This window comes from Phocoena sinus, chromosome X, assembly GCF_008692025.1.
Source record: "Phocoena sinus isolate mPhoSin1 chromosome X, mPhoSin1.pri, whole genome shotgun sequence".
Taxonomy (NCBI): Eukaryota; Metazoa; Chordata; class Mammalia; order Artiodactyla; family Phocoenidae; genus Phocoena; species Phocoena sinus.
In genome coordinates, this window is record NC_045784.1 from 62,016,383 (window position 1) to 62,160,561 (window position 144,179).

A 144,179-nucleotide genomic window follows, 5' to 3' on the forward strand; every position below is an offset into this window, starting at 1 on the left:
AAAAAAAAAGCTTCTTCTTTTGGCCCCCTTGACATTGCACTCTCCTGGTTTCCCCACTCACTTATCTGACTGCTCCTTCACAATTTCCTTTGCTTCTCCCTCTGCTCTTTTTTTTAATTATTATTTATTTATTTATTTGGCTGCGCCGGGTCTTCCTTGTGGCACGTGGGATCTTCATTGTGGCATGCAGGATCCTCTTTTTTTTTTAGTTGCAGCATGTGGGATCTAGTTCCCTGACCAGGGATCGAACCCGGGCCCCCTGCATTGGGAGCATGGAGTCTTAGCCACTGGACCACCAGGGAAGTCCCTCTCCCTCCACTCTTATTTTAAGTTGGAGTCCTCAGGCCTATATCCCAGGCTTTCTCCTCCTTCTCCTTTACAAGCTTTCCCTGGGCTGTCTCAGTCACACCTACTGCCCCTCTCCTTGTGGTTCTTCCCTCAGTGAATTGTGTCACCATCCACTCATTTGCATGAGCCAGGGGCCTGGGCACCTTCCTAGATGTCTCTTCTTATCTCCTACATCCAATAAGCTTTACAGATTCTACCACCTAAATATCTCTCATATGTCTTTATTCTTCACTTTACTTGTTGCCATAGGGGCTCAATAAATATTGAGAAGCCTATCATTCTATTTTATTTATTTCACATGATAAAAAATAAGCCTCATACCATACTAAGAAATCGGTTCCAAGTAGACAAAAACCTAAATATGAACAGCAAGAATATAAAGCTTTTGGAAGATAATGAATGAAAATATCTTCATGACCTCAGAATCGAGAAAGATTTCTTAAGTAAGATATAAAACCACTAACCATAAAGGAAAGTTGATAAAATTCAACTACTTTAAAACTAGGAAACTATTTAAAGAGTGAAAAGGTGAGCCACAGTAGAAGAAGAGATATTTGTAACACATATAACCAACAAAAGGCTGGTACTCAGAATACACAAAGAACTACAAATTAGTAATAAAAACAAAACTCAGTAGAAAATGGGCAAGGGACTTGTATGGGCTCATGATAAAAGAAGAACTCCAAATATCCAATAAGCATGAAAAGGTGCTTAACCTCATCTATCAGAGAAATGAAGAACGAGGGAAGAGGGAGGATGAATTACCAAGGGGCAGGGGAACTTCTGGAGGTGATGGGTATGATCATTATATTGATTGTGGTTCTGTTCACAGATGAGTATACTCATCAAATTGTCACTTTAAATACGTGCAGTTTGGTGTACATCAATTATACCTCAATATAGCTGTAAAATACACACACACACACACACACACACACACACAATAACATACCATTTCACATCCACCAGACTGGAAAAATATTTTTTTTAATTTTATTGAAGTATAGTTGATTTACAATGTTGTGTTCATTTCTCCTGCACAGCAAGTGACTCAGTTATACATATATATTCTTTTTCATTATGGTTTATCACGGGATATTGAATATAGTTTCCTGTGCTATACAGTAGGACCTTGTTGTTTACCCATTCTATATACAATAGTTTTTTTAAAATTTTATGGCAAAATATCTTTAAGTCTGACAATAACTAGTGTTGAGGAAGATGTGTAGGAATAGAAACTCTGATACACTGCTGGTGGGGATCTGAATTCAACCACTTCAGTTAAAACAGTTTATCTATTCAAGTTGAAGGTACACATCCCCCAAGAGCCAGCAATTCCACTCCTAGCTATATATCCTAGAGAAATGTGTACCTATCTTTCCCAAAAGATACACAGAAGATACATAGCAGCATTGCACATAAAAGCCCAAACTGGAAACCACCCAGCAGTCCATCAAGAGGAGAACGAATAAACTGTGGAATATTATAGAGCAATGACAATTAAACTATAGCCACATGCAACAACGTGTATGGAGCATACAGATATAAAGTTGAGCAAAAGAAGCAAGGCACAAAGGAACACATACAGTATGATTCCATTTATGTAAAGTGCAAAAATAAACAAAACTACACTCTTGTTTAGGGATGCACAGATAGATGATAAAACTATTTGTGAAAAAGCAAGGAAACTGCTATCATAAAAGTTAAGAGAGTGGCTCCTTATAAGACGAAGAGTAAATTGTAATTGGTGAGGACACAGGCGAGGCTTCTAGGGTGCTGACAAAGTTCTAGTTTGGGACCTGGGTAGTGGTCATACTGGTGTTCGTTCACTTGTAACAATTTTTACAAGTGTACAAACTGTACATTTGTTTTACTTTTCTGTATGCATACTTTTCTGTATGCATGTCTGTGTATTATATTTTACAACAAGAACATTTTTTAAAGACCTGGGATACAATTCTGAGTTGCACCAAATTTAAGGGAAGGGCTGCAGGAAAAGGAGTCTAGGAAAAGAGACGGGGGAGGCGACAACCCAGGAGAGAAGAAGCTGCCAAATTTCCAAAGGAAGTGGACCACAGCACCAACCCTTATTCACCCCTGCTCCGCAGGATGCATCAGAGCAGGTCTGAGAGCCACCAGCCTGGGTCTTTGCAACCATGATAGGAATACGCTTGCATGAGAGGAAAATGAGCGAAGGCACAAACAGACGGGAATACTATTAGGAGGCAAACATATGGGGAAATGTCTACTCTTCCTTAATGAGAGAAGACATATAAAATTTTGAAAACTGAATGGCATTTTTTTTTGCCTATTATAGTAGCAAAAATTGAGGGGAAGAGGAAGAAATCACAATATGTCAGGCTGGAAAGAGTACCAAATTGATGCCTGGAGTTACTGGCTGCTGACGCTATGAATAAACATGATCCCTTTAAAATAAAATCTGGCAATTGCATCAGGAAATTGTACATGCTCATACCTTCTTATTCAGTAATCCTACTTCTGGGAATCTATGCTAGGAAAATTATGCAAAGGAAGGAAAATGTTATATGAACGAGTCTGGAAGTGACTCAAGTATCCCTCAACAGGGAAACCATTGAATAAACTTTGTTAAGCACCACTAAGTAAAAATCATAATTATGATAATGGGAAGGAAGGAAACTAACATTTATTTAGTGATACTTCTTAACATGTATACTATACTAAGTGCATTACTTTATCTAGTTTAATGCAGCCACCTCCAAAGTCTTTTATTGTTACTTTCATTTAAATATAGAGAAACTGGGACTTCCCTGGTGGTCCAGCGGTTAGGACTCCACACTCCCAACGCAGGGGGCCCGGGTTTGATCCCTGGTCAGGGAACTAGATCCCGTATGCCACAACTAAAGATCCCGCTGCTGCAACTAAGACCCAGCACAGGCAAATAAATAAATAAATATTTAAAAATATATGGAGAAACTGAAGCTCAGAGAAGCAAATTAGCTTGCCAAAGATTACACAGCTAGTGAGGGGTAGAACCAAGATTTGAGTACTATGTCTGAATATGAAACCTCTGTTATTTTCACTCCATTACACTGCAACATGAAAACAAATACTTCTGCTAGCATTTCTTTAAGTATTTTTTTCCCAAAACACATAAGACATTACTAATAGGTCTTCTTAATACAGATTTAAAAGGTTTCTTTAGTAGTAACTGGACTTCTCAGAGCCTTTATTATACGTTTATTCATTTGACAAATATTTATTGGGTATATCAGACACTTAGGTGTTGGGGATACAGCAGTGAACAGAGACACAAGATCCCTGACCTCATGAAGCTTATATTCCAATCAGAAGAGGCAAAATACAAATAAATATGCCAAATTACTTCAGACTGCAACAAGTGCTGTGCAGGGAATTGACAGGGTGATATGCGAGATGGGAAGTGAGAGGGAAGGGCTACTCTAGATGGGCTGATCACAGAAGGTTCCTCTGGGGTGACATCAAGGAGCCTGAAGGGAGAGTCTTCTGGGCAGGGGAACAGCAAACGCAAAGACCCGGATGAGGGAGAGAGTTTGTTGTTTTACAGGAATAGAAAGAAGCCGACATGACTGGGAGACAGTGAGTGAAGCAGAGTGACCAAGCTAAGGAGTTGGGATTCTATTCCAAGAACAAAGGAAAGCCCTTGGAGGGTTTTAGGAGGGTTGCTGACATGATTTGTTTTTTGTTTTTTTCAGAACTGTTCTGGCTGCTCTGTGGAGAACAGAGTGGAGTGAAGCAACAATGAAGGCAATAGACCAGTAAGGAGACTACTGCTTCAAGCCAGGCAGAGAGGACAGCAGCTTGGGCCAGGGAGGCAACCATGGAGATGGGGAGAAGTGGAAGGATTTTGGTTATGTTTTGAATATTGGACCAACCAGACTGTCTGGTGACTTGGAAGTGGATGACAAGTGAAAGGGGGGAATCAAGAATGACTCCTGGGCTTCCCTGGTGGCGCAGTGGCTGAGAGTCTGCCTGCCGATGCAGGGGACATGGGTTCGTGCCCCGGTCCGGGAAGATCCCACATGCCACGGAGCAGCTAGGCCCGTGAGCCATGGCCGCTGAGCCTGCGCATTCGGAGCCTGTGCTCCGCATAGGGAGAGGCCACAACAGTGAGAGGCCCGCGTACCGCAAAAAAAAAAGAATGACTCCTAGTTTGAAATTAACATATACACACTACTATGTATAAAATAGATAAACAACAAGGTCCTACTGTAGCACAGGGAACTATATTCAATGTGTTGTAACAACCTATAATGGAAAAGAGTCTGGAAGATAATATATATATATTATATATATTATATATATATAATTTATATATATATAATATATAATTTATATATATATATATAAAACTAAATCACTTTGCTGTATACCTGAAGCTAACACAACATTATAAATTAACTATACTTCAATTTTTAAAAAATTGATTATTAGAAAAAAGAATGACTCCTAGGTTTGGGGTTTCAGCAGCTGTATGGATGGTGGTGCCATTTATTAGGATGGTGAAGATTTGAGAAAGAGCAGATTTGGGAAGGTCAGAGGAATGAATGGTTATGTTTTATATATACTGAATCTGAGTTGCCTATTAGACATTCAAAGGGTGATGCCAGTGGACAGCTGGATATACAGATGAGCAGTTCAGGGCAGTGGTCAGGGCTGGAGAGAAATTTGGGAGTCCTTAAAACATCGATGTTAAAGCCTTGAGACTGGATGAGTTCACCTAGGGAGCAAAAGTAAATAAAGAAGAGGACCCAGGATGAGCCCTGGGGCTGTCCAGTGTTTAGGTACCTGGTAGAGAAGCAACAACCAAGAAAGGAAACTGAACTGTGAACTGTCAAGAGAAGAGCTCTAGATTGCAGTGTGCCCAAGCCTTCTTGATCATGGAAGCTTTTTGTCACGGGGCAGCTTGTGCTCAGCAAAACACATGAGGGAAATGCTGGCTTATGCTACTGTAAGTGGAGAGGCGGGCTACAAAATGATGTGCAAATTATGATCACACCCATGTACAGAACACGCCTGCACGTGTGCTCAGTAAACATTTGTTGACTGAATTAAGAATGAAAAGTAATATACATATGGTATCACAACCACTACAAGGGGGTAAACAAAAATGACAGTAATTGTTAGTAGTGAGATATGATTAGAAATAGTTTTTTCAAATTTTCTGCAATGTTTTATTGCCTATTTTTTTCTAACGGTGTTTTGCCAATTCCATGCATCCATCTGTCTCTGCTGCATTCAGGGCCACTGTTCCCAGACACTCTAGGAATCTGCCTGTTCTCTCCTGTTCACTTTGGAATCCTTGACACCTGTTTAATTTTAATTCCATTTAGTGCCATCAATAAATATTTACTGAATCACCTTCAGCCTAGAGAGATGATAAATACATGGGGCCCCTGCCCTCATCTTGCTCACAGTCTAAAGGGAGATAAATGTGTAAACCTTACTTAAAATCTACTTCCCCTCTAGCCCCTCTTGTTCAGTCTATCCCTGAATTTTGACACCTGTTTATTCATACTTTCCTGCTTCAAGCCAATTCCCTCCAGCTTCCAGCTGTGGCCCTAGCCCTGGCCCTCCAAATAGCCCATTCACATATCTAATGAGGGTAAATAAACTCCACTGGCAAATATCTGGAATAAAAGGTTACAGTGGAGTTTCTACCACAGAGGTGATTTTCTGAGTCCCTGCATGAAATGTCTTTTATGGACAATTGTTCGTTGCTGTTAAATGTGTCTCTGTATGTGTGACTTGCTTCTCTTTGTTTTTGGAATAGCTTATAAGGGTATGATTGGTTTTGCTAGGAGAAGGCAACTTACACTGTAAAACACCCTACCATCTACCAGGACATCATTTCACAGAGCTTTGATTATGTTAATTAATACATTTTGCCAAAAAAGAAAAAATACTGGCTCATGCAAACATAGTAATTGTTTATGTTTGTTGAGAGTGTACCATGTGTTAAGCATCATTCTAAATGCTTTATTCAAATTAATTCTTGTAATCCTCCTAATGTCCTATGAGGAAGATACTAGTATTACTCTGCTTTGCAGACGAGGCCAGAAATATTAAGTAACTTACCTGTGATGTTACAGCTGGTAGGTGACGAAATTAGGATTCATACCCAGACAGGTGCCACCCTCACTATACTCACTGTAAACCTACTCCCATATACAGATACATCCTACAACACTTTTTGTATTGTTTTAAGTCAATTAACATTGACTACCACCTGATTCATACTAAGCTCTTATAGCAGACCTAGCATACTTTCATATCATGGAGTTAGAAGTGGCAAAACTTTGAGACACCAAAATGTCCCATTAGAACATGTGAACTTCATATTCTTTTTAGACAAAAGCATTTTGTTGAGGTTACAAAAGAGTAACATGCCTAACTCTGCTAAAAACCAATTACTATCTTGAAATGTTTTAGATGTAATCCTAGTCCCAAATGAGCTAAACCCCGCAAAGGCCTGTGATTAATTTACTTTGCTTAAGAAATGTTTCAGCAGAGCAAAGACTAGCACGTTGGAACCTTGCCATGGCACTGTTCCCTATAAAACCAATTTAGTGTTAGGCCAGAGGCCTTGGATGGGATCCAAAGGGGGTTTATTTCTGAAGTAATCGGAGACCCTTGCTAGATGGTGACTTCCCTTCCTGAGGCAGTACTATGGCCTGAATACAGAGGAAAATGTTTTCTAGGACGATCTTGTTAAACTATTAGCTAATTAAGTAATCGAGGCAGCTCTTTTAAGAATAAAAGGTTAGTAGAGAAATAGGCGCCCTTACACATGGTCAGTGGGAATGTTGGCTGGTCTTCTCTCTTTGGAGGGAAATTTGACAATTACTACCTAAGTTCAAAACGCACACATCCTTTGCCCCATGTGCGAGAATCTATCCTAAAGACATCTCACATCTGTGCAAAATCTACATTCAAGATGTTCATTGCAAATAATGCCATTTGCAGCAACATGGATGGACCTAGAGATTATCATACTAAGCGAAGTAAGTCAGAAAAGAGAAAGACAAATACCATATGATATCATTTATATGTGGAATCTAAAATATGACACAAATGAACATATCTACAAAACAGGAACAGACTCACAGATATAGACAACATACTTGTGGTTGCCAAGCAGGGGTGGGTGGTGGAGGAGGGAAGGATTGGGAGTTTGGGATTAGCAGATGCAAACTATTATATGCATAGCACAGGAAACTAAATTCAATATCCTATGATAAACCATAGTGGAAAAGAATATGAAAAGGAATATATATATACATGTATATATGTATAAATGAATCACTTTGACACAACATTGTAAATTAACTATACTTCAATAAATTTTTTTTAAAAAGATGTTCTTTGCAGCACTGTTTGTCATAGCAAGAGACCAGAAATAATCTCTAAATGCAAATCAATAGGAAACCAGTTAGATAAATTATGATACATCCATACAATGGAACTCTATGCAGCCATTAAAAAAGAGAAAATGTCCATACAATGGAATATTACCAGTAATTTTAAAAAGAACACAATCAAAAAAATGGGCAGAAGATCTAAATAGACATTTCTCCAAAGAAGACATACAGTTGGCCAAAAAGCACATGAAAAGATGCTCAACATCACTAATTATTAGACAAATGCAATTCAAAACCACAATGAGGTATCACTTCACACCAGTCAGAATGGCCATCATTGAAAAAATCTACAAACAGCGAATGCTGGAGAGGATGTGGAGAAAAGGGAACCCTCGTACACTGTTGGTGGGAATGTAAATTGGTACAGCCACTAGGGAGAACAGTATTGAGGTTCCTTAAAAAACTAAAAATAGAGCTACTATATGATCCAGCAATCCCACTACTGGGCATATATCTGGAGAAAACCATAATTCGAAATGATACATGCACCCTAATGTTCATTTCAGCACTATTTACAAGAGCCAAGACACAGAAGCAACCTAAATATCCATTGACAGAGGAATGGATAAAGACGACATGGTACATATATACAATGGGATATTACTCAGCCATAAAAAAGAATGAAATAATGCCACTTGCAGCACCATCGATAGACTGAGAGATTATCATACTAAGTGAAGTAAGTCAGACAGAGAAAGACAAATATCATATGATATCACTTCTATGTGGAATCTAAAAAATGATACAATTGAACTTCTTTACAAAACAGAAACAGACTCAACAAACTTAGAAAATAAACTTATGGTTACCAAAGGGGAAATGTTGGGGGGGGGGACAAATTAGGAGGTTGGTATTAACATAAACACACTACATATAAGATAGATAATCAACACGGACCTACTGTATAGCACAGGGAATTCTACTCAGTACTCTTTAATAACCTATATGGGAAAAGAATCTGAAAAAGAATAGATATATGTATATGTATAACTAAATCACTTTGCTGTACATCTGAAACTAACACAACATTGTAAATCAACTAGACTCCAATATAAAATAAATTTTAAAACAAATAAATAAAAAGAATGAACTGCCGCTACTCACCAAAAGAAGCCAGATACAGAGGAATACCTACTATACGGTTCCATTTATATGAAGTTCAGAACTTCTCTTTCTGGACAAGATGGAGTAACAGGGACCAGATTTATCCTCCTGTCCAAAATTAAAAAAAAATAATAGACAGAATATATGAAACTATGGATTATGGTTTTTAAGACACTGAACATCAGAAAATGAAGGATAGTGATCCCTGAGAGACAGAGAACAAAGTAGGTAAGCCCTACAGTTGCCCCAGCTACTACTTTGTGAGAGTTTCCAGGCTCTGGTGCAGGGAGGGGGAACCCAGTTAGAATCCAGTGGACTTTCTGAGTTGGGTAAATGGAGCTGAGAGTCCAGGAAGACCAAGGCAGCTAGAGTTCGCAGGACAGTAGTCCAAAGAGGAGGAAACCACATAGAAAGAAAGAACCTCAGAGATCTGTAGAAGGTATTCCCCAAGTATTCAGATGAATACTGATCAGTCTGGAGGAAACTGCCTGAAAGGAGTAGGAGCAGAAATTGATGGCGCTTACATAGGACTATAAACAGTTCATGTTCCCACCAAGAAGAGCTGCAAAACTCCTGACTCATGGGGAATTGATTAGAGTCCTCAGAAGGCTATTGCCTCAGCAGTAGGGTCAAATTAGATCTAGACTGAAGCCTATTCTGGGCCCCGTTTAACAAAACTTAAAAATAAGCCTCAAAGGAATCAAACTGTTTCCAAGTAACTTAACTGCATCCCAGAACCTAGCTCAAGAATCTTTAAAGGAATAGAGAAATCTAGCACACACAACATAAAATTCAATGTCTGGCATCCAATCAAATATTAACATCGTGTAAAGCAGAATTCCAAAATGGCTCCCCAAGACTTCCTGCCCTAATCCCAAGAACTATAAATATGATAATACACCCATGATTACGCTAAGCTTCATGGCAAAAGTGATTTGGGGGATGTAATTAAGGTCCCTAATCAGCAGACTTTGAGTTAATCAAAAGGGAGATTATCCTGGTTGGCCCAGTCTAATCACATTGAGATCTTAAAAGCAGTGTTTTCTCTGGCTGGTAGTAGAGGAGGACCTGAGAGAGATTCTAAATGTGAGAAGGATTCCACACACCATCATTAACTTGAAGATGGAGAGGGCCAAGTGTCAGGGAATACAAGTAGCTCAAGAAACAGAGAGTGGCCCAAGGCTGTCAGCCAGCAAGAAAACAGGGACCATAGCCCTACAGGGGCAAGGAAATGACCTTCAGTCACCTGAATAAGTTTGGAAGCAGATTCTTAGCCAGAGGCTCCAGATAAGAGCCCAGATCAGCTGACATCTTGATTTTCAGTTTGTGAAACACTAACTAGAGAATCCAGCCAAGACCACCCAACTTCTGACCTACATAACTGTCAGATAATAAATAGGTATTGTTGTTTTAAAGCACTAAGTTTGGGATTTCCCTGGTGGTCCAGTGGGTAAGACTCTGTGCTTCCACTGCAGGGGGCACAAGTTTGATCCCTGGTCAGGGAACTAAGATTCTGCATGCCGCGTGGCGCAACCAAAGAATAAAAATTAAAAAAGAAATTAAAGCACTAAGTTTGTAGTAATTTGTGATTTTTTAAAAAAGACTAATATACGGACTTTCCTGGTGGTGCAGTGGTTAAGAATCTGCCTGCCAATGCAGGGGACATGGGTTCGATCCCTGGTGCGGGAAGATCCCACGTGCCATGGAGCAACTAAGCCTGTGCACTATAACTACTGAGCCCATGTGCCACAACTACTGAAGCCCGTGCGCCCTAGAGCCCATGCGCCACAACTACTGAGCCCGTGTGCCGCAACTACTGAAGCCCGTGTGCTCTAGGGTCCGTGTGCTGCAACTACTGAAGGCCGTGTGCCTAGAGCCCATGCTCTGCAACAAGAGAAGCCACTGCAATGAGAAGCCCACGCACCGCAACAAAGAGTACCCCCTGCTTACCACAACTAGAGAAAGCCCACACGCAGCAACGAAGACACGACGCAGCCAGAAAAAAAAAGGACTAATATAAACCATATGTAAAGATGCAAGAAAATACAACGCATAAAAAAAGAAAAATCAATCAACAGAAACAGAATCAGATGATCTATTTAGTAGACAAGGATGTTAAAACTGTGATTATAACTATCTTCCATATATTCAAGAAGACAGAGGAAAGAATAAGCACAATAAGAAGAGAAAGAAATGATATTTTAAAAGACCCAGATTAAAATTCTTATAAATAACTGAGAGGAAAAATATTCTAGATGAAATTAATAGAAAATTAAATACTGCAGAAGAAAAGATTAATGAACTTGAGGGCAGATAAGTAAACTTTAGAGCAAAGAAAATTACTGAGGACAAAGAGGGAAATTACATAATGATAAAAGGGTTGGAGGAGTGATGGGAGCAAAATGGCAGAGTAGGCAAATCCAAATGCCTATCCCTCCACAAAAACCTTGAAAAGCAAGCAGAAATGATCAGAACCAACTTTGTCAGAACCCTGGAAAATAGTCAAAGGTTTATATCAACCAAGCAAATGCTGAATAAAGAAAAAAGTAACTTTAAAATGGTAAGTAGGAAAGCTTCATGGCTTTGCCCTCGCCTCACTTCTTCCCTGACTGGGTAGTGGTCTTGAAGATGACAACCTATGTTCCCACCGTGCAGACCTCATCCCTGGTTCCAGAGGGAATAGAGAAGACCTTGCTTGCAAATTATTTCGTTTGTCTCTTCTAAGCTGTCTGGGGGCTACCTGAAGGACTGAACTTGGAACTTGCTCAGAGTGAAAAGGTAGCAGGCATTGCTTGAAAACCTGCATCTTTCCAGGGCAAAAGATTATGGTTGAGACATACAATAGACCACCTAAGGCCTAGGATAGAGTTTCTTTGGGAAATTAGGGCATTTGAAAGCACCTATGTATACTGGAGAGCTTAGAGAGCCAGATGTATGCCCAGGACAGAATGCATTCTCAGAAAAGATCTGAAAAGATCCTAAGCTTTCACCTCTGGCTGATCTCTAAGCTCATAGTAAGCAGTAAGTGAAGGCTAAGGCAGAGCTGTAAATGATCAGGCTAAGTGTTGAAAGGGTGACCCAGCACAGAGCCAAACCACAAATACTGGGAAAGAAGCTGTTTGTTTGCTTGCTTTAGTTCCTGATGTTCAAGGAAACCTATGTCCAATACTAGCTGAACACAAGCTAAAGGAACAAAGACTTCAGGGACCCAACAAAAAGGTAAGCAAGCAGGCTAACAGACATATTATGGGAGTCCCAGAAGGAGAGCAAACAAAAAGAAGGAAATAATAAAAATAGGAACAAAAATCAGTGAAATTGAAAACAGAAAGACAATAGAGAAAATCAATGAAACAAAAATCTTGTTCTTTGAAAAGATGAATAAAATTGGCACACTTCTAACAAGACTAGAAAAATGAGAGAAGATACAAATTATCAATAATAGAAAAGAAACAGGGACAAACCCTATGGATATCTCTACACAGATAAATTTCGACATTTTGATGAAATGGACCGATTCCTCTGAAGAAAATTGCGTATGTAATTAAAAACTTGTCCAAAAGAAATATTCAGGTCTGTGGATTTCCCTGGTGGTCCAGTAGTTAAGAATCTGCCTTCCAATGCAGGGGACACGAGTTCAATCCCTAGTCAGGGAACTAAGATCCCACATGCCATGGGGCAACTAAGCCTGTGTGCAGCAACTACTGAGCCTGTGCGCCACAACTAGAGAGCACACTGCAACAAAGAGCCTGCTCACCGCAATGAAAGATCCCACATGCTGCAACAAAGATCCCACGTGCCGCAACTAAGACCCCATGCGGCCAAATAAATAAATATTTTAAAAAAGAGAAATATTCAGGTCTGGTGGTTTCACTGGACAGATCTACCAAAATATCTAAAGAAGAATTAATACCAATCCTATATAATCTCTTCCAGAAAATAGGAGGGAGCACTTCCCAACTCATTTTGTCAGGCCAGGCCCTGATACGATAACCAAAGACAGTACAAAAATTAAACTACAGATCAATGTCCTCCATGAATATAGATATAAAAATCCACAACAAAATATTAGCAAATAGAATTCAGCAATATATAAAAAGAATTATATAGCATAATCGAGTAGGGTTTATTCCAAGGATGCAAGGCTGGTTCAATATTTGAAAATCACTCAGTGTAATCCAGCATGTTAACAGGCTAAAGAAGAAAAAAAATCACATGATTATATCAACTTATGCAAAAAAGGCATTTGACAAAATTAAACACACATTCATTTCTAAAGCCCTTAGAAAACTAGGAAGAGAGGGGAACTTCCTCAAGTTGGTAAAGAACATCTATAAAAACCCTACAACTGGGGACTTCCCTGGTGGTCCAGTGGTTAAGACTCAGCATTCCCAGTGCAGGGGGCCTGGGTTCGATCCCTGGTCAGGGAACTAAGATCCCACATACCGCAACTAAGCCTGTGCACCGCAACTACTGAGCCTGCGCGTTCTAGAGCCTGTGTGCTGCAACTAGAGAAGCACGTGCGCCGCAACGAAGACCCCACATGCCACGATGAAGACCCAGTGCAGCCAAAATAAATAAATAATAAATAAATAAATAAAAACCCTGCAACTAACATTATACATATTTAATGGTGAAATAGCAAATCTTTTCTCCCCTAAGATTGGGAGCAAGGCAAGGACGTCTACTCTTACCACTCTTATTCAACACAGAACTGGAAGTCCAACAGACAAGAAAATGAAACAAAAGGCATACAGATTGGAAAGGAAGAAAAAAATTATCCCTATTTGGAGATAACATGATGGTCTCTATAGAAAATCACAAGAAATCTACAAAAACCAACAAACATAATACCCAACCTTCTAGAATGAATAAATGAGTTTAGCAAGTTCACAGGATATAAGATCAACATACAAAACTCAACTGTACTTCTAAATATCAGCAATGAACATGTGAAAGCCAAAATTAAAATTACAGTGTCATGCACAAATCACTCAAAGAAAATGCAAAGGTATAAATCTAAGAAAACATGTACAGAACTTGTGTGCTGAAACTACAAAACACTGATGAAAGAACTCAAAGAAGATCTAACTACATGGAGAGTTATACTGTGTTCATGAATTAGAGGACTCAACAGAGTAAGGATGTCAATTCTCCCCAAAATGTTTTACAGGTTTAACACCATTCCTATCAAAATCTCAGCAACATTTTTTGTAGATACAGACAAAAATATTCTAAAATGTACATGGAAAGGTAAAAAGAACTAGAATAGCTAAAACAACTTTGAAAAAGAAGAATAAAGTGGGAGAAATTGCTCTACCCAAATTTAAGACTTAGTACGTAGCAACAGTAATGAAGGCTGCATGACATTGTGTGATACTGATGGAGGGATAGACACATAGATCAATGGAACAGAATAGAGAATCCAGAACAGATTCACACAAGTACAGTCAACTGATTTTTAACAAAAGTACAAAAGTAATTTAATGAAGAACAGCTTTTTCAACAAATGTTGCTGGAGTAATTGGACATCTATATGCCAAAAGAAAAAAAAGAACTTCAATCTAGACCTCACACCTCCCACAAAAATTAACTCAAATGTATCACAGATTTAAGTGTAAAACATAAAGCTATAAAACTTTTAGAAGAAAATATAGGAGAAAATCTTTGAGACCTACAGCTTCATAAACAGTTCTTAGACATGACACTATAAAAGCAAAATCCAGGGCTTCCCTGGTGGCGCAGTGGTTAAGAATCTGCCTGCCAATGCAGGGGACACAGGTTCAAGCCCTGGTCTGGGAAGATCCCACATGCCGCGGAGCAACTGGGCCCGTGAGCCACAAATACTGAGCCTGCGCGTCTGGAGCCTGTGCTCCGCAACAAGAGAGGCCACGATAGTGAGAGGCCCGCACACCGTGATGAAGATTGGCCCCTGCTCGCCACAACTAGAGAAAGCCCTCGCACAGAAACGAAGACCCAACACAGCCAAAATTAAATAAATTTATTTATTTTTTTAAAAAAGCAAAATCCATAAAAGAAAAAAAATTAAGGACTTTTGCCCTGCAAAAAACCCTCTTAAGAGGATGAAAAGACAAGCTTAGAGACTGGGAGAAAATATTTGCAAACCACGTATCTGACAAAGTACTCATATTTAGAATATATAAAGAGCTCTTGACACTCAATAACAAAAAAAATCCAATCAGAAACTGGGTAAAAGACATGACATTTATTTCACTGAAGAGGAATTACAGACATCAAATTAACACATGAAAAGATGTTCAACATCATTAGCCATTAGAGAAATGTACATTAAAACCACAATGAGGGACTTCCCTGGTGGCACAGTGGTTGGGAGTCTGCCTGCTGATGCAGGGGACACGGGTTCGAGCCCTCGTCCGGGAGGATACCACATGCCAGAGCAACTAAGCCCATACGCCACAACTACTGAGCCTGTGCTCTAGAGCCCATGAGCCACAACTACTGAGCCCATGTGCCACAACTACTGAAGCCCACGCACCTAAAGCCTGTGCTCCCCAACGAGAGAGGCCACTGCAGTGAGAGGCCCACACACCGCAGCAAAGAGTGGCCCCTGCTCGCTGTGGCTGGAGGGATCCCGTGCGCAGTGGTGAGGACCCAACACAGTCAAAAATTTAAAAATTTTAAAAAATAACCACAATGAGATATCAGTATACATCTATCCAAATGACTAAAATAAAAAATTGTAATGATACAAAATGCTGGCAAGTAGGTAGAGAAGCTGGATCACCCATTCATGGCTGGTAGGAATGTGAAATGGTACAGACACTCTGGCAGTTTCTCACAAAACTAAAATGCAATTACCATACAACTCAGTAATTATACTCTTGGAAATTATCCTAGAGAAATGAAGACTTGTATTCACACAAAAACTTGTACACAAATGTTTATAGCCACTTGATTTGTAATAGCCTCAAACTGAAAACAACCCAGATGTTTTTCAATGAGTGAATAAATGAACTGTGGTCCATCTATGTCATGGACTACTACTCCAAATTATACAAATGGCAGACATAAGCACAGGGTGCTTTGGAAGCACAGAGGAGTGCCTAGCCCAGCCTGGAAGAAGGTGGAGAAGAGGGTCAGGGAAGGCTTCCAGGAAGAAGTAACACCTGATCTTGCTCTTAAAAGGTAAATAAGGGTTAGCTAGATCAAAAATGGGGAAGGAGTATTCCAGGTAGAGAGAACAGTATGGGCAAAGGCATGGAGTCTTAAGAGAGCACTGTATACTTGAGGGCCTGTAGATGGTAACTCGACATGGCTGGAGCCCAGTGGGGACCAGCACGAGATGAGACTGCAGATGTCATCAGAAAGGCCCTTGGCCCTCCAGGCTAAGGAGCCTCTCAAATAGTGGGGAGCCACTGAAGGGTCTTCATTGGGGGAGGGTCAGATCTGTGTTTCTGAGAGCTCTCTATCAGTTGCTGGGGAGGGTAGTTTGGAGGGGGTGGTGAGACTGGTGGCTGAGACACAATGTGGAGGCTGTTCCAATAGTCTGGAGAACATGCAAAAGGCTGCAGCAGTAGGGAAGAGGGCAGGAGCCAGTACAAGAGATGACTGCTGAATCCTAGCGAAGTGTTCATTGTTCACTATAAAATGATGAAGGGTGTGGAGAAAGAGCTGTTTAGGAGGCAGAATCCACTGGACATGGAGACCAGTTCACAAGGGCACAGAAGACCTCTTCCTAACCATCCCACCTCTGCCTCGGCTACCTCGCTCTGCCCACTGGCCCCCACCCACACCGTGTTCCTTCTCCTCGCCTCTGTGCTTCTGGGCTTGGGAGGTACAGCACTATAGGCAGAGGCAATCACCTTCTAGATTACTCCGAACCAATACACTGACACATAAACCAGAGGTGAGTTTATTTCTGTCTCATGGTGGGGCCAAAACTTGGCCCTGGCACCTCTTGGGCACAGAGGTCCCTGGGAAGCTGACTTGGAGAACAGGCACTCAGAACAAAGGAAACTGGATGTTCTTGAATTTCATTTACAGGATGGCAAAGCCTGGAGCAGTGTCATCATGCAGAGGGTACCAGCTTAAAAGTCACACAGCCCTAAGTTCTGAGCCCAACAGTGCCACAGTCCTTAGCTGTGAAAACTCGAACACATTACTTAACTTCTCTGAGCCTGTGTCTTCAGCTCTGAAATGGCACTGAAGATTCTCGGCCAATAAGACTGTTGTGAAAACTAAGAGAGATCATGAAGATCTCTCACGCCACATACACCATTTGTGTCACCATTGCCTCAAATGAACACTGCCTCCAAAAAAAATCCTCCTCACTAGACACTGGAATATTAATGTTCTCCAGAAACTGCAGCTCTTTTGCTTAGACAATGCTGGACAAACCTAGATGGAATCTTCTTCTCTTACACCCTTTTTAAAAAAACAGTTGGGCTTCCCTGGTGGCGCAGTGGTTGGGAATCTGCCTGCCAGTGCAGGGGACATGGGTTCAAGCCCTGGTCCGGGAAGATTCCACATGCCCCGGAGCAACTAAGCCCGGGTGCCACAACTACTGAGTCTGCGCTCTAGAGCTTGCGAGCCACTACTACTGAGCCCACGAGCCACAACTACTGCAGCCAGCGCGCCTAGAGCCCATACTCCACAACAAGAGAAGCCAGGACAATGAGAAACCCGCGCACGGCAACGAAGAGTAGCCCCCGCTCGCCTCAACTAGAGAAAGCCCGCGCACAGCAATAAAGACCCAACACAGCCAAATATAAAAACAAACAAATAAATAAATTTATTTTAAAAAAAACAGTTGTTGGACTTCCCTGGTGGTGCACTGGTTAAGAATCTGCCTGCCAATGCAGAGGACATGGGTTCGAGCCCTGGTCTGGGAAGATCTCACATGCCGCGGAGCAACTAAGTCCATGTGCCACAACTACTGAGCCCGTGTGCCACCACTACTGAAGCCCATGCGCCTAGAGCCCGTGCTCCACAACAAGAGAAGCCACCGCAATGAGAAGTCCATGCACCGCAATGAAGAGTAGCCCCCGCTCGCCGCAACCAGAGAAAGCCTGCGCCCAGCAACAAAGACCCAACGCAGCCAAAAATAAATTAATTAAAACAACAAAAAAACAGTTGTTGGGACTTCCCTGGTGGCACAGTGGTTAAGACTCTGTGCTCCTAATGCAGGGGGCCCAGGTTCAATCCCTGGTCAGGGAACTAGATCCCACATGCATGCTGCAACTAAGAGTTCGCATGCCACAACTAAGAAGCCCTCGAGCTGCAACTAAAGAGCCTGTGAGCCGCATCTAAGGAGCCCACAACTAAGACATGGTGCAACCAAATAAATAATAAAATAAGTAAATTTTTTTAAAAAACAGTTGTTCAAAGCTTATCTCATGCCAGACATGTTACAACAGCATGAAGAGGGACAGAAAGTTTTCTGCCCACTGACTGTGCTCAGGAGACACATCCATCCCATTAGCAATATCCCTCCATCCATGTGCCTTGATGGGTGGCTACTTTGGCAGGTGGCTATTCTCATCTACCATGTACTGAATTTTCCTGGTTTCAGTTTCCAAAGGTGACCTTTTTCTACCTTTGTCCCTAGAGTCTGGGGTCCAGAGCTCCCCATACACTGACCTCCTCTGAATGGGATCAACTAGAGCTCTGTGTTTTGTTGCATCAAGGCCCCCTTTCAGAATAAGCTCTGCTGGCAGCTCAAACGGGAAAGAAACTGCAGCCCTTTGGTTGTGGAGCAGGTGGGGCGGGACAGTGAGTTTGGGTCAAGGTTTGTGAACCTGTGTCCTGGGAAGAGGGCTGCCAGCTTCCCTGCCTGATTTTCCTCATTTAAGAAATGTGTGGAAGAATCAGTCTGAGGAGATAATTAATAGAAAATACGACTGGCAGCCATCCCTGGCTCTGACTCACTGTGCACACTCCTGCAGTCGTTACCATGGTTTCGAGTCTGAAGTTTTCTCCTCTCTGCCCCCCTGCCCTGCCCGCCTTGCTGTTCATTCGTCACTCTGCTCCCACAGACTCCTCCACAGCTGGCCTCCACAGACTGGTGCAGACTTAACCCTGTATAGAGGCTAGCTTTTTTGTTGTTTGTTTTACAAATAGCATTATCTTTTTTCTTGAATAAAAGAAATATATATATATACATATGCCAATTCATATAAGCAGAATATAATTTAAACAGAAAAAAAATGAAAGTTAGCCATAAACTCACATCCCAAAGCTAACACTTAAGATGTTTGTGATGCACACTGCATACTTGAGATCGTACATGATTTTATCAGTCTTAAAGTGCTTTTGACCTCGAAACCCCTGGACCTATGCCCATCGTTTTCTCCTTTGAACTACTGGCCTTTAGGCACTGCTTTGGGCACATTCAGCCACTTACACAGGCTTGTTTATTACTGTTGTTGTTGTTATCTGCTGGAATGCACAGAACTCTCACAATGTTCCAGGCACCAAGCATTTGCCAGGTACGTCAGCCATTTAATGCTGGCTCTTCATTGGGGTCTGAACTTTGCTTCATTCCCACTCCAAGACTGCCATAGCCAGTGGTTGCAGGAAAGGCTGTCCCCTAAGAAAAACCAGAAGTAAAGGTGCCCCCTCGGCCTCCTGGCTGTGGATGAACTGATGAACATGAGGCCATACTGTCATTGCCAACCCGCCCCATCTCCCAGCTGAACTTTGAAAGTCAATACACAGGTGGGATCCACCTCAGAAGTGCGGGAGTAATTATCTCTTCAGCGCTGGATGTGTTCCCCACAGTTGATCACTCCCAATCCAAAACAAGGAGTGCCTAAGCTGTAACGTGTTCAGAAATGACAGCAGTACAACATGAGGGGGCTGCTTGTAATGTATGAGTTGGAGGTGGCACAGTCTCAGAAATACTTGATCTCCCAGTCTGGGCATGAAGCATGCCAAGTCCCACAAGACTGTATCCAAAAACTAAACTCTAAGACGGAGGACCTATACATTCTGGCTGGCAGGGGCAAGCTAGGACAGCTATCTCATGGAGTAGAGGAAAAGCCCTGACCTTATATTGGGAGGAGAGGGGTTGTGGATAAGGGTAAAAAGTTTGAGGGCATAAATTCAAAACTCATTCACCTTAAGCTAACACTCCACAAGCTAGTCGTTGTTTTATGTGCTTTACAAATACGAACTTGTTTAATTCTCTTCACACCCTATTAGAAGGTATTATTATCATCAATTCCATCCTACAGATGATGAAACTGAGCCAAAGAGAGGTGAGGTAACTTCCTCAAGGTCACAGAGCTAGTAACCAAATGGTGAAGCAGCGATTTGAAGCCAGGCGGTCCAGAATCCATGCTTTTAACTATATTACACTGCACCATTACAGAAATTTTGGAAACTGTGCAGAAACATACACTGCACTGGCACCACTGGTCACGTTTTGCTGGATAGTCTTCCTGTCCTCTATAAGCAAATATTATATAGTACACGAGATGCCTTTTCTTAAGAAAAGAATCATATTCTATAGCTTGGTCTGTAACCTTCCTTAAAGCCATTTCTCGTGTCTCTACCGAGAGCTTTACACTAGTTATTTGGGGATATATGTACACGTATAGCTGATTCACTTTGTTATACAGCAGAAACTAACACGCCATTGTAAAGCAATTATACTCCAATAAAGATGTTAAAAAAAAAAAAGTACCTTTTGAACCCAGTCAACTACAGGCTGCAAAATAAACTTTAAAAACGAAAACCCGTAAGGGAGTGTAGGCCCGTGTGTAGGAGGGCGCAGGAGGGAGAGGCGGCCACCACTGTTCTTCCTGCTTTGCCTTTGTCTGGCGACCCCGTGGGATTGGCTATAGCCAGCGCGGAGAGACTGCAGAAGTCCGCGGCTTTCACTACGCACGCATCGAGGAAGTGGGTAAGGAAGCGGGAGACTGGGGGCAAATAAGGGCATGTAGAAGTTCAAAAAGCGCAGAGGCTGGGTTTCCCGCCCCGGCCCCAACCTTTGACTCCGCCCCTCTACCCGGCCCAAGCTCCTTATTGGTCAGACTCTTCAGCCCCCATTGGCCCTAGAGCCAAAGGACCGGGCCTGTCCCAAGATATGCCTGCTTCCGGAGCCTCAGTAAGGATGGCCAATTGCGATGTCACTTTCAGGCATATGTTTAGGACATACCGGTGGGGCCTGAAGGGGCTTTGTGCGGTAACCGAAGCAGTTGAGAGCTCAACGGCGAATTTCGGAGATGCCTCCAAAAGGAAAATGCGTATCTGGGAAAGCGGGGAAAGGTAGAGCAGCCAGAGCAACCAAGGAGAATGGGGTTGGGTGAGGAGCGGTGGGGGGGGGGGGAGCAGACCGGCGGTCCCCGGGGTCCGGGGTGGAGGCAGCGGGTGGCCAGTTACTAGAAGACTGACCAGGAAGTGATAAGTTGGAGACAGTCAGTGTGGACTTCTCTGGAAGATTTTGATTAAAAAGCATGGGGATGTAGTTTTTAAGACTGCGGGGTAGGGACTGGGTAGGGGTCTTGAGAGTGGTAAAGGTTTGGAATAGTCGTTGGGGTGATGGGAAAGGGGATGAAACACTTACAAAAGGATTTCCCTCAGGGCTGAGAGCCTAAGATTGAAGGCCATGAATTTGTAGAGGACACGATCTGCTTAGTCATGATTTACCTAGTACCATATAAGTGGCACAATACAGGACTGAAAAGAGCTAGGTGTAGACTTGAGCCAAGGTTGAGGTTTTGTTGGACAATGATAATAGAAGGAAAGCAACACAAGGGAATTAAGGGTGCCAGTGGGGACGCAGTTCAGATGATCAAGCATGGGATCCAGACTGGGAAGGGAATGAGAAGTCTGATAGTCTAGGGGGACATAGCAGGATAAAGGGACTGAATGGGGGGGCGGTTCTGTGAAATTAAAGAGCCCGTGTTGTGGGAATGAGGCATGAGAAAGCTGGAAGAACAGAGTTGTAGCCAGAGACTGAACTACTAGTTCTGAGTGGCACAGTTCCATCGTGTGCCCCTGGCAACAGGTGGCCTGGAGTAAAAGGCATGGGCATTTGGGAAGGAGGTCCAGAACTGTGAGATTAGACTGTTGGATGATTCCTCTGCATAGATGGTGAGGTCATCCAAGACGATGGCAGTGGTGAGGGTGGAAAGGAAGCCTGAAGTTGCTGCCAGAGTTGTCAGTCAATCAGGGAGTGAGGTGGCAGTCAGAAGATGACAGCATCCAGTGGGGGAGAGGATGGAATAATTGGAAGGTATCATTGTTCTAGAGTGAATATACAGCAAACCCCTTGAAGAGTTTGGTGTAATAAAACTCCTTTGGCAGTAACATTTTCTTAGGCATTTGGTGGTCAGCATTTTGGATTTTCAGTTTGGTTGAGCATTTATTGAACAACTGTTGTGTGCTAGGCTTTGGAGATCCTAAGACAAGTAAGATGGAGTCTCCTGAATAAAATTTTTCAATGGCTCCCTATTACTTATAGGATAAATTCCAAGTTCCTTAATGGGGCCCACAGGCCCTCATGCCCTAATCCTCAACCACCTCCCCTGGGCTCATCTCACAGCACTCCCACCTCAGATTTGGCTTCACCCATAGTTACCTGCACATACTACACTGTTCCCTCACCCTGGAATGTCTCCTCACCTATGTCCTTTCTTTGCCTGGTCAGCTCCTACTCATCCAGGAAAGCTTCCCTGACTGGCTAAAATGTCCCTTTGTGCTTCCACAGCCCCCTGTCTATAGAGCATAGCTCATTCTCCTGAAAAGATCTATTTTACATAACTTTACATAACCATCTTCCCCAGTAGTATATGAGCTCCCTGAAGGAAGGTACCATGGCTTGTTCATCTTTGTATCCCCAGTGCCTGGAACTTAGTTATTTAGGAAATGTTTATTGAACTGAACACTTAATCCAACAATAGTTCTTAGGAATATCAGCCTCTAACAGTAAGTATGCTGCCATCAATACAGAAGTTGGTATAGTAGCAAAATGACACAGTAGTAAAATGTAGAATGCTGCCAGTGGTTCTTAATCTGAATATCGATATCTTTTCTTAGGAAGGTATCAATAGGCAATGTAGTCGACTCCAGGAGTTTGGACATCAATGTGTTCTTTAGCCAAATATGGGTGGTGGGAAATTTGATCTTTATTTAAAATATATTCTTGGAGATTTTACTTACTGGAATTGTGAGTATTCAGATACATAGTTGCGGTGCTTATTAGAAATCTCACAAGAGCTCAGGGGTTTGCCCTTAGAAGGCAGGATTTCATATTGGGTCCAGAGAATCTGTGCCAGGCTTTTGGGGCTCCCATTCAACTATTAGCACACTCACTTGTGTATCCATTTTCCTTGAAGGCTTTATGTAGGGCACAAATTTCCTGTTTTAAGAGGTGAGTCACAGGTTAATTTAGCTTGATGTAGTAAAGTGTCTACAGCGTTCCCTTTTGAAGCTTGGTGCTATGATGGAAGTATCAGCTCCTATTGTGTTGAACTTTTCTGTACATAACAAGGTGAAGGTGCAGTTTAAATGAGTACCTGTCATCTCTTCTCTAAAGGAAAAGCAGCCTCTGGGAGTGATAGTTCTGACAAGAAGGCTCAGGGTCCCAAAGGTGGTGGCAATGCAGTAAAGGTGAGTTACTTGTTCCTTTTTTTCATGTTAAATATAAATAATATACATTTGTTATTTTGGTTCACATAAAAGGAAAAGACAGTATGCTTAACTCATTCTAAGGCTAACCTAATACTGATGTATGATAGCACAAAAGTGGAAAATAATAGATCACTTTCATTTATGAAAAGTAATTCCTTTTAAATATTTTCTCAAATGTTTTCTCAGACATCCAGAATTTCTTCATACTCTAGTATTTTTCCTTAAAATGTGTTGTTAGGTCTTCCCAAGTAAGTGAATGAATTATTTCTCAGGACGAAATAATATTTGACAAAACGAAGAACTGAGATGAACAGGCAAAGGCACGGGTCTCATTAGATAGCTCCCCTGCTGGTGACCTACAAGCCAGAGCCCTGACCATGAAAATGAGGGGAGATGGTTGCAAATAATTACTTGAAGTACTTGACCTAGTGCCAGAGGGGTGTCTGCCCTGGGAAAATATAATCTGCAAACAGAATTACACCGCTTAGTGCTATGTAACAAGGCAGTTACCACGTTTCAGTCAGTTTATTGGGTTCCATACTTTGATTCATTCATTCATTAAAGATTTAGTGACATCTGCCCTGTGCTAAGCAGTGTATTAAATTCTGGGTATTTAAAAAAAAAGCAGATAAGAGATGGTCCCTGTTATCACAGTCTAGTCGGGAGCAGTTAGGTAAAGAAAGAAATTTCATTGCTATATGAGAAGAGCTGTAGTGGAGTTGTATCATATAAATGCACCCATACACATGCAGCCAAAGAAAAGGAGAGCGAATGTAAAGAGTGTGGGCCATTCTGCCCACTTTTCTACTCAGTGAACCCAGAGAGAGAGAGAGAGATGGGAGACATGAATTTGATTTTCCATAGTCGACCTCCATTCATGTATGAATATCCAACCATGTAAAGTGGGATTCTGGTATCCAAAGATAATTTTCATAAAACATGGTGCCTGAATGCAAGCCAGCTACTTCGTCCTGGGGTCCAGCTGAAGAAGCGGTCATTGTTACAACACAGGTGGCGGAGACAGGCTGTGTTGGGCTTACTGAGGGCTGACGTGTTGGTTTCAAGTACACCATCTTCATAAGTGTTGTTGTAGGGTAATTTTGACTGTTATGTGCTGACTTTCACAAGCACCTAACCTAAGAGACTGCTCCACTGCATATGGCTTTAAAGAGGCATCTTGTCCTTTCTGGAAAAAAATAAGTTCAGTGTGGCTATACCTGAGGTATATGGAAAGGAGTGGCATGTAATAAGCTAGGAAAGTCAATTAGGATTAAACTCTTTTGTTAAGCTTTTTCTTTTGAGATAATTTTAGATTCACATTCAGTTGTAAGGTAGATGTACCTTTTATACATGTAAATGTACTTTTTACCGTTTCCCCAATGGTAACATCTTACAAAACCCTAGTACATTAGCACAACCAGGAGATTGTCATTGCTACAGTCAAGATCCAGAACATTTTCATCACCCCAGGGATTCCTCCTGTTGCCCTTTTATAGTGATGCCCACTTCCCTCCCACCCCTACCCCTGCCCCCTCCTTGACCCCAGAGCAGTGACTAATCTCTTCTTCATTTCTGTAATTTTATGATTTCCATATGAGTGAAATGATACAGTGTGTAACCTTTCGGGATTGGATTTTTTTCCGCTCAGCATAGTTCTCTGGAGATTTCATTCCGGTTGTGTGTATCCATAGTCTGTTCCTTTGTGTTACTGAGTAGTGTTCCGTGGAATGGAAGTGCCATAGTGTGTTGAACTGTTCACCTGCTAGAGTATAGCTGGGTTGTCAGTGTTTGTGAAGGCCCCAGCAGGGGAGGGACCCCAAACCCTCCAGCCTTTTAGGATCTAGGCTCCTTCCACATCCTGCTATTCTGCTTCAGACCCCACTCCTGAACCCACCCCTGCCCTGTGTCACTAGAGCTGCCCAGATTCTGAAACCCACCTGCCGACCACAACTTCCTTCCTTCCCCTCACTTCCCACCTCCCCCAATCCTGTCCTGTTTCTCTCCACACACAGACTTCCAGGCAGGCCCTCAAGCCTGCCCCGTTCGCCTCACCTTCTCTAAGGCCTCATGTCTGTTCTCCAAGTCCTGTATGTCTTGTAGGCTGGAAATTAGATGGAAGGGTTTGACCACAGGATCAAGGAGCCCCACCTCCTTTTTCTTTGGGTCATCCACTGCATCCACCTGCCAGACTACAGCTCAGGATCAATCCAATTATCTACTTTCTTTACACTCAGACCCAGAACTGCTGGGCCCCACTGAAGAGTCACACAGCCTCAGGGGTTGGGGCCACTGATTCCTGGTCTCTAACCTGAGCTGGGCCCTCAGTACTGCACAGCGATCCTTTGCCACTTGCCTCAAGCCATCCACCACCCTCCTTCAGTCAGTCAGCAGACAACTTCATCCAGGGTTCTCAACCCCTGTGTACATCAGATTCACCTGAAGAGCTTCTAAAAGTCTCAGTGCCTAGGGACCCACCCCAGACCAGCTGCCTCAGAATCTCTGGCGGGTGGGGACTGGACCTTGATATATTTTTTAGAAGCTCTTGGTGTGATTCTGACATTTGCCAGAGTTGAGAAACACTGATCCAGTCTCATGGGGTTGGTGTGAGGATTTCATGAGATCACACATGTAAAGCGCTTAGCACAGTGCCTAGCGAGTATTAAGTACTCGATAACTGAAATATTGTTATAATTGTCACAAGAAAATGGAAACTAGAACTTTAGTCACGAACTCATGGCTTCCCAGCCCCCTACCAACAAAGTTATCTTCACCCACACCTCCCTCATCTCTCTTACCTCTCTTCCTTTAAGGCTAACTGATTTTTCCAGCAGTGCTCTGAATGCCCAGCCTTGCTCCTTCATTTATCTCCACCCTCTTTCTTTGCTCTGTCTTCAACCTTTCCCTCTTTACTGCATCTTTCCCTTCATTCTGAAAATATAGCCAGGGACCTTTAAAATATATCCGTGACTGTGACCCTTCCCCTTTGACTAGAGCCCTTTCTCCTTCTTTTCTAACTCAGTTAGTTGGGGAAACCCCACCCACATTACCGGCCTGCTTCCTGTTACTTCCTCAGTCAGTTGCTGCAGCCTGGCTTCTGTACTTACTACTCTTCTGAAACAGCTTTTGCTAAGGTCCTCAGTCAATCATTGCTAAAGTGATTGTACTTCTAACCTGATCACTCTGAAGCATTTGACCCTGTTGAGCATTTCGTCCTTGAAACTTTCTCTTGCCTTGGTTTCTTTTAACACACCTTTCTCTCTACCTGTCTGGCCCTTCGTTTTTATCATGCTTGTTGAGCTTCTTTCTTTGCTTATTGCTTACACATTGATATTCTCCACGGATGTCTTGAGTCTGCTTTCCTCCTCTTCTCATTCTGTGTAGCCTCCCAGGGTGATCTGTCACCTCCCATAGCGTCAGCTGCTACTTCCATGCTCATCACTCCCACATTCTCTGGAGCTTGGTCTCTCCTAAGACACCAGTCTCATACAGTTGCCAGTTGGTCGGTCACACTTGCAAACTCCACAGGTACTACAGACTCATTATGTCTAACCCATCAAACTGTCTAAAGCAGAATACTTGTTTATTCATTTATAAAGTGGTGGATGGGATCCCCTTTCTATGATCATGAATGCTGTGTGCACTTTCCCAATCATTGAACCAGAAGGTTGCTTTGTGAGTGTAGAAGCGGAAAGACGGAGGCAGTTGAGAAGGTGTTTTAGCCAGGCCAAGATGAGGTCTGAGAAGCCATCCTCGTCCCCCAACATGTATCTCTCTAGTGTCCAGACTGTTTGTCCCTGTCTCCCGTGGACAGTGCTGGACACATTCTATAGAAGTTTGCCTCCCTGAGCCCTACTTTTTGATACATTCTTTCCTTTGCTGTGTCTGTATCTCCTGTGTCGCTCCTCCAGTCAGGGATCCTCTCACCCCAGTTTCAGTAATTGAATCCTGAGGACAGCCATGGTTTGTCTGTCTCTACAGGGAGACACCTTTAGCCCCCACCCTAGTACACGACAGTAAGAAATGAATAACGGATTCTATTTGAATAGAATAGAGAAATGGGAAATCCTACAAAACAGATATCTTGACAAAATCATTTTTAAGGATATAGTGATGTTTTAAAGACATGGCTTTATGTAAATATAGGTTACATTTGAATACTTCTCTAGGGTTGAGTATTCTTTTTTAAAAAGATTTATTTGTTATTTATTTTATTTTTGGCTGTGTTGGGGCTTAGTTGCGACACGCGGGATCCTTCGTTGCAGCTCGCGGGCTTCTCTCTAGTTGTGGTGTGCGGTTTTTCTCTTCTCCAGTTGTGGCGAGCAAGCTCCAGGTTGCATGGGCTCTGTAGTTGTGGTGCATGGGTTCCAGAGCGCGTGCGCTCTGTAGTTTTTGCAGCACATGGGCTCTACTTGAGGCGGGCAATCTCAGTAGTTGTGGTACACAGGCTTAGTTACCCCGCAGCATGTGGGATCTTAGTTCCCTGACCAGGGATCAAACCAGTGCCCCCTGCATTGGCAGGCGGATTCTTAACCATTGCACCACCAGCGAAGTCCCCGGGTTGAGTATTCTTAATCTTCAACATATGATTCGTTTTCAAAGTGTTAAATTGTGGGGAGGCTTTATACATTGGGCCTCTTTTGGTGAAAAGTATTTCCTGGTGGGTTTTTTTCATATCATCCCCACTCTGATGAAATAATAGCTAACCTTTATTGAGTGCTAGCTGCATCACCTCAATCTTCACAACCCTATGAGAACATATAGGTACTGTTATCTCAGTGCACAAATGGGGAAACATTTAGAGGTTTAAAAACATGCCTAAGAGACTTCCCTGGTGGTTCAGTGGTTAATCCCTGGCTGGGAAACTAAGATCCTGCATGCTGTGAGGTACAGCCTAAAAAAAAAATGCCTAAGATCATACAGGAGAGTGGGGATTTGACTCGACCTAAGCTCTCAAGCATTATCATGTTTCCTCCTCCTGTTACCATTGAGGTAACATGGTAAAGGCTGGGAGCTTCCCACAGCCAGGTGCCCATTTTCCATCTAAATCTGGGTTCTGAGATATTGTCTTGATATGGGAAATGGATTTGTGGCCATCGCCCAACTGGGCAGACTTCCAGGATTTTCTGTTGCCATGAGCGAATGTGTTTTTTTCACTAGTGGGGGGTAGTCCTGACATGACTGCTGTACTGTGAGGAAGGGAATCATTTGGGTCTCCATGTATTACGTGCACATATTTTTTCCTTGTAGGTCAGACACATTCTGTGTGAAAAACATGGAAAAATCTTGGAAGCCATGGAAAAGTTAAAGTCTGGAATGAAATTCAATGAAGTGGCCACACAATATAGTGAAGATAAAGCCAGGCAAGGGGTATGGTGCACTCATCATTTAAAACGTCCCCCATGGAGGACACACAGCAGTAGGGATTATTTCTGTTTCGCCATTAATTTTAGCTGTATCTTAAAGATCTTAAAAAAGCAGAAATGTCCAACTTGTGAACAGTTGAATACGGGTCACCTTTGTCTAAACCTAGGCATAACCAAACTTGCACAACTAACAGACACCCAGCAACATTGTGAGTGTTTGTATGTTCAGCCCAGGGTTCAGCCCTGTTTGTCCTTGTCGAGCCTACTTCTCTCCAGCCCAGATGAATAAACCTAGGAACCTTAGCATTTGTGTTGGGAAATTCTCAAGCTACAGTAGAACTGTGCCCTCTTCAGGGCCACTTGACATCACAAATCTTTTGGATTTTTCAGGGCGACTTGGGTTGGATGACCAGAGGGTCCATGGTGGGACCATTTCAAGAAGCAGCATTTGCCTTGCCTATAAGTGTGCTGGATAAGCCTGTGTTTACAGATCCTCCAGTTAAGACAAAATTCGGGTATCATATTATAATGATTGAAGGGAGAAAATAAAATTATATGAAAGACTACATGTGTTTTATACGTTGTTTATTTATTTAAAAGGTGTTGAATAATCCTCGTATTTTATGAACTCTGTCATCATGGGTTTGTGGGTGCAGAATCAGGTGGGTAAATGTTGGTGTGCACGGCAGTAGGTATCCAGTCGGTGGTTCTTTAAGATAAGTCAAGCAGGGGCTTCCCTGGTGGCGCAGTGGTTGAGAATCTGTCTGCTAATGCAGGGGACACAGGTTCGAGCCCTGGTCTGGGAGGATCCCACATGCCGCGGAGCAACTAGGCCCGTGAGCCACAACTACTGAGCCTGCGCCTCTGGAGCCTGTGCTCCGCAACAAGAGAGGCTGCGATACTGAGAGGCCCACGTGCCGCAATGAAGAGTGGCCCCTGCTTGCCACAACTAGAGAAAGCCCTCACACAGAAACGAAGACCCAACACAGCCAAAAAAATTAATTAATAAACTCCTACCAAAAAAAAAACTTGACGTTTATAAAAAAAAAAAAGATAAGTCAAGCAGACTCCTTTTAACCTGTTAGTCCCTTCCCTCTGAGAACTGCTTTATCTGATTCTCAGTATATCCCATAAGTTAACTTAGAAACCATCTCTAGGGGCTTCCGTGGTGGTGCAGTGGTTAAGAATCCACCTGCCAACGCAGGGGACACAGGTTTGAGCCCTGGTCCGGGAAGATCCCACATGCTGCGGAGCAACTAAGCCCGTGCGCCACAGCCATTCGGTCCATGTAGGGAAACGGTGAGCTGGAGTTAGATGCAGACTACGAATTGCTGAATCACACAGTGTTATTACTGGGATTTTTTTCAATAATGACATGTATTCAATCATATCACCCTCCCTAAAATATTAGTCAGTCGTCTGTATCCACGGTTCTGCATTCACAGATTCAACCAACTGCAGATCAAAAATATTTTTTTAAAAATTCCAGGGCTGGACTTCCCTGGCGGCGCAGTGGTTAAGAATCCGCCTGCCAATGCAGGGGACACGGGTTCAAGCCCTGGTCCAGGAGGACCCCACATGCCGCGGAACAACTAAGCTCGTGCGCCACAACTACTGAGCCTGTGCTCTACAGCCCGTGAGCCACAACTACTGAAGCCCATGCGCCTAGAGCCCATGCTCCACAACAACAGAAGCCACCACAATGAGAAGCCCATGCACCGCAACGAAGAGTAGCCCCCACTTGCTGCAACTAAAGAAAGCCCACGGGCAGCAACGAAGACCCAACGCAGCCAAAAATTAATTTAAAAATTCCAGAAACTTCCAAAAAGCAAAACTTGAGTTTGCCATGCACAGGCCTAACTATTCACATAACACTTATACTGTATCTACAAACTATTTGCAATTTATATTTATGTTGTATTAGGTATTATAAGTAATCTACAGATGATTTTAAAGTACATGTGAGAATGTGTGTAGGTTATATGTAAATACTACACCATTTTATATGAGGGACTTGAGCATCTGCGGAGTTTGGTATCCGCAGGGAGTCCTGGAAGCAATCCCCCTTGGATACTGAGGGGCAACTGTAATAATTTCTTTCGGTAAGAGCAAAATTTTGTACTATCAATAAATAACCTAGGGGCTTCCCTGGTGGCGCAGTGGTTAAGAATCTGCCTGCCAATGCAGGGGACATGGGTTCCAGCCCTGGTCCGGGAAGATGCCACATGCTTCGGAGCAACTAAGCCCGTGCACACAACTGCTGAAGCCCACATGCCTGGAGCCCGTGCTCTGCAACAAGAGAAGCCACTGCTCGCCGCAACTAGAGAGAGCCTGTGCACAGCAACACAGATCCAGTGCAGCCAAAATAAATAAATAATGAAAAACTAAAGCGCTAAAAAAAAAAAAAGGTCAATTATTATAGTGGCTTTTCACTAGGTAACACACGGTTAACAATCCATTTCACCCCTTACTGCGTGATCTTGGGCAGGTCACAGCCTCACTGAGCCATTTCCTCAACTAAAAAATGGAAATGCTACCCTCGACCTCAAAGGATTAAACAAGAAACCTATGTAGAGTACCTAATACATAGTCAGTACTTGATAAATTCTCCAGTGACAGAGCACAGAGTGCTGTGCTGCACTTTATGTTTCTGGGAGGGAACCAAACTAACTCCTTTTCAGTCTACAACCCAAAGATACAATGTGCTAGCATGTGTCAGAATGCAGCTGGTGGTGAGTAAAGGATGGCCAAATGGTAGGCAAAGGGACTCCAGGGTAGGGTACCTGTGATAAAGAAGCCCAGCACCAGGTAGCTTATCCTAGTCTTCGGCTATAGTGAACCGAGAGCCTACAATAGCATGTTAAGTGGGTCTTAGATCTGGAATACTAATGACAAACTTCTGCCTAAATGAATTTTTATATGCATTTGCCAATATCAATCATCTCAGTGAAAGAAAGTAAATGAAAAGTAACTTTAATATTATCTGAACTGTGATATACAAAATTGATCATTTTCAGAAAAAAATTTAAAATGGCCAGAGTAATGTTACAAAAATTTCTCTAGAAATAACACAGTTCTATTACGTTTATAGAGTATGCCTAAAAGAAAAATACAAGAATATTTGAGTAAAGAAATATTAACCTCGTGCTCAGAATACCAGAATATATGTATAGGAGAAAGCAGGAGCAGGTGGTAAAGGCAAAATTTACAAAAAAAAGTTGGAAACAAAAACTCCCTTTTTGACTTCTGTCACCTTAAGCCTGAATGCTTCATGCTCCCAAAGAATCCAATTATGGGAACAAATTACCTTATACTCAGTTTTGCTTTAAAATACAATAAACAGGTTATATTCTCAAGTTTTATTAAGTTGCTTATACAAACTTAAAGTCATGAGCATGACTTCAGAATCTGAGCTTTTTATGTCAAGTGCTTTAACTAAGCAGTCTAAGGCTTCCTGTATTTTTCCACACTCTTTCAGTTCTTTTCCACGCAAGACAAGAGTCTCATAGTCGTCTGCAGCCTCCAGTGCCTCATCCTGGGGAGAGTCAACCAACTGTCCACCAGACAAAGGCTCAGGGTCACCAGGAAAGGTCTCCTGAGCCAGAGCACCAGGCTTAGGTGTACTTAACCAGCTAGACTTATTTTCTGAAGACAGTGTTTCTCTGGAAGGATCTTCTTCTGTATGCTCTGGGGCTTCACCACTGCTTTCCTCCGCTCCTTCCTCCAGGTAATCTTCAACAACCTTTGCTTCACTGCTATTGTCAAGTCTTTCCTCCATATCCTCCACATGGTCTAAAACCACATTAATAAGAGACCTCCTAGAAGCCAGGGATCTTCTAGAGTTTATAGACTTATTTAAACTATCAGATATTTTAGGTGAAAAGAACCTTCCAGGTGGACTGATGTCATTTTTGGGAGTTGAGGCATCAAATTGTTTTACAGATAAAAACGGGAAGGGAGATGTGTTGAATGGGTTTGTGCCTGAAGTATCTGTAATAAAAGTATCATGTTCAACTTCATCGTCTGAATCGATACATCTAGCTTTCCTTCTGACTTTCACATTAACTACCACTTCTTCTGGCTCATCATCTTTCTCAGAAAGATCCACACTGAGACATGCTTTGCTATGCACAGACTCTGCTCTGGAATTAGCTGCAGAGCCACACAAGCTATTTTCTTTCTCCACATGCTCCAAAGACTGACTGGAAAAATTTTGTCCATTGTCTGCAGAATCTTCCAAGAAAAGATTGAAGTCACATGCATACTGTGCTGAAGATGCTAAAGGTTCCTCTTCCAACTTGGCCTCATTCACTTGAGCATCCTGTAGTGCACTGTGGGCTGCTGCTAAGTCATCATCAGCTATCTTAATAACAGATACATTCGATTCTGGCCTTTGATATTCCTTTATTTCGGGATTAGCAGGCCAGGGATTGCAGTGATGTAAAATCTCATCCTCCTCTAGTTGATCTAGATTTGGCCCAAGATCAGCTCTGACTGACTTGCTAGGTAAAAAATTGAAACTTCCCTGAGGGCTCTCTTGCTGTGCCTCCCGCATAGGCCCCTCTTGCGATGCCTCTTTTTGGAGAGCCATTCCTGATACAGAGTCAGTCCAAATCTCTTCTACATCTTCACACCCCTTGGGTAAAGTAGCTACAAAATCAGCATCAAATGTACTTGCACACGGGTGCCTACCATCTTGTGGGATGGTAACGCTCATCTTTCTCCTGGCGAGATCTTGTTTTTCACTCTCTTCGGGCAGATCCTCAATGATTACACTTGCCATTTGGGGACTGATTTCTTCTTCCTGGGTGTGGTGAGTTGGTAGAAGAGGTGAAGGCCGAGGCTGTGGTTTATTTAATTCATGGCATTTCTTCTTTGTTTGAGAAAGAAATACAGGTTCTCTCAGCCATATCCCCTCGTTTCCAGCTTTTTGTCTTTCCATCAAGAACTCTGTATTTTGAGACTCGAATTCAACAAGGAATTGAGCTTTCTGAACCCTTTGCTGAATATAGTGAGAGTCTTCGATCACATCAAGCTCTTCTTTAACAGATAGGTCGTGTGTGTACATCAAATCATGGTCTGAGATTCCAGCTATCCTCAAAGAGTGCAGGAAGGCAATATGTTCATCTAGTTTCTTATCAGATCTCCTCTGAGCAGCATGCAAAGACTGAAGCTGCATCTGGGTTGCAGAGTTCTGAAAATCCTCAATTGTAAAGAGCTCTCTCAATTCTTGTTTACTAAAATATCGGAAAGGGTTCTTCTTATCACCAGTAGTTTGTCTTATTAATGAGTCCTTGAAAACCTGTCTTCTGTATATTTTTTCCTCTACAGTTCCACAAGTGATTAGCCTATAAACTACAACATTTTCTTTTTGTCCAATTCGGTAAACTCTATCCACAGCTTGAGCATCAGTTGCAGGATTCCAGCTAGGGTCAAAGATGACCACTCTACTTGCTGCGGTTAGTGTTAAGCCAACACCACCTACTTGAGTGGTAAGCAGAAAAACAGAGTAATCTTTATTTTTCTGGAATAAGCTAATTCTTTTTTCTCGTTCCACAAGATGAGTAACTGTTCCATCGATTCTCAATATCTTAAAGTGCCTATTCTTTAACAGGCGTTCGATGATGTTTAGAATTCGTCTTGACTGGCAAAACACCAGAGTTTGATGCCCTTCGTCTCGCAGTCTCTTAAGCAGGTCCATTAGAAATATCATTTTTCCAGATTCTTCCATCAGTGCATCATCACTTATTTGATCAATATGGTCCACATCTGAGGAATCTTCCCCTTCAATTTCATCTTGAACAGAGAATTTGACAGCTCCTAGATTCAGCAAACCACAAGCCCGTGCAGATAGCAGCCTAGGATGATCACAGAGCTTCTTTAAGACACCTAGCTCAGCCAAAGGTGAGCGTGTCTCCATTAACAACTCCTTGATATGATCTAGAGACACAAATTTCCTGTATATTTCTTCCTGTAAAGGTACAAGACGTATCCAAATAATTAAATCATTTTTTCTGGAAAGGGAAGGCATTTCACATATGACACCAACATCTGGACTCTTTTCACTAAGCTGGACCTCTGGGTTGCTTGACTTTTTCTTCTGTACCTCTTCTTTAGTCCTCCTAAGAAAATAGGGCTTTATGATTGCCATTAAGTTTTCAGATATTTTAAATCCCAAGGCTTTTTCCCCTGGAGTAGCATCCTTCTCTCTTGCTCTAGTAATAGGATTTTCGTACTCCATTTTAAAAGTTTTTAATGTTCCTAGCAGGGACCCTTGACAAGCAAAATCAAACAGGGACCACAGTTCTTGTAAATTATTCTGGATCGGGGTTCCTGTGAGGAGGATGCGATTACTGGCAGGAATTGCACGAGCACATATTGCTGACTTGGTAGATGAGGTTTTTATTTTATGTGCTTCATCAAGGATGACATAGTCCCACACAAACTCTTGGCCATTCAAGCTGGAAAGTTGCTGCCAATTATTGATTAACATTTGGTACGTGGTGATAATGACACCATTCCTTTGCTGAATCCGACTGAGGTTTCTGGTACGTTCATCCTTGCTAGGACCGTGAAAGGTTTTGACTCTCATTCCTGGGGTCCACTTGACAAATTCTTTTAGCCACGTGCTGATGAGACTGGTTGGCATGATCAGTAGCACATGGTTCACAAGTGAAGCATCAAACATACCAGAAAGGAAAGCGATGATTTGAACAGTCTTTCCTAATCCCATATCATCTGCCAGAATACCACCTCTCCTTCCATCCCTATACAGGCTATAGAGGAAAGCTACACCTTCCTTCTGGTACTCAAATAGTTGGTTGTGCAGTTCTCGATAGAGCAGCAGGCCAGAGTTGCACACATCCGTGAATTCATCATCTCCATGTTCTGCCAACTCCTCCAAGGCTTCCTGTAGTTTTTGGATTCTGCTCATCACCTTTTCATTGGGAAAAATGTCCTTTGCCAAATTGAAAAGTTTAAGTGCTTCTTCCAGATCTCCATTCTTAGTTGCTTCTTTGGCCTCTTTCACGTATCTGTAAAAAAAAAAAAAAAAAGTTTAAAAAAAGATATATATAGATTGATAGGTAGGAGATTAGAAAGAAAGGAAACGGATTGAACATTCAGTCTAAGAACACTTTAGAGTCCATTTTGGAATCCAAGCCACAGTTGAGCTTTCAATATCCTCAATTCAGGATGGGAAAGATGAGCACAGAAGATGCCAATGAAAGCTGGCACCACTTAAGAAGACACAAATATCCACCAGACACTGCCAGCAACAACTTCACGCATTAGTTGTAGGAAATGTATGTGGAAAGGTTATTGCACATACAGTAACAAACCAACCTATATTGTGGGAGCATCGAAACAGGAAGATACATGGGCACTTCTCGGACCTTATATTTCTGGACCTCTATTCACACTATTGATTACTCTCTCCTTACAATTCCCTCCTTCCACCGGATTCCTGTAGATTCCACCTGGTTTCCTCCCCCATCGCTGGCCCTTTCTTCTCTTTGTCCTTCTTAGGCGCCTATTCTTCCTCCACAAGGGCTCAGTCCTGGGCCCTCTTCTCACTCCTTTTACTCTTTCCTCATCGTCTCCCAGAGGTTCCACTCCCACCTATATGCTCATAACTCCTAAAGCACTTTCTCCAACAGGGCTTGCCCTCAAGCTCTAGTCTAGACCCATATTCCAATTACCTTCTGGACATCTCCACTTGAAAGTTTCACATGCACCTCCAATTCAATTAATCCCAAATTAAACTTATTATTTCCTCTCTTAAAACGTGCTTCTCGGGACTCCCCTGGTGGTCCAGTGGCTAAGACTTTGTGCTCCCAATGCAGGGGGTCCGGGTTCAACCCCTGGTTGGGGAACTAGATCCCACATGGATACCACAACTAAGAGTCTGCATGCTGCAACCAAGAAGGCTGCATGCCACAACTAAGATCCCGTGTACCACAACTGGGACCTGGTGCAGCATGCATGAATGCATAAATAAATAAACATGCTTCCCCATTTGTGTGGTAATAAATGACACTACCATCCACTTAGCCATATAAGCTAGAAATAGAAAGATCATCCTTGATCTCCAAACCAAATATGAGGTATCCTTGACTTCTCCCTCTTTTTAACCACCTCACCCCTTAGCCAACAGTCCCCCAAGCCCTACTAACTTTATTTTCCAAATATAACGTGTCAAAACAGAAATATAGATCAATGGAACAGGATAGAAAGCTCAGAGATAAACCCACACACATATGGTCACCTTATCTTTGATAAAGGAGGCAAGAATATACAATGGAGAAAAGACAGTCTCTTCAGTAAGTGGTGCTGGGAAAACTGGACAACTACATGTAAAAGAATGAAATTAGAACACTCCCTAACACCGTACACAAAAATAAAATAGATTAAAGACTTAAATATAAGGCCAGACACTATAAAACTCTTAGAGGAAAACATAGGCAGAACACTCCATAACATAAATCACAGCAAGATCCTTTTTGACCCACTTCCTAGAGAAATGGAAATAAAAACAAAAATAAATGGGACCTGATGAAACTTAAAAGCTTTTGCACAGCAAAGGAAACTAAAAACAAGACGAAAAGACAGTCCTCAGAATGGGAGAAAATATTCGCAAACGAAGCAACTGACAAAGGATTAATCTCCAAAATATACAAGCAGCTCATGCAGCTCAATATCAAAAAAACAAGCAACCCAATCCAAAAATGGGCCAAAGACCTAAACAGACATTTCTCCAAAGAAGATATACAGATTGCCAACAAACACATGAAAGGATGCTCAACATCGCTAATCATTAGAGAAATGCAAATCAAAACTACCTCACACCAGTCAGAATGGCCATCATCAAAAAATCTACAAACAATAAATGCTGGAGAGGATGTGGAGAAAAGGGAACCCCCTCTTGCACTGTTGGTGGGAATGTAAATTGATACAGCCACTATGGAGAACAGTATGGAGGTTCCTTAAAAAACTAAAAATAGAACTACCATATGACCCAGCAATCCCGCTACTGGGCATATACCCTGAGAAAACCATAATTAAGAAAGAGTCATGTACCACAATGTTCACTGCAGCTCTATTTACAATAGCCAGGACATGGAAGCAAACTAAGTGTCCATTGACAGATGAATGGATAAAGAAGATGTGGCAGGGCTTCCCTGGTGGCGCAGTAGTTGAGAGTCCACCTGCCGATGCAGGGGACATGGGTTCGTGCCCCGGTCCGGGAAGATCCCACATGCCACGGAGCGGCTACGCCCGTGAGCCATGGCCGCTGAGCCTGCACGTCTGGAGCCTGTGCTCCGCAACAGTAGAGGCCACAATAGTGAGAGGCCCACGTACAGCAAAAAAAAAAAAAAAAAAAAAAAGTCAGGTGAATGAAAAGATGAAGAAACGAAGAAAAGAGCCCACTGGCTACAAAACTCTGCCATTCCTACCCTGGCAGGTTAGCTGCCCACCTCCCCTACTCTGGTGGACTTTAGAATTAAGTTACATTCCCCGTTACTCGATCTCAAACATGATGCTATAGTGGTGACCACTAGGCTCCTCTACCCGAGAGCCAGACCCTGAACCCATTCAGTGTTCTCCCTTTCATCCTGGCCCTTCCCACCCCCAGGGTGTCTTCACCTGGATAACTGGTCTTCTGCCTTGGTCTATGTCATTCTTTATTACTGTTAGATTGTCTCCAAGTTCCCGAACCGGTCATCTACCCAGTATCCTGAACCCCTATGAAGCCTGGGCTTCTAACTCCAGCCAGGCCTCCTCCCCAGAGAGAAAAGTGCTGCCCCTGAACCCTAGTTTTTGGCCAGAGTCCCCATAATCATGCACCAACCTCTAAAATGGCAACTGCCTGCCTAGACTTCTTACCACCAGCCCAAGACTCATACTACTGAGTTCTTTCTACCCATCCTCTGGAACTCCCACATTTGTCAACCTTCTGCCTGAACCACAACTGGAATTTTCAGTATTCGTTGGACACCACCACTTTCTGGCTGGGTCAAACCCCCCTGCTGTCAGCCAAACTACCTTCCCAGTCCCTGGAACACTCTAGTTAGCAGATCTAATACTGCATCTCAGCTCTTCCCCTCCACCCTGTCTTCTCCAAAAACAAAGTTGGACCTAGGATGGTATTCTTTCCCTATAATGGAATCGGAGGAAAAAAATGAAATCTGCTTTTTATAGCACTGCTCTGGATATCTTGTTATTTACAAGACTACAATGCTTTCTGTAATACAGTTTGATTTAGCCACTTACCCTTTAATCCTGGGCTTGGAAGGAAAACATGTCATTTTTACTACCACTGCAATCATGTGTCCATCTGTAATGCATAGGATCCCTAATGATCTGGAGAACTCAGCTAATACTTCATGGGCTCAAATACTTTTTCCAAAATTTAATAGTTTTAAAAAGATGCTTACATGTTAAAGAACTATTCAGATGCAAAACTGTCAACCCAAAAGAGAGTTTTAATTCCATAGCAAGGGACAACAAAACAAAAACCTTTACATTTTAATGATTGTACCCTAAATTACATGCCTAGAATATGGTTCCCTTAAGGAATGCTTTAAAGGACATATGGAAAGACTGCATACAAACAACTCCTGGAGGAAAAAGACACAACCATTAAACATAGGCTACAAGTCCTGTACCTGCAAAGCTACCCTTGCATTGGCAGAACTGCCCAGCGGCTAATTCCCTGGGTCCTAACCCATCCTAAAGATCTTTGCCTTAAGAAATCCTGCCCAAGTGGCCATTTAAAACCATCTCTGCCCAAAAGTACTTTCTGTTTCCCCGGATGCAAAAATCTTCAACCACAGCCAACTAACATCTCAACAATTCCATCCCATCTTCCACCTTTCCATTCCTTGCCTGATACCTTGCGAAGCATTTCCTCTCCACAGAGGGAATGCCAGGCATAGATGCTGCAAAGTTTTCCTACCAGGAGAAACCAATTAGCCATCCTATACCTATATGCCAAAAAGCTAAGCCCTGCTAAACAAAGCAGTGTTTGCAAATCAGCAGCTGAAAAGACACAAGCTTAAACTGCAGAGCCAGGCACTAGGTTTTCCTTAATCTGGAGGGCCCTTTGGAACATTCCCTATGATGTTCTTCTGGAATGTGACAAGACAGGGAACTAAATGCAAAGACCCCAACCCAATAAAACTTTATCAGCTTCACTTGCAAAGCAACCAGAAGTTGCTCTTTTCTAACCTGACCACCAGCCACAGGGCCTCTGGTAGTGGTATAGGAGCCTGGTCTTGCTAATCTCAGTCCACGTGAGTAGAGTTATCGCTGTCCTTCCCACAAGAACTCAGTTCCCCATAACCTATAATGGAAAAGGATCTAATTCAGATATATATATCTGAATCATCTTGCTGTACACCTGAAACTAACACAACATTGTAAATCAACTATATTTCAATAATTTTTTGTGTGTGTGTGGTACGCGGGTCTCTCACTGTTGTGACCTCTCCCGTTGCGGAGCACAGGCTCCAGACGCACAGGCTCAGAGGCCATGGCTCACGAGCCCAGCTGCTCCGCGGCATGTAGGATATTACCGGACCGGGGCACGAACCAGTGTCCCCTGCATCGGCAGGCGGACTCTCAACCACTGTGCCACAAGGGAAGCCCAATAAAAATTTTTTAAAAAGAACTCAGTTCCCCTATCCTGATCCAGCCCCCTCATAAGGAGCTCACTGACACATCTCTATGTATCCAGTCCCCTTCTCAAGACGCATGTGGATACATCATACACAACTGGTTAAGTCTTTTGATTCTCAATCAGAATCAATAAAACATGTGTGGCTGACATAAAAACTGCAGATGGGGACTTCCCTGGTAGCGCAGTGGTTAAGACTCCACACTTCCAATGCAGGGGGCTCGGGTTCGTTCCCTGGTCAGGGAACTACATCCCACATGCATGCCGTAACTAAGAGTTTGCATGCCACAACTAAGGAGCCTGCGTGCCGTGACTAAGGAGCCAGTGAGTCACAGCTAAGGAGGCTGCGAGCCAAATCTAATGAGCCCACCTACCTCAACTAAGGAGCCCACATGCTGCAACTAAGAAGCCGGCTAGCCGCAACTAAGGAGCCCACGAGCCACAACTAAGGAGCCCGCCTGCCACAACTAAGACCTGGCACAAACAAACAAATAAATAAATAAATATTAAAAAAAAAAAAAACCTGCAGATGACCTGAATGCCAGTATTGGAAACTGGTCCATCAAAACCTGGATCACTGGGACTTCCCTGGTGGTAGAGTGGTTAAGAATTTGCCTGCCAATGCAGGGGACACGGGTTCGAGCCCTGGTCCAGGAAGATCCCACATGCCACAGAGCAACTAAGCCTGTGCACTACAACTACTGAGCCTGTGCTCTAGAGCCTGCATGCCGCAACTACTGAGCCTGCGTGCTGCAACTACTGAAGCCCACGCACCTAGGCCCATGCTCCACAACAAGAGAAGCCACCGCAATGAGAAGCCCGTGCACCTCAACGAAGAGTAGCCCCCGCTCACCACAACTAGAGAAAGCCCACATGCAGCAATGAAGACCCAACGCAACCAAAACACACACACACACACACCTGGATCATAGAACTAGACTGGGAAGATGGCCACCTTTTGGCCTTACTTCCAGGGGTGATCATTTTAACCAAAGTGGAAAATAATTTATAATAATAACTTATAAATACAAACTTATTATTAAATAGCAACCTCTGGGATAAATTAGAAGAGAGTATGGTCCACATTTCAGTCAAATAGCAAGTATTACTAACTATTTAATAGCTTTCCCCTGTTTAGCCCCATTTGTGAGATGGACATCTAAGAATAAAAAACAAACGAACAGAGCTTCCCTGGTGGCGCAGTGGTTGAGAGTCCACCTGCCGATGCAGGGGACACGGGTTCGTGCCCCGGTCTGGGAAGATCCCACGTGCTGCGGAGCGGCTGGGCCCGTAAGCCATGGCCGCTGAGCCTGCACGTCCGGAGCCTGTGCTCCGCAGCGGGAGGGGCCACAACGGTGAGAGGCCCGCGTACCGCAAACAAACAAACAAACAAAACCCCCCTACACTGCTTTATTCTTTAAAAAAATTTTTTTTTAATTTATTTATTTTTGGCTGCATTGGGTCTTCGTTGCCATCAACTCTTTGTTGCAGTGCATGGGCTTCTCACTGCAGTGGCTTCTCTTCTTGCAGCATATGGGCTCTAGGACCACGGGCTTCAGTAGTTGTGGCACGTGGGTCCAGTAGTTGTGGCTCATGGGCTCTAGAGCACAGGCTCAGTAGTTGTGGCCCACGGGCTTAGTTGCTCCACAGCACGTGGGATCTTCCCAGACCAGGGATCGAACCCATATCCCCTGCATTGGCAGGCAGATTCTTAACCACTGCGCCACCAGGGAAGCCCTCTTTTTTTTTGGAATTTTTTTTGATGGGGACCATTTTTAAAGTCTTTATTGCATTTGTTAAAATATTGCTTCTGCTTCATGTTTTGGTTTTTTTGGCCCCAAGGCATGTGGGATCTTAGCTCCCCGACCAGGGACTGAACCCACACCCCGTACATTGGAAGGCGAAGTCTTAACCACTGGACTGCCAGGGAAGTCCCCTTGCTTTACTCTTAATAGCCAAAAAATGGAAACAGCCCAACTGTCCATCAGCTTGAATTATCGACCTGTGGTATATTCAAATAATAGAATACTACTCGATAACAGAAAAGAATGAACTACCATATGTATGAAAGCATGCATAAGTTCATACATGTATGAATCTCAAAAACATTATTCTGAGCCAAAGAAGCCAGGTATAAAAGTAGAAGCAGTGTGATTTTTTTTTACTTACGTGAAGTTCTGTAATAGGCAAAACTAATCTGTGGTAGAAAACATCAGAGCAGTGGTTGCCTCTGGAGGTAGAAGGCGGGAGTGGGGATTGCCTGGGAAGGGACATAAGGGAACTTTCTGGGGTGATGATAATGTTCTATACCTTGACAGGGGTTTGGGTTACACAGGTGTATGCATTTGTCAAAACTCAATAAATGTACACTTAAGGTGTGTCCATTTCTTGGTATGTAAACTTTACTTCAAAAGAAAAAAAACCTAAAATATTGAAATCTAGTTAATGGTAAGTATGCTGAAGCAGGAGGAAATATCCTGATGTCTGCAACTTACTTTGAAATGCATCCAAAAAATGAGATGGATTGGTACAGTAGATATGTGATAAAAACAAATATAGTGAAATGTTAATAATAGAATCTGGGTGGTGGGTCAAAAAAAAACGGGGCCTGCTTTGCCCATAGACTGCTGCCTCTCAGTTCAAAGGCACACATAACTGGGAGTCATAACTCAACACACTGCAATTTGGCTTCTTACCCAAGCACCCTAACGCAACTGTTTTCACCAAAGGCACCAATGACCTCCATATTGCCAAACTCAATGGCCACTTCTTGGTCTTTCTTGACCTTTCTGCTGCATTTAAAAGCACTGAGGGACTTCCCTGGTGGTCCAGTGGCTAAGATTCTGAGCTCCGAATACAGGGGGCCCGGGTTCAATCCCTGGTCAGGGAACTAGATCCCACATGCCGCAACTAAAGATCTGCATGCCGCAACGAAGATCCCGTGTGCTGCAACTAAGACCTGGCACAGCCAAATAATAAATAAATAAATGTTTTTTAAAATAAAAAATAAATAAAACCACTGACCACCATGGGACTTCCCTGGTGGTCCAGTGGTTTAAGACTCCACGCTTCCACTGCAGGGGGTGCGGGTTTGATCCCTGGTCGGGGAAGTAACATCCTGCATGCCAGTAATGCGTGGCCAAAAAAACCCACTAACCATCATCCCCCTCGTTAACTTTTCCCTCCTCCTTGGGTACAGTGGCACACAACACTCTCCTGGATTTCTTCCTACCTCTCTAACCATTCCTTCTCAGTCTGCATCTTGAATTCCTCCCCCTCTGCCTGTCCCCATATAAACATTGATATTTCCAAGGATCTTTTTGTTGTCATTGCCCTTCTGCCCTTCTGACTCTTGTACTTTCCCCCAGAAGATTTTATTCACAGCAGTGGCTTCCTACTGGGTTGAATAGTATCCCCCCAAATTTCATGTTGACCTGGAACATGTGAATGTGACCTTATTTGGGAAAATAGAGTATTTTGCAGATGTAATCAAGTTAAGATGAAGTCATACTGGATGAGGGTGGGCCCTAATCCAACATGGTATCCTTATAAGAGGTATATTTGCACATAGACAGACAGAGTGGAGAATGCCATGGGAAGACAGAGGCAGAGACTGGAGTAATGCATCTACATGCCAAGGAACTCCAAGGATCGCCAGCACCACCAGAAGCTAAGAGAGGCATGGAACAGATTCTCTCTCACAGCCTCCAAAAAGAAACTAACCCTGCTGACACCTTGATTTCAGACTTCTGGACTCAGGAACTATTACAGAATAAATTTCTGGGGAATTTTTTTATTGTGGTAAAATCTATGTAAGATAAAATTTGCCATACTAACCATTTTAATTGTACTTCAATAGCATTAATTACATTCATAATGTAACACCATCACCACTATCTATTTCTAAAATTTTACATCACCCCAAACATAAACTCTGTAACAATTAAGCAATAACTCTCCATCCCTCCCTGCCCCCAGCCCCTGGTAACCTCTATACTTTCTGTCTCTATGTTGCCTATTCTAGGTATCTTATACAAGTGGAATCATACAATATTTGTCCTTTTGTGTCTGGCTTATTTCACCTAGCATAATGCTTTCAGGGTTCATCCATATTGTAGCATGTATCACAATTTTACTCCTTTTTAAGTCTGAATACTCCACTGCATGGAAAAACATTTTGTTTATCCATTCATCTGTTGGTAGACACTTGGGCTGTTTCCACCTTTTGGCTCTTATAAATACTGCTGCAACGAACACTGGTGTACAAGTATCTGTTTGGGTCCCTGTTTTCAATTCTATTGGGTATATACCTAAGAGTGGAATTGCTGGCTCATATGGAAATTCTGTGTTTAACTTTTTGAGGAACTGCCATTTGTTTAAGGGGATGGATGTGGGTAGGTGGGAAGTAAAGCAATCTGGAGGAGATATAATAATTTGGCTAAGAAAAGGAACAGAACAACTGACCCAGGCCCAGATATCCCCATTTTATAATATGAGGAAACTGAGACTCAGCATGGCATGGTCAAATGAATTGTCTGAAGTTAACCAGCTAGCAAAGCAAGTGGCAGAGCTAGAATTTTAACTGAAGCCTGAAAAATCCAAAGCTACTGCTCTATCCACCATTCCACCTTGCCTGCATATTATATTTTTCACTGGCCTACCATCAAGGTCCAAAGATCTGCTTTCACTCCCCCAACCTCCACTGTGTTCCAGCAATACTAAACTCCTACACTGCTCTGAAGGGGCCAGCCATGCTTCCTCTTGCTTCTGAACCTTTACACATAAAACTATCTAGTATGCCATGTACATCAGCTTCTTCCCCACTGCTTAGTTAATTCCCGCTCATCCTTTAATAATATACTTTTTAAAGTAAATTTATTTATTTTTGGCTGTGTTGGGTCTTCGTTGCTATGCGCAGGCTTTCTCTAGTTGCGGCGAGCGGGGGCTACTCTTCTTTGCGGTGCACAGGCTTCTCATTGTGGTGGCTTCTCTTGTTGCGGAGCACGGGCTCTAGGTGCGTGGGCTTCATTAGTGTGGCACATGGGCTCAGTAGTTGTGGCACGCGGGCTCTAGAGTGCAGGCTCAGTAGTTGTGGCACACAGGCTTAGTTGATCCGTGGCATGTGGGATCTTCCTGGACCAGGGCTCAAACCCATGTCCCCTGCATTGGCAGGTGGATTCTTAACCACTGTGCCACCAGGGAAGTGACAACTCCCCCCTCCTCTCCCTCTCCCTCTCTCTCTCTCTCTCCCCCTCCCTCCCTCCCTCCCTCCCTCCCTCCCTCCCTCCCTCCCTCTCTCTCTCCCCCCCCCCCTCACACACACACACACACACACACACACACAAAGCCTGGATTAGGGACACATCCTCTGTATTTATATCTATCATATAAAATTTTCTGTTTGCTTTCTTCCACACTAGACTATAAGGACATGTGTCTTCTTCTTCCTTGCATCCTCAGCAACCAGCAGTGTGGGCTGGTCCACAGGAGGCATTTGGTAAATGTTCCCTGAAGGCATGGAATGGTGAGATCGGGATAGATACTCGGAAAGTTAAGAGAAAGCAAGCATCTTTCACATACAATGGGCAGTCTTTTGTCCTTCCAGGAGTTTGCAACTCTCTGAAACCTTCTTCCACTAACCATACATTAGCAGATCTTAATGGAGGAACTTGAGCTTAGCCATAAGGCCCAGCAGAAGCTTAGATCCTGAGACATAATTGGTCCTGAATTAGCTCTAATCACAGGTAGCATGAAGGCACCAATCCCCAGTAATGCCCCAGTAAGTTCTCGCTTAGAATATTCTCCTGTGATAATCACCCAATGTTTATAGGTCCTCCACTGGTGAAACTGTAACCACTGTGGTTGGAGGACATTTGACCAACCAAAATAAGCTAAGAAACATTCAGCTGTTCATCAAATATGTATTAAGCATTTACCACATGTCAAGCATTGTGCTAAATGCTGGAGATATACCTAAGAGCAAAACAGGTCTCTGCCTTTGTGCAGCTCATAGTACAAGAGACTGACATTTACCAAAGAATCACATAAATAACTAGCTACAAACTGTAGCTATGAAGGAAAAGTATAGAGGGCTATTAGAGCATTCAAGAGAGGAACTCAGGGATGAAGAGCAGGGGGCCTCAAATCTTACAGAATTCTATTTTAACTCTTCAGGTTTGTTCCTTGCCAAATACACCCAAAGTATAGAGGTCATAAAGCAAAGACTTACAGGGATAAGGCAAGTAAAAGAAACAAGTGAAGCTGCTGTATGAAAAGCAACACTGGGGCAGTGCCCCATGTAAAGGGGGCACGCTGCTATTCATCTCCAGATCGTAATCGAAGCACAGAAGTAAGAACCCAGAGTTGCCAATATCTTCTGATGGTTGAAAACCACTTGGAAATTCTGATTTTTACATGAATTCTCCTGAGTTTTAAATGGTAACTAGTGCATACATTTTAAAAGCACTGGGCAGGACAAATAAAACTTATCTGTGAACATGGCTCATGGGCTACCAGTTCATGACTTCTGGTTTATCTCAGAAAGAAAAAGTACCATCAACTTTGGTTGTATCCCTTCTCCAAATGTTTTCGCCTGCCCCCACCCCAAAAGTGGTAAGCCTAGGTCTCTCGGGATAGAACCCTACCACAAGGTTTGATTTGGGTCTTAACACTGTCCATATAAGTACTCTGTTTCTCCTATCACTTAAAACAGTGTAAGGCTTTCTGTAGCATTTATTATCTGTGTCACTGGCTTGGGATTCCAGACAAGAACTATCTGGACCAAACCATATGGCCCAAAAGAGATCCAAGGTTCCCAGTGCTCTTTCAGGTCCTTTGTATCCTGTCACAAAGAGAATATAAACAGGCAGGAAGAGCAAGGCCTATTTTAAAGTGAGTAAAGGCAGACATGGATCTAGTCCACCTACTTTGTAATTTAAGACCTGAAAATTTTGGTTGAATTGGGCAAATACTCTCCTACCAGAATAAATAGGAAGATAGCATCATCTTACATGCCCTTAGAAAGCAGCTGAACCTGCTCCTAATTACTCCAGAAAAAAGCAGCTAATTAATAATTATGCCAAAACCAAAATTATCTTTTATTCTGGCACAGAGGATGTGCTTTGGCATCCAGATGGATCATACCAGCTAATGCTCCTCATCAGGAAAAATAGTTTCATTATTTGGGGGAGCATTTGGTGGCTAACATCCTGACTGGCCCTTTGAGATAAAGTCTAACTAAAAATGAAAAAGTCTCCAGGAACAATATTAAGTTCTTTTATGGGGACTTCCCTGGTGGCTCAGTGGATAAGACTCCACACTCCCAATGCAGGGGGCCTGGGTTTGATCCCTGGTCAGGGAACTAGATCCTACATGCAGGCTACAACTAAGAGTTTGCATGCTACAACTAAGGAGCCTGCCTGCCGCAACTAAGGAGACCACGTGCTGCAACTAAGGAGCCGGCAAGCCGCAACTAAGACCTGGCGCCGCCAAATAAATAAATAAATAGATTTTTTTAAAGTTATTTTATGGTAGAAATGAACTTTGGTGCCTCCAGCCCCCAATCTTCCAGCCCAAGGTTATCTGGTTAACCAACGCACTGGAGTGCAAAACTCTGGGGCTTCGAGCAAGCAATTAATCCAGAATCTGAATAAACCTAGGGTTGTTTGGAAAAAAGTCCTGAACCCTCAAGTCTGCCTTCAGTTCACCTTCAGGCCACCTCAGTGGGGAAGTAGATAAGACTTTCCATTAAGACAAGAATATAATCTAAAAACAAACCATGACCTAGGTAGTGGTTACAATAATAATTCATTAAATTGAATATTTACATTTTATACATTTTCCTATATATGTCTTATTTTCAGAACAAAATGTTAAAGAATGTTACTTGCCCACCCTAGTGGCCAAAGGATAAGCTCTAACACCAGAAGAAGGTGGATGTGAAAGCTTGCTGAGCAGACAAAAAACCAAGACAACAAAACACAATAGCAAACATAATCACCTACACCTAGCAAATGCCTTAAGTATGGGTGCTTTATGTTGTTACAGGAAAGAAGAATCTGGACTCTCAGTTCAATTCCATTGATCTCTATGCCTATACTTATATACTTATATAAGTATCACAGTGTCCTGACTACTGTAGTTTTGTAGTAAGCTTTGATATCAGGTACAGTGAGTCCTCCAACTTGTTATTTTTCAAGATTGTTCTGGATATTCTGGGTCCTCTGCATTTACACAAGGCTTTTATACTAGCTTGTCGGTTTCTGGGGGGAAAAAATAGCTAGGATTTTGCTTGATATTGCATTCGAATTTGTCTGTCACTTTGGGGAGTACTACCATCTTAACAATATTAACTCTTCCAACCCACGAACACTGGCTATCGTTCCATTTAATTAGGCTTTCTTGAACCTCTTTCAACAATGTAGTTTTCAGTATACAACTCTTACACTTCCTTGATTAAATTTATTCCTAAACATTTTATTCTTTGTGATACTATTGTAAATGGAATTGTTTTCTTAATTTCTTTCATTGCTGTGTAGATAAATACAACTGAATTTTGAATATTAATCTTTGCATCCTAAAACTTTACTTGTGGGAAGCAGTCAGCCATGACAGCAGGCTGCAGACGTGCCAGGCATGCCGCCGCTGCTCGAAGGGACTGTCCCTACTTGTTACCCTCCTTGTTCCATTCCATGGGACAGAGATCAGAAAGAATGTAAAATGAGATAAGCAAAGCTGTCTCCCCCCTGCACATGCAGGTTATTTTTGATGATTCTGGGTTTATGGGTTTTCTCCCAGGGACGTTAACCTTGAGCCGAGACAGTCATTAGATAATGTAAACCACCGTCTGGCAACCTTCCCTTTTCTAGTCTATATAATCTACAACTATAGCACAATAAAATTTGCCTTGCAACCATCAGTTGTCTTGGTCCTTCTGACCCCATTCGTCAGTGCTATCTCAGTTCCTTACCCTTTCCGTTCTGACCCTGGGCGGTGAGATCCTCTTTCTCCAGCTGGTCCGCGGCATTTACTGAACTCATTTATTAGCTCTACAGTTTTTTTTTTTTTTTTTTGTAGATTCATTAGGGTTTTCTATATAAAAGATCATGTCAAAAAAAATTTTTAAAAGATCATGTCATCTGCAAATACAGATCGTTTGACTTCATTCTTTCCAATCTGCATGCCTTTTATTTCTTCTTCTTGTCTTGAACCTCTATTATAGTGTTGAATCAAAACAAATTATAATATTGAATAGAAGTGGTGAGAGCACCCAATTAAAAAATGGGCAGAAGACCTGAATAGATATTTTTCCAAAGAAGACAAAGAGATGTCTAACAGGCATATGAAAAGATGCTCAACATCGCTAATTATTAGAGAAATGCAAAACCACAATGAGGTATCACATCACACCTGTTAAAATGGCTATCTTCAAAAAGTCTACAAATAAAAAATGTTGTAGAGAATGTGGAGAAAAGGGAACCCTTGTACACTGTTGGTGGGGACGTAAATTGGTGCAGCCACTGTGAGAAACAGTATGGAGGCTCCTTACAAAACTAAAAATAGAAATACCATATGATCCAGCAATTCCACTCCTGGGTATCTGGAAAAAACGAAAACACTAATTCCAAAAGATACACGCAAGGGCCCTGAACCAAGATGGCGGAGTAGAAGGACGTGCTCTCACTCCATCTTGTGAGAACACCAGAATCACAACTAGCTGCTGGACAATCATCGCCAGGAAGACACTGGAACTCACCAAAAAAGATACCCCACATCCAAAGACAAAGGAGAAGCCACAGTGAGATGGTAGGAGGGGCACAATCACAGTAAAATCAAATCCCATAACTGTTGGGTGGGTGATTCACAGACTGGAGAACACTTACACCACAGAAGTCCACCCACTGGAGTGAAGGTTCTGAGCCCCACATCAGGCTTCCCAACCTGGGGGTCCGGCAATGGGAGGAGGAATTCCTAGAGAATCAGACTTTGAAGGCTAGCGGGATTTGATTGCAGAACTTTGACAGGACTGGGGGAAACAGAGACTCCACTCTTAGAGGGCACACACAAAGTAGTGTGCGCATCAGGACCCAGGGGAAGGAGCAGTGACCCCAGAGGAGACTGAACCAGACCTACCTGCTAGTTTTGGAGTGTCTCCTGCAGAGGCGAGGGGTGGCTGAGGCTGACCGTGGGAACAAGGACACTAGCAGCAAAAGTTCCTGGAAGTACTCCTTGGCGTGAGCCCTCCCAGAGTCTGCCATTAGCCCCACCAAAGAGCCCAGGTAGGCTCCAGTGTTTGGTTGCCTCAGGCCAACCAACCAACAGGGAGGGAACCCAGCCCCATCCATCAACAGTCAAGCGGATTAAAGTTTTACAGAGTTCTGCCCACCAGAGCAACAGTCAGCTCTACCCACCAACAGTCCCTCCCATCAGGAAACTTGCAAAAGCCTCTTAGATAGCCTCGTCCACCAGAGGGCAGACAGCAGAAGCAAGAAAAACTACAATCCTGCAGCCTGTGGAACGAAAACCACGTTCACAGAAAGACAGACAAAATGAAAAGGCAGAGGACTTTGTACCAGATGAAGGAACAAGATAAAACCCCGGAAACACAACTAAATGAAGTGGAGATAGGCAACCTTCCAGAAAAAGAATTCAGAATAATGATAGCGAAGATGATCCAGGACCTTAGAAAAAAAATGGAGGCAAAGATCAAGAAGATGCAAGAAATGTTTATCAAAGACCTAGAAAAATTAAAGAACAAACAAACAGAGATGAAGAATACACTAACTGAAATGAAAACTACACTAGAAGGAATCAATAGCAGAATAACGGAGGCAGAAGAACGGATAAGTGACCTGGAAGACAGAATGGTGGAATTCACTGCTGCGGAACACAATAAAGAAAAAAGAATGAAAAGAAATGAAGACAGCCTAAGAGACCTCTGGGACAACATTAAACGCAACAACATTCGCATTATAGTGGTCCCAGAAGGAGAAGAGAGAAAGGACCAGAGAAAATATTTGAAGAGATTACAGTTGAAAACTTCCCTCACATGGGAAGGGAAATAGCCACCCAAGTCCAGGAAGCACAGCGAGTCCCATACAGGATAAACCCAAGGAGAAACACGCCAAGACACATAGTAATCAAATTGGCAAAAATTAAAGACAAAAAAATTATTGAAAGCAACAAGGGAAAACCCACAAATAACATACAAGGGAACTCCCATAAGGTTAACAGCTGCTTTCTCAGCAGAAACTCTACAAGCCAGAAGGGAGTGGCATGATATACTTAAAGTGATGAAAGGGAAGAACCTACAACCAAGGTTCCTCTACCTGGCAAGGATCTCATTCATATATGATGGAGAAATCAAAAGCTTTACAGACAAGCAAAAGCTAAGAGAATTCAGCACCACCAAACCAGCTCTACAACAAATGCTAAAGGAACTTCTCTAAGCGGGAAACACAAGACAAGAAAAGGACCTAAAAAAGCAAACCCAAAACAATTAAGAAAATGGTCATAGGAACATACATATCGATAATTACCTTAAATGGATTAAATGCTCCAAACAAAAGACACAGGCTCACTGAATGGATACAAAAACAAGACCCATATAAATGCTGTCTACAGGAGACCCACTTCAGACCTAGGGACACATACAGACTGAAAGGGAGGGGATGGAAAAAGATATTCCATGCAAATGGAAATCAAAAGAAAGCTGGAGTATCAATACTCATATCAGATAAAACAGACTTTAATATAAAGAATGTTACAAGAGACAAGGTAGGACACTACATAATGATCAAGAAATCAATCCAAGAAAAAGATATAACAATTATAAATATATATGCACCCAACATAGGAGAACCTCAGTACATAAGGCAACTGCTAACAGCTATAAAAGAGGAAATCGACAGTAACATAATACTACTGGGGAACTTTAACAGCTCAATTACAGCAATGGACAGATCATCCAAAATGAAAATAAATAAGGAAACAGAAGCTTTAAATGACACAACAGACCAGATAGATTATCTATAGGACATTCCATCCAAAAACAGATTACACTTTCTTCTCAAGTGTGCAGGGAACATTCTCCATGATAGATCACATCTTGGGTCACAAATCAAGCGTCAGTAAATCTAAGAAAATTGAAATCATATCAAGCATCTTTTCTGACCACAAAGCTATGAGATTAGAAATGAATTATTTTTCCCTGAAAAAAACGTAAAAAATACAAACACATGGAGGCTAAACAATACGTTACTAAATAACCAAGAGATCACTGAAGAAATCAAAGAAGAAATCAAAAAAATACCTAGAGACAAATGACAAAAAAACCACGACAATGCAAAACTTATGGGATGCAGCAAAAGCAGTTCTAAGAGGGAAGTTTATAGCTATACAAGCCTACCTCAAGAAACAAAAATCTCAAATAAACAATCTAACCTTACACCTAAAGGAACTAGAGAAAGAAGAACAAACAAAACCCAAAGTTAGCAGAAGGAAGGAAATCATAAACATCAGAGCAGAAAAAAATGAAATAGAAACAAAGAAATCAGAAGCAAAGATCAATAAAACTAAAAGCTGGTTCTTTGAGGAGATAAACAAAATTGATAAACCATTAGCCAGACTCATCAAGAAAAAGAGGGAGAGGACTCAAATCAATAAAATTAGAAATGAAAAAGGATAAGTTACAACAGACATCACAGAAATACAAGGCATCCTAAGAGACTACTACAAGCAACTCTATGCCCAAAAATTGGATAACCTGGAAGAAATGGACAAATTCTTAGAATGGTACAACCTTCCAAGACTGAACCAGGAAGAAATAGAAAATATGAACAGACCAATCACAAGTAATGAAATTGAAACTGCGATTAAAATTTTTCCAACAAACAAAAGTCCAGGACCAGATGGCTTCACAGGTGAATTCTATCAAACATTTAGAGAAGAGCTAAAACCCATCCTTCTCAATCTCTTCCAAACAACTGCAGAGGAAGGAACACTCCCAAACTCATTCTATGAGGCCACCATCACCCTGATACCAAAACCAGACAAAGATACTACAAAAAAAGAAAATTACAGACCAAAATCACTCATGAATATAGATGCAAAAATCCTCAACAAAATACTAGCAAATAGAATCCAACAACACATTAAAAGGATCATATACCATAAGCAAGTGGGATTTATCCCACAGATGCAAGGATTCTTCAATATATGCAAATCAATCAGTGTGATACACCATATTAACAAATTGAAGAATAAAAACCATATGATCATCTCAATAGATGCAGAAAAAGCTTTTGATAAAATTCAACACCCATTTATGATAAAAACGCTCCAGAAAGTGGGCATAGAGGGAACCTACCTCAACATAATCAAGGCCATATACAACAAACCCACAGCAAGCATCATTCTCAATGGTGAAAAACTGAAAGTATTTCCTCTACAATCAGGAACAAGACAAGGATGTCCACTCTCACCACTATTATTCAACATAGTTTTGGAAGTCCTAGCCATGGCAATCAGAGAAGAAAAAGAAATAAAAGGAATACAAATTGGAAAAGAAGTAAAACGGTCACTGTTTGCAGATGACATGATATTATACATAGAGAATCCTAAAGATGCCACCAGAAAACTACTAGAGGTAATCAATGAATTTGGTAAAGTTGCAGGATACAAAATTAATGCACAGAAATCTCTTGCATTCCTGTACACTAATGATGAAAAATCTGAAACAGAAATTAAGGAAACACTCCCATTTACCACTGCAACAAAAAGAATAAAATACCTAGGAATAAACCTACCTAGGGAGACAAAAGACCTGTATGCAGAAAACTATAAGACACTGATGAAAGTAATTAAAGATGATACCAACAGATGGAGAGATATACCATGTTCTTGGATTGGAAGAATCAATATTGTGAAAATGACTATACTACCCAAAGCAATCTACAGATTCCATGTAATCCTTATCAAATTACCAATGGCATTTTTTACAGAACTAGAACAAAAAAATCTTAAAATTTGTATGGAGACACAAAAGACACCAAATACCCAAAGCAATCTTGAGAAAGAAAAACAGAGCTGGAGGAATCAGACTCCCTGACTTCAGACTATACTACAAAGCTACAGTAATCAAGACAATATGGTAGTGGCACAAAGACAGAAACATAGATCAATGGAACAAGATAGAAAGCCCAGAGATAAACCCATGCACCTACGGTCAACTAATCTATGATAAAGGAGGCAAGGATATACAATGGAGAAAAGATAGTCTCTTCAATAAGTGGTGCTGGGAAAACTGGACAGCTACATGTAAAAGAATGAAATTAGAACACTCCCTAACACCACACACAAAAAATAAACTCAAAATGGACTAGAGACCTAAATATAAGACTGGACACTATAAAACTCTTAGAGGAAAACATAGGAAGAACACCCTTTGACATAAATCACAGCAAGACCTTTTTTGATCCACCTCCTAGAGTAATGGAAATAAAAACAAAAATAAACAAATGGGACCTAATGAAACTTAAAAGATTTTGCACAGGAAAGGAAACCATAAAGAAGACGAAAAGACAACCCTCAGAATGGGAGAAAGTATTTGCAAACGAATCAATGGACAAAGGATTAATCTCCAAAATATATAAACAGCTCATACAGCTCAATATTAAAAGAACAAACAACCCAATCAAGAAATGGGCAGAAGACCTAAATAGACATTTCTCCAAAGAAGACATACAGATGGCCAAGAAGCACATGAAAAGCTGCTCAGCATCACTAATTATTAGAGAAATGCAAATCAAAACTACAATGAGGTATCACCTCACACCAGTTAGAATGGGAATCATCAGAAAATCTACAAACAACAAATGCTGGAGAGGGTGTAGAGAAAAGGGAACCCTCTTGCACTGTTGGTGGGAATGTAAATTGATACAGCCACTATGGAGAACAGTATGGCGGTTCCTTAAAAAACGAAAAATAGAATTACCATATGACCCAGCAATCCCACTACTGGGCATATACCCAGAGAAAACCATAATTCAAAAAGACACATGCACCCCAATGTTCATTGCGGCACTATTTACAATAGCCAGGTCATGGAAGCAACCTAAATGCCCATCGACAGACGAATGGATAAAGAAGATGTGGTACATATATACAATGCAATATTACTCGGCCATAAAAAGGAACGAAATTGGGTCATTTGTTGAGACATGGATAGATCTAGAGACTGTCATACAGAGTTAAGTAAGTTAGAAAGAGAAAAACAAATATCGTATATTAATGCATATATGTGGAACCTAGAAAAATGGTACAGATGAACCCGTTTGCAGGGCAAAAATTGAGACACAGATGTAGAGAACAAACGTACGGACACCAAGGGGGGAAAGCTGCAGGGGGGTGGGGGTGGGGGTGTGATGAATTGGGCTATTGAGATTGACATGTATACAGTGATGTGTATAAAATTGATGACTAATAAGAACCTGCTGTATGGGGCTTCCCTGGTGGCGCAGTGGTTGGGAGTCCGCCTGCCGATGCGGGGGACACGGGTTCGTGCCCCGGTCCGGGAGGATCCCACATGCCGCGGAGTGGCTGGGCCCATGAGCCATGGCCGCTGGGCCTGCGCGTCTGGAGCCTGTGCTCCGCAACGGGAGGGGCCACAACAGTGAGAGACCTGCATACCGCAAAAAATAAAAAATAAAAAATATCTCAAATCAGCTATCTAACTTTATAAAAAAAAAAAAAAAAAGAACCTGCTGTATAAAAAAATAAAGTAACATTTAAAAATTTAAAAAAAATAGATACACGCAACCCAGTGCTCATAGCAGCACTATTTACAATAGCCAAGACACGGAAGTAACCCAACTGCCTATCAACAAACTATTGGATCAAGAAGATATCGTATGGTCTTCCCTGGTGGAGCAGTGGTTGAGAGTCTGCCTGCCAATGCAGGGGACACGGGTTCGTGCCCCGGTCCGGGAAGATCCCACATGCCGCAGGGCGGCTGGGCCCGTGAGCCATGGCCCCTGAGCCTGCGCATCCGGAGCCTGCGCTCCGCAACGGGAGAGGCCACAACAGTGAGAGGCCCACGTACCGCCAAAAAAAAAAAAAAAAAAGAAAGAAGATATATGTGTGTATGTATGCGTGTATGTGTGTGGGGGTATATATATATATATATATATATATATATATATATGTACACACACACACACACACATACACACTGGACTATTAACCATAAAAAAGCATGAAATACTGCCATTTGCAGCAATGTGGATGGACATAGAGAATATTATGCTTAGTGAAATAAGACAGAGAAAGGCAAATACTTTGCCTGTATGATATCACTTATATGTGGAATCTAAAAAAATAATACAAATCAGTATATATGCAAAACAGAAACAAACAGATACAGAAAACAAATTTGTGTTTACCAAAGGGGAGAGAGAACTGGGGAGGGACAAATTAGGGGTATGGGATTAACAGATATAAACTACTATATATAAAATAGATAAGCAACAAGGATATAAACTGTATAGCAAAGAGAATTATACCCATTATCTTGTGATAACCTATAATGGAGTATAATCTGCAAAAATATTGAATCACTATGCTATACACCTGAAACTAACACAATATTGTAATTTAACTATACTTCAATTAAAAAAAAAAAGAACTGGCGAGAGCAGACATCCTTATCTTGTTCTTGATATAAGGGGGGAAAGCTTTCAGTCTTTCACCATTAAGTATAATGTTAGCTGTAGGTTTTTGTAGACACCCTTGATCATGTTGTGGAAGTTATGTTGTATTCCTAGCTTGTTGAGTGTTTTTATTATTACAGGATGCTAGATTTAGTCAAATGCTTTTTCTGTACCTATTGAGAACCCCTGGTTTTTGCCCTCTGCTTTTGGATGAGTTAAGTTTGATATGTCTATTATCAAGCAGAGATGTCAAGTAAGCAGCCAGATACAGGAGTCTGGAGTTCAGAAGACGTCAGGACAAAAGACAAAAATGTGAAAATTCTCAACATAAAGATGGGATTTAAAACCAAGAACCTGAATAAGATCACCAAAGGAAGGAGTATAATTAAAAAAAGACATGGCATTCCAACACTCCAACATTAGCAGATGAATTCCAGCTAATGAATACAGAAACAATGGTGAAATTAGAAAACCATCACTTGTAATCCCTAATGAAATAACCGATTTGGGCAATGATTATCAATGGATGAGAGGTTGCTGGGGAACTGGGTATCCACAGGATGCTAAAGTATCCCCGACATATTATTTATTCATCACAAGGGGGGAAATGCAACTTTGCAAAGGAGTAATCAGCCTATGACTACCTGAACCCATTGATCAATCATAAAATTACTAAAAGTAGGAAAATCAGACATTATATGCTTCCTGATATGATGCAATAGGAAGTACATGACCTCCCCTATGAAGTATTCATGTCAAAAATATTGAACCTTAAACCTTTTTGGTTTGACTCTAGAATAGTTTTTTTTAAAAAATTTTTATTGAGGTATAATCGACATACAGCATTATATTAGTTTCAGGTGTACAACATAATGACTTGATATTTGTATATACTGTGAAATGATCACCACAATAAGTCTAGTTACCATCTGTCACCATACATAATTACGGATCTTTTTCTTGTGATGAGAATTTTTAAGATTTATTCTCTTAGCAACCCTCAAATATGCAATACAGTATTATTAACTATAGTCACCACACTGTACATTACATCCCAGGATTTATTTATTTTATAACTGGAAGTTTGCACCTTTTGACCCCCTGCATCCATTTTGCCCACCCCTCAAATCCAGGAACCACCAATCTGTTCTCTGTTATCTATGAACTTGGTTTTGTTTTTGTTTTAGACCCCACATATAAGTGAGATCATACAGTATTCGTCTTCCTCTGTCTGATTTACTTCACTTAGCATAATGCCCCCAAGGTCCATCTATGTTGTCACAAATGGCAAAAATTCACTCTTTTTTATGGCTAAATAATATTCCTGTGTGTGTGTGTCTGTGTGTGTGTCACATTTTCTTTATCCATTCATTTATCAGGCCTTTAAATTTAAATTACAGGAGATAGAAGAACAAACTAATGACACTACAGACTAATCCAAATCATTGGCATAGAAATAAAAGTGGGGAGGGATTTTTCTAGATTAAAAGATGCTTAAGAAAAGAATCTAGAAAAGAGTGGAGGGGGCTTCCCTTGTGGCGCAGTGGTTGAGAGTCCGCCTGCCAATGCAGGGGACACGGGTTCGTGCCCCGGTCTGGGAAGATCCCACATGCCGCAGAGTGGCTGGGCCCATGAGCCATGGCCACTGAGCCTGCGCGTCCGGAGCCTGTGCTCCACAATGGGAGAGGCCACAACAGTGAGAGGACCACGTACCGCAAAAAAAAAAAAAAAAAAAAAAAAGAGTGGAGGGACTTCCCTGATGGTCCAGTGGTTAAGACTCCGTGCTCCTGGGACTTCCCTGGTGGTTGAGTGGTTAAGAATCCGCCTTCCAGTGCAGGGTACATGGGTTCAATCCCTGGTCAGGGAAGTAAGATCCCCCATACCGCAGGGCAACTAAGCCTGCACGCTGCAACTACTGAGCCCACGTGCTCTAGAGCTCAACTAGTGCCACAACTAGCGAGCCCGCATGCTGCAACAAAAGATCCCACATGCCGCAATGAAGGTCCCGCGTGCAGTAACTAAGACCTGATACAGCCAAATAAATAAATTAATTTAAAAAAATAGATTCCACACTCCCATTGCAGGGGGCCCGGCTCAATCCTTGGTCAGGGAACTAGATCCTGCACTCTGCAACCAAAGATCCCGCATGCCACAATGAAGATCCCGAGTGCCACAACTAAGTGCCACAGCCAAATAAATGAATAAATAATTTGTAAAAAACAAAAGAGAGTGAATATATGTATAACTGATTCACTTTGCTGTACACCTGAAACTAACGCAACATTGTAAATCAACTATAAGCCAATAAAAACTTTTAAAAAAATAAAGTGTTATCTTAAAATAAAAAAGAGAGACTTATGAAATATAACCAAATGCAGCTTGTGGAACTTCTTTGGATCCTGATTCAAACAAATCAATTATTAAAAGACTTAAGACCATTTGAAAAATGCAAATATGAACTGTGTATTAGCTGATATCAAAGAATTAATTTATTTTGTTAAGCACGATATGGTACAGTGGTTTTCTAAGAATATGTTCTTTTTTAGAGACGCTCACTGAAATATTTAAGGATGAAATACTATGATGCCTGAGAATTTACTTTAAAGTACAGTAGGGACTTCCCTGCTGGTCAAGTGGTTAAGAATCCACCTTCCAATGCAGAGGACACAGGTTCGATCCCTGGTCAGGGAACTAAGATCCCACATGCCATGGGGCAACTAAGCCCACACACCACAACTACTGAGCCCGTGCACCACAACTAGAGAGCCCACGTGCTGCAACTAAGACCCAATGCAGCCAAAAATAAAAAAATATTTTTTTAAAAATTAAAATAGGGGCTTCCCTGGTGGCACAGTGGTTGAGAATCTGCCTGCCAGTGCAGGGGACACAGGTTCAAGCCCTGGTCTGGGAAGATCCCACATGCCACGAAGCAACTAGGCCCGTGAGCAACAATTACTGAGCCTGCGCGCCTGGAGCTTGTGCTCCACAAGAAGAGAGGCCGCGACAGCGAGAGGCCCGCGCACCACAATGAAGAGTGGCCCCCGCTCGCCACAACTAGAGAAAGCCCTTGCACGGAAACGAAGACCCAACACAGCCAAAAATAAATAAATTAATTAATTAAAAATTAAAATAGAGGACTTCCCTGGTGGCGCAGTGGTTGGGAACCTACCTGCCAATGCAGGGGACACAGATTCGATCCCTGGTCTGGGAGAATCCCACATGCCACAGAGCAACTGGGCCCATGCGCCACAGCTGCTGAGCCTGCACTCTGGAGACTGTGAGCCACAGCTACTGAGCCCGCATGCCCCAACTACTGAAGCCCACACACCTGGGGCCCATGCTCCACAACGAGAGGCCACCACAAGGAGAGGTCTGCGCACCTCAATGAGGAGTGGCCCCCACTTGCCGCAACTGGGGAGAGCTCGCGCGCAGCAGCAAAGACCCAACGCAGCCAAAAAAAACCCCCAAACCAAAAAAAAACCAAAAACAAATAAACTAATTAATTTAATTAAATCTAAAAAATAAATAAATAAAAATAAAGTACATTAGGGACTTCCCTGGCGGTCTAGGGGTTAAGACTCTGAGCTCCCAATGCAGGGGGCCCGGGTTCGATCTCTGGTCAGGGAACTAGATCCCACATGACGCAACTAAGACCTGCATGCCGCAAATAAAGATCCCACACGCTGCAACAAAGTTCCCGCGATCCCACACACTGCAACTAAGACCTGGCACAGCCAAATAAATAAATAAAATATTTTTTAAAAAATAAAAAGGGACTTCCCTGGTGGCACCGTGGTTAAGAATCCACCTGCCAATGCAGGGGACACAGGTTCAAGCCCTGGTCTGGGAAGATCCCATATGCCACAGAGCAACTAAGCCCGTGCACCACAACTACTAAGCCTGCGCTCTAGAGCCCATAAGCCACAACTACTGAGCCTACAAGCCACAACTACTGAAGCCTGCGCACCTAGAGCCTGTGCTCCACAACAAGAGAAGCCACCGCAATGAGAAGCCTATGCACCACAACGAAGAGTAGCCTCCACTCGCCACAACTAGTGAAAGCCCATGAGCAGCAACAAAGACCCAACATAGCCAAAAATAAATAAATAAAATAAAATTTTTTTAAAAATGTTTAAGCAGTGCCTTAAAAAAAAAAAAAAAAAAAAGAACTAGCCTGCCAGTGCGGGGGACACAGTTTCGAGCCCTAGTCCAGGAAGATCCCACATGCTGCGGAGCAACTAAGCCTGTGTGCCACAACTACTGAGCCCACGCACCACAACTACTGAAGCCCGAGCACCTAGAGCCCGTGCTCTGCAACATGAGAAGGCACCACAATGAGAAACCCGCGCACCACAACAATAAGTAGCGCCCGCTTGCCGCAACTAAAGAAAGCCCACACACAGCAACGAAGACCCAACGCAGCCAAAAATAAATAAATAAATAAATTTTAAAATAAATAAAACTAAACTTTCAAAAAAAATTTTTTAAATAAAGTACATTAGAAGAAAAAGAAAAAGCAACTGGGGATATGAGAAGAAATCAGCAGAATCTAAGAAGCAGCAACCAGCGAGGTAGGAAGAAAGTCAGGAGAGTGAGGGGTCCTGGTGGCCAAATGAGTCTAGCATTTTGTGGAGAAGTGATCAATTCTGTCAAGTACTACTGGTGAGTCAAGGAAGAGGAAGATTATGAACTGACCATTAGATTTATGAAAGTCGACCTTGACAAAAGCAGTTGGTGTAGAATGATAGAAGAAAGTGGGTGACATAGAGAATAGAAAGCAGATGGGTGATAGCAAGAGAGAGTTGACAACGTATAGTACAAGCAAGTGAGTAACAGAGAGGGTGACACAGACAGTGAGTGACATGGGAGAGAGGTTGGATGACAGATAAGCAGAGGTCAGATAACTCTGCCAGTCATCATTTATTGCCTCTCAGTTCCAAATTCATCCCTCAATACCTGCTCTGTGATAATGATAGAATTCCTTTAAGCATCTCTCCTCTACAGCCAGCATGATGTTAAGCTTTCTCAGTAGAGGACGCCTGAGGGACACTGCAGGAGGAGGGGGCTCTCCTGAAGTTGCCAGCTGCCGCTGCACAGGGGGTCAACCAAGTGACACACAGCCACCCACCCAGAACACACAGTCTTTCAACGATCTTGAAGTCTCCACCTGGCCTGGCGATAACCTTCTTGTAGCCCTCTCTACACGGGAACCAGCCTCCCCAGCAGCTACCTGTGGCCCAGGTCCCACTCCTTCTGCACTCCTACACCATGGGTTGCTGCCAGCCTGCTCCCCACCTGCACTCCAGAAGGTTGCTTCCTATGAGCCCAGGGAGTGCAGACCAGCTCCAGCCTGGGCAAGCCAGCACACTTCTCTGCTATCCAGTGGGCTGAACTATACCTTCTCCAAGGAGGTCTGAACCTCAGCCTTGGGGAGAGGGCCTCCTTCCAAGTTTGTCCTTCCTTGGGTACTCTCCCTTAGCCCTAGGGCACCATATGGAGTTTCCTTATTTCTTATAGTTACTCATTTATCAATTTAATAACTCTTACTTTAAAATTCCTGTTTTAATATACTGCATGGTTTCTACCTCCTGATTGGACCCAGAATGATACAGTGACAGAGAAAAAAAGAGGATGGGTGACTGAATAAGGGAGTGGGTAACAGAGAAAGAAAGTGGGTAACAAGGAAAGAGTGGGTAACAGAAAGAGAATGGGTAATAGAGGTAGAGTGTAGGTGACAGATGGTGGGTGACAGAGAAAGGGGGTACAGAGGTACAGAGTGGGGAGGCTGACAGAGAGACAAAGAGTAAGTGGGTGAGAACGAATGGACGACAGTGTGAGCAGGTAGTTGAGAGTGTGAACAGGTGGGTGACAGAGAGGAGGGGGTGGTAGGGGACAGAGAGATAATGGGAGAGGGAGAGAATGAGAGAGAAAGAGAGAACTATGAGTGCCAGAGAGGGAGAGCAGGTGACAGAGGTGGGTGACACAGAGAAAGAGATAATGGACAACAGAAAGAGACAGAGGCAGGGGAGGGAGAGAGGGAGGGAGGGAATGCCAGAAGAAGAGAAAGAGGGGGCAACAGGGGGAGAGGGACAACACAGAGTGGAAGCAAGCAGGGGGTACAGAGAGCACAAGGGGGCGGTAGGCAAGAGAGGAGCTGGTGGGCGGGCATCACCAAGGGAGAGCATGACTGACACAGAGTGTGTGACAGAGTCACTGTATGCGACAGAAGGTGAAGGTGTGGCAAAAGGAAAATGTGCAGAGAGTGTATGACAGCAAGTCTCAGTTCACTTTCATCTCTTGGACAGAAGAGGCAAAGAAACAGGGAAGGAGAGGGACAAAAAAGTGAGAGGAGAGAGGGAGGAAGAAAGAGAGACAGAGAAACTGTGAGAGCAGGATTGTGCCAAGGAGTAGAATTATGAGCAAGAGAGAAGGGAGAGAATGTAGGGAAGGCGATGCTTTGTGCGAGGCGGTTTTGGTTTGGGGGGATTTGGAAGAGGATGAGAGAGATTGAGACAGATTAGGAGAAATAAAATAGGGATTGGGGGAGTTGAGGGCTCATGAGAGATGGAATGTCAGGAGAGACAGAGAAATGTGAGAAAGGTGGGGATTGTGAGAGTAGAAGATGATTGCGAGAGAAGGGGGTGCTTGTTGAGGGGGGTGGGAAAGAGACCATTTGAGTATGCTCACAAGAGAGCATGTGGAGTGAGTGAGACAGGTACCAGCATGAGAGGCAGTGTTGGTGAAACCAAGCGGGGCCCTGTGGGGCTCCTGGACACAGAGGCCTTTTTGTCCCCTGTTTCTTGTAGGCAAGGCTCCAGCCACCATGACCTTCCCTGAGTTCCAAAGGGCAGATTCAAACAGTTGCTAATCAATGGGGGGAAACAGCCAAGAAACCACCTGAGGCAAGATTAAAAGGACCAGAGAAGCTCATCAAGATTAGGAGACGACCACTTGAGACCCTACACACACCCTAATCTTGTCAGCAACCCCACCTTGGGAAGTATTGTTATAAAACCCCTCATCAGGGCTTCCCTGGTGGTACAGTGGTTAGGAATCCACCTGCCAATGCAGGGGACAGGGGTTCGAACCCTGGGCTGGGAAGATCCCACATGCCACGGAGCAGCTAAGCCCATGTGCCACAACTACCAAGCCTACGCTCTAGAGCCCGTGTGCCACAACTACTGAGCCCGTGTGCCACAACTACTGAAGCCCGCACGCCTAGAGCCCATGCTCCTCAACTAGAGAGGCCACTGCAATGAGAAGCCTGTGTACCACAACGAAGAGTAGCCCCTGCTCACCACAACCAGAGAAAAGTCCACGTGCAGCAACAAAGACCCAATGCAGCCAAAAATAAAATAAATAAAAATAAGTTAATTAAAAAAAAAACTCCTCATCAAATCCTCGGGGTGAGGGGGGGTGGGCACATAGTTTTTTGAGGCAGGAGCCCCGCTGCCCGCTGTGGGCCCCTTTGCCTGGCAAGGTAATAAAGCTACTCCCTTTCTACTCCTCCAAAGCTCTGCCTCCACATTTCTATTCGGCACTGAACAGAGGCCTGGTTTTCGGCAACAAAATTTGGGGGGCTCGCCTGGTATCTGACTCGTGGGCCGGCAGCCCCGTGGGGCCCCTCGGCTTGATCAGACGCTCGGAGGTTTCTCTGCACGCCAGTCTCCTTCGGGAGAGCAGAGGTTTGGAGGACTTCTCTGAGGCCAGATCACTAGGGATGCCCTGCCATAGGGCTGTGCCCCGATAATACCCGAACTGCCATCTCAGTAGTCGGAACTCCGAGATGGAGGTGGAGAACGCGAGAGAGGTTGCCCTAGCAACTGCCAAGGCCACCTTTGCCTTGAGGACACCCCCTCTTCTATCCACATCAGCCAGGACTTCCTGCTCTGAGAAAGCATTTTGGAGAAGGAGAAAAGTAGGATTAGGTATGTCACAACACCTCTGCCAGCATTTTTGCTAAGACCCCCAGCATGCACACCAAGGCCACTCGACCTGGTGCGTTTGGGGGAACTCTGGTTCCCGTTTGGGGATTTTCCATTAGGAAGATCCCATTTGTAAGGCGCAACTTGGACCAAGGCCACCAGCTTAGTGGGACTTAGAACCCAGTTTGAACCTCGGGCTGTTTGTTTTGTGTGTGTGTGTGTGTGTGTGTGTGTGTGTGTGTGTGTGTGTGTGTGTGTGTGGCTTCCATTTGGCTGGCGAGAATTCTGGTTTTGCTTTCAGTTTTGTGCACAGCGCTGTTTAATTCGACTCAATATGGGAAGCGCTTCCTCTTCCTCTCCATCTGACAGTCCCCTAAGGAAGATTTTGGCAGATTTGTCAACCTATAGCTATGAATCTATTTTAATTCTGTTTAGCCAATGTATATTCTTAAAAGTGAGGAGAGGTGGCCTTTGTATGGTGGCCTAAATTATTATACTATTCTTCAGCTAGAATTGTTTTGTCACAGGAATGGAAAGGCTGGAAATTCTCTCCACTCCATCTGGGCTAGCCACTTTGGCCTCACTCCCTTGCAGCAATTGAGCCACTCTGGGCCCCCTGAGAGCCAACTCTGGGTTTGTTCTCTTTCAAGAACTGAGCCAATCTGTTTGGAAGCCTTTGTCCAGGAGTGGAAGTGGAATTTTTAAACGATACCTCCTCTGAGTTTCTGTCTGTGTGGCCATAGCCTATCTGTCATTTGTGTTTTTGTGTGTATTGTTTTGGGGTGAGCCACTCTCGCTTGTGTAGGGTGGGAAAATTCTACCGGATCATTGCGAGCCATTTTGAGTCCTCTGTCTGGGAGTGGAAATGGGCTACATCTTGTCTGATCTTTTGTTTGTGGGACCATGTCTGTTGTCTGTCTGTATGTGTCTCAGTACTTGCATTGACTGGTTGAGACGAATAACAGGGCTCACATGTGACAACACCAGTGTACCCTATCGCGTCGGGCTTTGCCTGTGGCAGAATTGTTGGTTGGGATTTTCCCTTTTGGACTAGCCTTGTTGAAACCGTGCACCTCAGATTGGGACTTGAACCCACGTGCCGGGACTCAAACCCAGCCAAAACTCAGATTGGGACTCAAACCCAGCCAAAACTCAGATTGGGACTCAAACCCAGCCAAAACTCAGATTGGGACTCGAACCTGGCCAAAACCCACGGTCTTCCAACTGAGATCACATACCTGGCTTCAGGACTTAATGAAGCTCAGGTTCTCTCTCTTTTTTTTTTTTTTAGAAGTAATGGATTTACTTTACTTTATTTTATTCTTTTAACATCTTCATTGGAGTATAATTGCTTTACAATGGTGTGTTAGTTTCTGCTGTATAACAAAGTGAATCAGCTATACATATACATATATCCCCATATCTCCTCCCTCTTGTGTCTCCCTCCCATCCTCCCTATCCCACCCCTCTAGGTGGTCACAAAGCACCGAGCTGATCAGAAGCTCAGGTTCCTGATGTCCCATCGCAGAAAGAATTCAGTGAGTGCGGGGCTTCCCTGGTGGCGCAGTGGTTGAGAGTCCGCCTGCCGATGCAGGGGACACGGGTTCGTGCCCCGGTCTGGGAGGATCCCACATGCCGCGGAGCGGCTGGGCCCGTGAGCCATGGCCGCTGAGCCTGCGCGTCCGGAGCCTGTCCTCCGCAACGGGAGAGGCCACAACAGTGAGAGGCCCGCGTAACGCATAAAAAAAAAAAAAAAAAAAAAAAAAAAAAAAAAAAAAAAAAAAAAGAATTCAGTGAGTGACAAAATGATAGGTAAGAAGTGGATTTATTTAGAGAGAAACACACTCCACAGAGTGTGGGCCACCTCAGAAGGTGAGAAAGGCACCAGGGTATGGGGTTGTCAGTTTTTATAGGGGTGGGTAATTTCATAGGCTAATGAGTGGGAGGAATATTCCAGCTTTTTGGGGAAAGGGTAGGGATTTCCAGGAATTGGGCCACAGCCCACTTTTGTTTTTTGTTTTTGTTTTTTTTTTGGGGGGGTTTTTTTGCGGTACGCGGGCCTCTCACTGTTGTGGCCTCTCCCGTTGCAGACCATAGGCTCCGGACGCGCAGGCTCAGCGGCCATGGCTCACGGGCCCAGCTGCTCCGCGGCATGTGGGATCTTCCCGGACCGGGGCACGAACCCGCGTCCCCCGCATCGGCAGGCGGACTCTCAACCACTGCGCCACCAGGGAAGCCCTGTTTTTTGTTTTTTTTTTGCGGTACGCGGGCCTCTCACTGTTGTGGCCTCTCGCTCAGCGGCCATGGCTCACGGGCCCAGCCACTCCGCAGCATGTGGGATCCTCCCGGACCAGGGCACGAACCCACATCCCCTGCATCGGCAGGCAGACTCTCAACCACTGCGCCACCAGGGAAGCCCCACAGCCCACTTTTTGATCCTTATGGTTGGCCTTGGAACTGTCATGGCGCCTGTGGGTGTGTCATTTAGCCTACTGATGTGTTACAGTGAGCGTATACTGAGGCTTAAGGTCTAGTGGAAGTCCACTTGTCCTGCCATCTTGGACCCATTTGGTTCTAATCAGTTTATGTCATGTCCTTGGACTATGTCATTCTTTCAAAGGTTGTTCCCTGCCCCCTTCCCTCCTGTTTCATTTTTATGAATGACCAGAGTTCTATTCCATCTTGTAACGGCCCCCCCAGGGTATTTTTACAAAACTAGGAGATCTTCAGCTATGCCCCCATGAAAAGGAATTGTTATTTCTCTCCCCCTGGGCCCTCCGGAACACTTATCTAGACCATCTCTAGTTCCTGAGACTGAAGAAAAAGGCAGGGAAAGAAGGCGTTTTTTGTGGAAGGGGGAAAACTGAGATCTCTGGTTCGGTCTTTATGTAAAAGTTAACTTGTAAATGAGCTCTGTTTAATTGACTTGAAAGTAAGCTCTTAGAAACTAAATCTAAATGTCTAGAAAATTGGCCAAGATAAATTTTAGGACCACATGATCTGGGAAATATTCAGTACTGAATTGACATCTGCTACTGAAGGTGGCTTAAGCTTGTTGGTTTGATTAATATAGACATGTCTTTAGAGTCATCAATGTTAAATAATGCAAGTGAGATAAGAGCTTTTGGGTAAACTCTTTAGAAATAATTGTTTTAGGAATGTGTACTTAAGAATAATCTCTTCAGCTACTTTGTAGCTTAAAAATTTAGAGTTAAGTTAAATGATGGAAGTTTATTGAATAAGTAGGCCATTTACAAATAAAATAAGATACTGAAACATTAGTGAATATTGGCTTACCTTGGCAGAGAGAGAAACTAAAGGTATTTGGTGCCACCCTGAGATACTCTCCATAAGAAAGCACATGTTTTTACAGTTGTGCATGATCAGGATTTTCTAAGATTGGATTAAATCTAATTGGATAAATGGATTTTGTTGGGAGTGGGCTAAGGCAAGACCAGATTTGGTTTCTCCCTTCAACATTTTCTTGGAATACTGCTTTTGATAACAGCTTGTGAGTTCCTTTGCCTTTAAGTGATCTGTATTTGCCTTGAAATCTTTTCACTTTGGTTAAGTAAATAAGTATTGTTTGGCAGTTTCTAAAAGTTCTTTTGACCTCCAGCTAACTTTGAGATGCTTCAGAGGGCCCCTGAGTCATCTCAGAGAGAAAGATTTAACTAGGATTATTTGTTATGTTAAATCAAATGTAATCAGTTAAATTAAATGTAATCCCGGTTATTGTAACCAAGTTTCTTTACCGATTACATTGCAATCAGATGTTTAACTATGCCCTTTTTTTAAAGTCTTTCTGTCATTTATAGACAGTTATTATTGTACTCTGCTTTTGTAAAGTGCTTCATCATCAAGATTTATGTGAAGGACCCCTTTTGACAAATACAGATCTCTGATAAATTTCACATCATACTGCTGAGCTGGATAAGAAAAAAAAAATCTTAATGGAGAATCTGATGGCTTCATAAAATGTAACAAAAGGATTGGTTACTGAGTGAACTAGTGAATATGGTTATAATGTTTTTTTGTTTTTTCTTTTTTTTGGTCTGGAATATCACTGGTTACTTAATATTACAGACTTACTTTGAAAGCAAATGTCTTGGTTTGGCTGTGTTTAATGGAGATGAGGGTAATTTTAGGGAAAAAGATTATGTTTCAATAGATATAAAATTCTAGATCTGTTAATTAAAGTCTGTATTTATGGAAGTTATTGTGTTAGTCCCACTTTTGCCCTGATGTTTAGGAGAAAAGAAAAATTACCTAGTAAAGTTATCAGACTGTAATTATTCATGATGTATCACTGTTTGCTTTAGGTCTACTGCTAAAAGCACATGTACAATGCTTATGTGACAATTGGGCATAAATGATAAAATGTATGGCCTATAAAGCGTTTCCTCCTTAACATACCTCTGAGCTTGTTCAGTTTTACTCTGATTAGGTTTCCCCCAATGAGGATTAACTAGGCAAATATAAAGGAGGCCTAGCACCTAAGGACATGATCTATACCTGGGGCGAAGAGTTGAATCACCCTGGCACTGAGGGATAGATATTTTGATCATCAACGTCTTCTATTGAAAAACTTGCAATCAAAAGGGGAAATGAAAGAAAAAAAATCTGCACTGATTGAAGTATGAGGAAGTCACTCTGGCCTATACATGGTTTAACTTTAAAAAGCAGCCTAGGGCTTCCCTGGTGGCGCAGTGGTTGAGAGTCTGCCTGCCAGTGCAGGGGACACGGGTTCGCGCCCCGGTCCGGGAAGATCCCACATGCTGTGGAGGGGCTGGGCCGGTGAGCCATGGCCACTGAGCCTGCGTGTCTGGAGCCTGTGCTCCGCAGCGGGAGAGGCCACAGCAGTGAGAGGCTCGTGTACCGCGGGTAAAAAAAAAAAAAAAAAAAAAAAAAAAAGCAGCCTATTTTGTGGCCTTTCAGACATGCATTGTACATCTCCTTTAACGTTGAGGAGGGGAATGCATTTGAAAGTCAAAATGGAGTAACTATGGTAAAACTAGGTGACCACTGTGGATGTGATTCCAGATGCATTTATTCCTGTATTGTTGCGAACTTGAATTTTCTGAGCTATATCAGACTCTGGGATGCCACAAGAATTAAAAAATTCCCCCACCCTCTTCAACGAGATTTTGGTTAAAGATTTAAGAGGATTACACCTGGTTCAAGGTGGAGTAGAGGCCTTTCCAGCCAGAATAGGAAAAGCATCTGGAAGCGACAAAAACACTTCTTAAGGACATTATTCCTAGGTACTGCCTTTCCTCTACTATTCAGAGTAGCAATGGATCTGCTTTTGTCGCAGAAATAACACAAACAGCAAATAAAGCTTTAGGTATAAAATGGAAACTTCACTCAGCATGGAGACCCCAATCTACAGGAAAAGCTAAGAAGATGAATCACAGGAAACCCATCTAAAATGGGACAAGGTCTTGCCAATTGCTCTTCTCTGTATACTGGTGGCCCCTAGAAGCTGGCTAGGATTGAGCCTTTATGAAATTATATACAGGAGACCATTCTTAGCTCCTAAGAGTAAAAAGAAAGAAACATTTCTAATGTAGGAAGAAAAAAATTAAACAGTATGTAAAACAGGTTGGTCAATTGTTAACTGCTATGCATAAGTTTATGTTCTACAGGTCTCCCCGTTGCCTGGAAGTTCCCTTACATCCCTTCAAAGCGGGAGACCAGGTGCTGCTGAAGGTTTGGAAAAAACAAGGACCCGAGTGACAGCTGGAGGAAAAATGGAAGGGGCCATACAAGATGTCCTCCTTACTTTTCACACCTCCTTAAAACTGGATGGAGTTAAACCATGAATACATCACACTAGAGTAAAAAGATTATCTGAAACCGATGAACCCAGCCTGCCCCCAGCCTGCCCACAGCAGAGGAACAGACCTGCAGGAAATCGATGTCTCACCCTTTGGGAAATCTTAAGTATTTGTTCCAACAACCAGAATGAAAGTTCTGTTTTCTTATCCTTTCTCATACCTTTTACCTACAAAACTATAGATTCATATGCTGACTCTTTCGATAATTCTAACTGCTAGATATGTGGTCAGTTTCCTACTTCCAGGTCTTCGGGATTGCCTTGGTGGGTTTCCTCCCTTACAGGGAATGGTTTGGAAACAACAGGCTTCAGACATATTCTCCTGAATTCCTAAGGAAATTAGATCTATTCTGTCTACTAAAGTTCTAGTTGTCACTCCTCTAACCTCTAACCTGGTCTGTTGTATCAAAATGGCAGAACAAGGGATTGAGATCTTAATCACATAAGACTCAGATCCAGGACTTGGAACTCAAATATTTCTAATTTGGTATCTATTCCCCAAAATTTAGGCAGGACTATGCCCCATCTCAGCAGAAGTAGTCAGAGCGGTTGTTGACCCGTTCCCTAAAAGATCTGGGGAAACATAAAACCAAAGTGGGGATTAAAACCGAGTCCCCTGCCGAGTTTATAATTAACATCTTTATCCAAAACGATTGTTTCCTTTTCTCATCCAACATCTGTTCTCAAGACTGAGGAGTATCAAAGAAAAGGGGGATGTGAAACCAAGCAGGGCCCGCGCGGCTCCTGGACACGGACGCCTTTTTGTCCCCTGTTTCTTGTAGGCAAGACGCCAGCAGCCAGGACCTCCCCTGAATTCCAAAGGGCAGATTCAAACATTTGCTAATTAACGGGGGTGGGGAACAGCCAACAAACCACCTGAGGCAAGATTAAAAGGACCAGAGAAGCTCATCAAGATTAGGAGACGAACACCTGAGACCCTACACACACCCTAATCTTGTCAGCAACCCCACCTTGGGAAGCATTGTTATAAAACTCATCAAATCCTCCTGGGGGGGGGCGGTAGGGACACATAGTTTTTGAGGCAGGAGGCTGCTGTGTCCCCCTTTGCCTGGCAAAGTAATAAAGCTACTCCTCCAAAGCTCTGTCTCCTGCGTATCTATTAGGCAACACTGGGGAATCAGCACAAGCTGCTTGCTCAGGGAAAGGATGGGGTGGGGGACTAAAGGTCTTAAGCCTTATCCCCATTTTCCAGATGAGAAAATTGAGGCTCAGAAGTCAGGGGACTTACTTGAGGCCTCCCAGCTAACAAGTGCCAGAGTCATAATTTGAACCCCAAATGGCCCAACTCTGAAGCCAGCACTCTACCCCCCACACACTTCCTCCCTCTATTTTCCCCAAGTCTTCTTTAAGGAAGTCATGTAACTCAGTCCAAAGATGTGTTTCACTCCTCTGTAAGACCTTTTGTCTTCTAACAGCCTTAAAACATTCTTTTTTTGGAAAGGGAGATGGAACTATTCCACTGCTCCAATTGATTTCTTTGTACTACAACAAAATTTAAAACTTCTGTGCATCAAAGGACACAATCAACAGAGTGAAAAGGCAACTTACAGAATGGGAGAAAATATTTGCAAATCATACATCTGGTAAGAAGTTAATATCCAGAGTATATAAGGAATTACAACTCAACAACAATGAAACAAGCAACCTAATTAAAAAATGGGCAAAGGACTAGAATAGATATTTCTCCAAAGAAAATATACAAATGGTCAATAAGCACATGAAAAGATGCTCAACATCACTAACCATTAGAGAAGTGCAAATCAAAACCCCAATGAAATACCATTTCAATATCGTTAGGATGGCTAGTAACAACAACAACAACAACAGAATAAGTGTTGAAGAGAATGTGAAGACATTGGAACCCTTGGGCACTGTTGGTGGGAGTGTAAAATGGTGCTGCTGCCATAGAAGACAGTATGGCAGTTCCTCAAAAAATTAAAAGTAGAATTACCATATGATCCAGCAATCCCACTTCTGGATATATACCCAAAAAGAATTGAAAGCAGGAGCTCAAAGAGATATCTGTACACCCACATTCACAGCAGCACTATTCACAAGTCAAGAGATGGAAGCAACCCAAATATCCATCAACAGATAAATGAATAAACAAAATGTGACCTTATGCATACAATGGAACATTATTCAGTCTTAAAAAGCAAGGAAATCCTGTCACATGACACAACATGGATAAATCTTGAGGACATTATGCTACATAAAATAAACCAGTCATGGGCTTCCCTGGTGGCGCAGTGGTTAAGAATCCACCTGCCAATGCAGGGGACATGGGTTCGATCCCTGGCCCGGGAAGATCCCACATGCCTTGGAGAAACTAAGCCTGTGCGCCACAACTACTGAGCCTGCGCTCTAGAGCCCATGAGCCACAACTACTGGACCCACATGCCACAACTACTGAAGCCCACGCACCTATAGCCGGTGCTCCGCAACAAAGAGAAGGCACAACAATGAGAAGACAGATCACCACAACGAAAGAGTAGCCCCTGCTCGCCACAACTAGAGAAAGCCTGCACACAGCAAAAAAGACCCAACACAGCCAAAAATAAAAATAAATTTATTTTTAAAAATTAAAAAAATAAACCAGTGACAAAAAGACAAATACTGTATGATTGTACTTATATATAAGGTCCCTAGAGAAGTCAAATTCACAGAGAAAGTAGAATGGTGGTTGCCAGGGGCTGGGGGAGAGAAGAATGAGGAATTCTTGTCTAATAGGTATAGAGTTTTAGTTTTGCAAGATGAAAAGAGTTCTGGAGATGGATGATGGTAATGGTTGAACAACAATGTTAATGTATTTAATACCACTGAACTGTACGCTTAAGAAGAGTTAAAATGGGTGCTCACTTTGGCAGCACATATACTAAAATTGGAACAATACAGAGAAGATTAGCATGGCCTCTGTGCAAGGATGACACGCAAATTCATGAAGCATTCTGTATTTTTGGAGTTTGGGATTAGCAGATGCGAACTATTATATATAGAATGGATAAACAACAAGGTCCTACTGTATAGCACAGGGAACTATATTCAATATCCTGTAATAAACCATAATGAAAAAGAATATGAAAAAGTATACCTGAAACTAACACGATACTGTAAATCAACTATACTTCAATTTAAAAAGATTTTTTTAATTTTAAAGACTATATATAAGTATAAATGAATCACTTTGCTATATACCAGAAACTAACACAACATTGTAAATAAAAACACTTCAATAAAAAATAAATTAAAAAAAAATAATGGTTAAGATGGTAAATTTTATGTTGATTTTATAATAATTTAAAGAAAATTTTAAATGCTCATTCCCACATCACCATGTCCTCCACCCTTAGCCATCTGGTGAATGATTAGTTTCTCAACACCAATGTCTCCTCTTATGAGCCCTTCCCTTAGCTCACTGATCCTTGTAGTTGGCCATTCCCTCCTGTAGTATGCCTTGCACATTGTACCTCTTACAGCACTTATCAAACAATATAGCAATTATGGTCTACCTATCCCTTTCCACCACTAGATTATAAGCAGTTTGGGGGCAGGGACAGAGTTTTACTCCTCTCTGTATCCCCTAGGCCTGGGGCTTGGTAGACTGGAAAAACCCAAGAAAGGCTTTTGTAGGGGGGTATCTTAAAATTAATGTTTATTTTTGTATATTAAAGCACAGGATACACAAAAATCATTGAAAAACTACAAAAGGAAAATATTTTACCATATATAACAAGAATTTCAAATCTTTAATATGTTAATATATATTTAAATAATTTTAAAAAGCTAGTTCCAAACAGAAAGATGAGTGTTGAACCTTGACTGAAAATGTATACATTAAATTATAAACGTAAAATAGAATAATAGAAAATATTTAAATTTAGTAAGAATAATATCATAAGGCATTACCAATCTTTATTAAAAGAAAATGGATTTCAAAATGGTAATTTTGTGATACAGCCACTATGGAGAACAGTATGGAGGTTCCTTAAAAAACTAAAAATAGAACTACCATACGACTCAGCAATCCCACTACTGGGCATATACCCTGAGAAAACCATAATTCAAAAAGAGTCATGTACCAAAATGTCCATTGCAGCTCTATTTACAATAGCCAGGACATGGAAACAACCTAAGTGTCCATCCACAGATGAATGAATAAAGAAGATGTGGCGCATATATACAATGGAATATTACTCAGCCATAAAAAGAAAGGAAATTGAGTTATTTGTAGTGAGGTGGATGGTCCTAGAGTCTGTCATACATTGTGAAGTAAGTCAGAATAAGAAAAACAAATTCCGTATGCTAACATATATATGGAATCTTAAAAAAAAAAAAAAGATTCTGAAGAACCTAGGGGGAGGGCTGGAATAAAGACCCAGATGTAGAGAATGGACCTGAGGACACGGGGAGGGGGAAGGGTAAGCTGTGACAAAGTGAGAGAGTGGCATGGATATATATACACTACCAAATGTAAAACAGATAGCTAGTGGGAAGCAGCCGCATAGCACAGGGAGATTAGCTCGGTGCTCCGTGTACACCTAGAGGGGTGGGATAGGGAGGGTGGGAGGCAGACGCAAGAGGGAGAAGATATGGGGATATATGTATATGTATAGCTGATTCACTTTGTTATAAAGCAGAAAGTAACACTCTACTGTAAAGTAATTATACTCCAATAAAGATGTTTTTAAAAATGGTGATTTTGAAAGCTGTAGACCCGAGAAAGCCTGGATCGATTGAAGTTCTGGCTCTTAAGGAGTTCATACCGGAGTTACTTGACCCGGGGCATCGGGGGCTCCCCAGGCTTTAGAAACCACGCCTCCTCCGAGAACACGGCCGCGCGTCTCCTAAGGCTCCACCTCAACAGCTTGGGCCCCTGGGAGGGTCCAAGGGACCCCACACCCACACCCACTCCCGGCCAGGGCTTGTGAACTAGACCCGCCCAGCGACCCAAATGTACCTCAGGTAACGGGCAGCCTGCTCTGGGCTTAAGGCCCCAGCTTCCGCAAACCCTCGGGACGCCTCCATGACCCTCAGATCGGGCTCCGTGTATCTCGACCGCGGATTGAACTTCCCTCGTTCCCGCCCTGCGCATGAGCCTTGCGCGTGGAGGCGGGGCAGGGCCAACGGACAGTGTAGCGGCCGGCCAATCCACTGCACGAGCTCCGGCGCCGCCGCCTGAGCCCCGCCCACGAAGGTCGCGCGCATGCGCCTACGCGCGCTTTGGGGGAGTGTAGAGGAGGTAGCTGAGCCCGTGGCGGGTGCTGGGTTGTGTCCTCTTGTCTCTTGCATTTTCAATCTAGTCCAAACCACGCTGCGGCGAATTCTTGTGTGCGTGTGATATCCTTGTGAGTGGAGTAGACCGCCTGATGTGATCTCAGTCGTTTTAGTGGCCCTTAGAAACCTCCACAGCCTAGAGCCCCAAATATCCTCCCTTCCCTGATCGCCAACGTCTGGTACCGAGCGTGTTTTGAATTCATACACCCTAGGAGGCATAGTCCTCGTGATTTAAACTCACAGTAAAGAAGAATCTTCAAGAACCAAGCCAAAAGTCTCATTTGAGAAATAAGTAGTGCTGTTGTGTATGGTCACCACCATTTCTTCAGAAGCTCCAACTGAGATGCAGTCATATTTTCAAAGGCAGAGCTCAGGGCTTCAGGTAACGTGGTGACTGAGTTTAAGTGGCTTCCTTGGGCAATGCTAAATAGGTTTGTGAGCCAACAAAAATTGTCCTTTTTCACATGCTGGCAAGAACATGGACATTAAGATTCCTCGAAGCACTAATTAACATTCAGTATTTGAAAACTCACCTATTGACCCAGTCATACGCCTATCACATATCCAGAAGATTTTAAGCTTTTTGTAAATTTCATAGAACGTTAGTGTTAAGGGAAACACCGACTGAAACCACCCGTCCTAGCCAGGCACCATAGTAACCACTTGCGTGAGTTATCTTAAAACAGGAGGTCCTGGTAAGGAATACGGAACTAACAAGCTACCAGCAACCAGAGTTAAAAAGGGAACTTAAAGAAGGTGGTCTACTTTCTGGTTTATATGACTTTAAGTCATATGTTCATGTGACTTTAGGCCCTCTGTTAAGAGGGCTTTTAGTATACCACTACTATCCCCATTTTTCAGATGTGAAAATTGAGGCTCAGAGAAATAAATTGACTTGGCCTAAGGTTCCAAAGCTGGGAAATGGTAGGGCCAGAATTCCATACCAAGTCTATGTGAACACAAATCTGTGCTCATTCACAGTGTCACACTGCCTATTGCTGCAAAGAAGAGGGGAGTGGTGGGAAATGAGGTTTCAGGGTTAGTTGGAAGCCAGTTTGTGAAGGAGCTTGTTTACCCTGCTGAAGTGTTTGAATCACTTCTTCTCCTGGAGGCAAGTTTGAATTGGGGATGGGGGGTGGGGAGTCAAGTGTATAGGTGCCCTGGGTACCCAAAGGATGAGGGTGGTGAGAAGAAGGGCTGGTGGAGAGAACTCCATTGAAGAGAGAGATATGAGCACAAAAATCTTTATCTTGAGTCTGAGGAAGGCCATCTCTAGTTGTGCTTTGGCTCAGTGTCTGCCATCATCACTCATACCCTTGGAATTGTTGAGAACCCAGGATGAAGCAAAGCAGAACCCTGATTGCTGCCTTAGGCAACTGCCCCTATGTTGGCTTTGGAGAAAAGCTAAAAGGAAGGCCCTCAGGAGCCATGCTACTCCCTGTCTGTTTCCCTGGGACAGTGAGCTCCAAACGCCCTGATCATTAGATAAAAGGACCAACCCTCCTGCTTACCTGCCCTTAGGCTACTGGATTTTTCTCAGTGCCATTTTCACACAGCCACAGGACTCCCCCTCTTTAAACACAAAGTCCTCCAGCTCTCCTTCCCTCCCCCTCAGTCCTGCAGTAGCTGCTTCCTTTGGGCCCTTCTCAGTGCCTTCTGGAGTGCCAGCTCCCACTACAGGGTGCCAATGACCTAGGAAACTTGCCACCCATGACTCCTAGTCCTCCTCTGTAAATGGTCACACACATTCAGAGAGGTTGGGGAGGATTTAGAGTGGATAAACGGAGAGAATGAAAAGAAGATCAAAATAAGAGTTACCACTCATACTGAAGAATAAAAACCATATGATCATCTCAATAGATGCAGAAAAAGCTCTTGATAAAATTCAACACCTATTTATGATAAAAAACTCTCCGGAAAGTGGGCATAGATGGATCCTACCTCAACATAATAAAGGCCATATACGACAAACCCACAGCAAACATCATTCTCAATGGTGAAAAACTGAAAGTATTTCCTCTACAATCAGGAACAAGACAAGGATGTCCACTCTCACCACTATTATTCAACATAGTTTTGGAAGTCCTAGCCACGGCAATCAGAGAAGAAAAAAATAAAAGGAATACAAATTGGAAAAGAAGTAAAACTGTCACTGTTTGCAGATGACATGACACTATACATAGAGAACCCTAAAGATGCCACCAGAAAACTACTAGAGCTAAACAATGAATTTGGTAAAGTTTCAGGATACAAAATTAATGCACAGAAATCTCTGGCATTCCTATACACTAACAATGAAAGATCAGAAAGAGAAATTAAGGAAACAATCCCATTCACGATTGCAACAAAAAGAATAAAATACCTAGGAATAAACCTACCTAAGGAGGTAAAAGACCTGTACTCAGAAAACTATAAGACACTGATGAAAGAAATCAAAGATGACACAAACAGATGGAGAGATATACCATGTTCTTGCACTGGAAGAATCAATACTGTGAAAAAGACTATACTACCCAAAGCAATCTACATATTCAATGCAATCCCTATCAAATTACCAGTGGCATTTTTTACAGAACTAGAACAAAAAAAATCTTAAAATTTATATGGAGACACAAAAGACCCCGAATAGCCAAAGCAGCCTTGAGGGAACAAAATGGAGTGGGAGGAATCAGACTCCCTGACTTCAGACTATACTACAAAGCTACAGTAATCAAGATAATATGGGGGCTTCCCTGGTGGCGCAGTGGTTGAGAATCTGCCTGCCAATGCAGGGGACACATGTTCATGTCCTGGTCTGGGAGGATCCCACATGCCGCGGAGCAACTAGGCCCGTGAGCCACAACTACTGAGCCTGCGCATCTGGAGCCTGTGCTCCGCAACAAGAGAGGCCGTGATAGTGAGAGGCCCGCGCACCGTGATGAAGAGTGGCCCCCGCTTGCCACAACTAGAGAAAGCCCCTCGCACAGAAACGAAGACCCAACACAGCCAAAAATGAATAAATAAATAAATAAATTTATTTTAAAAAAGAAAAGACAATATGGTAGGGCTTCCCTGGTGGCTCAGTGGTTAAGAATCTGCTGGCCAATGCAGGGGACACCAGTTTGAGCCCTGGTCCAGGAAGATCCTGCATGCTGTGGAGCAACTAAACGCATGCGCCGCAACTACTGAGCCTGTGCTCTAGAGCCTGCGAGCCACAACTACTGAGCCCGTGAGCCACAACTACAGAAGCCCACGTGCCTAGAGCCCATGCTCTGCAACAAGAGAAGCCATCGCAATGAGAAGCCTGTGCACCACAATGAAGAGTAGCCCCCATTCGCCGCAACTAGAGAAAGCCCACGTGGAGCAACGAAGAAGACCCAACACAGCCAAAAACAAATAAATAAAATTAATTAATTAATTAAAGAAAAAAAAGACAATATGGTACTGGCACAAAAGCAGAGATATAGATCAATGGAACAGGATAGAAAGCCCAGAGGTAAACCCACGCACACATGGTCAACTAATCTATGACAAACCAGGCAAGGATATACAGTGGAGAAAAAAACAGTCTCTTCAATAAGTGGTGCTGGGAACACTGGACAGGTACATGTAAAAGAATGAAATTAGAACACTCCCTAACACCATACACAAAAATAAACTCAAAATGGATTAGAGACCTAAATGTAAGACCAGACACTATAAAACTCTTAGAGGAAAACATAGGAAGAACACTCTTTGACATAAATCACAGCAAAATCTTTTTTGATCCACCTCCTAGAGTAATGGAAATAAAAACAAAAATAAACAAATGGGACCTAATGAAACTTAAAAGCTTTTGCAAAGCAAAGGAAACTACAAAAAAGATGAAAAGACAACCCTCAGAATGGAAGAAAATTTTTGCAAATGAATCAATGGACAAAGGATTAATCTCCAAAATATATAAATAGCTCATGCAGCTCAATATTAAAAAAAACAAACAACCCAATCAAAAAATGGGCAGAATGGGGGCTTCCCTGTTGGTGCAGTGGTTGAGAGTCCGCCTGCCGATGCGCGTGACGTGGGTTCATGCCCCAGTCCGGGAAGATCCCGCATGCCGCGGAGCGGCTAGGCCTGTGAGCCATGGCCACTGAGCCTGCACGTCCAGAGCCTGTTCTCCGCAACGGGAGAGGCCACAGCAGTGAGAGGTCTGTGTACCGCAAAAAAAAAAAAAAAAAAAAAAAAATGGGCAGAAGACCTAAATAGACATTTCTCCAAAGAAGACATACAGATGGCCAAGATGCACATGAAAAGCTGCTCAACATCACTAATTCTTAGAGAAATGCAAATCAAAACTACAATGAGGTATCACCTCACACCAGTTAGAATGGGCATCATCAGAAAATCTACAAACAACAAATGCTGGAGAGGGTGTAGAGAAAAGGGAACCCTCTTGCACTGTTGGTGGGAATGTAAATTGATACAGCCACTATGGAGAACAGTATGGAGGCTCCTTAAAAAACTAAAAATAGAACTACCATACGACCCAGCAGTCCCACTACTGGGCATATACCCAGAGAAAACCATAACTCAAAAAGACACATGCGGGGCTTCCCTGGTGGCGCAGGGGTTGGGAGTCCGCCTGCCGATGCAGGGGACATGGGTTCGTGTCCCGGTCCGGGAAGATCCCACGTGCCGTGGAGTGGCTGGGCCCGTGAGCCATGGCAGCTGAACCTGTGCATCCGGAGCCTGTGCTCCGCAATGGGAGAGGCCACAGCTGTGAGAAGCCCGCGTACTGCAAAAAAAAAAAAAAAAAAAGGACACATGCACCCCAATGTTCACTGCAGCACTATTTACAATAGCCAGGTCATGGAAGCAACCTAAATGCCCATTGACAGACGAATGGATAAAGAAGATGTGGTAGGGACTTCCCTGGTAACCACTGGTTAAGAATCGGCCTGCCAATGAAGGGGACATGGGTTCAAACCTTGGTCTGCGAAGATCCCACATGCCATGGAGCAACTAAGCCCGTGTGCCACAACTACTGAGCTAGCGCTCTAGAGCCCGTGAGCCACATCTGCTGAGCCTGTGTGCCACAACTACTGAAGCCCGTGTGCCTAAAGCCCGTGCTCCACAACAAGAGAAGCCACTGCAATGAGAAGCCCTCACACCGCAACGAAGAGTAGCCCCTGCTCACCACAACTACAGAAAGCCCATGTGCAGCGACCAAGACCCAATGCAACCAAAAATAATAAATAAATAAATAAAATTAATTCTTAAAAAAAAAGATGTGGTACATATATACAATGGAATATTACTCAGCCATAAAAAGGAACGAAATTGGATCATTTGTAGTACGTGGATGGATCTAGAGACTGTCATACAGAGTTAAGTAAGTCAGAAAGAGACAAACAAATATTGTATATTAACGCATATATGTGGAACCTAGAAATATGGTACAGATGAACCGGTTTGCTGGGCAGAAATAGAGACACAGATGTAGAGAACAAACATATGGACACCAAGTGGGGAAAGTGGCAGGGGGGCTGGTGGTGGGATGAATTGGGAGATTGGGATTGACATATATATACAGTAATATGTATAAAATAGATAACTAATAAGAACCTGCTGTATAAGAAAATAAATTAAATTAAATTCAAAAAAAAAAAACAAAACAAATCCAGTGCCAAGGGCCCCATCTCAAATCTCCTGGAGCTATCTTTTTCAGAGATATGCTTGTGTAGCCAATAGCCCCAGTTACTGCAGTTACAAATCAGTATAGTGTGTTCAGACAGCCATCCTCCTATGATTCATCAGGGAAGTGATTAAATAAATTAAGTGTACTGAATTGCTTTAGAGACCAGGGAATGAAAAATATATGCTTATTTCTCTTCTTTCTTTTGTATTCCTTTTCAAACAAATAAGTACTCCATAAGCATTAATTTTAAAAAAATGAGTTACTACTATATTCCATTTTGTGTCAGGCCCTGTTCAAAGCACTTTACTTTTATTAACTCTCTTGGCTGTTCCTCATTTCACATCTACCCCCAAAGCAAGGGCTTAAATTCTCACTGCTTCTCTCAAGGCAATGGAGTTTTTTAAACCTTCCCTAATTATTGTTAATTTTTAAAGTGTGATGGTGGTATTGTTGCATGTTTTAAAGCCCTTATCTGCTAGAAATACATAACAGAGTATTCTCAGATAAAATGATATGACACCTGGGATTTACATTAAAATACTCCAGTAGAGAGAAAAATGAGAGACAGATGAACATGGATTGGCAAAATGTTGATAATTGTTGAAGCTTGTTACAGAGGTTCATTATCCTCTTCTCTCTACTTCTCTGTGTGTTTGAAATTTTCCATAATAAAAATTTAAAAAAAAAACCTTTGCTTTCTAATCTGCAGATTACACTGACTCACCCACACTCACAGACCGGAAATAAGATAATGAGGCCTTGTGGGAGAGTTCAGAATAGGTAAATGGAGAGATGGATGAGGCAGAATACGAACAACAGCTGCTACTGGGACTTCCTTGGTGGCACAGCGGTTAAGAATCTGCCTGCCAATGCAGGGGACACGGATTTGAGCCCTTGTCTGGGAAGATCGCACATGCTGCAGAGCAACTAAGCCCGTGCACCACAACTACTGGACCCACGTGCCACAACTACTGAAGCCTGTGCTCCGCAACAAGAAGCCACCGCAATGAGAAGCCCACGCACTGCAACGAAGATTAGCCCCCACTCGCCGCAACTAGAGAAAGCCTGCACACAGCAACAAAGACCCAACGCAGCCAAAAAATAAATTAATTAAATAAATAAATTTTAAAAAATAAAAAAGAACAATAGCTATTACTAATAGAGCACTTGAGTGCCAGGCCTTGTTGTATGCGCTTTACATATATTAACTCTTTTAATCCTCACAACAACCTTGTTAGGTAATGTATATCGTTATTAAAATCCCTTTATAGATAAGGAAACTGAGGCACAAGAAAGACTGAATAAGTTACACAAGTTTACACAGCTCGTGAGTGGTAAAGCTGAGTTCCAAACACAAGCAGCCTGTCTTTTGACTCTTTGCTCTTAAATACAATGCTAGTTAGATATAGAAAGCAGCTGATAGGTGAAAAGAAGGATTCATTCTTCTATTATTCATTTATTTAATAAATATGTGTTAAGCCTTTACAAGATGGCCAGGCAAGGATATGGGTGCTAGGGAACAGTGGTGAGCAAAACAGACAGATTCTTGCTATCAAGGAGTTTAAATTTTGATTGGGGGCTGGGGGGTGGGTACACTTGAAACAATGATCACGCAAGTATATGGAAAATTACAAACCATGATGAGGTTTGTAGGCAGGAAAACTCCAGGGAGTTCTGAGAGCATCTGATGGGGTACCTGACCCAGCCTGGAAGGGCTGGGAAAGGTTTCTCTGAGAAAGTAGTATTTGAGCTGACAGCTGAAGGATAAAGAGGAGTTAATTAAACAAAAATAATAAGAAAAAGGGAAGGCAAGAGCATTTCAGGAAGAGGGAAGAGCATTACTAAAAACCCTGTGACAGGAGAAAGCTTGATGCACGGGAAGAATTGAAAAGGTTAGGGTGATTGGAGCAAAGTCTAGAACGCTAAAGTTGGAACAGTTTTCTGGAGTCAGTGCAATGTCACAGGTGAGGGAACTGCCACTGGGAAAGAAGGGAGTGGTTTGTCTGAGGTTACACCCTGAATCAGTGGCAGAAATGGGATTCAAAGCTAAGTTCCTTGACTCCCAGCCAAGTGCTCTTTCCAGCACAGACCTCGGCTTCCCTGTATATGAGGAGGGAAGCCAACTTGGTGTCAGCAAAATGCTGCTCTTGGGGACTGAGAATGGGAGAGGGTATTTTTAGAGAGAGGTAAAAATAACCAAATGAAGTCTTCATGGGCAAGGAGATCAAGAGTGGGTTGGGGGCATAAAAAATAGGAAAGTGATTTGGAAACAGAAAGAATTTAATTTGTGATTCCCAGATACCTAATTAGGCTTTCCTCCCCTATTTCTAGCTAGGGTTCTAAAGTGGGTGGAGGTTTTGTTGGCGGGTGGAGAAGGGGACTGAGACTGAGGTCTTAATTCCCTCTTTTGTGGGTGAGAGGCGTCTGTTCCAGGGGAAGCAGGAGGGAAGGTGCTTGGAGGAGGTGAGTCATCTCCAGCTCCGCCAGCAGGGGGAGACGGAAACCAAATTTCCTAAGAACGGCAGCTGGCCTGGCCCCAGGGCTGGAAAAATTATTTTCTTTTTTAAAATTAACTTTATATATTGTATTTTTGGCTGCACTGGGTCTTCGTTGCTGCACGCGGGCATTCTCTAGCTGTGGCAAGCGGGGTCTACTCTTCATTGCGGTGCGCGGGCTTCTCACTGCGGTGGCTTCTCTTGCTGTGGAGCATGGGCTCTAGGCACGCAGGCTTCGGTAGTTGTGGCACACAGGCTTAGTTGCTCCGCGGCATGTGGGATCTTCCCGGACCAGGGCTAGAACCCATGCCTCCTGCATTGGCAGGTGGATTCTTAACCACTGTGCCACCAGGGAAGCCCCAGGGCTGGATAAATTCTTATTGGAAACTAGTCAAGTCAGCCTGAGATGCTGTGGAAATGACAGGAACTGAGAGGAAAGAGGGAGCCAGGAGTTAGGATTATCCACAGGGTCTTTGCACTATATTGCAAAGTCTGATGAGTGCTTTCCAAACTGTCTCCTAGGGTTTGGGCTGAAGCAGGCACCAAAGGGGAGGGAATCCTTTGACAAGAAGGACAGTGCTGCTGCAGAAAACATTGCATCCTCCACTCTCTTTGGGCTACCTCATCCACTCCCAACACATCACAATTCTGTCTGTAACCTCATCCTCTCTCCTGAGTTTCAGACCTATATGGCCAGATGGCTACAGGACATGTCTTCCTGGAAGCTCGAACTCAACATGACACTGACTTCATTTCCTACCTTCCCCTACACCTGTTCCCTCAATATTCCCCATCTCCATGAATAGCACTACCAATCCCCCAATTGTTCAAGTCAGAAACTGGGAGGCCTCTTTCCAATCTACCAATATATTTTGGAGGTAGAGGTACTGTTGCCTCTACCTCCAAAATATATCTCAAATCCAACTGCCACTGCCAATCTCCACTGCCACCATTCTGGTCTATGCCACCATTATCTCTAACCTGGCTCACTGCAATAGCCTCCTGACTTTCTTCCAGCTTTTATATTTGTGCCTGTTGCTCATTGTCTCCGCACCCAGAAACCAGAGTGATCTTGCAAAAACACCAATCTGATCATGTCATGGGCCAGTCTAAACCCTTCAAAGCCACCTCTTTGCCCTCAAAATCAAATCCTGCCTTCTCACCATGGCTTACAAAGCCTCCCTGATCTGGCACCTGACTGCTTCTCCCGCCTTATGTCTCACTTCTTCACAGCCCCTACACACAGACACACACACAGACACAGACACACACAGACACAGACACAGACACACACACACACACACACACACACACACACACACACACACGCCATGATCGTCTCAAACTGAACCACCTCCACTTACTCAAATCTTGCCTCTAGGCCCTCTCATGTGCTGTTTCCTCTGTCTGGACTTTCCTTTTTGTCTCACTATCCCCTAATCCACTCCTTGGCTCTCAGGTCTCCCTCCTTCCAGAGACCTTCCATGATCCTTCTCAACAGTGGTCCTCTGTGACGCAATGTGACACACCTTGCCTTTATCTTTAGATTTAGTCCATGGAATGTGGCTGCCTGATTACCTCTCTGGCTCCCCATGTTCACGTGAGCTGTGTGAAGGACAGATCTGTCTTTTGCACAGTTACAGCTTCACAGAGCTTAGCAAGTACCTAAACGTAGTAGCTGATAAGTAAATATTTGTTGGAGGGATGGATGGATGAATTGTCAATTCACCAATCCTAAAGGAGAGCAATGGGCACCATGTTAGTGAGCTCGAATGAGGCTGTGGGTGGGATTGATATATCCAAAACAATAATAGGGACCAGGAACCAGGGAAGAGGGGAGGTCCAAGCATGCCCATCCCAACCACTCCTCTTGCCAGCATTGCCCTGTTTCCCTCCTGAACCTGCTTCAAGAGGGGCCTGGAAATAGCGTAAAGGAATCTGAGTTACACCAGGAACAAGATTTTCCTTTTCTATTCCTTTCCCAAATCTTGGGCAGGGACAAAGTCATGCATGCTTGGCTGTGAGATGGATGGGCTCTAGCCAGGTTGGTAGATTCTCTGGATGTCCTGTACCCACTTGTTCCCCAGGTCAAGGGCATTTCTGGGAGCTCCCTGTGAGTTCCTTTTCAGCTTCCTCACCCCCGCTGAAGCAGCAGAGAAACCCTCCCTACATGGATGGGCGCCTCTCCCAAAAGATGGAATCAAGGCTCCACCCTGGAAGCGCAAGAAGAGATTCCTGGAGGTGTCTGGGCGGGGTGGGGGAGGACCTAATCTTAACCTCTGTGATCCTTTTTCTTGCCTCTTTGGCACTAAAAGAGACAGACAGTAAAAACTACAAGCTCTCGTGTGGGCGATGAGGGTTACGTTTTTCTCCAGCCCTTCGAAGGCCTTGGCCCCCTGCCCAGATCTGAGTCAGGAACTGTATGTCCCAAAGAACTGGCTTCCCAGCCATCTGCTGTGAGCTTAAAGAGCCTAGGGGCCCTCGTGGGATGCTTTGTTCAAATTAGCCAAGAAGGGCAGGGCTGAGGACAACACAGCAGGAGGGACATTGGCCAGTCTAGGCCTCTGAAGGTGTAGAGGGAAGGGGCAGATACATGACACCAGGGCATGTTGAGGGCATGGCAAATCCCCAAGCAGAGAGCTCCTCTCACAGTCCAGCTGCACTGCTCCTAGAGCCAAGCTTTCCCAGCTCCCCTTCTGAGGGAACTAATGGCTTTGTGAGCACCTACTTTATGCCAGCCATTTCCCCTACAACAAGTAAGAAATGACAGTTCTCCTTGACCAGCCACAGATATCAAAACTCAGGGAGGTTAATTGCATTATGTAAGGTCATGAAGCAAGTACACAGAGACCAGGACCAGGCTATCAACTCTCAGCCCCTTGGTGAATGGTTGCCAAGGCTACTAGAAAGTAAGTCTCCCTATCAGTGAGCAGGTAGGCAGACTGAGGATGATGGCTGAGAGCAGATACATAAATTCACACTCCTTCTGTGCCTGGGATATAGCTTGCTCCATTCAGGAGAAAACTTATCTTTGTCCCTTTGACACACACCATCTCAAGGTGATAAGAATGGGTCAAGCAATAAGGTCAAGTTTCACATGAGGAAAATTTTAGGGTGGAGACAAGAAAACACTTACCCAAGGTCTCATATCAGAGGATAAGAGAACAATTCAGATGTATAGACCTGTCCAAGAAGCCAGACAGATCCACAGGAGGAAGACCGACAAGGCACCCCTCACTCCTAAAATCTTCACAGACCTGGACGTTCACATAGATTGAAGAACCAGTCCTCAGGCATAGTGGCCAGGGGGCAGATTTGTAGACCCATAAAAGTAGGGAGCCTCTGGGGCTGATCTTTAGTGTACCAGGAGTTCTCAACCCTAGATTCATGTTAGAATCACTGGGGATCTTTTAAACAGTGATTATATTTGCAATACATGTATCTGACAAAGGACTAGTATCCAGAATATATACAGAGTTCCTACAAATCAACAATAAAATGATTGGGGACTTCCCTGGTGGCGCAGTGGTTAAGAATCTGCCTGCCAATGCAGGGGACATGGGTTCGATCTCTGATCCGGGAAGATCCCACATGCCACGGAGCAACTAAGCCCATGTGCCACAACTACTGAGCCTGCACTCTAGAACCTGCGAGCCACAACTACTGAGCCCACACGTCACAACTACTGAAGCCCACGTGCCCTAGAGCCCGTGTGCCACAACTACTGAGCCTGCATGCTGCCACTACTGAAGCCCTTGCGCCTAGAGCCCGTGCTCCACATCAAGAGAAGCCACCCCAATGAGAAGCTGACACACTGCAACAAAGAGTAGACCCCGCTCGCCGCAACTAGAGAAAGCCTGCACGTAGGAAAGAAGACCCAACACAGCCAAAAATAAATAAATAAAAATAAATTAAAAAAAAAAGACCTATGCAGTTTACCATGTGTTAATTACACCTCAATTTTTTTTTTTTTTTTTTTTTTTTTTTTTTTTTTTTTTTTGCGGTATGCGGGCCTCTCACTGTTGTGGCCTCTCCTGTTGCGGAGCACAGGCTCTGGACGCGCAGGCTGAGCGGCCATGGCTCACGGGCCCAGCTGCTCCGCGGCATGTGGGATCTTCCCGGACCGGGGCACGAACCTGTGTCCCCTGCATTGGCAGGCAGACTCTCAACCACTGCGCCACCAGGGAAGCCCCCTACACCTCAATTTTAAAAAATCATGCCCAGGCCCCACCCCTGACTAATTAAATCAAAAATCTCGGGCTTCCCTGGTGGCGCAGTGGTTGAGAGTCCGCCTGCAGATGCAGGGGAAACGGGTTCGTGCCCCAGTCCGGGAAGATCCCACATGCCGCAGAGCGGCTGGGCTCGTGAGCTATGGCCGCTGAGCCTGCGCGTCCAGAGCCTGTGCTCCGCAACAGGAGAGGCCACAACAGTGAGAGGCCCGCGTACCAAGAAAAAAAAAAAAATCTCTAGAGGTGGGGCCTGGGCAAGGGCATTTTAAAAATCTCCCCAGGTGACACTAATGTGCAGCAGTCTGAGAACTACTGATTAATATATTACTGCCACCTTTCCCTAGCAACAAACCCTCTCAGCATCCTGGGTCATGGAGGCTTTTCAAAGATACCCGTTGGAAAAAGTCCCTCCCACTATCACCAGCAGAGGTGGGAACTGAAGGTAAGTGAGGGTAGGCACTTACCAATATATCTTGGACAGTGTTTCACATGAAAACATAAAGACACCCTGAGAAAACCATAATTCAAAAAGAGGCATGTATCACAATGTTCACTGCAGCACTATTTACAATAGCCAGGACATGGAAGCAACCTAAGTGTCCATCAGCAGATGAATGGATAAAGAAGATGTGGCACATATATACAATGGAATATTAGCCATAAAAAGAAACGAAACTGAGTTATTTGTAATGAGGTGGATGGACCTAGAGTCTGTCATATGGAGTGAAGTAAGTCAGAAAGAGAAAAACAAATACCGTATGCTAACACATATATATGGAATCTAAAAAAAAAAAGGTTCTGATGAACCAAGGGGCAGGACAGGAATAAAGACGCAGACATAGAGAATGGACTTGAGGACACAGGGAGAGGGAAGGGTAAGCTGGGACGAAGTGAGAGAGTAGCATTGACACATATACACTACCAAACGTAAAATAGATAGCTAGTGGAAAGCAGCTGCATCGCATGGGGAGATCAGCTTGGTGCTTTGTGACCACCTAGAGGGGTGGGATAGGGAGGGTGGGAGGGAGACACAAGAGGGAGGGGATATGGGGATATATGTATACTTATAGCTGATTCACTTTGTTATACAGCAGAAACTAACACAACACTGTAAAGCAATTATACTCCGATAAAGATGTTAAAAAAAAAACATAAAGACACTGAATTTTACACTTTAAAATGAGTGAAGTTAATGTTATGTGAATTTCATCGCAATTTAAAAAATAGTAAATAAAAACCTCAAGAGCTTCCTTTGTTTTAATGGCTGCGTATATGCCATTGTAAGACTGCATTTTGACTTATTTGACCAGTCTTGTTGATGGATATTTTTTCTAATCTTTTGCTATCACAAACATTGCGGCAATAAATATCCTGGTACATGCATTTCTGTGAATATGTGTGAGTATATCTGTAGGATAATTTCCTAAAAGTGGAATTGTTGGGTCAGAGTGTATGTGTCTTTCTCATTTTGATAGAACCTGCTAAATTGCCCTCCATAAGGGATGGGCAAACTTACATTCGCATGAACAATATATGAGGGTGCTGTTTCCCCACATCTTTGCTAAGTGTTTTCCAACCTTCTGATCTTCACCTTTCTGACTATTAAAAAGGCATACCTGATAGTTTTATTTTGCACCTCCCCTGAGAGTAAGTCTTCACTGAGACACGTCAAGGGCATTCAAGTGGAGGGCAAGGGTATTGTTTTGGAGGCAGGGAGGGAGGCATTTATCCCCACCCCCATCTCCCATTTCTGTTCTAGCCTATTGTTAGCTTTGAACAAGTCACCAAGAATTCCCAGAACTCTTAGCTAAATATTAAGGACTCCCACATGTCTTTCTTAGGTCCAAACCTCTCACTTGAGCCCCAGACTCCTATACCAAGGCGTCCCTGAGATCTCACACTGAAAACATCCAAAAGAGAAGTATTGATTCCCAACCCCCAAACCTCATCTGCTCTAGTCTTCCCCATCTCTATGTATGACACCACCATCCACTCACTTGCTCAAGTCCCAAACCCAGAAACTAGAAGCGTTGTCTCTTCTCTGTCCCTCATCTAATCCATCACCAAGCCCTGTGGGCTCTGTCTTCAAAATACATCCTGAAGCTCTCCACCTCTCCCCACCCAACTGCAAGCACCCAAGCCTAAGCCACCTGGCATTTACCAATGGCTTCCTAACCAGCCCCTGTACTCCTATTCCTGTCTCCCAGTCCATTTTTCTTATTAGTAAAATCTAATCCGTTCTTCAAACAGCAGCCAATAATCTTTTTTAAAAATATAAACCAGATCACATCACGCCTTCGCTTAAGACCTTTCAGTGAGTTCACAATGCACTGAAAATACCATCCAAACTTCTTACTGTGGCCTGCAAATCCCTAGTGACCTGGCCTGTCCGAATCTCATCTTGTTTGTTCATTTCACCTCAACCACATTGGCTTTCTGGGAACTACCAAGCCCATTTCCACAGAGGGTCTTTTTTTTTTTTTTTTTTTTTTGCGGTACGCGGGCCCCTCACCACTGTGGCCTCTACCATTGCGGAGCACAGGCTCCGGACGCCCAGGCTCAGCGGCCATGGCTCACGGGCCCAGCCGCTCTGCGGCATGTGGGACCTTCCCGGACCGGGGCACGAACCCGCGTCCCCTGCATTGGCAGGCGGACTCTCAACCACTGCGCCACCAGGGAACCCCCCCACAGAGGGTCTTTACATTTGCTATTCCCTCTGCCAGGAACACCTTCTCCTAAAATCTTAGTATGGCTGGCTCCTTATCATTTAAATCTCAGCCACCTCTCCCTCAAGACCTTCCTGTTTATATCCTTTAGAGCCCTTACTACTATTTAAACTTATCTCCTTTCTGCTTACTTCCATACTGTCTGTTCCTCCTCTAGAACATTAGCTCCATATCTGGATGTCCAATACCCGAAATAGTTCTGGCACATAGTAGGTGCTTAAAAAGTGTTTGGAATGAATGAATAGTTCAACAGCGCTTTCTTGTTTTCAAAGCCTTCTCTTTGTCAGGATCTCAGATTTAGATACAGAGGAGGCGATTGGAGAAGGAAGGGTTGTTTTCCATCTCCCTGGAAGGAACAAAACTGATTTTAAGGACTTTAAGGTCTGCGTCTATCCAAATAATTAGCAAAAGTCTTATCTATTCCCTAACTAAATCTCTCCTTGGAAACACTCAGGGAGCCTCTTTTGAATTATCGCGTGTCATTGCAGGCAATAAAACGTCCTTTCTTTGTCGATATTCTCTGCTTCAAATTTGTCACTAATTCCAGCTGGCCTCGTCCCAGCCCATCTGAATGACCGAAAGGCAGAGTGAATACAATTTAATCAGTGGCTTGGCCCCCGCGGGATGAGCTGGCAGTGTCTCTGTGGGCCTCATCGCCAAAAGGTGTTCAGGGGCCGTGATTTTTGCACTGAACAAAGGCGGGCCAGCAGGGCTCTCGCTCCTGCGGCGGCGGGGGAATCTGGCAGGCGCTGGCTCCGGGCGGGGGCGAGGCGGCAGGGGGAGCCGCAGAAAGGCGGGGAGAAATAAATGGGAAAGGAGACAATCCCACAGAGAAGAGTAATCATTGTTCTCATAACCGGCCCTCGATTTACAGTTGTACAAACTGTTCCAGCCATTATCTTGTTTCTGCCCCACGACAGCCCGCGTGCGGGTTAGTATAACATCCGGTGGTAGCAACGGGGAAACCGAGGCTCCGGGAGGCCGGCTTGGGAGTGCGGCTGTACCCCGGGCCCTGCCGGCCGCCCGGAGCCCGGTGGCGCCGGGGCCGTTGCTATGGCATTTCTGGATTGTCACAAGTGCCCAGGAAGCATACAAATCGACCTGCGTGAGACACAGCCCTGGGCAAAACAACTTCCAATTTACTCGCAATAATTACCACCCCCAGATAATCGCCTGTACCCGGGCGGGCGCGGAGGGCTTGGCTGGGGGAAGGGAGGGAAGAGGCAAGGGAGGGAGGGAGGGAGGCCGGGCAGAGGTGGCCGAGCCGAGGTTGGGGTTTGGGGCGGGGTGGGGGAAACAGAGAGGGAGTCTTCCTGCACTAGGTACTGAGGAGGGTACTGAGGAGGGCTCAGTCCTGTGCCCATTGAAGAAAAACACGCAACCTAACAGTTTCAAGTTAAGTTTGGGGGGTGGGGTGGGGGGAGGGGGACCTTACTGAGGACTGTAGCCCGGGAGTCAGCCTCTCACACAGCTCTCAGGAGCCGCTCCTAAAGAGGTAGGGGAGGAGCCAGGATACACAGGATTTTTTTTTTTTAACCTGGGAAATACATAATGTCAAGCATACATCTTGGGAAAAGTTACTGCTAGTCATGAGGATCAGCTATCTCAGTTAATTATTTTAGTGCTTTTTCTACGTATGAGTAGATGCAAGAGTCTGGGGTCATTGAAATTCTTCCTTAGATATGACATCTTAACTATCTAAGGCCAGTCAGTATCCAAAGCAAAGGAATGTTTTGTTTTTCTCCATTTGAATTCCCCTCAGGGTGCACCTTGAAGGGATGCATGTGGGGGGAGGCTGCAGTGGCTGACCGCTTGATGGCGGCAACATTTGATGTTTACTGGAGTGGCGAGCAATATTCTTTGTCCGCACCTGTTTGGTTCTGGAAGCTCAACATTCTGGATGGATCATATCAAGGCATTTCATTCAATATGTACTGGGCACTTTTGGTGGTGGACACTTTGCCTGGCATTAGGGCTGCAAAGGCCATTCTGTGGTGGAGTATGTCACAGACTCCTGGGAGACACACACACACACACCCAGGCACATACACAAGACACACAAACAAGGTACAATTATAAGGGCCATTATTCATTCAACATATATTTATTAAGTACCAGGCATTGTGCTGAGGATACAGCAGTGAACAAAATGGACATAAATCCCTGCCTTCATGAAGTTTACGTTGGCGTGGAGGGAGACCAACAATTTTTTTCTCAAATAATGAAAGTATACTGTTGGTTGGTGTATTTGTCTGGGTTCTCCAGAGAAACAGAACCAATAGGATGTGTATATATACATAAAGAGATTTACTATAAGGAATTGGCTCACGCAATTTTGGAGGCTTGAGAAGTCCAAGACATGCAGTGGGCAAGCTGGAGCCCCAGGAGAGCCAATGGTATAGATAGTTCCAGTCCAAGTCCAAAGGCCTGAGCCAGGAGAACTGATAGTATAAGTTCCAGTCCAAGTCCAAAGGCAAGAGGGAACTGATATCCCTCATGCAGAGAGAAAGGATTTCTTTCTTCCTCAACCTTTTATCATATTCAGGCTTTCAATGGATTGGGTGAGGCCCATTCACATTGGAGAGGGCAATCTGCTTTTCTCAGGTCTACCGGTTTCAAATGTTAATCTCATACAGAAACACCCTCACAGACACACCCAGAGATAATGTTTAGCCAAATATCTGGGCACCCCATGGCCCAGTCAAGTTGACACATAAAATGAGCCATCACAGTTGGCGATGAGTGCAAACAAGGGAGAAAAATGAAACAGGCAAGTAGGAACAGGAAGCCAGGAAGCATTGGTAGGGCAGGGGTGGAAATTTTTAAACAGGGTGATGGCGAAAGTCTCACTGAGAAGGTGTCATTTGAATTAAGACTTGAAAGAAGTGAGGCAGCAAGCTGTGCAGATTTCCAAGAATGTTCCAGGCAGAAGAAACAGTATATACAAAGGCCCTGAAACAAGAGCATGTCTGGTGTATCCGGAGGAGCAGGAGTGAGTCCAGAATAGCCAGAGCAGAGTGTGCAAGGGAGAGAGGGTTAGGAGAGAGGCAGAAACAGAGCACACAGGCCATGTAGGCCAACATAAGGACGGACACTGTAAGTGAAACAAGAGCCAGGGCAGGATTTTGAGTTGAAGACACATGATTTGACTTGTGTTTTAATGGGCTCCCTCTAGCTTCTGTGTGATAAATAGACTGTGTGTGTTTTGAGGCGGAAGGTGGTGAGGGGCAAGGGTGAAGCAGTTAGGAGCACTGTGGGGGGGGCAAAGGAGCACTTAGGGTACCACTGTAGTAATCCAGGTGAAAGATGATGGGAGCTTAGACCAGAGTGGTGCCTGTGGAGATGGTGAAGTGGTAGATTCTGGATATACTTTGAAGGTACAGCCAATGGGATTTGCTGATGGATTGGACATGTGGTAGGATAAAAAGAAAGGAGTTGAAGGTGATCAAGGAGGAACATGTCCTGGGACGGGCAGTGCGGTATAATCCGGAGAGAGTTTAAGTTCATAGGGACTTGGGAGTTAAATTGCGCTAGATCCCTGCCCTTCTCGGCTGTGGGACCTTGGGCAGGTTGCTTTCCATCACCGAACCCGGGTTCCTTTACCTGTAGAACCTCACAGGGCTGCTGTGAAGATTGAATGAGGTGAGGTATGTAAAACCCCCAGGGCTACAGCTGGCACAGAGTATGTGCTCCCTGAGCACTTGCCCCTCTGCCCTTCCCTTTCTGGGGAAGCTGAAGAAGCTTCATAGGAGGGCCAACCAACATTGGATGGGACTGTAAGGATGAGTGGGGCTTTGTTAGGAGGAAAAGAGGGGCAAAGGGATTCATCCTTCACAACAGGCAGGGTGAAATGGAGCCAATGGCCAGGCAGGCCTTAGTAGACCTCCTACGGTGGGGAAAGCTGCAGGAGGACAGGGAGCATCTGGGCATAGAAAGAGTGTGAGGCATGTTCATTGCAGCTCTATTTACAATAGCCCGGAGATGGAAACAACCTAAGTGCCCATCATCGGATGAAGGGATAAAGAAGATGTGGCACATATATACAATGGAATATTACTCAGCCATAAAAAGAAACGAAATTGAGCTATTTGTAATGAGGTGGATAGACCTAGAGTCTGTCATACAGAGTGAAGTAAGTCAGAAAGAGAAAGACAAACACCGTATGCTAACACATATATATGGAATTTAAGGGAAAAAAATGTCATGAAGAACCTAGGGGTAAGACAGGAATAAAGACACACACCTACTAGAGAACGGACTTGAGGATATGGGGAGGGGGAAGAATGAGCTGTGACAAAGCGAGAGAGAGGCATGGACAAATATACACTACCAAACATAAGGTAGATAGCTAGTGGGAAGCAGCTGCGTAGCACAGGGAGGTCAGCTCAGTGCTTTGTGACCACCTGGAGGGGTGGGATAGGGAGGGTGGGAGGGAGGGAGATGCAAGAGGGAAGAGATATGGGAACATATGTATATGTATAACTGATTCACTTTGTTATAAAGCAGAAACTAACACACCATTGTAAAGCAATTATACCCCAATAAAGATGTTAAAAAAAAAAAAAAAAAGAAAGAAAGAGTGTGAGGAAAAGAAAGTCATGTGCGAGGAAATGGGCCCCAACAGGGAGTTGTGAGAGGATGGGAGGCCAACCTCCTTCCTCCCTGGCTCTGCCTTGGGCCAGCCTCGGCCCAGAGGATCTTTGAAACCTTCTGAATTAAGGGATGAAGCTGGTTGGAGCTATGGCACACAAATTCCCACATGGTGAGGGGTAGCAAGCTCTGCGCTGTGCGGAGTCACATGACAAACATCTGGCTTGGCCACTGACCAGGACAGCCCGCCCCTCCCACCCCAGTGGTACACATACTGATTGTGAACATATGGCCCCCAAGGAGGGGGCTTTCCTAAAGAGCCATCTTTGCCTTCTGCCTGAATCACCCTGGCCTTGGACCTACCACTAGGGCCTCCTTACTCCCTTACTCCTTGCATGAAAACATGAATTCCCCTTACATGGGACCAATAGGCCCGTGCCAAGGAACCCCCCTCCAGAACCACAAACACCAACCCTCCACTTCATGGGAGGCTCAGGCAACAGACTGCCTGGGTTTCCATCCAGCCCCATCCCTATTCATTGTGTGAACTTGGGCCAAGGTTCTTGACCTCTCTGAGCCTTATTTTCTAGCTCTAAAAGGAAAGATATAAATGACACCTCCCTCGCAGACTTGAGGAGAGGCGCAAATGGGATTATATGAGACTATGATCCAGAGGCTCTAACTACTGAAAAGATGTAGATTCTACCTGTAAACCACCCCCCCACCAAATCTACACTCAATACTACTGCTATCAGTAGGTGATTCAGAGTAGAACTTATTACAGAATGTAAAAAGGGAAAGTCCAACCAAGTTCGGATTTTTCCTGTGATGACTGCTTTGATGGAGTCTCTTGAAATATCAGCTATCATATTCTTTCCTCAAACACTTTTGTTGTTGTTCCTGCTATACGAATGCCCTAAGCATTTTTTTAAACATTTTTAAAAATTAATTTATTTTTCGCTGCGTTGGGTCTTCGTTGCTGTGTGCGGGCTTTCTCTAGTTGCGAGGAGCGGGGGGCTACCCTCTTCATTGCGGTGCGCGGGCTTCTCATTGCGGTGGCTTCTCTTGTTGCAGAGCACGGGATCTAGGCACATGGGCTTCAGTAGTTGTGGCTTGCAGGCTCTAGAGCACAGGCTCAGTAGTTGTGGCACACGGGCTTAGTTGCTCTGCGGCATGTGGGATCTTCCTGAACCAGGGTTAGAACCCATGTCCCTTGCATTGGCAGGCAGATTCTTAACCACTGCACCACCAGGGAAGTCCTGCCCTAAGCATTTTTATTGAGCAATTGGGCCCTGGAGAATTTGGATTTGGAAACTGTAATGGGTCAGATACATTCTTGTTGGCCAGGATCAGCTAACATTCAGTAGAGTTTACTACATGCCAGGGAATGTTCTAGTTCAGTTTTTAAAAAATAACTAAATTTATTTATTTACTTATGGCTGTGTTGGGTCTTCGTTACTGCGCATGGGCTTTCTCTAGCTGTGGTGAGTTGGCGCTACTCTTCGTTGTGGTGAGCAGGCTTCTCACTGCGGTGGCTTCTCTTGTGGAGCACAGGCTCTAGGCACATGGGCTTCAGTAGTTGTGGTGCACAGGCTCAGTAGTTGTGGCTCATGGGCTTAGTTGTTCCACGGCATGTGGGATCTTCCTGGGCCAGGGCTTGAACCCATGTCCCCTGCATTGGCAGGCAGATTCTTAACCACTGTGCCACCAGGGAAGTCCCTGTTCTAGTTCATTTTATCCTCACAACAAACGCTATGAGGTTGGTACAATTATTATCCCCTTTTACAGATGGGAAAGCTGAGAATCGCGTTAGAAGGTAAACTGACTTGCCCAACGTCACACAGATAGTGAATGTTGGTGGAGGTTTTGAACGCAGGCAGTCTTGCTGTAAAGGCCATATGCTTAACAACAAGGTCGTACTGTATAGCACAGGGAATTATATTCAGTATCCTGTAATAAACCATAATGGAAAAGAATATGAAAAAATATGTATATATGTATAACTGAATCACTTTGCTGTATACCAGAAACTAACACAACGCTGTAAATCAACTATACTTGAATTAAAGATTTAAAAAATAATAAAAATAAAATTTTAAAAAGAGAGACTGGGACTTCCCTGGTGGCACAGTGGTTAAGAATCCGCCTGCCAGTGCAGTTGGCACGGGTTCAAGCTCTGGTCCAGGAAGATCCCACATGCCGTGGAGCAACTAAGCCCGTGTGCCACAACTACTGAGCCTGTGCTCTAGAGCCTGCAAGCCACAACTACTGAGCCCACGTGCCACAGCTACTGAAGCCTGCGCACCTAGAGCCCGTGCTCCGCAATAAGAGAAGCCACCGCAACGAGAAGCCCGCACACCGCAGCGAAGAGTAGCCCCCGCTCGCCACAACTAGAAAAAGACTGCACGCAGCAACGAAGACTCAACGCAGCCAAAAATAAATTAATTAATTAATTTAAAAAACAAAAAAGAGAGAGACTGAGCAATTTTTTTTAAAAAAGGCCGTATGCTAAACCACTATGCTATACTGTCTCTTCAAACAGTTGGATCAAACCCTTGTCACACAGGTGAGAGCCTTGTATCCCAAGGGGGACTGGGATGGGTTGAGGGAGTGGGATTGGCTCTCAGTAGCCCTCCCCATGGCTGAAGACCCAGCCCCCCCAGCCCTCATCCTTGCTACAAAATACATGAGTGCTCAAATTGGCAATGGGGCTGCCCAGTGTCCCTCTTTGTGGAGGCATCTATAATTGAGAGAGAGGTTTGAACTAAATACCTTCCAAAGGTCCTTTCAGTTGAAGAAGTTGAAGTCTCTAATCTACCTCAGGTCTGCCCGCTGTCTCCTCCCAGAGGAGCAAGCCAACTCTTCGCTGTTCCCTGCAGGCCCTTTACCCTTGGTTCTCCTACAAACGGGTGGGGTACATCTGCCCTTGCCTTGCTCACTGTGTGCACCTGGAAGACCTCATCTCTCCATGGCTGATGCCTTCTTTTTCCTGATGCCTGATCCACACCTCTTCTCTGGGCTGTAGAACCATCTCTCCAGCTGCCTCTTGGACCACTTGGTGCTCTCCCTGCAGTGTGAACTGCATGGGTGTCTTCTTCCCTGAAACCTCTTCCTCCTCTCGTGCTCCTCCTCTTGAGGAATGGCTCCCCCATTTATCCATTTGCTTAAGCCAGAGCCCCAGGAGGCATCCTCAAAGTTTTCTTGCCCTCACTCCCCACATCCCATCAGGCACCAGGGCCTGTCGATGTTACCTCCTACATATCTCATGAATCCACTGCCTTCTCTCCATCCCCACCACCACTTCCCCAGTCCAAGCCACCACCATTTGAGAGAGGAAGTAGAAAGCAAAGCCTTCCCCTGCCCTCTCTGCCTCTATTACCTCCCTTCCAGTCCATCTTCCACCCCGAAGCCAGGGTGAGCTTTTGAAAACAAAATCTGAGTGTCTCTTCTCTGCCCAAAACTCTTCTATGACTTTCTCTTAAGATCAAGTCCAGGACTTCCCTGGTGGCGCAGTGGTTAAGAATCGCCTGCCAATGCAGGGGACACGGATTTGAGCCCTGGTCCGGGAAGATCCCACATGCCACGGAGCAATTAAGCCCGTGTGCCACAAGTACAGAGCCTGCAAGCCACAACTTCTAAGCCCACGTGTCACAATTACTGAAACCCACGCACCTAGAAGCCATACTCTGCAACAAAAGAAGCCACCACAATGAGAAGCCACTGCACCTCAAGAAAAGTAGCCCCCGCTCGCTGCAACTAGAGAAAGCCCGCGCACAGCAATGAAGACCTGATGCAGCCTAAAATAATAAATAAATAAATAAATAAATTAAAAGATTAAGTCCAAATTCCTATACACGTGTGATGAGGCACTGTGCTATTAGGCAAGCCATTTTCCAGGATAGGTTCTGGAGTCTATATACATGTTTTCTTTTTTTTCTTTTTTATAAATTTATTTATTTATTTTTGGCTGCATTGGGTCTTCATTACTGCACACTGGCTTTCTCTGGTTGCAGAGAGTGGAGGCTACCCTTCATTGTGGTGTGCGGGCTTCTCATGGCGGTGGCTTCTCTTGTTGCGGAGCACGCGCTCTAGGCGCACAGGCTTCAGCAGTTGTGGCACGCAGGCTCTAGAGCACAGGCTCAGTAGTTGTGGCACACGGGCTTAGTTGCTCCGCGGCATGTGGGATCTTCCCGGACCAGGGCTCGAACCCATGTCCCCTGCATTGGCAGGCGGATTCTTAACCACTGCGCCACCAGGGAAGCCCCTATATACATGTTTTTAATTGAAGTACAGTTGATTTACAATGTTGTGTTAGTTTCAGGTAGACAGTACAGTGATATATATATTTGTGTATATATATATATATATGCATATATATATATACACATATAATTATATATTCTTTTTCAGATTCTTTTCCCTTATAGGTTATTATAAAATATCGGGTATAGTTCTCTGTGCTATACAGTAGATCCTTGCTGTTTATCTATTTTATATATAGTAGTGTGTATATGTTAATCCCAAATTCATAATTTATGCCTTCCGGAGTCGATATTAAACCTCGATCCTGATGTCAGACCAGCCACCTAACAGCGAATGTGACTTTCAGTACACTTCTTAAACTCTCTGACCTGCAGTTTTCTCATTTGTAAAGTAGGACAATAGCAGCATCTACCCGGTAGGCTTGTTGTGAGACTGACAGAAGGTAGTGTGTGGAACGCACTGAGCTCCGTGCCCTGAGAAGATGTGCTTTAATTATTCACTGCAAGTGAGATCTTATGATTATAAACTTAGCAGTATCAGTCATATAAACTATTATTGATTGAATCAAATAATGATTAATAATTACAATTAATAACATCGTGGATCTTCTTATATTGTATTAGACATTATTATTATGAGGTTATTATTATATGACTTTGGATTTTATGATTCTCTCTCCAGGCTCACCTCTCACAATCCCCCCCCACCACATCTTTTCCCTTCTTTTCATTGCCACAAACTCTCACCACACCCTGCCCCCCAGCTTTTTCACTCTCTCCCTGGAAAGTTATTCTTTTTAAAAAAATTATATTGAAGTATAGTTGATTTACAATATTGTATAAGTTTCAGGTGTACAGCACAGCGATTCAGTTATATATATAAATATATATATATATGCATATTCTTTTTCAGAATCTTTTCCATTATACGTTATTACGTAATATCGAGTTTAGTTCCCTGTGGTATACAGTAGGTCCCTGTTGCTTATCTAACCCTGGAAAGCTCTTTTCTTCCCATCCTTTGGTTCCTCAAGCCCCTTTTTCTATTGCTAAGTCCCTTCCGTTATCAGCTCAGGCATCGATTCCCCTGGGAAGCCTTCCTAGACCCTCCCCCAGACCACTGTAGATGGCTTTTCTATGGGTCCCCAGAGCACCCTGTGTTTCCCTTCTCAAAGCGTCCATCACACCATATTTATAAACATTTACTTGTCAGGCTCCTGGAATTAGGCCGTCAGTTTGGGGAGGAGTTCTGTGTCTCGTTCACCACTATATTCCAATCTCTTAGCACTGTTGTGCACACAGTAGTTGTCCAGTAAATGTTTGCTGAGTGAACAAAAGACTGGCCTGGCAGCAATCCTCCCCCACACCACTCCTACCCACCTCCCAAGGCCCTGAAGTCAAACCTCTTCAAAGCCAACAGCTGTTAACTGGGCACAGAATCAGACTGAACCCAAGTGGGTGGGTTGACCACCTGGTCAGGCAAGAACTTTCTGTCTCTGCCCTAGAGGTATTTCTGTCCTTGGGTTCATAAACCTCTCACACCCTGAGGGCTTAGTAAAGGTGTGGACGTTAGTGGTAGGGAGTGATTTAGGGCAAGCTGACTCACCTCCCTGAACTTTATTTTTGTCATCTGTAAAATGATGAATAAGGCCCACTTGGCAGGGTCATCATGGAGATTCACTGAGGTAACACACAGAGGTGCTTTGTAAACTGCAAAGGACTGCATGTAGCACTTGATGACAATCAAACACAGAAAATGGGTCACTCTTTGGCTCAACTCTTTTCAAGACCTCATGTAGACAAGGGCCCTCCTGCTTATACAGCATTATCTCCAGCAATCAGGTTACAATTGATTGACATTATTGCTTTCTTTATATTTGGCAGATTCCCAGCCTGTGGCAACATGCTGGTCACCATAGAGACCTGAGAAGCACCCTTGTCTCATTGGTACCACATTTACAAACCAACTCTTAAAGTGGATTATTTTGCAGATGGCTGATCTCATCTATTTATTGTTGATTGTATTAGCTCCAATTTGAGAAGGTGACATTTTCTGACCTTGTCCCCTTAAGCACAAGCAAAAATAGTGGCTTTTTTTTTTGAAAATGAAAAAGTACAAGGTGTGCAGTAAGGATACAAGACAGATGGAGGGAAGGATTTGTAGGGGAACTGCAGGATATACCTCTCATTCATTCATTCATTCAGCACCCACAATGTGCCAGTTACTGGGCTAGATACTGGGGATACAGCAGTGAGCAAGATTAGCCTTTAGGATCTCACAGTCTCCTGGAAAAGACAGACAATTAAATAGACAATTATAATACAGTGTGGTAAATTCCATGATGAGAAGAACAGGGAAATGGTGGGCCGTGGGCCCCTACTCTTCCCAGAGGTTTCCCAGAGGAAGCAACATCTCAGCTGAGACTGGAAGGATGGGTGAGAGTCCGCCAGAAAAAACAGATAGGGGAGGGGAGTGCAGGAGAATGGAATGAAAAAAAAATGTTCCTGGAAGAAAAAAGTGTCCAAATAATATGAAGAGAGACAAGAACGGGGTAAATTTGAGGGCCAAAAAGAAAATCATTGACTATAGGAATAGAAGCACTGTGGGGGCGGGAGGGAGAGGAAAAGGATGCTACTTGGGACATGCTGAGGAGATGTCCAAGAGGAGACTCCGGGTGGCAGGTGACTATGTGGGTCTGACTCCAACAAAGAAGTTGTGGGGAATAGACACCTGGGAATCGGGAGCTAGCGTGTTTTCCCCTATTGAGAAAATAGCTTAGGACCACATTGGGGAGGGCTTGCAAGGGTAGCCCAGGCATTTGGATCTGATTCTACAGGCAGTGTGTTTGAACAAAAAGCTTTGAAGAGGAAGTGACACAATTTTAAAAATCTACAAACAATAAATGCTGGAGAGGGTGTGGAGAAAAGGGAACCCTCTCGCACTGCTGGTGGAAATGTAAATTGATACAGCCACTATGGAGAGCAGCATGGAGGTTCCTTAATAAACTAAAAATAGAATTACCATATGACCCAGCAATCCCACTATTGGGCATATACCCTGAGAAAACCATAATTCAAAACGTCACATGTGGGCTTCCCTGGTGGCACAGTGGTTAAGAATCCGCCTGCCAATGCAGGGGACACGGGTTTGAGCCCTGGTCTGGGAAGATCCCACATGCCACGGAGCAACTAAGCCCGTGTGCCACAACTACTGAGCCTGCGCTCTAGAGCCCGCAAGCCACAGCTACTGAAGCCCGCACACCTAGAGCCTGTGCTCCGCAACAAGAGAAGCCACGCAATGAGAAGCCCGCACACCACAACGAAGAGTAGCCCCTGCTCGCCACAACTAGAGAAAGCCCATGCGCAGCAACAAAGACCCAATGCAGCCAAAAATAAATTAAAAAAAAAAGTCACATGTACCCCAATGTTCATTGCAGCACTATTTACAATAAGCCAGGACATGGAAGCAACCTAAATGTCCATCAACTGATGAATGGATAAAGAAGATGTGGTACATATATATAATGGAATATTATTCAGCCATAAAAAGGAAGGAAATTGGGTCATTTGTAGAGATGTGGATGGATGGACTTAGAGTCTGTCATACAGAATGAAGTCAGAAAGAGAGGAATATCGCATATTAACGCATATATGTGGAATCTAGAAAAATGGTACAGATGAATATATTTGCAGGGCAGGAATAGAGATGCAGACATAGAAAACAGACATGTGGACACAGGGGGTGAAGGGGAGGGTGGGATGAATTGGGAGATCAGGTTTGACAGAAGTATACACTACCATGTGTAAAATCGGTAGCTAGTGGGAACCTGCTGAATAGCACAGGGATCTCAGCTCGGTGCTCTGTGGTGACCTAGATGGGTGGGATGGGGGCGGTGTAGGGAGGTCCAAGAGGGAGGGGATATATGTATACATATAGCCGATTCACTTCGTTGTACAGCAGAAACTAACACACATTTTATTTTATTTATTTATTTATTTATTTATTTATGCGGTACCTGGGCCTCTCACTGTTGTGGCCTCTCCCGTTGCGGAGCACAGGCTCTGGATGCTCAGGCTCAGCGGCCATGGCTCATGGGCCCAGCCGCTCCGCGGCATGTGGGATCTTCCCGGACCGGGGCATGAACCTGCGTCCCCTGCATCGGCAGGCGGACTCTCAACCACTACGCCACCAGGGAAGCCCAAACACAACATTTTAAATCAATTATACTCCAATAAAAAAAAAATCAATTAGAAAAAATCCTAAATGTTAATATATAAACTGACAAGTAACTTATATTCAATAGAGGTAATAAATAAATACTAAAAGCTCATCACTTCCTAATTATTTTACTACATTTTACTATTATCTATAATCTTGAGGCTATTTGCGCCTGCTGTATCCTCATGGTGGGAATGCTATATAATGGTGTGCTACTGCTAACTTCTTCCCAGCTGCCTGTTCATGGTGGTAGTTTGAAATCGGCTATGGAAATTGGTAAACACTACAAATCAGGACTTGATTACTGTTTTGTTGATTGTCTAGAGTTAAGGAACTAATGGAGAAAAATGTTAAAATGCTGATAAGGGCTTCCCTGGTGGCGCAGTGGTTGAGAATCTGCCTGCCAATGCAGGGGACACGGGTTCGAGCCCTGGTCTGGGAAGATCCCACATGCCACGGAGCGACTGGGCCCGTGAGCCACAACTACTGAGCCTGTGTGTCTGGAGCCTGTGCTCCGCAACAAGAGAGGCCACGACAGTGAGAGGCCCGTGCACGGCGATGAAGAGTGGCCCCCGCTCGCCGCAACTAGAGAAAGCCCTCGCACAGAAACGAAGACCCTACACAGCCAAAAATATAAATAAATAAAAAAAAAAAAAAAAAAAAAAAAATGCTGATAAAACTTAGAAACGTGCTGTGTCTTGTAGCCATTACACCCTAAATTGTACAAAAAAATACGGAAACATTCAGTATTTGAAAAGTATTATTTGATTCAGCAAATAAGTTGTTCATGTCATTGACAAATGAGTGAAGTTCTAACATATGTCTTGGTTGTTTCACTTTTGTTTTTGGTTGTTTCACTTATTTGTTAATGCAAACAAAAATATCAACACTTGTCAGAACTACATTTCTTTGTCAATTGCAACCATGATGATAGGTTGATATGGATACAAGAGTTTGGTAAAAATCAATGAAAACATTCTGTGAGAATCAACTGGCTATATGGAATTCACAGTAAAGAGTCTTGCCTACTTTCTTACTTGCAAATTGTGTTATACATCCTTTTATTTATTTATTTATTATTTGTTTATTTTTGGCTGCGTTGGGTCTTTGTTGCTGCGCGCAGCATTTCTCTAGTTGTGGTGAGCAGGGGCTACTCTTCATTTGCGGTGCGCGGGCTTCTCATTGCGGTGGCTTCTCTTGTTGCTGAGCATGGGCTCTAGGCATGCAGGCTTCAGTAGTTGTGGCACGCAGGCTTAGTAGTTGTGGCTCGCGGGCTCTAGAGCACAGGCTCGGTAGTTGTGGCGCACGGGCTTAGTTGCTCCGCGACATGTGGGATCTTCCCGGACCAGGGCTCGAACCCGTGTCCCCTGCATTGGCAGGCGGATTCTTAACCACCGCACCACCAGGGAAGCCCTATACATCCTTTATATCAGTAAAATGTACAATAAACCTATGTAGATACGCACACACACACACACATTTTTTCCAGAGAGCTAGATGTTTGAGATTTACCAGCACACCACTAATTATACATGTTCACCATTGCTAGAAAAGCTAAGAAAAACACGTGAGCATATCCCTACGAAAGTCCCTGGAATAAGCTGAAAAGCTGTTGGCTCTTGAGAAGTTTCTTCTTTCTGTTGTTGTTATTATTATTAATAAGGGCTATTTGTTGTCTCTTGGGAATATTCTTTATTATTGTTATTTATTGTCCAAACAGTACCACATCCTCAGAAATCAAAATGGTAGAGAAAAAAAATTGGCCCACAAACTCCTGCCTGAGCAAATCAAACCTTTTCATTTTTCATTCTCTCTTTGGCCTTTAGGATTGATCTTTGGGTTTGGGGAATTTTCCAGGCCCAACAACCTGGGGCAGATGAGCGGATTTCCCTGATTTAGGACGGATGGATGGATAAGTCCTCCCCGAAAAGACAGCATCTCTCTTGGGTGTCCAGTTACCCAAGGTAACGTGGAAATTAACTCCTTGAGTGGAGCCCCTGAGAGCCAGCAGTTGACATTTCTTGGCACCAGGAACTCAAGGTCATGATGTCTTCAACTGACTTTCGAAGGGTTCGAAAAATAGGTGTGTGTGTATGTGTGTGTACATGTCTACACAGAGAAATAAAGCAAATGTGACAAAACGTTAACTATTATTGAATCTAGCTAGTGTCTATACAGGTGATCACTGTACTACTCTTTTGGCTTTTCCTATATATTTGAAAGTTCATAATATAAGCTAGCTGTATAGAGTCCATGCAAGGTGCTAAGACAGGAGAGTACCTCTCTTTTTCAAGAAACAGCAGGAGAAACAAAACACTAAACAAAACAAAACAAAAATGAAACAAACAAAAGATAAACAGCAGGAGGCCAGAGTGGCTGGCACAGATTGATCCAGGGGGAGAGTAGTAGGAGAAGTCAGAGGCCAGATTGTAGGGGGCCTCATGGGGCCTTGTGATGACGGTGGATTTTAGTCTGAGTGAGATCGGAGCCACTGGGGCCTCTGAGCAGAGGAGTGACCTAACTTATACACTTTAAACAGGGTTCCTCTGGCTGCTGGGTTGAGACTGTAGGGAGGTAAGGATGGAAGCCAGGAAGCCAGTCAGGGGTTAATGCTATAATCTATAATGTAGGCCAGAGTTGTTGGTGGCTCAGACCAGGGTAGTAGCAATGCAGGTGATGAGAAGTGGTCTGATATTGTTTGGGGGCCGGGGGAGGGCAGACACCTTACCATTTTTTTGTCCCTTTGTAAGTTTATTGTGAAAAATGTCAAACATATACAGAGGGGACACAGAGGGGACTGCCCTGGTGGCGCAGTGGTTAAGAATCTGCCTGCCAATGCAGGGGACGCGGGTTTGAGCCCTGGTCCGGGAAGATCCCACATGCTGCGGAGCAACTAAACGCGTGTGCCACAACTACTGAGCCTGTGAGCCACAACTATTGAAGTCTGCACGCCTAGAGCCCGTGCTCTGCTACAAGAGAAGCCACCGCAATGAGAAGCCCGTGCACCACAACAAAGAGTAGCCCCCACTCACTGCAACTAGAGAAAGCCCGCACGCAGCACCAAAGACCCAACACAGCCAAAGATAAATCCCTGGTCCGGGAAGATCCCACATGCTGCGGAGCAACTAAGCCCATGCCCCACAACTACTGAGCCCACGTGCTGCAACTACGGAAGCCCGTGCTCCGCAACAAGAGAAGCCACTACAATGAGAAGCCCGTGCTCCGCAATGAAGAGTAGCCCCTGCTTGCCGCAACCAGAGAAACCCCATGCACAGCAATGAAGAGCCAATGCAGTCAAAAAAAAAAAAAAAGAAAAAGAAAAAAAGAAACATATACAGAAATGTTGTGACTGGTGTAATGAACCCCATGTACTCATCACCCAGCTTCAACATTATCAGTACATGGTCAATCCTGTTTCATTGATATTCCTCACCCACTAGATGATTTTAAAGCAAATTCCAGATTGCTTGTCATTTCTTCTGCAAACCCTTCATTATGTGTCACAGAAAGATAAGGACTCTTTATGATTATCATTTAAAAAATGACCAGTAATTCCTAAATATCACCCAATGTGGACTCTGGATATATTTTGAAGGTAGAACCAACAGAATTTTCTAATAAAATTATGTGTGGAACATAAGAAAAGGAGTAGAATCAAGGACAAGTCCAAAGTGTTTGACTTGAGTAGCTGGTTAAGACGGCATTTGCTGTGAAATGAGATGGCAAAGACTTTGTATAGAGCTGATTGGCATGAGTCAGGGGGCAGAGGGGTGGTTATGGCCCTTCTTTAACGTCTAGTTTAGAAACAACACAGGATTTGGATCTCAAAGAATCAAGAGGGCTCTTGTAGAACTATAAGGTTCTACACAAGTCCTAGCTGTTTGTATTCTCGTTCTCATTCAAATCTGTGCTGTGCTGCCCTGAGTGGAGCGTGAGGCCCAGTCTGCTAAAGGAACAAGGGAAGCAAACCAAACCCAATGAAGTTCTGCTTGCTTCAGTCAGTTTTATCTTGGGACCATTTGTCTGCCTTTCTGCTGAGATGATCTCTAAGATTCCCTCTAGCTCTAAGATTTTATGAATCAAATTGGAAGCCTTCTTAAGCCTACAAAGACTCAAGCCATATATCTGGAAACTGTAGCTCATTCTAATGATACAGGCTGCTTTCGCTAAGTCCACCGATACAACTTGGTATGAGGATGGAAATCTTCCCCCACATTGGGACTAGTTCCTTAAAAAAAAAAAATCCCCATGCTAGCTTAAGAAATAACCAAAATAAACTTAAAATGTTTAAAAAATTCTGGTGATGTGAAGAGAATGCAGCCAAATACACCAATTCCGCATTTGGAAAAGATGGCTGGCCAATCAGCATCTAGGAAACCACTGCACTTGTGGAAAGAACCAACTTGGAGGCCTTTCATCCCCCATATTTGCTTTGGTTCCTTAGCTAAAATTCAAATCATTTACATCATCTGCTAAGACTCAGGACAAACCTAGAAAGTGCAAAAGAATCCACCAGCGTTCAGTGACCCCTGCCCTCTAGCCTTTCAGTCTTCCCTGCCTGTTTCTCAAGGGGCACCATAAAGATTACTTCTAATCTGGCCCCTCATCGTAACTACCTTTCTGGATAAGCTCCACTCCTGGCAAGAGAATTAGGCTGAAATAACGTGTCTGGCACTTCCACACCCCTCTCCCACTGGATTTGGCTGGACCCAGTTCTGCAGAAATTCCCTTTCTCCTGCTTAAGCAGCAGTCCTGTGGCCCCAGCCAATTGTGCTTTAGTCTGCAATATGGAAGGCAGAGATGCCCTGTGGGGTCAAACCTGGGCTTGGGAGACATCTGGGCATGCATCCTACTTTTGCTGACTAGTTTGTATGTTGCTCAGTTCTTTGGCAAGACCAGTATTCTACTGCTTGACTCCAAGCCCAGGATGCAGCCAGCAGTGGAGACGCCGTCCCAAGCCACAGCTCAACAGGCTTCCTCATCCACTGGACCACAGGCCTGGGCACCAGAGATGACCATTAGACATGCCCAGTTTAATGTGCAATGATTTCACAGGTTCATCATGCCTCAGATGGAGGAAGATGTCCAAAACAACTGTTTTTCACTCCAAATCCTGCCATGAGGGGCAAGGGAGATTAAGTGGTCTGCAATAAGATGTTAAATGAAGGTGATGGTGAGATCTTGAGGGCAGTGGTTCTTAACACAGGGCAATTTTGCTCCCATGGGGGATCTGGCTATGGCTCAAGTCAGTTTCTGGTTATCACAACAGGGAAGAACAGAAGGGCATGCTGTTAACAGTCTGGTGGGCAGAGGCCAGAGATGCTGTTCAACATCCCACAATACACAGGGCAGCCACCCACAAGTTATCTGGCCCAATAGTATGAAGATTGAAAAGCCCTGCTATAGGAGGCCAAGGTGGTTTTTGTTCTTAGCTGGAAGACGCACATTGTAGGGTAACAGGAAGGAGAGCTGGTTGTTATCACACTGCAGGGTAACTGACACTGTTGTAAGAGACCCAGGGCTTAAAATGAGGAACAGATCTAAACAGCTGGCCCTTTGCATCAGGGGCACCTCTTCTTGAGACTGGCAAGCAAACATGGTTTTGCAATCCTAAGGAATGGAACTGAGGACTGAATGCTGTGGCAGCTGGAGAATGATAGAGGACTAAGTCCAAGCAAGTGCATTGCTTTGCAACATCAAGAGCCCATAACTCTATACTGATCTGTATCCAAAGCTGGACACAGACGTGGGAAAAACAGATGAGCCAGGCTTGTGTATGGGTAGTGCAATGAAGACCAAAGAGGGCAATCATTTCTTTAAAAAAGGCTAAGAGAACAGGGTAAATGAGGTCCCAGCCAAGTAAGGGAGCTTGGCCTTATGGGCTTCCCTGGCTCTCTCTATTCTTCAGTTACTTGCTGCTCCTTCTTTGCCAAGTTTGATGTCTTCTCCCTCCCACCACCACCCAGGCCCGGCCTATAGGAGACACAGATTCACATCCCAGAATGCCCAAGCCCGCCTGAAAATTCAATCTACTTTTCATGTTATAAAGTAGAAAAGAAAATGTAAATCAAAGCCAACGAACAAACCCAAACCCAAACCACAACAAACACTAAAAAGGCTTTTAATTATGTAGCATTATTTCTAAGTACAAGGACTTTCTCAATCACATCACTTAGAGATCATTTTATCCACTGCTCTGTTTGGCTGCCAGTCTCTTGTCTCTCTCCTCAGCAATGGTAAGGCGGATACCCTTTCCACGAGGAAGAGAGATCCACGGTTTGTTGCCCTGGAGGAGAAAACAAGGAGAATCAAAACCTGCTACACACCATCAAGAGGTTGGCACATGCTACATTTGTCTTCTCATCTAGAGGAACAGAGAAGCCTGTCTGTGAAAACACTCAGCAACAGTCAGGCAGTCTTAAGACACTTTGATGCTGGTTTATCAGAAATATCCACTTTAAACTTGTTGCCCGTATCTGTAGATGCAAACTACAATGCCCTTCATAATTAGTCTCAGAAGTACTGAAATAGTGCCCAAGGCCAAGCATCAGTTCCAAAAAGCACCCCCCCCGCCCCAACACAGGCACAAATTAAAGAACCTAACTATAAGGCATATTCATCCCATTTACTGGCACTTTCCACCAACCCAGGTGTGAACTGGTCCGCCGCTGATTCTGACACTGAAAACGCACAGATCTGCCTCAGCCCTGTTGTGAGCCCTATCCCAGAGGAGGCTTTACACTAGGTTCAGCAGAGCCAGCAGGAGCCAGGCACTGCAATCCCAGCCAGTACCCGCATTGTACAGGTTTCTCTGGACTAGGCAGAAGACAGAGAGACCCAGACTTACTTTGCCAATAACGAAAATGTTGGAGAGCCGGGTGGCAAAGCTATTGCCGTTGGCATCTTTCACATGAACTACATCAAAAGAACCAGGATGCCTCTCCCGGTTAGTGATCACACCAATTCTTCCCAGGTTAGCACCTCCAGTCACCATGCACAGGTTACCTAGGCAGGAAGGAACAGACAATCTGCTCAGAGCAAGGAACCATGCCTTGTGTAGTGAATGAGAGACAGGTCTGCAACAAAGTTAATCTTTTTTTCCCAGTTGAATTCACTTCCATGGATCTGTTACCCAAGCTGGAACTCTCAGGGCCCTCTTTTAAGATTTCCCCTATCCTTCCTGTACAGCTAATAAATGTAATAAACTCCACTGCACCCACCTCACTAGGTCCTTACCATGTCTTGCCTGGACTATTGCTGTTCCTCCAAGGCACAATTCTCTGCTACTGTTGTGAACAGATATAGGGGATGATGACAGCATTACAAAGGGCTGTTATCTTAATTAAGTTTGTTCTGCTTTTTTGTTAGACTTCCCCGCCCAGCCCTCAAGCCACTTCCATGGATGGGGAGGCTTTTGAGATCTGGAGCAGACCTGAGAACATGTTATACAAGACCTCATCTCTGCCACACAGAATATTCTAAGCACTTGGATCCCCAAGGTAAAAAAACCATACACCTGGGCATTGGAGCAGTTACCTGTTCACAGCTTCTCACAACTCCCCACTGAAAACATTCTTAGCTGACTTCCCTGCCCACAATTCAGGACATATTCGTCTCTCTAACCCTCATTGCCACCACAAAGCCATGCCGAAATGAGACACCATAAGGGTTTACAGATTCTCTGAACATTTCTTAAAACTAAGAGTTGCCTCCTTCCCAATCCGTTACTACATCAACAAAAGACATCTAGCTTTTGTTGCTAACTAGGCGCACATCAGAATCGCCTCCAGCCCCCAAAACGCCAAACAAAACCCTGTACCCAGGCCCTGCGCAAGTCATAGGGCTTGATTAAATTAACTTAAAAATAAAAGTAAAGAACAGCTCTTATGTCTGGCCTTTAAAGAGAATGCTTATGTAGCACAGCCTGCTTACCAGTGTCAAATTTGATGAAATCAGTAATCTTGCCAGTCTCCAAATCAATCTGAATGGTGTCATTCACCTTGATGAGGGGATCAGGGTAGCGGATGGTGCGAGCATCATGGGTCACCAGATGAGGGATTCCTTTTGTCCCCACAAAGATCTTTCTCACTTTGCATAACTTATACTGAAACACATGGGTTACCCACATTAGTCTAGCTCACATGCACTATGTTCCAGAGTACAGTTCTTTCAAAGCCACAAATCACCAGCTTAAAGGTGCAACCAGCAGCTGAAGGTACCAGCCCCCACACAGAACAGCCTGTTTCCTGAGCTGCAGCTGAATAATGGGGTCCCTGACTTTTCTTCCCACTCCCCCATAAATTCATCTTGCACACTGCCCCCTTCTAGGCTAGCCTTCCTATTTCTTATTATGTATTTCCTCTGTACTGCTGCATCACCCCCAAGGTTAAAAGTTCAAAGCACTTAAGGCCTCACAACCTCAAACGCCCAGGTGGAGGGATGATCACCATTTCCTCCCCGCTCCAATGCAAATCACCTCCCCTTCCCCAGGCCGTTTAAGCCTCAAGGGGCATCTGAATTCTTCCCTCCAACTCACCCAGACAGCTAACAAGTGCCTCTTAATGGCTCCCTCTACATCACAATTGAGTTTTGTCTCACAAATTGCAATTGTATTACCAGTTCATCTAATCAACAATTTCACAAAGCATTTCACTCCAAGACATCCTTTAAGTAAATCAAATCACCTTGATGCCAATGGACGTGCCCTCCAGCCTGCTGGTAACAAGGTAGCTAAGGAAATTAGCTGATTCATCCAATTGAATTAACCTTCACTTACAGCCAATAATTCAAGAAGCCATGAACTTTTGCATAAAACCATCACAACAAACTGGATTAAATAATCAATGTCTGTAACCTTTTTTGAGTTACCTCAAACTAGTGCCCCGAGGGTTATTGGTCCCCTCCACTAATACCTTTCCCCTCCCCAGAGTAAAGCTAGACAAAGGGCCAGTAGGATTGAACTAGATATTGGTTTTCTGGCCCTTTATCCTTAAAGGACCCATACTTCAGATACTCAAATGTTCCTAGGAATCACTCTCCTTGCCTCAAAAAAAGGCAAGCAGAAGTCACTGCTCAGCTAGAATTCATTTCTGCCATAAAAAGCACTCTGTTGGGGCTTCCCTGGTGGCGTAGTGGTTGAGAGTCCGCCTGCCGATGCAGGGGACCCGGGTTCACGTCCCAGTCCGGGAAGATCCCACATGCTGCGGAGCAGCTGGGCCCGTGAGCCATGGCCGCTGAGCCTGTGCTCCGCAACGGGAGAGGCCACAACAGTGAGAGGCCCGCGTACCGCAAAAAAAAAAAAAAAAAAAAAAAAAAAAAAAAAAAAAAAGCACTCTGGTAAGGATGTTAACTTGACTGGCTGTTTCCAGGTATAAGATTATGAGTAATTCTAATCTACCTACCTCACCACAATGGATCGATCAGTCCATGTACTTAATAACTTAGAATCCAGTACTTTTACTAAACGAAGGCCCAGCCTGCTTACAACACTCACCTTGGCCTCCTCAGGTGTAATACGATGAACAGCAAAGCGACCCTTGGTGTCATAGATCAGACGAAAATTCTCTCCAGTCTTGTCAATGCTGATGACATCTGATATCAAATGGTAATAACTAAGGTTACTATAGTGACCCCCAGTAACCCCATGCTGAACAATAACCACACTATAAGGGAAAAAAAACCCCGTATGCTTCCCATTTCGAATATTAACAAGGATTCCTAAGATCAATGATGGCTAATCTTTTATGTTTCAAAATCCTGTTTTTATGACCCGTAAAATCTGAAGTGAATTGAAATTTGGTTTTGAGAAATGATTTATGATTTGCAGCCCTACAATATGGAAGTAAAACTCTTGAGAGGGAAAGTCATGCTTTATTTCTGAGACCGAAAAAGCCCACCACTTTAGAGAGGGAGATTAAAAAAAAAAAAAAAAAAATCAAGGAAAAAAAAAATCAAGGAGCACCAAGTGCCCACCATTAACCACTTACCCATAAAACCAGCAGGGTAGGTTATATCAGTGCGGACCTTGCCATCAATCTTAATGAAACGCTGCATGCAGATCTTCTTTACTTCATCTCCTGTTAGGGCATATTTAAGTCTGTTCCTTAGGAAAATAATTAGGGGGAGACATTCCCTCAGCTTGTGAGGACCGGTAGATGGACGAGGAGCCTGTAAAATGATTTTAAAAGTTATCTTAGGGCTTCCCTGGTGGCGCAGTGGTTGAGAGTCTGCCTGCCAATGAGGGGGACATGGGTTCGAGCCCTGGTCCGGGAGGATCCCATGTGCCATGGAGCAACTGGGCCCGTGCACCACAGCTGCTGGGCCTGTGCTCTGGAGCCCGCGAGCCACAACTATTGGGCCCACGCACTGCAACCAAGAGTAGTCCCTGCTCGCTGCAACTAGAAAAAGCCCATGCACAGCCACGAAGACACAGTGCAGAAAAAAAAAAGTTATCTTAAACTATTGGTGGGATTCACTCAAACTACCCCTCAAGTCCTGAGATTCACCAGACTATCACCCGCCCCCCCCCCCAATTGGGGTAAACAAGAGGTATTCAAAGTGTGCAAAACTATTCCAGACCTTTAAAGTTTTACAGCATTTTCCTTTCAGAGGACCAGGCCCGTTAAGAACATTTGAGGTCCTGCATACATGTGGTATGTGGAAGAAATGAGGCACAGAATTATTAGGTAAGAGGTGGGGCACAGCTAGATAACACAGGGCCCTTAAGAAGAGAGTAACTCAGGATACAGTAATCAGGGATGCCTAACACATAAAGGCGCAGTATAGAGTGTGTCCCTTAAATACATCAATCATATCTGGATAAAAACTGTAAAAGACACGTCCCTTAAGATACTTACAACACAAGAAACATGCTTACAATATAAAGATACTTACAAACACACCAGTCAGTTTATCCAGCATCCAATGCTTTGGAGCTGCTACGCGCTTCAGGTGCTTCTTGGGACCACGAGCCTGAAGGAGTTTTCGATTTTAATACTGTTAAAGAGTTTCAGGTCTTTTCAAGAACAGTTTACACAGCTACAACTATTCTCTAAAGACCAGCATCTGTTCCCTCTTCAGCAAAATGTGGACAATGTAAAAAGCACAGGGCCGTGATTAAAGGCAGAGAAGCAAATGTATACATAGTATACAGCAGAATACTGTAGGTTTCACAAACTGCAACCAGCCTTCTCATTGTACAGAGAACGTTAACTGTCTTTCAGAACAATTTTCCCAATTATTTATGTTACCACTTAAAAGTGCATATGCTTCTAGAGGCTGTTTTTACTAGGACATTATGCTGGTGAAATAGCCGGGGGGGGGGGGGGGTTGGACCTCCTGGCACACAGCCAGCCAGCAACAGAAACTGACCAGAATCTGTGCTTCTACTTATCAAACAGACAATTTCTCGAAATATGTCAGGTTTTAAAGTGTTAGATGCGAGACTTAATCTGACCTCAGCACAACCACGTGCCAACAGTGGCTTACTCAAACTCTAAAGGTGAGATCACTTTTCACCTTAAAATGCAGAAGGAAACCTTTTTAATGCCGTATACAGAGGCTTACTGGCCACACTACGTAAAGTCAGGCCGTACCAAAAACACGACGGAAAAACTCTCCACCCTCCCCGGGCCCGACGTCTGTCCTCTGGGCCCACCCGGGGCTCCAGCCTGGTAAGCAAGACGCTCCTCCCAGGGCCGCATGATGCGTGATCGGGTGTGGCCGGCCGGGAGACCGAGGCCTTCCCGCCAGCCGAACCGATCATCCCCCAACCACCCATCGCCAACAGCCGGTGTTCGCCCTAGCCCGCGAGCACCCCTGGGCCCACCCCACCAATCGCTCTCCCTTCGCCTCCGCCTGACCAGCCCCTGGTAGCCCCAGCCCTTGGAGGATGGAGGCTGATGAGTCCCAAGAGCTCGCAAAGAAGCTGCCTTACCATGGCTGCGCTAGGCACGGAAAGAGGCCCACCTACTTCCGGATCGCAGAGAAAAGAGGGTGCACGGCTGCGCGCGCCGGGGCTTCGGACGCTCCGCCCAGCTCCGCCGAGCTCCGCCTTTTCACGGCGCGCGGGGACGCTATCTTGCCACCTGCTGGTGGGAGGTCAGAGGTCCGGGGCTTGGGAACAGCTGCCGAAAAAGGGGTGTCTCCCAAGGGCGAATTCCTCCCTCCCTTTCCGCCCTCCCCCGTCCAGTGTTTCCCGAGCGCCTCTGGGGCGCCTGATTCTGTGTGGGGTGCTGGACAAACAAAGATGAGCTAGACAAGCTCCCTGTCTTTAAGGAGAGGGCAAAGTGAGGCTACTTAAGGTCCACATATACATGATCATATAATCAATAGAATACATTGACATGAATAAGGTCCTACTGTATAGCACAGGGAACTAAGTTCAATATCTTGTAACAAACTGTAAAGGAAAAGAATCTGAAAAGGAATATATATATATATATATATATATATATACACATATACATATATATGTGTATATATATATATATCTGAATCACTTTGCTGTACTCCAGAAACTAACACAATTTTGTAAATCTACTATACTTCAAATAAATAAATAAAATTTGAAAAAGAATACATTGAAATGAATATCTAATATTATTTCTTAAACATATATCTTGTCTGCTTCTTCTTCCAAGTTCCTTCAAGCCAGTCAACCTGCCCATACTGTAAGTTGGGAAGAATCAATATTTTTTTCTCTCCCTTCTCTGCAGATTACCGAGGGGGTGGAGTGTAAGGGGTGGGAGGGTAGGATCTCTGCTTGAACTCTGCCCCTTGATTTCTGTACAACGCATTTAGCACTTACCATAAAGTCTCAGGGACGAGAGGGAACATTAGAGACCATCCAGCTATCTAACTAAAACTTAGATCCGATCCTGTGATTTCCCTACTTTGAAACTGCCCTTGGGCCTCCTGCCTAGCCCCTCAGGTCCCTCTGCCCGTCACCTCCTGCCTCCTGCACCCAGACACCCATTGCTCCCTTACCCTATCCCAAACCTCAAAGCTTAAGCCACTCCAAGGTATTACTGCTCTGGCAAAGCCGCCTCTTTCAAGCCTCCTGCCTGTGGACCCGATGATCCCTCAGCTTGGAACTGCCATGAATAGCCGAACCCCCTTCCTGGGCACCTAATCCCACTTGTCAGCCTTGGAGATGCATACAGCTCAGGTCCCTCTGGCTCTGTGAGCCCCGGGTCCCCTCAGGCAGGGTGAATCCCACATTCGTCTGTCCCAGAGCCCTCAGTTCAAACTCCTCGTCTATCCTCCACTAGACTGTGAGTATCTCCATGAAAGAGCCTGCTTAATTCACCTTTGCCACCTAACAGAGAGCTTAGTGCTATGTCCAGCACTTGGTAAATACTTGTTGAATGAACAAACTGAGTCAACATCCCACTCATTGTGCCAAGTCTCACTGTACTATCCCTGAGAGCATCCAGCCTCTGCCTGACCTCCTCCCACCATGGGTCAAGCTCCTAACCGAGGAGGTTCCATTTTACATGTCTCCGTCTCTGCCCTCCACTTCATCCCCCAGCAGTCTGCAGAGAAGCAAGAGAGAAAAAAAATGGTTGGCTCTTTTCAATCAGACAGTATTCACTAGGAGGGCAGGGACTCCTCTTTGTCTAAAACTAGATCCATAGTAAAGCATGCTATAGATGATTATTAGCAAGAAGGGGCAATTGATTGGAGGCGGGGATTAGAGAGAGAAGATGATGAGACAATAGAAGGTGCATTTTGAGGTATTCAGTCTGAGGGCATTGGAAAGATGGTGGTGCAGCCAACAGATATGATGGGGGTTCACTTGGGAGTGAGGAAAGACCATGGGACTTCAGCTTGAGAGGATAGGAAAAATGTCTGGTTAGAGCTGCAGATCTTACTTAAGATCACACAGCTAGCTGGGAGTGGGGGATGGGGTAGGGAGGCTTGTCTCTTGCCTCCCAGGTCAGTGGTTGGTTTGTTTTTGTACCACAGCTTGTCAAAGGACTTGACGGAATCAAAGCATTTTCAGTATATTTTTTTCTCTGTCAATTTGTATTTATGGACAAATGACATTCTAACAACAATAAAGGGAATTGGGAAAGAGCTAAGAAAATCACAAAACAGTACCTCCCCAAACACCCTAAACACATCATCTGTATTCATTTGTTCCTGTTCCTGTTCTCATTCTGATCAGTTTGTGTGCATGCATACTTTTACATAATTTTAGGCCTAGCGTACAGACTATTTTGTATTCTGCTTTTATTATATTATAAAAACTTTCTGAGTTGCTACATAATCTTCATAATGAGTATTTTAACAGCTGCATCATATTCCATTAAATGGATATCCCATAATTAATAAAAGTTCTTTATTGTTGAACATTTAGTTTTTTGTACCTTTTCTTTATTATGAATGTTGCTACAGAGAACAGTTTCCTTTATATGGCTTTTTCCTTCAGTGGAATGATTACCTTAGAATAAAACCATTCCTTCACCCAACATTTATTGAGTGCCTACTCTGTGTCAAGCTCTGTATTATGAGCCAGGGAAATAGAGATAATTAAGATCTAGTTCCTGCTCTCAAGGAATTCACATTACAATGGGAGAGGCAGGCTGGGAGGAGGGGACGGAAAGCCAGGAGAAGATCTTCAGAGGAAAGATGGGGGCGAGGCAGTTTGGAACACGAAGGGCTGTTAAATCTTAAGAATTTGGACTTTAACCTGTAGGTAGACAATGGGGAGCCGCTGAAAGATTTTAAAGAGGATGGGATCAGCTTTGTGCTTTAGAAAGATAACTCTGACTGCTCCTTGTAGAATGGTTTGAAGGAAGTGTGAGTGGCTTGGAGGAGATGGGCCAGGGCTGTTTCAACAACACAAGCAAGAAACAGAAGGGTGGGACCCAGGTCTGTGATTGTGGGGAGGAGGAGGAGGAGGAGGGGGGAAATTCAAAAGACATTGCAGATGGAGTATTGGCAGGATCTGACTGGGAAATGACGTTCGTGCAGGGGTGAGGGACAAGGAGGTAATTAGGATGATTCCCAGGTTTCTGGCTTGGTGACTCAGTGGTACATTCACTGGGAACTACTGAGGGGGAGGGGGCACCAACTGGAGATGTTTTATAGACACAAGTCTGAGCTCAGGTATATGGTCTTGGCTGGAGACTCCCATTTGGGAGAACTGGTACATCTATGCTTAGTCCACGGGAGTGGTTGGCAGTAGCTGTTGGAAAGGCAGCACTGTGTTAAGAGTCTGAATACTTTGATAGTGGTGTATGTGTATTGCCAAAAACCTTCCTCAGAGCATCCTTGCAGTTTTACTATACTCGTGTCAGCCTGGCAATCACTTATTTTTAACTTTTACTAACATAATTGTTTTAATTTGCACTTCAAAAAAATCACTAGTGAGGTTAAACATTTTGCCATACACTTCTTTACTCGTTCCATTACCCCTTGTGTGAAGTATCTCTGCCCATTAATCTTTAGGGGACGTGTTTTTAAAAAAATATTTATGTATTTATTTGGCTGCACTGTGTCTTAGTTGCGGCATGTGGGATCTTTAGTTGCGGCATGCGGGATCTTTAGATGTGGCATGTGGGATGGAACCCAGGCCCCCTGCATTGGGAACTTGGAGTCTTAACCACTGGACCACCAGGGAAGTCCCTGAGGGATGTGTTTTTCTGATCAATTTGCATGAGTGCTTTATAGATCACAGAAATTCATCTTTTGTCATATTTGAGGCAGATATTTTTACCAATTAGTTACTTTCCTTTTGGTTATATTTTTCTATGTACAAAGTCTCAAAATTTTATATAGCCAGATCTGTTGATCTTTTCTCCTGTAATTTCTTCTCGTCATTTCAAAGCTTAGAAGGTTACCCTCAGTTCAAAGATCTGCTAAATACTCAATTCTATTTAATAACATGTATTTAATTCTTTATCAACTTGGGGTTGATAAAGATAAATAGAATAAAAGATAAACTGAAAAAAATCTAGTTTTTCCCCAAATGTCGAATCAATTTTCTCACTGTAATATATTGAATGATCTTTGTTTTCTCCATTGTTTTGTAAGAACTGCTTTAGCATTTCATAAATGAAATCATGTAGTGCATGGTGAGTAGGGAACTGAGATGTACATCCCCAGCATCCTGTCCCAGATTGCCAGAGGGAAGTTATGTGTATGAGTGGTTCATGTTCATAAGTCACACCAAGAGTGGAGCGGTCCAAGCCCTTCACTCTCCATCTTAAAGAGTAACCTTTCATGCCTCAGATTCCCTGATCAACTTACTGTCAGCAGTCGATGAACCAGCACAGCCTTCTCCTCACTTTCTCACATTGCTGGGAGACAGTGAGGCAGAATGGAAAGAGCACAGTTTAAATCTATCTCTGTGTGCCCTTGAGCAAATGGCTTAATCTCTCTGAACCACAGATGCCTTATCTGGAAAATAGGGATAACCGTACTTACTTCTCAGTTTGTTGTAAGAATTAGAGATGATGTATCAAATGCATAGGACATAGTGACTCAGTCAATGAATTAGTGCTCCAATTCCCTCCTGACCACTTCTGGCTACTTCCTTCTGAAACTTATTTTTTTTCAATAGCTTTATTGAGGAATAATTGACATACAATAAATGGCATATATTTAAAGTATACAGTTTGACAAATTTTGATGTGCGTATACACCCAATGCAAACATCATCACAACTAAGATAGTGAAATTTCATCAGCCCCAAGTTTCCTCATGTCTCATTGTAACCCCTCACTCCAGCTCCTCCCCCTGCACTCCCAGGCAACTGCTGATCTGCTTTCTGTCACTATTGATTAATTTGCATTTTCTAGAATTTTGCATAAATGGAAATCTTCTAGTCTGTACTCTATTTTTTTTGTCTAGCATCTTTTTTATTTATTATTATTATTTTTATTTTTTTGCCGTACGCGGGCCTCTCACTGTTGTGGCCTCTCCCGTTGCAGAGCACAGGCTCTGGATGTGCAGGTTCAGCGGCCATGGCTCACGGGCCCAGCCGCTCCGCGGCATGTGGGATCATCCTCCCAGACCGGGGCACGAATCCGTGTCCCCTGCACCGGCAGGCGGACTCTCAACCACTGTGCCACCAGGGAAGCCCTGTCTAGCATCTTTCACTCAGCATAATTATTTTGAAATTCATCCATGTTGTTGCATGCATCAATAGTTTATTCTTTTTATTGCTGAATAGTACCTCATTGTATATATCATATAGTACATTTATGTATATATACATATACACACGGATATATGTGTGTATACCACAATTAATTTATCCATTCACCTTTGGATAGACATTTGGGTTGTTCCCAGTTTGGGGCAATTACAGATAAAGCTGCTATGAACATTTCTATACAAGTCTTTTTATGAACAAATGTTTTTATTTCTCTTGGTGAATACCTACAAGTGGAATGGCTAGGTCATATGGTAGATGCATGTTTAACTTTTTGAAAAAATTGCCAAACTGTTTTCCAAAGAGGTTGTATTATTTTACATTCCCATGAACAGTGTTTCAGTTACTCCATATCCTCACCAACATATGTTAAGATCAGTCTTTAATTTATTTTTTTTATTGGGGTAAACTATACATAAGATTTACCACCTTGACCATTTTAAAACGTACTTTTAGGGGACTTCCCTGGTGGTCTAGTTGTTAAGACTCCATGCTTCTACTGCAGGGGGCATGGGTTTGATCTCTGGTCAGGGAACTAAGATCCCACATGCTGCTCAGCGCGGTGAAAACATAAAACAAACAAACAAACAAAAATAAAATGTACATTTAAGTGGTATTAAATACATTCACATCGAAAAGATACATGCACCCCAATGTTCACAGCAGCACTGTTTACAATAGCCAAAACATGGAAGCAACCTAAATGTCCATCAACAGATGAATGGATAAAGAAGATGTGGTACATATAGACAATGTAATATTACTCACCTATAAAAAAAGTATGAAATAATAGCATTTGCAGCAACATGGATGGACCTAGATAGAGATTATCATACTAAGTGCAGTAAGTCAGACAGAGAAAGTCAACTATCATATCATATCACTTATATGTGGAATCTAAAATATGATACAAATGAACTTATTTCTGAAACAGAAACAGACTCAGAGACATTAAAAAGAAACTTATGGTTACCAAAGGGGAAAAGTGGGATGAGGGATAAATTAGGAGCTTGGGATTAGCAGATACAAACTACTATATATAAAATAGATAAACAACAAGGTCCTATTGTATAGCACAGGGAAATATATTCAAAATCTTGTAATAACCTATAATGGAAAAGGATATGAAAAGGAATATATATATATATAACTGAATCACTTTACTGTACACCAGAAACTAACACAACATTGTAAATCAACTATACTTGAATAGGTTTTTTTAAAAAATACATTCACCATGTTGTGAAATCATCACCATTATTCATTTTCAGAACCTTTTCATCTTTCCAAACAGAAACTCTGTACCCCTTAAGCAGTAGTTCCCCTTTCCCCCCTTCTCCTAAACTCCTTGTAACCTCTATTCTACTTTCTCTATGTGAATCTGCCTATTCTAAGTATCTTATATAAGTGGAATCATAAAATATTTGTCCTTTTGTATCTGGCTTATTTCACTTAGCATAAAGTTTTCAAGGTTCGAGACGTAGAGCTGAGCGACTGAGGCGCGAACAAGATGCCGGTGGCCGTGGGCCCCTATGGACAGTCACAGCCAAGCTGCTTCGACCGCGTGAAGATGGGCTTTGTGATGGGTTGCGCCATGGGCATGGCAGCCGGGGCGCTCTTCGGCACCTTTTCCTGTCTCAGGATCGGAATGCGGGGTCGGGAGCTGATGGGCGGCATCGGGAAAACCATGATGCAGAGTGGCGGCGCCTTTGGCACATTCATGGCCATTGGGATGGGCATCCGGTGCTAATCAGGGCAGTGGTTGCCCACAACATCCACCCCCTCCCATCATTCCCAGCCCATGTACTATAATAAAACAAGTCTGATTATTCTGAAAAAAAAAAAAAGTTTTCAAGGTTCATCCGTATTGTAGCATGTTTCAGAATTTCACTGCTTTTTTTTTTTACGTCTTTATTGGAGTATAATTGCTTCACAATGGTGCGTTAGTTTCTGCTTTATAACAAAGTGAATTAGTTATACATATACACATGTTCCCATATCTCTTCCCTCTTGCGTCTCCCTCCCTCCCACCCTCCCTATCCCACATTCACTGCTTTTTAAGTCTGAATAATATTCCATTGCTTGTATACACTGCAGTTTGTCCATTCTCTGTTGATGGACACGGATTGTTTCCACCTTTTGGATATTATGAATACTGTTGCAATAAACATTGGTGTACAAGTATCTGAGTTGCTTCTCTCATTTCTTTTGGGTCTATACCTAGAAGCAGAATTGCTGGATCATATGGTAGTTCTATGTTTAAGTTTTTGAGGAACTGCCAAATTGTTTTCCATAATGGCATTTACACTCCCATCAGCAATGAACAAGAGTTCCAGATTTCTCCACGTCTTCACCAACACTTGTTATTTTCCATTAAAAAAAATAATAGCCACCCTAATGGATGAGAAATTATACCTCATTGTGATTTTGATTTGCATTTCCGTAATGATTAGTGAGGTTGAGCATCTTTTCATGTGCTTATTAGCCATTTGTATATCTTCTTGGAGAAATATCTATTCAAGTCCATTGCCTATTTCTGAATTGAGTTGTCTGTTTTTTTAAATTGTTGAGTTGTAGGAGTTCTTTAAATATTCTGGATACTAATTCCTTATCAGATATATGATTTGCAAATATTTTCTCCCATTCTGTGGGTTGTTTTTCACTGCCTGGAGTTCTTTGATCCACAAATGTTTTTATTTATTTTTTATTTTTATTTTTTTTTGTGGTACGCGGACCTCTCACTGTTGTGGCCTCTCCCGTTGCGGAGCACAGGCTCCGGACGCGCAGGCTCAACGGCCATGGCTCACAGGCCCAGCCGCTCCGCGGCATGTGGGATCCTCCCGGACTGGGGCACGAACCCGCATCCCCTGCATCGGCAGGCGGACTCTCAACCACTGCGCCACCAGGGAAGCCCTGTGTTAACTTTTTAATATGAAACAAGATATGGATACAGGTTCATTTTATTCTTATGGATATCCAATTGTTCCAGAACTATTTGTTGAAAAGATAATTCCCTTTGGTTACTTTTGGTTACTTCTTCATTAAACTTCAAAACAGTTCTTTCTTTTTTTTTTAACATCTTTATTGGAGTATAATTGCTTTACAATGGTGTGTTAGTTTCTGCCCTATAACAAAGTGAATCAGTTATGCATATACATATGTCCCCATATCTCTTCCCTCTTGCGTCTCTCTCCCTCCCATCCTCTCTATCCCACCCCTCCAGGTGGTCACAAAGCACCGAGCTGATCTCCCTGTGCTATGCGGCTGCTTCCCACCAGCTATCCACCTTATGTAAAACAGTTCTTTTTAATCACATAAGTCACAGATGAATATATTCTCCTTATAAAATATAAAATCATTTTTGACCACTTTTATATCCAATCAGGCTTCCCCCAACACTCCCCACCAGGTAACAGCTCTAATGACATCAATTTGAAGTGTATCCTTCCAGGTCTTTTTCTATGTATGGAGATAAATTTCTGTATATGTATATGTGTATATATATATGCAGTATTGTATGTTTAGATAGGATCATCCTATATGTATCATTCTGAATTTAGCTTTTTGGTACATAAAAACACTTGTCACAGATCTTTCCATGTTAGAACATAGCGATTTACTTCATTTTTTTTAGCTGTTTCATAGGATTCCATAGTACCACTATACCTTCCTTTGTTCCACCATCGCCTCATTGATGAATATTTAGGTAGTTTTCATTTTTTTCTACTGCTACAAACAATGCTGTAGATGAGCATCCCTGAATCTGCTTTTGGCGCACATGTGTGTTTCCCTAGGTAGATATCTAGAAGGGGAATTTATGCAACAAATACATATATAACACTTACTGTATGCTAAGTTCTCTTCTAAATGCTTTACATATATGAATTCAGTTAATCCTCACAACAAGCCCATGTTTTTATCCTCGTTTTACAGATTAGGAAACCAAGGCACAGAGAGGTTAAACCATTTACCAAAGGTCACACAGCTGGTCAATAGCAGGGTCAGGATTTGAACTCAGATAGTTTGGTTCCAGAGTTCAGTTTGCTGGGTCATAGGGCATGGGTATTTTTAAAGACCTGCCAAATTGGCCTCCAAAGAGGCTGTATGAATTGCACGCCCATCAGCAGTGTATGAGAGTATTCATTTCCCTTCACCCTTACTAACATGTAAAACTTTAAAAATAGCATTTTTACTGATTACTAATAACAGTGTGTAACAACTAATATTTATTGAATATTTAATATGTTCTAGCATTCTGCTAAGCACTCCATATGCTTTCTCTTCACCTCACTTTGCTTTAGTTTTCCTGATAGTATCCTCTCTGCTGATATGTATTAATTAGTATGTTTGTTTATTGCCTTTCTCTCCCCACTAGTGTCACCCCTATGAGGGCAAAGATTTTTGTCTGTCTTGTTCATTGCTTTCCTCAACACCTGGAACTAAGTATTTGTTGACTGACTGAAGAAATGAATGAAAACAATTTTATGGGGACTTCCCTGGCAGTCCAGTGGTTAACCCTCTACGTTTCCATTGCAGGGGGCCTGGGCTCATCCTTGGTCAGGGAACCAAGATCCTGCATGCAGTGCTGCACGGCCAAAAAAAAAAAAAAAGTTTATATATGATTTTTTTGTGTGTATTTAACAAAACAGCTACTAATTTTTTTAGGAAATAAATACTTATTAAGTGTTTGGGCCTAACAACAACAACAACAAAACCCAAACCATTTTATGAATGTGGAAATCAAGGCTCAAAGAGATTAAATAACTCACCCAAACTTCCACTAGCTCACGGTGGAGCTGGATTTAGAAGCCAGTCTAATTCCAGTGTTTGTCTGTGCTCTTGTTTAGCCTCCCGGAATCTGTTTTCCATTTCCATTTCTATAATTATGTTATTTCATGGATGTTATATACATGGAATCATGCAGTATGTATCCTTTAGAGATTGGCTGTATTTCATTCAGCATAATTTCCTTGATGTTCATCCAAGTTGTTCATTCCCTTTTATTGCTGAATAGTATTCCATGGTATGGATGTACCACTGTTTGTTTAACCCAGGGAAGCATATCTGAGTGGTTTCCAGTTTGGGGCTTTTAGGAATAAAGCTGCTACAAACATTTGTGTACAGGTTTTTGTGTGGACATAAGTTTTCATATCACTGAGACAAATGTCCAAGAGTGCAAGTGCTGGGTTGTATGGTAAGGGCATGTTTACTTTGATTAAAACTGCCATATTCGTGACTTCACTGTTGGCGCAGTGGTTAAGAATCCACCGGCCAATGCAGGGGACACAAGTTCGAGCCCTGGTCCGGTAACTAAGCCCGTGCACCACAACTACTGAGCCTGTGCTCTAGAGCCTGCAAGCCACAACTACTGAGCCTATGTGCCACAACTACTGAAGCCTGGGTGCCTAGAGCCTGTGCTCCTCAACAAGAAAAGCCACCACAATGAGAAGCCCGTGCACTGCAACAAAGAGTAGCCCCTGCTCACTGCAACTAGAGGAAGCCCATGCACAGCAACGAAGACCCAACGCAGCCAAAAATTAATTAATTAATTAAAAAAACCCCAAAACCTGCCATATTCTATGTCACAGTGGTTGTACCAGTTAACATTCCCACCAACAATGTGTGAGTGATCCAGTTTCTCTGCATCCTTTTCAGCATCTGGTGTTGTCACTAATTTTTATTTTATTTTTAAAATAAATTTATTTATTTTACATTTGGCTGTGTTGGGTCTTCGTCGCTGTGTGCGGGCTTTCTCTAGTTGTGGTGAGTAGGGGCTACTCTTCATTGTGGTGCGCGGGCTTCTCACTGCCGTGGCTTCTCTTGTTGCAGAGCACCAGCTCTAGGCGCATAGCCTTCAGTAGTTGTGGCGCACGGGCTTAGCTGCTCCGTGGCATGTGGGGTCTTCCCGGACCAGGGCTCGAACCCGTGTCCCCTGCATTGGCAGGTGGACTCTTAACCACTGCGCCACCAGGGAAGCCCACTAATTTTTATTTTAACCATTCTGACAGGTGAGTAGTAATATCTCATTGTAGTTTTTTTAAAAAACATCTTAATTGGAGTATAATTGCTTTATAATGGTGTGTTAGTTTCTGCTGTATAACAAAGTGAGTCAGTTATACGTATACATATATCCCCATATCCCCTCCCTCTTGTGTCTCCCTCCCATCCTCCCTATCCCACCCTTCTAGGTGGTCACAAAGCACCAAGCTGATCTCCCTGTGCTATGCGGCTGCTTCCCACTGGACATCTATTTTACATTTGGTAGTGTATATATAAGTTTATGCCACTCTTTCACTTCGTCCCAGTTTACCCTTCCCCCTCCCCGTATCCTCAAGTCCATTCTCTACGTCTGCGTCTTTATTCCTGTCCTGCTCCTAGGTTCGTGAGAACCATTATTTTTCTTTTTTAGATTCCACATATGTGTGTTAACATACGGTATTTATTTTTCTCTTTCTGACTTACTTCACTCTGTATGACAGACTCTAGGTCCATCCACCTCACTACAAATAACTCAATTTCGTCTCTTTTTATGGCTGAGTAATATTCCATTGTATATATGCGCCACATCTTCTTTATCCATTCATCTGTCGATGGACACTTGGGTTGCTTCCATGTCCTGGCTATTGTAAATAGTGCTGCAATGAATATTGTGGTACATGTCTTTTTTTGAATTACAGTTTTTTCAGGGTATATGCCCAGTAGTGGGATTGCTGGGTCATATGGTAGTTCTATTTTTAGTTTTTTAGGGAAACTCCATACTGTTCTCCATAGTGGCTGTATCAATTTACATTCCCACCAACAGTGCAAGAGGGTTCCATTTTGTCCACACCCTCTCCAGCATTTATTGTTTGTAGATTTTTTGATGATGGCCATTCTGACCGGTGTGAGATGGTATCGCATTGTAGTTTTGATTTGCATTTCTCTAATGATTTGTGATGTTGAGCATCCTTGTTTGTTTTGTTAGTTTTTGTTTTGTTGTGTTTGTTGGCAATCTGTATATCTTCTTTGGAGAAATGTCTGTTTAGGTCTTCTGCCCATTTTTGGATTGGGTTGTTTGGTTTTTTCATATTGAGCTACATGAGCTGCTTCTATATTTTGGAGATTAATCCTTTGTCCATTGATTCGTTTGCAAATATCTTCTCCCATTCTGAGGGTCGTCTTTTCGTCTTGTTTATGGTTTCCTTTGCTGTGCAAAAGCTTTTATGTTTCATTAGGTCCCACTTGTTTATTTTTGTTTTTATTTCCCTTATTCTAGGAGGTGGGTCAGAAAGGATCTTGCTGTGATTTATGTCATAGAGAGTTCTGCCTGTGTTTTCCTCTAAGAGTTTGATAGTTTCCGGCCTTACATTTAGGTCTTTAATCCATTTTGAGTTTACTTTTGTGTATGATGTTAGGGAGTGATCTAATCTCATACTTTTACATGTACCTGTCCAGTTTTCCCAGCAACACTTATTGAAGGGGCTGTCCTTTCTCCACTGTACATTCCTGCCTCCTTTATCAAAGATAAGGTGACCATATGTGCGTGGGTTTATCTCTGGGCTTTCTATCCTGTTCCATTGATCTGTATTTCTGTAGTTTTAATTTACATTTCCTTAATGGCTGATACTGAACATCTTTTCGTGTGCTTATTTGCCATCCATATATCCTCTTCAGTGAAATATCTGTGCAAGTCTTTTGCCCATTTTCTGATTGGATTGCTTTTTTTTATTGTCAAATTTGGGGGATTCTTTACATATGCTAATTTTGAGGGTGCTTTATGTAGTCTAGGTGCTAGTCATTTGTCAAAAGTGGTTTAGAGGTATATTCTCCCAGTCTATAGCTTGTCTTTTCATCCTCTTCACATAGATTTCACAGAGCAAAAGTTTTTACTTTGGGCAAGGTTGAAATTATCAATTTTTCCTTTTATGGATTGTGCTTTTGGTGTCAAGTAAGAATTCTTCACCTAACCTTAAGTTTTGAGGATTATTTTCTATGTTTTTTTCCCTAAAATTGTGCAGTATGTTTTACAATCTAATTAGTTACCAACTTGAGTTAACTTTTGTATATGATATCCAATTGCTCCAGCAGCACTCTTTGAAAAGGCTATCCCTCCTCCTTTCAACTGCTTTTGCACCTTTGTCAAAAATCATTTGGTTATATTTGTGTGAGTCTATTTCTGGATTCTCTATTCTGTTCTATTGATCTTTCTATGTGTCTCTCTTTCCACCAGTATCACACTGTCTTAATTACTGTAGCTATATAGTAAGTCTTAACATCGATTAAAGTGATTCTTCCCACTTTCTTCTTCTTTAATTATTATTATTGTTGTTATTATTCTTTTGGCCGCACCACGCGGCTTGTGGGATCCTAGCTCCCCAACCAGGGATCAAACCCGGGCCCTTGGCAGTGAAAGGGTGGAGTCCCAACCACTGGACTGCCGGAGAATTCCCCACTTTATTCTTCTTTAACAAAATTGTTTTAGCCGCTCTAGTTCCTTTGCCTTTCTCTATAAATTTTGGAATAAGTATGAAAAAATACTACAAAAAAAAACTTGCTGAGATTTTGATAGAAATTGCATGAAATTTGTAAACCTATTTAGGTCTTCTTTGATTTCTTTCACCAATATATTTTAATTTTCAGCATACAGATCCTGACCAGGTTTCATACATAGTAGATAGTAATTGTAAATGGTACTGTCACGCCCTAAATTTTGGCTTCCATGTGTTCATCGCTAATATATAAAAATGCAGTTGCCTTTTTTGTGTTGATCTTGTATCTTTTGAGCTTGCTGAACTCACTTATTAGTTCTAGGAGTGTTTTTGTAGATTGCTTGGGATTTTCTACATAGCCAATCATACCATTAGCAAATAGGGAAATTTTTTCTTTCTTTCTTTCTTCCTTTCTCTTTTCTTTCTTTCCTTCTTTCTATCTGTATGCTTTTTATTTCTTTTTCTTGCTTAACTGCACTTGCACTTAACTGCACTTCCAGTGTTATGTTGAATAAGAACGATGAATGTATATCCTTGTCTTGTTCCTGATCTTAGAGAGAAATCATTTAGTTTTTCTCCGTTAAGTATAATGCTAGCTGTAGGGTTTTTATGTTTTTTTATGAGATGCTCTTTACGAGGTTGAGAAAATTCTACTCTATTCCTAGTGTACTGAGAGGTAATTTTCTCTTTTTAAATCATGATTTGGTGTTGGATTTTGTCAAATGCTTTTTCTGCATTAACTGATATTGTCATATGTTTTTTCTTCTTTAGTCTGCTGATATGGTAAATTACATTGATTGAATTTTGAATGATGAACCAACCTTGCTTACCTGGAATAAGTCTCACTTGGTCATGGTGTATTATATTTTTAATATATTATTGGATTGGATTTGTTAAATTTTTGTTTAGAAATTTTGCAACTAAGTTCAGGAGAGATATTGGTCTGCAGTTTTCTTCTTGTGTGTGTTGTCCTTGTCTGGTTTTAGGATCATGGTAGTACTTGGGAGGTATTTCCTCCTCTTATTTTCTGGAAGACATTGTGTAAAATTGCTGTTAATTCTTCTTTGAATATTTCATAAAGTTGTTCAGTGAAAAAAATCTGGCTCTAGAGATTTCTTTACCAGGAGCTCTTTAATTAATCAAATGCAATCTCTTTAGTGGTTATAGGACTATTAAGATTATCTATTTCATCTTGGTCAAGTTTTGGTAGCTTTGGGTTTTGAGGAATTAGTCCTTTTCTTCTACATTGAATTCATGAGCATGAAGTTCGTAGTATTCCCTTATTATCCCTTTAATAGCTTCAGAATCAGTAGTGATAGCCCCTGTTTCATTCCTGATATTGGTAATTTATGTTTTCTCTCATTTTATTTGTGTCAGTCTTGCTAGAGGTTTGTCAATTTTATTGATTTTTTTCTGAAGAACTAGCTTTTTGTTTCATTGATTTTCTCCATTGTTTTTCCATTTTCAATTTCATTGATTTCTTCTCTTAACTTTATTATTTCCTTCTTTTGCTTGGTTTGGGTTTATTTTGCTCTACTTTTTCTTGGTTCTTGAGGTAAGAATAGACTATTGGTTTGAAACCTTCCCTCTTTTTCTAATGCAAGCATTTAGTGTTATAAATTTCCCTCTTGGCTTTAGCTACACTCCACAAATTTTTATTTTTTATATAAATTTATTTATTTATTTTATGGCTGTGTTGGGTCTTCGTTGCTGCACGCAGGCTTTCTCCAGTTGCGGCAAGTGGGGGCTACTCTTCGTTGCGGTGCATGGGCTTCTCATTGTGGTGGCTTCTCTTGTTGTGGAGCATGGGCTCTAGGCACACGGGCTTCAGTAGTTGTGGCATGCAGGCTCAGTAGTTGCGGTGCATGGGCTCAGTTGCTCTGCGGCATGTGGGATCTTCCCAGACCAGGGCTTGAACCCGTGTCCCCGGCATTGGCAGGTGGACTCTTAACCGCTGCACCACCAGGGAAGTCCCTCCACAAATCTTGATATGTCATATTCTCATTTTCATTCAGCTCAATACGTCTTTTAAAATTTTCCTTTGAGACTTCCTTTTTGACCCATAGATTATTTAGAAGTACGTTGTTTAGTTTCTATGTGTTTGGAGATTTTCTGTTATCTTTGTTATTGATTTCTAGATTGATTCCATTGTAGCTGGAGAACATACTCTGTATGATTTTGGTTCTTTCACATTTATTAAGATTTGTTTTATGACCCAGGATATGGCCTATCTTGGTCAATGTTCTGTGAGTACTTGAAAAGAATATGTATTCTTCTGCTGTTGGATGGTGTTCTATAAATGTCAATTAGATTCTCTTGGTCGATAGTGTTGTTGAGTTAGTCTATATCTTTGCTGAATTTGCCTAGTTGTTCTATCAGTTGCTGAGAGAGCGTGTTAAACTCTGCAACTCTAGTTGCAGATCTGTCTCTTGCATTGCAGAGCTCCCAGTTTTTGCTTCATGTATTTTGAAGCTTTGTTGTCAGTGCATACACATTTAGGATTGCTATGTCTTCTTGGTGGATTGATCCATTTAACATAACGTAGTGTCTCTCTTTGTCCCTAGTAATTTTCTTTGCCCTGAAGTCTACTTTATATGATATTAATATAGCCACTTCTGCTTTTTAAAAAATTAATGTTGGGAATTCCCTGGCAGTCCAGTGGTTAGGAGTTCATGTTCTCACTGCTGAGTGTCCGGGTTCAATCCCTGGGTGGGGAGCTAAGATCCCACAAGCCGTGCAGCCAAAAAAAATTAATGTTTGCATGATATATCTTGTTTTTCATCCTTTTACTTTTTTTTTTTTTTTTTTTGCGGTACGCGGGCCTCCTACTGTTGTGGCCTCTCCTGTTGCGGAGCACAGGCTCTGGACGCGCAGGCTCAGCGGCCATGGCTCACGGGCCCAGCTGCTCCACGGCACGTGGGATCTTCCTGGACCGGGGCACGAACCCGCGTCCCCTGCATCGGCAGGTGGACTCTCAACCACTGCACCACCAGGGAAGCCCCATCCTTTTACTTTCAACCTACATATGTTGCTATGTTTCTTCTAGACAGCATATAGTTGGGTTGTGGGGTTGTGTGGTTTTCCACTCTACTTTTCTCTTTCTCTTAATTGGTATATTTAGTCTACTTACATTTAAGTGATTATTAGTATGTCAGGGCTTAAGTCAGACATTTTGTTTTCCGTGTCTCATTCTTTAGTTTATTCAAGTAATTTATTTATTAAACTGAAGTGTAGTTGACTTACAATATCTTTTGTTTATTTTTGCTTGCATTCCTGTGAGTTACTTGAACATATTTTAGAGTTCTATTTGGATTTACTTATAATGATTCTGAATATGTATAGTGTTTTGTATAGTTTTCTTAGTACTTGCTCTAGGTAGTATCATAAACACACATAACTTATCATAGCTTACTGCTGTTTTAGTGGGTTCAGATTGACTAAGTTCTATTGATCTGTCTTCAAGGTCACTGTTTCTATCATCTGTCATTTCCACTCCATTATTGAGTCTATCCAGTGAGTTTTTATGATGGCTGCTTTAAAATCCTTGTCAGGTAATGCCAACATCTGATTCATCTTGGTATTGGTGTCAGTTGATTGTCTTTTCTCATTCGAATTGTGGTTTTCCTGCCTTTTGCTATGATGAGTGACTTTCTATTGTATCCTGAACATTTTGGTTATGTTAGGAGACTCTTGATCCCATTTCAATCTTCTATTTTAGTAGGCAGTTACCTGTTTAGGTTTAGTATGTATGTTTTACTCTACTTCTGTGGGTTGTAGTTCAAGTGACAGTTTAGTTTTCCAAGCCCTTGCAATGCTATTTTTGTCTGCTTCATTCTTCTGTTGTCTGTGGGGCTCCTGCTCCATCCTTGCTGGTGCTATCTGCAGTGGCAGAAGGCACTTCCCTGAGCTGCTTGCTTTTGCTGGGTGATCTTCTGAGGGAAGAGGAAGTTGCTGAAGCCACTGTACCTGCGTCTCCTTATGCCACTGATTCAGTGGAGGGTAGGAAGATACAGGGCTACTGCTACCACTGCATGCAAATCAGGCTTCCTGCTGGTTTCCCAGTTCTGGAGTGGGGACTGAGACAGTCCAAAGCTTTGCTGCTGCAAGCAGATCAGACCACCACCTGGAGCTCTGGTTGTGGAGCAGAGCTTAGGTCCCCCAACTAGGTCTCTGTTGGGCTTCTCCTTTCCCAATTCCTGTGTGTGTGTGTGTGTGTGTGTGTGTGTGTGTGTGTGTGTGTTTGTAGGGGGGGTTGCTGTTGGTGGTTTGCCATTGCAGGCCTCTTTGGCACCCAGTATGTGGAAGATTAAAAAAACAACTGAGGAAACTCACCATGTTGTCATTCCTCAAGTCCTGAAGTTTCTAGCCTGCTTTCCTGCTTTCAGAGCCTTTTTGTCATTGTCTGTTGAATAATTTCTAGCATGTACAGTTCTATTTGAAGAAGAGGAACAGAGAAAAGTGAGTCTACATCATCTTGCTCTGGAACCAGAAGTCCCCTAGTGTAGTTTTAAAATACATTTCTTTTAGTATGAGTGAATTTGAGCATCTTTTGATAAGTTTTAAAGTCATTTTAATTTCTTTTTCTGTATTTCACTTTGCTATTATTTGCTATTATTTGCTCATTTTTATATTGGGTTGAAGGTCTTTGACATCTTGCTTTGTAAGAGCTGTTTTCATATTCATTATGAGTTGCATATATTTTCTCAAGCCTATCACTTATTTTTTGATTTTAACTTTTTTTTGTTTCTTTTTTTTTGCCATAAACTTTTTTCTTTCGATGTAGGGTTTTGTGTCATTCTTGGAAAGGTCTCCTCATATCAAGATTTTCTTTTTAAATCCCCTCATATTTTCTTCTAGTACTTTTATGGTTTCATTTTTTTTTTTTTTTAGTTTTATTTTATTTTATTATTTATTTTATTTTTGTCTGCATTGGGTCTTTGTTGCTGTGCACAGGCTTTTCTCTAGTCGCAGAGAGCGGGGGCTACTCTCTGTTGCGGTGCGCAGGCTTCGCATTGCAGCGGCTTCTCTCGTTGCTGAGCATGGGCTCTGGAGCGTAGGCTCAGTAGTTGTAGCGCACGGGCTTAGTTGCTCTGTGGCATGTGGGATCTTCCCGGACCAGGGCTCGAACCCATGTCCCCTGCATTGGCAGGCGGATTCTTAACCACTGCGCCACCAGGGAAGCCCCTGGTTTCATTTTTTTAAAAAAATATATTTATTTATTTGGCCATGCCGGGTCTTAGTTGTAGCACGCGGGATCTTCATTGCCGTGTGTGGGGTCTTCCCTGTGGCATGCAAGATCATTTTTTTAGTTGCGGCATGAAGGATCTTTTAGTTGCGGCAACTGGAATCTTTAGTTGTGGCATGCATTATCTTTAGTGGCTGGCATGTAAACCCTTAGCTGTGGAATGTGAGATCTAGTTCCCTGACCAGGGATCGAGCCCGGGCCCCCTGCATTGGGAGCGTGGAGTCTTAGCCACTGGACCACCAGGGAAGTCCCTCATTTTTTATTTTAAAATCTTTGGTCCATCCGGAAATAATTTTGGTGTCCAGTATGAGCTAGTGTATCCAGTCATCCCAAAGCATTTATTGAATAGTTCCTCATTTCCTCTCTACTTTGAAATGCTAACTTAAAAATTGTGGTAAAAAAACACATAAAGGATTGACCATCTTAACCTTTTTTTTTTTTGGCTGCACTGTGCAGCTTGCTGGATCTTAGTTCCCTGACTGGGGATCAAACCCGGGCCCACAGCAATGAAAGTGCCAAGTCTTAACCACTGGACCGCCAGGGAATTCCCATCTTAACCACTTTTAAGTGTGTAGTTCAGTAGTGTTATCACATTGTTGTGCAACAGAGTTCTAGAACTTTTTTATCTTACAAAAGTGAACCTCTAGGGACTTCCCTGATGGTGCAGTGGTTAAGAATCCACCTGCCAATGCAGGGGACACAGGTTTGAGCCCTGGCCCGGGAAGGTCCCACATGACACGGAGCAACTGAGCCCGTGCGCCACAACTACTGGGCCCATACGCCTAGATCCCGTGCTCCGCAACGAGAGAAGCCACTGCAATGAAAAGGCCATGCGCTGCAATGAAGAGTAGCCCCTGCTCGCCACAACTAGAGAAAGCCCTTGCGCAGCAACAAAGACCCAACACAGCCAAAAAAAAAAAAAAAAAAAAAAAATCAAAAGTGAAGCTCTCTAATCATCGAACAACAACTTCCCATTGAAATGCTACTTTTTCATCATAGACTAATTTCCTGTCTTTGTTATTTTTTGCCTGGACCATTGTAACAGCTTTCTAGCATCACCATAATTCCAATCTTTCATGCACACTGTAGCCTGATTCATTTTCCTCATGCAAGCTCTGACCACAACACTCCTTTATTCAAAATCTTCAGAAGCCCTCTTGGATACTGCAATTGAAATTAAGTCCCCCATTTGCAGCAACATGGATGGATCTAGAGATTATTATACTAAGTGAAGTAAGTCAGACAAGGAAAGACAAATATCATATGATATCGCTTATATGTAGAATCTAAAAAAATATGATACAAATGAATGTATATACAAAACAGAAACAGACCCACAGACATAGACAACAAACTTAAGGTTAACAAAGGGGAAAGGGGTGGGAGGGATAAATTAGGAGTTTGGGATTAACATATACACAGTACTATGTATAAAATGGGTAACCAACAAGGACCTACTGTATAGCACAGGGAACTATACTCAGTATCTTGTAATAACCTATAGGGGAAAAGAATCTGAAAAAGTTACATATGTAACTGAGTCACTTTGCTGTACAACTGAAATTAACACATTGTAAATCAACTATATTTCAATAAAATTTAAAAAAAGAAATTAAATTCCCCATTGCACTCTTTCATAGCACCTATACCTTTTGTTCCTGTCACTTCTCATGATTTATGGTTTTAATGATCTGCATGATTATTTGACTGTTGTTGATCTCCTTGCTAAACTTCAAGCTTCACGAGAGCAAGGGCAATGTGCTCGTCGCCTATGCCCAGATGCTTTGTGCATGCCTGGTATATAGTAGGTGCTCAGTCCATGTTTGTGGAATGATACTCCCCTTGCTTGTGGAATAAAGTAGAAGCAACTGCAAGATCTGATCCCAACTTACCTTCTCTCAGCCTTCTGCCCTTCAAGGAAGTCAAGCTGCTGCACTTTCTGCCCTTCCTTGAAAAAGCCACGGGCTTCCTAACGGTTGGTTCTGGTTTACACCATGTCCTGATTTATCTTTTAGTTTGTGCTCTAGTTGTTCCCTGTGCCTGAAGGCCATGCCCTCCCCTCAGTCCCCTAACACAATTGCTGCCTTATGGAAATACAATGTATCCTTCGAGACCATGGCTGTCTCTGCCACTGGACTGTGAGTTCCTTGAGAGCAGGAACAGGGTCCCCCACATTTGTCCCCAGGGAGCAGCACAGCTCCTGGCCTCTGGGAGGCAATCTTGCTTACACATCCTCACCTGCTCCCAGGCTACAAGCTCCTTGTGGGTAGGCAACGTTCCTTACCTGTGTGTATCTGGGAACCTTGCCTCCTAGCCCCTAGGACCTGGCCCAGGGTGAGGCTTGGAGTTGGCTCAGGAATTTCCTGGAGACCTAATGAACGTGCCTGGTCTTGTTGTGAGAGGCCTGAACATGAAATGGTGGGGCAGGGGCAAAGGCTTCCTTGCCTTCCCCCAACTGTACTCTGTGATGTCCGCCCCCCCCATCATGCCCCTTCTCCAGCAATAAACGATTACCACCCTACACGCTCACCCTGCCTCCCCAGATCCCTTAGGACCCCATGTCTTCCCGTTCACAGCCTTAGACGAATCTAACCATACACCTTCAGCAGGATCATTCTAAAAATCAAAGTTGGTTAATTCTTTGCTTTCCTGCAAATTTCCAGAGAGGCTCCACAAGCCACAGGGCTGGTGGTACCAAGGATAAAGGCATGCTCCCAGCTTGGCCTAGAAGGCCCTTTGAGCCCAGCCTCTTGCAAACTTCTTTCTAGTCCCCTCCTCTCACACACCGTCCCAGCCCTATGACCCTGCTTGCTAAGCTCCAGTTGTGTAGCTAGTACAGACCCTTTCATGAACATGCACTTGTGTAAAGGCACAGAGCAAGGCCAGCGAGGATGCACCACAAACAGATAAACAGTTGCTACCTCAGTGGAGGGCAAGAGGCGATCAGGATTGAGGGAGAGAGCTGGTCAAAGGGTATTTTCGCTTTATCTGTAGAGTTTCTACCTTTCACAAAGAGATTGGATCATGTATTTATTACTTGTGAGATATCAAAACAAACAAATGAACCAGTTCAATACCAGGAAGCTTTCCCCAGACTTCCCAGGCAGATGGAGCTGTTTCCTTTTCTGGGATCGAATAGGACCTTCCGCCTGTGTTATAGGAAATACTGTTTTATTGTAATTTGTTGATGTCTTCCTCCTTCTAGATGGGGGATTCCCTCAATGGTACAAACCTTAATTTATGCTCCTGATACTTAGCAGAGTGCCTGGCCCAGAGCAGATGCTCAGGGAATGCTCAATCCAATGCTTTGCCTCTTTCGGTGGGCTCCTTCGAAAGCATTTTCCAGGGGACAGGCCCCATGCTAGTCCTGAAAATCTGATTCGTTTTCACAGTGTCCAAGGAAGAATGTCTCTGGGAGTCTGAAATGTGGGTAGAGGAGTCTCTAGGCTCTTCGGTTGTGTCAATATGAGGACAGGGCTGGATTCCACACCAGCCCCATGCCCCCACCTGCCCCCTTCCACCTCAAGGCTGGGATCCAGCTCAATGCTGCTGTCCTGTCACTTGGCATGCTTCTAAAGCTACTGCCTCCTCAGCAGTTAATCTAAGGGCAACAGATATATCCCCAAATGTTGACCTTGTCGAGCCCAGCTCCGATCTGTGTCTCTAAAATGGAGGCCAGCTCAGAGAAATGGGCTGTCCCCATACAGTGTGGGCCAGAGTTAGGGGACACATGTCCCAGGCATGGAGGTGGGGCTTGAGCAACTGTCTGAAGGACTTGAAGGCATCTAAAATCTCAGTTTAACGGTCTGTAGCTTTTGCAATTTTCCAGAGAAATCTGAGCTCCCAGGTCATAGGATCCTTCTTGGGTCATACTTATTGCCCAAGGGCAAAAAGGCAAGGAGTGGCCTTACTGCATCATCTGGATTGGTTCTAGAGATGGGGTGGGGGTGCCTTTTAGAGTTGGTGAAGCGTGTGCCACGTGGCTAGGGCAACCCTTTAGACTTGGATGCACAAGTGGCCAGGATGCTATAGAAGGGTCTGGATCAGTCTTTCTTCCAAGAATGCTCCCAACCAGCCCCTGTCATCAACCTCGAATAGGACAGTGTTCCTGGGGTCTTAGGGCAGTGAGGCTAGGTACCTGGACTGCTGGAGATATAATGGCAGTGGTGATGGCAGTGGCAGCAGGAATTCAGTGAGGAGCCTCCCCTCCCCACCCCCCCGACCCCACCTCGGTCTTCCCCATTCCTCCCATCCAGCCCAGCTCCCTCCCAGCTATCCACCAGCAACCCCACCATGGGTCTCAGGCAACCACACCATGGGTCTCAGAATTGCTAAAAGAATGTCAGACCATGCCACACCCCATTAGACCTCAATGAAGAGCACCTCCAGTTGGACCATCTCTTGTAAGTAACTTTTATTTTTATTTACAACAGAATTGGTGGCTTTATTCCTCCATCTTTAGGAACAGTTGGCATCAGCAGCCAGATGGAAAGTCTGCAGTGAAGTCAAACTCATTCTGTCCCAGCCACAGCTCCGGAAGCTCATTGGCTCGGTCCAGTCCCAGTTCCACCACCAGTGACATCAGCACCTCCTCATCCACTGGGTCTGAATCGATGATGGCAGGACTCTGGGCACCAGCAGAAGGAGAGAGTGACCCCGCCCCTCCCGCCTGAGCCCCGAAGCCCCAGTTTGGCAGGGGCCCTGCCTCCCCAGGTTGGCCCGGAGTGGCGGCGGCCACCCCATGATATTGGCTATTAAGTTTCTGCAGCTGCATACTGGCCAGCAGGTGAGGGGCGGGGTTCAGGTTGAAGGGGGGGGGTTTAGTGGGAGGGGCGGCAGTAGGAGAGCTTATTGGAGATGGAGATCCCGAGGAACTAGCGGAAGCCCCATTGGCCTTGGTTCCATTCGAGGTTACCCCGGGGTAGTGCAGGATGGCCACTGCTTTGCGATCTTTCACCGCCAGGTTAGAGTAGGCCAGAGAGCTCATCTCTGGGTTGGCATCCTAGAAGACAGAGAAAGGCAGAGTATGGTACCCCTGCTCCAGGCTTTGTTCCTCACCATTCATCAGGCCCAAAAAGTGCTTCGTCAGGGGCTAGTGGTGGGGAAGTAGCAAGAAGGCCCCCCTGGAAAGGTAGGCTCCTTTCCTAGCTCAAGTTAGGCTCAAGCATCCTCCTGCCACCTTGGCTCCGAGCACTGTGCTCAGGCCTAAGTCCTCATGCTGGGCACCCGTCATCCTAAATGAGTTCACTGCTTTCGTCTCCATCCCCCGACTCTGCCTTCAGCTCGCCATTCTACAAATGGAATCTCATTGTCCCTCTTCTCAGCCTCACTTTAATCCATTGAGACAATGGAGCAGTTTTTTTCCAATTCTGCTTCTCCGCTCCATTCTCTGCCATCTTTCAATACCCCTAGTGGGTTCCAAGTGACCATGTTTAAGTAGAAGCTATTTTCATTCTCTCCCAAGAAAGCCCTGCTGTCTCCAGTCTGCTAAAGGACACCAGATACCCCAGCCAGGAGGGCCTACCACATGGCCCCGGCCCTGGCCCGGTTGTCTTTCCGGCTCCAGTGTCTCCGACTGTAAAATGGCAAAAGTTACCTCCTTCATAGGTGAGGTGCCACCCTTGACATCAAGTGCAGGCCTCGACATAGTTGGCATTTCAGAGCCTTGGCAGAAGTTGGACAAATTGGTGGGAGGTGATGCTGCCAGCTGGAGCTGTTGTGCTGTATGTGAGGGAGAAGAGGTAATAAGGGCAAAGGCTTTATTGACCAAGCAGGTACTAGCAAAGCCCAAAGCTGGGCCACTCCACACAGCTACAAGGCAAGGATGGTGACGGGTTAGACCCAAGACCAGAGACCACCTGAGCAGAGGGAGGAGATCCAGTTGGAACTTTTGCCTGAGGCAGGAAAGGTGCTAGATTTGGCCAGGTGCTGCCCAGACAGCCAGCTACCCACATCACCAAGAGGGGACACATATGACTGTTTCCTCATGCCAGTGATGTCAGAGCCCCAAGTGGGGTGCACTCTTCCTGATTCTGAGGACAGCAATGTCCCTGAGTAAGTAGCACACTGTCTCAAAGGGCCACAGGCATTCAGATTGGAGGCATTTAGGCCTCCACCAGAACTGGGAGAAAGTAGGAAGGAGTCAGGGCGAGGAAGACCTAGAAAGCTGGGGGCTGCTACCCAGAGAAGGAATAGGTCCCCAAAGCAAATGTCATGGGGCTCCAAAGTCCTGCCTCAGCCATGGTTTTGCGTGAGAGAAGCTGGGATGATCAGGGTAGTCTGGGGGCTCTGAAGTAGCCAGAGAGCAGCTAGGGATGTCTCAATTTCCTCCACACCACAAGCCCCCTCCAAGACAGACCTGGCAGCAGCACTTGGTTTTCCCAGGACACCTGCTCTGAGCCCAGACACACTCATCTGTAGTGACAGGTGGGCATAATTCTTCCCGGAGGGAAACTGAGGTACAGACGTTCAACAGCTTTCCCATCAGGTGGCAGTGGCTATGGGAGCAGGAGCGAGCGCTCCTGTGCCCACATGCCTCATCTGACCGCTGGCCAAATCATCATACCTAGAATGATTCAAATGGCTCCTGAAGAAATGATCCCCTAGGTCAAATGCCAAAGGGATAAGATAAGGGGATGAAGGGAAAAGAATCTCCCCAAACCAGAAAATAATAATAATAAACAATCTCTGAAGACTCTAAAGTTATTTTCCCAGAAGCTTTTTTTCTTAAAGCCCCATATAGTCTAGCCTTCATGATGAATTAGAGATGTAGAATTTCATATTTATGAATACCTCCTGGCCCAAAGAATCTTCAGCGTCTTCAAAAGTCTCTAATCTTTCCAACAAGGCTAGAATTCTCTGTGACACCTCCCTCCCCCAGTGGTCATTAAGAATCTGCTCAGACCCTTCTAGAAAGTGGGCACTTACTACCCTTCTTTATCATCTCTGCACCGCTTACTTGTAGGGGAGGGAGGCAAGAAAAATAGAAAAAGGAAGGGGGGCAGAAAACACGAGAAAACAATCGGTTGCTGGGTCCGCCACCACTGCTTGATTGGAGCCCTGTTTCTCCTCTGAGGCAACCAGAGAATATTTCAAACCAGTGATTACAAGACAAGGAATCTAATCCATGTCATCTTCAAGAGCCCAGCACCTTCAGTATCAAGCAATTTTCATGTCCTAAGAAAAATGTCGGGAGGGGGGTGGCTGTCCATCCTTTCCTGTTCCTATCCAGCCTTTCTTCTTTCTTTATGCTACCGAGTACCCGAATGTGCATAAGAAAAAAAAAAAAAACAAAAAACAGCAGCAACAACAAAAAGAAACAGAAAGAGGAGGAAAAAAAGAAAAAGGAAGAAAGAGAGAGAGAGTGCAAGAGAAAAGTATCTCTGTTCTGATATCAGTTCCTGGGGAAGACCATTTTACCACGTCTCCCCCTTCAGGCTGTGAGCTCCCCTAGGCAGGACCCTGTTTCCATTCAGATCTGTTGCCTCCCATCGCCGCCTCCCCCTCCACCAGCCCCGACCCCCGGCCTGGGTCTGTGCTCCATAGGCGCTCAGTAAGTGTTGTTGTATCCGTCTGAAAAGGCAACCGCATCTCGATCGGAATCCTTGCCCCTGCTTCCCCGATTTTGTCTCCCCTCTGCCACCCAGCCCATTCGAAGGCAAAATGTGGCAGCACAGAAACGTCCCAGCTCTCTCTCCAAGCCTCGAGCCGACCACTGCGAAACAGCTGCGAGAGATGGCTGGGCAACCCAGAGCAACAAGTGCCTCCTCTCCTGCGGGTGCCTCGCGGGCCCGGGCCACCAGTTCCCGGTCCCGCAGCCCGCCCTCCCCTTCACAGACCGTCCCGTGGGCCGGCAGACCCCTACCGCCTAGATGAGGGTGGGAAAGGGAGAGGAAGAAGAGAGAAGGGAGAGGCAGGTAGGGGGGTCGCGTCTTTGACCTGTTGGGGGACCAAAAGTTAAAATGGCACCAACCGGATGGCTCCATCTCGATTGCTATTTTCTCACTCAGGAGAAATTTAAAAATCCAAACAGTACTGCGGCTTGGCTTGGATGCGCTCTAACCAGACCAGTCAGTTTCGCCACCTGAAAACTAAAGGCCCGTTGTTTGCGGACAGCTCGGCCGCCCTCCTCGCCACATCCCAGGTGGAGCCGCCGGAGCTGGGGGCGGCCGGGAGCATCCCTGCACGGTGGACCGCGAGCACCCAGGCCGCCAGGGCCCCGAGCGTCCGATCCCGCGAGTGCCGTATCAGGAACCGATCGTGGAGACAGGATAGACAGGCGGGGAGGGGCCCGGGGTCTCGGCGTCCCCGGCGAGTTTGGGGCCCCGCGGTGCTACCGCGCGCGGGGGCGCACTCCGGCGCCGGCTGCGGCCACTCCCGCGCCTCACCAACACTTACTGAGCGCCCGCAGAGCACCCGACGCGGCCGCGGGCTGAGCCTACCCCCTAGCCAAGTCGCCTGTGGTCAGTGCTATCACTCCGCTACGAGAAGAGTGAGAGGCTCGGAGAGGTTCGGTAACTTGCCCAAGGTCACAGCGCTAGAAAGTGGCGGAGCCGGGATTCGCAGCCAGGTCTGTCTGCCTCCAAGTCCGGCGCTTGGCGAGGCAGGGACTCCGTGCGCGGCCCGGCCCCGCCGCCGGCGTTTATAGGCAGAGGGGTGTGTGCGTGTGTGTGCGTGTGTGTGGGGGGGCGTGAGTGTGGGGGAGAGCAGAGGTCGACCAGGCAGTAGAGGCAAGTTGCCCAAATTCTCTAACTTCCATCCCTCAATTCCGCTGAACTCGGTCCGAAAAGCCCCTCTCGCCTTCAGACCCCGAAGGA

At 43.7% G+C, this 144,179-nt stretch overlaps 5 protein-coding genes and 1 non-coding gene across 11 annotated transcripts in view; 3 read left to right on the forward strand and 3 right to left on the reverse strand.

Annotated features, from left to right (window-relative positions):
* The first annotated feature begins 21,008 nt into the window (after positions 1-21,008).
* PIN4 (peptidylprolyl cis/trans isomerase, NIMA-interacting 4) lies at positions 21,009-29,436 on the forward strand. The gene is made up of 4 exons (XM_032620681.1): positions 21,009-21,140; positions 23,413-23,486; positions 28,755-28,874; positions 29,261-29,436. Exons 1-4 carry the CDS (start codon positions 21,098-21,100, stop codon positions 29,417-29,419), a joined length of 396 nt encoding a protein of 131 aa, XP_032476572.1. The 5' UTR covers positions 21,009-21,097; the 3' UTR covers positions 29,420-29,436.
* Positions 29,437-31,832: 2,396 nt separating this feature from the next.
* On the reverse strand, positions 31,833-76,133 carry ERCC6L (ERCC excision repair 6 like, spindle assembly checkpoint helicase). The gene is made up of 2 exons (XM_032620680.1): positions 75,996-76,133; positions 31,833-35,904 (listed from the first exon to the last, which is right to left on the reverse strand). Exons 1-2 carry the CDS (start codon positions 76,061-76,063, stop codon positions 32,223-32,225), a joined length of 3,750 nt encoding a protein of 1,249 aa, XP_032476571.1. The 5' UTR covers positions 76,064-76,133; the 3' UTR covers positions 31,833-32,222.
* On the forward strand, positions 73,890-73,996 carry LOC116748215. Its single transcript, XR_004348226.1, has one exon. It is a non-coding gene; the product is annotated as a U6 spliceosomal RNA (small nuclear RNA).
* A 34,458-nt stretch (positions 76,134-110,591) lies between the features above and the next one.
* On the reverse strand, positions 110,592-116,495 carry RPS4X (ribosomal protein S4 X-linked). Of its 3 annotated transcripts, none has more exons than XM_032620598.1 (7): positions 116,422-116,495; positions 115,380-115,457; positions 114,473-114,653; positions 113,980-114,077; positions 112,419-112,590; positions 111,334-111,491; positions 110,592-110,772 (listed from the first exon to the last, which is right to left on the reverse strand). In XM_032620598.1, exons 1-7 carry the CDS (start codon positions 116,422-116,424, stop codon positions 110,671-110,673), a joined length of 792 nt encoding a protein of 263 aa, XP_032476489.1. In that variant the 5' UTR covers positions 116,425-116,495; the 3' UTR covers positions 110,592-110,670. The 3 variants fall into 3 exon arrangements, with proteins under 3 accessions (XP_032476489.1, XP_032476492.1, XP_032476491.1); XM_032620601.1 differs by having other exon boundaries at positions 114,473-114,562; positions 116,348-116,424; XM_032620600.1 differs by having other exon boundaries at positions 114,473-115,457; positions 116,422-116,486.
* A 6,637-nt stretch (positions 116,496-123,132) lies between these two features.
* LOC116747773 (reactive oxygen species modulator 1-like) lies at positions 123,133-123,482 on the forward strand. Its single transcript, XM_032620311.1, has one exon. The coding sequence runs from the start codon at positions 123,161-123,163 to the stop codon at positions 123,398-123,400; it is 240 nt and encodes a 79-aa protein (XP_032476202.1). The 5' UTR covers positions 123,133-123,160; the 3' UTR covers positions 123,401-123,482.
* A 16,278-nt stretch (positions 123,483-139,760) lies between these two features.
* Positions 139,761-144,179, reverse strand: part of CITED1 (Cbp/p300 interacting transactivator with Glu/Asp rich carboxy-terminal domain 1) — a 5,784-nt gene continuing 1,365 nt past the window's right edge. For 2 of the 4 annotated variants that reach the window (XM_032620160.1, XM_032620163.1), the window contains exons 2-3: positions 140,960-141,084; positions 139,761-140,365 (exon numbers count right to left, since the gene is read on the reverse strand). In XM_032620160.1, coding sequence (XP_032476051.1) covers positions 139,838-140,365; positions 140,960-141,084 — 653 coding nt within the window. In that variant the 3' untranslated portion in view covers positions 139,761-139,837. Of the gene's footprint in view, positions 140,366-140,959; positions 141,085-143,335; positions 143,454-143,885; positions 143,976-144,179 lie in introns of those variants that run through there. The other 2 variants (XM_032620161.1, XM_032620162.1) reach the window with 2 other exon arrangements.

Excerpts from the sequence above, each read along its gene's own strand:
- PIN4 (XM_032620681.1), top strand. The coding sequence starts at position 21,098 with ATGCCTCCAAAAGGAAAATGCGTATCTGGGAAAGCGGGGAAAG. Across the intron at positions 23,487-28,754 it reads GTGGTGGCAATGCAGTAAAG|GTCAGACACATTCTGTGTGA; the intron begins GTGAGTTACTTG and ends TTTTCCTTGTAG. Across the intron at positions 28,875-29,260 it reads AAGATAAAGCCAGGCAAGGG|GGCGACTTGGGTTGGATGAC; the intron begins GTATGGTGCACT and ends TGGATTTTTCAG.
- ERCC6L (XM_032620680.1), bottom strand. The coding sequence starts at position 76,063 with ATGGAGGCGTCCCGAGGGTTTGCGGAAGCTGGGGCCTTAAGCCCAGAG. Across the intron at positions 35,905-75,995 it reads CAGGCTGCCCGTTACCTGAG|ATACGTGAAAGAGGCCAAAG; the intron begins GTACATTTGGGT and ends TTTTTTTTACAG.
- RPS4X (XM_032620600.1), bottom strand. The coding sequence starts at position 114,773 with ATGGCACATGGGATCCTCCCGGACCAGGGCTCGAACCCATGTCCCCCT. Across the intron at positions 114,078-114,472 it reads CTACCCTGCTGGTTTTATGG|ATGTCATCAGCATTGACAAG; the intron begins GTAAGTGGTTAA and ends ATTTGATATCAG. Across the intron at positions 110,773-111,333 it reads ACATTTTCGTTATTGGCAAA|GGCAACAAACCGTGGATCTC; the intron begins GTAAGTCTGGGT and ends TTTCTCCTCCAG.
- LOC116747773 (XM_032620311.1), top strand. The coding sequence starts at position 123,161 with ATGCCGGTGGCCGTGGGCCCCTATGGACAGTCACAGCCAAGCTGCTTC.